This window comes from Oenanthe melanoleuca, chromosome 22 (genome assembly GCF_029582105.1).
Source record: "Oenanthe melanoleuca isolate GR-GAL-2019-014 chromosome 22, OMel1.0, whole genome shotgun sequence".
NCBI classification, from domain to species: Eukaryota; Metazoa; Chordata; class Aves; order Passeriformes; family Muscicapidae; genus Oenanthe; species Oenanthe melanoleuca.
The window spans coordinates 774,585-912,674 of NC_079355.1; the positions used below are offsets into that span (position 1 = coordinate 774,585).

At 50.9% G+C, this 138,090-nt stretch overlaps 6 protein-coding genes and 1 long non-coding RNA gene across 12 annotated transcripts in view; 4 read left to right on the top strand and 3 right to left on the bottom strand.

Moving 5' to 3' along the window:
* Positions 1–6,543: 6,543 nt before the first annotated feature.
* Positions 6,544–24,880, bottom strand: ARHGAP25 (Rho GTPase activating protein 25). Of its 2 annotated transcripts, none has more exons than XM_056508556.1 (11): positions 24,042–24,880; positions 20,291–20,481; positions 20,124–20,211; positions 19,063–19,167; positions 16,412–16,616; positions 13,952–14,084; positions 13,398–13,471; positions 12,780–12,901; positions 12,105–12,292; positions 11,135–11,658; positions 6,544–10,321 (listed from the first exon to the last, which is right to left on the bottom strand). In XM_056508556.1, exons 1-11 carry the CDS (start codon positions 24,100–24,102, stop codon positions 10,111–10,113), a joined length of 1,902 nt encoding a protein of 633 aa, XP_056364531.1. In that variant the 5' UTR covers positions 24,103–24,880; the 3' UTR covers positions 6,544–10,110. The 2 variants fall into 2 exon arrangements, with proteins under 2 accessions (XP_056364531.1, XP_056364530.1); XM_056508555.1 differs by having other exon boundaries at positions 8,820–10,321; positions 16,412–16,619; positions 24,042–24,548.
* A 465-nt stretch (positions 24,881–25,345) lies between these two features.
* CDS2 (CDP-diacylglycerol synthase 2) lies at positions 25,346–45,001 on the bottom strand. The gene is made up of 13 exons (XM_056508557.1): positions 44,898–45,001; positions 35,763–35,905; positions 34,798–34,894; positions 34,141–34,238; positions 33,369–33,508; positions 32,946–33,004; positions 32,215–32,297; positions 31,296–31,383; positions 30,894–30,962; positions 29,884–30,036; positions 29,557–29,676; positions 28,952–29,055; positions 25,346–28,449 (listed from the first exon to the last, which is right to left on the bottom strand). The coding sequence occupies exons 1-13, from the start codon at positions 44,958–44,960 to the stop codon at positions 28,320–28,322; spliced, it is 1,347 nt and encodes a 448-aa protein (XP_056364532.1). The 5' UTR covers positions 44,961–45,001; the 3' UTR covers positions 25,346–28,319.
* Positions 45,002–45,078: 77 nt separating this feature from the next.
* Positions 45,079–48,582, top strand: PCNA (proliferating cell nuclear antigen). The gene is made up of 6 exons (XM_056508561.1): positions 45,079–45,835; positions 46,750–46,847; positions 47,249–47,316; positions 47,475–47,669; positions 47,943–48,066; positions 48,165–48,582. The coding sequence occupies exons 1-6, from the start codon at positions 45,615–45,617 to the stop codon at positions 48,245–48,247; spliced, it is 789 nt and encodes a 262-aa protein (XP_056364536.1). The 5' UTR covers positions 45,079–45,614; the 3' UTR covers positions 48,248–48,582.
* Positions 48,583–49,617: 1,035 nt separating this feature from the next.
* Positions 49,618–56,733, top strand: TMEM230 (transmembrane protein 230). 2 transcript variants are annotated; one of them, XM_056508563.1, is made up of 4 exons: positions 49,618–49,699; positions 53,093–53,220; positions 53,604–53,726; positions 55,562–56,733. In XM_056508563.1, exons 2-4 carry the CDS (start codon positions 53,122–53,124, stop codon positions 55,700–55,702), a joined length of 363 nt encoding a protein of 120 aa, XP_056364538.1. In that variant the 5' UTR covers positions 49,618–49,699; positions 53,093–53,121; the 3' UTR covers positions 55,703–56,733. The 2 variants fall into 2 exon arrangements, with proteins under 2 accessions (XP_056364538.1, XP_056364537.1); XM_056508562.1 differs by having other exon boundaries at positions 49,665–49,699; positions 53,043–53,220.
* Positions 56,734–57,081: 348 nt separating this feature from the next.
* Positions 57,082–66,528, bottom strand: LOC130261901 (uncharacterized). Of its 2 annotated transcripts, none has more exons than XR_008842039.1 (4): positions 66,440–66,528; positions 65,575–65,736; positions 62,986–63,097; positions 57,082–57,585 (listed from the first exon to the last, which is right to left on the bottom strand). It is a non-coding gene; the product is annotated as an uncharacterized LOC130261901 (long non-coding RNA). The 2 variants fall into 2 exon arrangements; XR_008842038.1 differs by having other exon boundaries at positions 57,082–62,344.
* A 31-nt stretch (positions 66,529–66,559) lies between these two features.
* On the top strand, positions 66,560–118,953 carry SLC23A2 (solute carrier family 23 member 2). Of its 2 annotated transcripts, none has more exons than XM_056508558.1 (16): positions 66,560–66,697; positions 88,436–88,704; positions 90,090–90,188; positions 92,970–93,086; positions 94,976–95,133; positions 99,079–99,167; positions 100,377–100,447; positions 101,575–101,756; positions 104,498–104,618; positions 105,146–105,302; positions 107,254–107,401; positions 107,968–108,073; positions 110,644–110,773; positions 110,863–111,000; positions 112,136–112,231; positions 113,734–118,953. In XM_056508558.1, exons 2-16 carry the CDS (start codon positions 88,573–88,575, stop codon positions 113,964–113,966), a joined length of 1,977 nt encoding a protein of 658 aa, XP_056364533.1. In that variant the 5' UTR covers positions 66,560–66,697; positions 88,436–88,572; the 3' UTR covers positions 113,967–118,953. The 2 variants fall into 2 exon arrangements, with proteins under 2 accessions (XP_056364533.1, XP_056364535.1); XM_056508560.1 differs by lacking the exon at positions 66,560–66,697 and adding an exon at positions 80,499–80,650.
* A 3,074-nt stretch (positions 118,954–122,027) lies between these two features.
* The window catches only part of RASSF2 (Ras association domain family member 2), a 16,565-nt gene continuing 502 nt past the window's right edge, over positions 122,028–138,090 (top strand). Inside the window, exons 1-12 of one of the 2 annotated variants that reach the window (XM_056508564.1) lie at positions 122,028–122,093; positions 122,555–122,707; positions 126,255–126,332; positions 128,701–128,776; positions 129,344–129,495; positions 130,990–131,078; positions 133,134–133,279; positions 134,291–134,392; positions 135,060–135,111; positions 135,971–136,137; positions 137,104–137,201; positions 137,356–138,090. The exon at positions 137,356–138,090 is cut by the window's right edge and continues 502 nt beyond it. In XM_056508564.1, coding sequence (XP_056364539.1) covers positions 126,280–126,332; positions 128,701–128,776; positions 129,344–129,495; positions 130,990–131,078; positions 133,134–133,279; positions 134,291–134,392; positions 135,060–135,111; positions 135,971–136,137; positions 137,104–137,201; positions 137,356–137,425 — 1,005 coding nt within the window. In that variant the 5' untranslated portion in view covers positions 122,028–122,093; positions 122,555–122,707; positions 126,255–126,279 and the 3' untranslated portion in view covers positions 137,426–138,090. The remainder of the gene's footprint in view (positions 122,094–122,554; positions 122,708–126,254; positions 126,333–128,700; positions 128,777–129,343; positions 129,496–130,989; positions 131,079–133,133; positions 133,280–134,290; positions 134,393–135,059; positions 135,112–135,970; positions 136,138–137,103; positions 137,202–137,355) is intronic. The other variant, XM_056508565.1, reaches the window with a different exon arrangement.

The following is a 138,090-nucleotide window of genomic DNA, read 5'->3' on the forward strand; positions in this document are numbered from 1 at the left end:
TTATTTCTCACATTAAAGTCTGGTGTGAATTGATTCTCCTTTTATTTCTGATCTATTTTATCTCAACATGTCAGCAGGTTTTTTACTTAAATCTTCAATCTTAATTTTAGAAAGGCTTGGGAAAATATGGCTTCAGTGTGGAAGTATCTATCTATCTATCTATCTATCTATCTATCTATCTATCTATCTATCTTTCCATCCACCCAACCTTCCCATCCATCCCTGAATTATTGTAAGCAATTAAAACAACCCTGTCTCACTGAAATCATCAGCATCAGTAGGATTTTTGCTTTCATCTGTTTCTAGTTGAACATGAATAAGAAACTGTGAGCAGTTATGGAGCCCCCTTTTTGCTGGGTGCTGAATAAAATTCCAGGCAGTGATTTCAGGCTGAACAGGCAGGAACAGGCAAAGATCAGGTCAGAGAGGGAGCTGAGGGAAGAGCTTTGGTCTTGGATTGCTGCTCCTAAAGCACACACAGAGCCTGAACTTCAAGGCATCCTCCTGGCTGCTGGGGCTGTGCAGGAGCAGTGACAGCTCTGTCTCCTGAGCAACACTCAGCACCCAGGGCAGATTTCACCAGGCACTTGGAAGGCTGAGTTCCCTTCAGGGATCTCTATCTCTGAGCTCTCTGCACGTGGGCTCCAGTTCCCCAAATAGATTTCTCCCCAAAGCCTCCCTGCATTTCCCTGCCTGCCTGTGCCCGGAGCCCAGGCTCCCTCTGCAGTGAGAGACACATTCCCAACTTTCTGAGTGCAAACCTGACAGCTCAGAGTGCTTTTCTGGCCCTGCCCTTGCTCTGGGCTCTTGGGGTGCTGTCAGAGCCTGGGGACCAGGAGCTGTTTGTGCAGGAGAGAGGGCACCCCCTCCCTGGGCTGGCCCTGCCCATCCCTTCTGGGGTGACCCAGTGCCAGTCTCTGGGGAATGTGCTCCTCACGTGTGGACACGTCCCTGTCCAAGGTGTCTGTGCCCTGCCAGGTGAGCAGCCCCTCTGGAGGTAAAGGCATGAGATGAACCTCCCCAAAACTGAGCTCACTTCAGAAAAATCATCCCAAGCAGCAGCCAGAGCCTGTTCCAAATTCCTCCTCCCCAAAACTACTGCACTGCCCTTCTGAGACTGCTCAGAGAGCAAAGCAAGCCAGAACCTGCAGCAGTGCACAATCACCACAGGAAAATGTGATTTTTGACAGCCCCAGGCAGGTTGGTGCCTGGGTGCAGTTTAGGATTTTCTGTGACACACACGGAGCCAAAGCCCTGCAAAATCTACTGGGATTTTAGTGGGGGGAAGGGAAAAAAAAAACCAAAACAGGAAGATTTCGTGGCACTCGAACATCTGCTTCAAACATTTGAAAAACTACAGCCCAGTGTTAATTTAAACTTCCTTATAACCCAGTTCAACATTTGGAGTGCAAACACTGTTAATAGGATGGGAACCAGGGTGGTGCTTACTATATTGGGAAACAAAACCAGAACAAAACCAGCTTGAGATAGAGCTTTTGTTTATGTTGCTGACCCATCTGTCTTCATTAATGCATTATTTACAGGAAAAGTTAAAAAATTAGCTTCTGCTCCCTCTTCAAGTGCAGCAGCAACAAATAAAGGCTGAATGGTTCATTTGCCCTCGACTAAAAATGGAAATTCTTATCAGCACCCCTTGGAAGAAGAGGTTTATGATGTGCAGTGTATTACTGCTGGGTCTCAGTGCTGGGACCAGGCTTTGGCCACAGCTGGGTGTTTCTGTCAGGGGTGCAGCAGCCAGGGAGCTGCTGTGCCACAGAAAGCAGAAAACAGCCACAAAACAGGATCCTCATTGTACCTGAACTCCTGCTTGATGTTAAAAGGAGGAATGCTGTGGGTTTCCCCCCTGTACTGAACTATGGAGGGTAATGTGATTTTCCTGGGTGTGACAAGGGTTGGGGCTAAGCCCTGGCATGGCCCAGAGTCACCCAGATGTGTCTGGCCCTGAGGATGTGCTCAGTGTGATTCTGTTCCCAGCACAAACTCACCCAACTCCTGCTGGGCATTCCAAGGGCTTAGCAAGACTCTCGATTGGGTTTTCTAAGTAAAGACAGGAAAAAGGAGGGATAAAAGCAATCAACAAGGCTGCAATAAAGGAAATTATAGGAGAAGAATGGATTTCCATGGCACAGAGCATTGCTGTGAACAGGAGGGTGTTGGCTCCTTCCCCATCTCCAAATATTTCATTTTCTGTGATGACCACCAAGGACAATGCACTGTGTTTGACTTTAGCTGGGCCCTGCATTGACTGCAGATGAGCATGGCTGTTTGCAGTGTGCCTGGGCTGGCTGCAGCCCCCAGCTCCCCACAGTGCCCTTCAGCCCTGTGCCCCTGAGCTGAGGCTGGCAGCTCTCACGGTGCTGGAAATGTTCCTGTCGAGTTGAGCGAGCAGGGTCAGAGGCAGGGTGGTCTCTGCAGTCAGGTACAGGAGCTGGCTAGCAACAGCAGCTCAACAACAGCCCAGCCTGCCAGGCAGCTCAGGTTTATGCTGGCTTTGCTGTAGCAACTCTTATCTGGCAGAGATTAGAGCAGTTCCCATCAGTTGTTGTGAGATTTGGTGGAATCCGTTTCCTGAGCTGTCACCACTGCCTGTGGGGATGCAGAGCTCTGGGAGAGCAGAACTGCACTGCCCCAGCTCTGCCTGCTTTAGGGTATTTGTGAAATTTAGGCTAAAATTAGTTCAGGTTAAATAAATTCAGGCTTGAAATAAGGAGGGAATTGTTCCCTGGGAGGGTGGGCACAGGTTCCCAGAGAAGCTGTGGCTGCCCCTGGATCCCTGGCAGTGCCCAAGGTCAGGCTGGACAGGGCTGGGAGCAGCTGGGACAGGGGAAGGTGTCCCTGGCATGGCACAGGTGGCACTGATGGACTTTGAGTCCCTTCCAACCCAAGCCCTTCCATGATTCCCTGATTTCAGATGCCCAGCTCAGCCCAGAGGAGCCCAGGCTGGCCCTGACCCCTGAACTGGAGTGAGCCCTGGCAGTTTCCTGCAGCCCCTGGGCTGGCTGGGCAGTGCTGCTCTCCTGGTGTGCTCGGGGTGCCCTGGCAGGATGCACAGCACTGAGACCCAGGGGGGGCTGAGGGGGCTCAGTTCTGTCTCACAGCGCTGGATTGCTGCTGAGACAGACACAGAACAGCAACATAATGCAAATGTAGCCTGCAATCCTAAATATTCCTTGGAGCTCTGCACCGATTTTGACATTAATTCTGGCAGCTGCTTCCACCCACAGCTCCCTCCTCTTCCCTTGGGATTTCTTCTTCTCTGCCCATCAACGATTTACACCAGCTGCAAATTTGGCCCAATAACATCGATGGTGTGTCTCGTGCTTCCCTAATTAGTGCTCTGGAGATAATGAGCAGGGAGTTAATGGCAGGGAGGGGAGCAGGCAGCGCTTGGCGGGGCTGCCCCTGCCAGCCCTGACCCTGCTCAGGGCACAGCACTAATGAGCTGAGAGCAGGCAGAGGGCTGGGGAGGGCTCAGCCAGCCCCAGAGCTGCAGGAACCTCCCCTTGGACAGGGCTGGGCCTTGCCACAGGAGCCTCAGGGGACTGGGAGCCACTGGGACACGACAAAACCTCTGGGAATGGAGAATTGCTCCTCTGTGCCCATCCCAGCTGCTCTCCTGCCAATAACCACCCTGCTCCTGCCTGTTCCTCCCAGGGGATGCAACCACTGTCTTCACCACACACACCATCATTGTCAACACTTCTGGCCCCAAACCTTCAGCCCAAAGTTACAAAAAGGAAGGGTCAAGCCTGGTGACCAAGTTATTATCACAAATATTTTACTGTAAGTTGGGACTTGGGACCCCCAAGTCTTGTCTCTGCTTCATGTGCACCCTGCAGACATTTTCAAAGGCTCCATCACTTCTGTGCCTTTTGGAAAAGCAAAAATCTGTGACCTCAATGGGCTTCATTGGCCAGAGAGAGGAATCAGTTTGTGCTGAGCACTCAGGAGCAGACTGGGGACACAAATGGATCAGTTTGGTTTGAGCTGAGCTCTCAGGTGCAGACTGACACAAATGGATCAGTTTGGTTTGAGCTGAGCACTGAGATACAGACTGACACAAATGGATCAGTTTGGTTTGAGCTGAGCACTCAGGTGCAGACTGGGGACACAAATGGATCAGTTTGGTTTGAGCTGAGCTCTCAGGTGCAGACTGACACAAATGGATCAGTTTGGTTTGAGCTGAGCACTGAGATACAGACTGACACAAATGGATCAGTTTGGTTTGAGCTGAGCACTCAGGTGCAGACTGACACAAATGGATCAGTTTGGTTTGAGCTGAGCACTCAGGTGCAGACTGACACAAATGGATCAGTTTGGTTTGAGCTGAGCACTCAGGTGCAGACTGGGGACACAAATGGATCAGTTTGGTTTGAGCTGAGCACTCAGGTGCAGACTGGGGACACAAATGGATCAGTTTGGTTTGAGCTGAGCTCTCAGGTACAGACTGGGGACATGTGATATGAGGGAGCTTCACTCTCTGCTCTCTCTGCCTCTGATTTCTCAACAGCTGACAAATGGAGCAAGGGCTATTTTATTGTTAAAATTGCAATTTTATTTTTAAAAGCCACCCTGCTTGCTATCACCAGCGAGGCTTCAGGTCTGGGTGAGCAGGAGCAGCTCAGGGGGGCTGACAGCAATTTAATCTGCTGCTGCCTTTCCACCCCTGCCCATGCTCTCCCTGAGCCCACAGCAACACCTTTCCCTGCCAGCAAGGGGCAGGTCCAGCTCTGTGCAGATAATGAGTCTCAATGCACACTGCAGATGTGATTTATCCCCATTTCACACTTCACTGAGCTCTCTTTGCCCTGGATGGAGGGACAGAGCAAAGGACGTTCCCAGTCCCCAGGGAACCATCCCAGGGTGTGACAACACTCCAGTTTGCAGTGGATGTTTTGACCTTTCACTCCTCAGCGCTGTCTGGAGCTGTGGTGTTGGGAACAACTGTCCTTGGGGTGCTTGGCTGACCTCCTGCCTGCTCTTGGAAAGGCATTTCCACAGAGCTCTCAGCACTTCCAGCGAGCACCAGACTCTCAGTGGCATCAGAAACGTGGATGCACGTGCAGGGAGCACCTGGCAGGCTCCAGCTCCATCCCTGAGCCCCGGGAGGGACACACAGGGCAAAGGTGTCACTGAAGAGACTCAAACCCCCCTGGCCTGGGGGGATGTGGATCTCACCCAGGGGAGGCTGAGGGCAGCCTGAGGCAGCCTTTATCAGGGAAAGGAAAGATTTGCCTCTCACATGCCCAGGGGCAGGTGCCAGGCCAAGACTTCTCCTCATTTCATCAGCCAGAGGTCAAAGCCCAGCCCTGGCTGGGGAAATCTCCCCTGGGTGCAGCAGAGCCTGGGGCCAGCTGGGGTTTCAGGAGCACTGTCCTGATCCAGCCCTGCTGCAGGGACATTGTGTGAAGAGGGATGAAATATCACATCGTGGTTTTACACCTGATAAACAGAATGGACACCCTGGGGACAGGGCTGTGAGGAAAGGGCTTTGGTGAAGCTTCCCCCATGATGGGCTCAGGAGAAAATGGGAAATTTCCTTCTCTGCTGGATGGGCTGCTCACCTTGGAGGGTTCTGGGATGTTTCCCAAAGGCTCAGGAAAAAATGGGAAATTTCCTTTTTTGCTGGGCAGGCTGCTCAGCTCAGAGGGTTCTTGGATGTTTCCCAAAGGCTCAGGAGAAAATGGAATATTTCTTTCTCTGCTGGGCAGGCTGCTCAGCTCTGTGGGTTCTGGGATGTTTCCTAAGGGCTGAGCACACCCTGAACTCCTGCAGCACCACCAAGGCCTCTGCTCTGCCCCACAGCCAGGAAAACGACACCCAAATCCCTCCCTCTGTATTTGAAGTTTTAAATCTTATTTACTGAGACACCCCAATTAACTGCTGGGCACTCCTGCTGATGGGAATCAGCTGCTGGGAGCCCTTGCAGAGGGAAGGGGGAACTGCCCTTGTGGGGATGCTCGTGCAGACTTTGGCAGTGGATCTCCAGGAGCTGGAGCCACATCCAGCACAGCAGCTCCCAGGCTGGCAGGGCTTGGGGCTGGAACAGATGGGGATTTTCTCCCAAGAAGCTCCTACTTGGACAAAGCTGCTCCTGCTGTGCTCCCTGGCATCATCAGGATTTCTTCAGGTTGTTTCTGTGGCTCTGAGGCTCCCAGTGCTGCAGCAAGGTGGCAGGAAAGCACAGAAGTGGGACAGGGGCACTTCTGCCAACCTGTGGGACAGGTTTCCCTCCACCCTGGGAAGGGCTGTTCCCACCCAGCCTGGTGCTGGTTTGGGGCAGTCTCAGCTCCCACTAAGGGAAGGATGGAGGGACTGCATCCCCTGGAACAAGATGTTCTCCCTGCTCCTGGACAGAGCTCCCAGCATGGCTGGACACTTCCTGCACGTCCACCTCGCCCCAGGGCTCCTCTGGGCACTGGCCAGGCTAAAAAAGGAAACTCCTATCGTGCCAAAAACAACTTTGATAAATGTGAGGGGATAAGTCACAATAAGCGTGACTGGCTTGGGATCCAAACACAATAATGTGAGAAGGATAATTTTATTTGCTTGCCTCTCATGCCTATCAAAGCCTTGGGTACAACAGAGTGAATTCTAAATGAATTTATTTAGTAAATATCTGAGAAGAGTAGAACAGAATTTCTGCTCTAGGACAAAGAATGCAGTGAGGACACTGAAAGGGTGGCCTAAAGGTTATCTTGCTCTCATCCCACACTGCATGATTCACTGGGATCTGTGCTTTAACAGCTCTAATTTGGAAATCCATGTCACATTTAAAGGGAGAGGAAAATCCTCGGCCTGATCTCAGTGTTATCACCTTGGTGAAGCTCTTGTGTCCCTCACAGTGGGAGGGTAAGGGGTGAAAATGTCTCTTTGGAGGTTTCCAAGCCTACAGGACAGGGCTGGAAAGGATCTTTCTTCTCTGTGGTGGACATTGTGTTGTGTTTTGTGTGACAGGAGCAGCATCTCCAGGGGATGCAGAGTCAAAGCCCAAAACCTGCTGAGCTGAAAGGCCACAAACCCCTCTGTGAGTTTATAATTCCTTTACAACCTCCAGGAACAGGAGAGATTCTCTGCTGCTCCCACCCCACAAAGCTTCACGTCCTGGCTGCAGAGACAGAGGGAGGAGGGGGGTGCAGGCTGGGACCAGTCAGTTTGGGGATCTCACCTTGCAGAGATGTGCAAGTGCAGGAAATCCAGAGCAGGCTCTGGGCTGGGCAGGAGGACACCCACCCCTCAGGGATGGAAAGGGAGCAGTGTCACAGCTCTGGCATGGGCAGTGCATGGTTCTCTAGCTCTGGAAAAAGCTCATTTAAAAAAAAAAAAATTTAAAAAAAAGGAATCCTCATTACGTTAGAGCACCCAAGGCAGCAGCTCCCAAGGTGCCCTGTCTCTCTCTGCTCCCAGGAATTTCCAGCCCACCTGACCTCTGCTGGAAAGTCTCTCTCTCACAGATGACCTCTGTAAACTGCAAATGTTGCTGGTGGAATATCTTCAAAGCAGCCCCGTGATCCTGGCAGCCCCGGGCTGGCTCTGCCTATCTGGGCGGAAGAGGAGGAATGTGCAGTTTGTTTTAAATAACGTGCACTTGTCCTCATCCTGCAGCTTTCTGAGCCTCAGCCAAGCCTTTGCACGTCATTACAGTCTGCTGTGCAGCAATTATTGGCCTCTTCACACTTTTGATCTTTGCAGGAAGGAGCGTGTGGCATTTCCAGCCCAGATGTTCCCCCAGCTGCTCCTGAACCCACCGAGAAGTTTCTCCCCAGTGACTCCCAGCCTCAGGCTCGGATGGTTGAGGAGCTTCTGCAGAGGTAAAAAATCAAATAACCACTGCAGCAGCTCTGCCAAGGTCATCTGAAACGCCAGGGAAGACTCAGCTGTGAAGTGGTGCAGGCACTGTGGGACCTGAGAGCGCCAGGAAGGGCCCAGGGTGGGAACTGGAGAGCAGCAGAAAGAAACTGAAAGAGACTTCAGGACACATCTGTGCTGGGTGGGACTGCAGCTGGGCAGGGAGGGTGGCTGAGGCCCCCTGCCCTCCCTGGGCTGCTCTCCAGGACATCCATCCCCTGCCAAGCCCTGCAGCCCCAGTGCAGATCCTCTGGGGTCCCCAGTGGGATTTCCCATCACCAGGACTGACATCTGAAACATTCCAATCAGACTGAAACCCCTGTGCTCAGGCTGGATCCCTGGCAGGGCACAGGACCTGGCTGAGGGATTTTCAGGGGTCTCTGGAACAGTCATTCCCTGGAGGTTTGTGGGCAGCACAGAGGGGAGCTCCAGGTCTGTGGGGTGCAAAGGAAACCCCTGGAGTCACTTAGGGCTGGATTTCTGAATGCAGCTCAGCTCTCACAACCTGTCCTTCCCCAGACTTCACATCCACAGCTGAGCACAGGTGGGTTCAGTGCTCCAAACTGCATCTGAGACTGAGTCTGGGCTCAGTTTTAGGGCTAAACCCGTTCCCCCTACCCCCAGCAAGTGCTTCATACCCAACACTGGCTTTTATTCTCATCCCACTCCCACCTCCCCTTGTTTCCCACATTTTCCTGTGTCCCTTTCTGCCCCAGTTCCTTTTCCCTGTCTCTCCAGCCTGTCTGGGCTGAGCTTTTGCCTCTCAGGCAAACCCAGAGCTGTGATTCCCCTCACCATGCCTGGCACAGACCTTGGTCCTGCTTGAAAACTGCAGATTTCTGTGGCTTTCCCTTTCCTGTCCCCATCAAGGCTGGGCTGTTCCCCCTCCTCAAATAAATACATGAAAGGTTTTCTGTAGAAGAAAATAACTGTGCAGAGCCCTGTCCTGCAGCAGAAGCTGTGGCAGCTCCCTGGTGCTGCTGGCAGGACTCTGGCAGGGGTGGGGACGAGCAGAGAGGTCACAAAAACCACAGGGACACCTTTGGGTCCAGGGGGTCTTGGCACTGCTGGGGAGAGACCCAACATCCTTGGGCTGCCAACCCAGGGCTCCATGAAATCCTGATCTGCACTTCAGAAACAACAAAGCTCCAAAGCAGGGCAGTAAAACAGTCCAGATTTGTCATCCTCTGGAGGAAAAATGCAGGAGTTCTGTGCTGGAGCTGCTGATGGACTCCCCCTGCACAAAGAGCTCCAGGTCCAGCTGTGTGAGGTGCTCTCCAAGCTCCATCAGCTGGGCTGGATTTAGGAACAGCCAGCTGTGGGAGTGACTGAAAACAGCTGGACTGAAGAGGTTTGGGTGATGGTGGGATTTTCTGCCTGGAGCTGTGCTGTGGGGGCTGGCACAGCTCAGCAGGTGATGCTGCAGATCTGAGAGCCTTGTGCTGCCCCAGGAGAGCAGGATCCAGGTGGGACTGAGGGGAGCAGGATCCAGGTGGGACTGAGGGGAGCAGGATCCAGGTGGGATTGATGTGAGCAGGATCCAGGTGGGATTGATGTGAGCAGGATCCAGGTGGGATTGATGTGAGCAGGATCCAGCTGGGATTGATGTGAGCAGGATCCAGCTGGGATTGATGTGAGCAGGATCCAGCTGGGATTGATGTGAGCAGGATCCAGCTGGGATTGATGTGAGCAGGATCCAGCTGGGATTGAGGGGAGCAGGATCCAGCTGGGATTGAGGGGAGCAGGATCCAGCTGGGATTGAGGGGAGCAGGATCCAGCTGGGATTGAGGTGAGCATCTCCACCACCCAGGGCTGTGCCTCCCCAAGCCTGGGGCTCCTCTGCCTGCCCAAATCCATGGATGTTTTGCCTGGGTGTCTGCAGCAAGGCACAGGCAGCTGGAGGAGGGACACCTCTGGGTTCTTTATGGGAAGGCACAAGGTGTCCATGACCCAAACTTCTGAGTGCAACTCTGACTGAGCAGCAGGAGGTGTTGGCCTGTTCTCCAGGTAACCTGAGCAGCTGAAAGAAGAGTTGAAATAAACACACCCAAAAAAGCTAAAGGATATTTTGGAGATTTCCTGGTTCAGAGCATGAACCATCCTCTGAGCTCTGCTCTCCTTCCTCCCCCTTGGCCTGGGGCAGGAGCAGGACACTGGACAACACAAATCCTTGGCTGAACCTGCAGTTCCTGTGCATTTGTGCAGCTGCATTTGGGGTCTGTAAATGCTGGGGGCCTCCTCCTAGTTGGTTTTGGCACCAGTTTCACTGGTGGGTTTAGTTAAGTTTTTTAACTCCTCCTCGAGCATCTTGTTTTTCCTCTCCAGCTCCTCCCGCGAGCGCTCGGCGCTCTCCAGCCTCAGCTCCAGCTCCCCACACTTCTTCTTCTCCTGCTCCATGGCCTGGCTCAGCCTCACCACTTTGGCCCAGGCTTCATAGTTCTCCTCCTGGAGACTGTGAAGGGAAACAGAGCATGAAAGGATTGGGTTGGGTTGGGTTGGATTAGATTGGATTGGACTGGATTGGATTGCACTGGATTGGACTGGATTGGGTTGCTTGGGTTGGGTTGGGTTGGACTGGACTGGATTGGGTTGGATTGGGTTGGGTTGGATTGGGTTAGACTGGATTGTACTGGATTGGATTGCACTGGATTGGACTGGATTGGGTTGGGTTGGATTGGACTGGACTGGGTTGGGTTGGATTGGGTTGGACTGAGCTGGATTAGATTGGATTGGATTGGACTGAACTGGGTTGGATTGCATTGCATTGGAAAAAGGCTGGGAAATCATTTGGCTCTCAGGATTCTCACCTCAGCCTCAAAACAAGCCAGAGATGCTGTCCTGAGCCCTTCAGTGGCCACATAACTTGATGCAATAAATCAGTAAATGTGCTACACGTGTATTGATAATGGGACAATAACCATAATAAAATACCATGTGGGGCTGATGGTTACAACCCATGGTGTAATAATGCTACTGGTGAATTCTGGAGGGTCTCACAGGCCAATGCCATGGCAATGACAGGAATTCTGACAGTGCAAAGGAATGCAGGAGCATTGCAGTGCCTGTGATAAGAGGTGGGGAGCACTGATGTTGTAATAACCCATCATCCCCTGTGATGAGAGCACAGCTCGTGCAGTGCAGCTCAGAGGTTTTTAACAGCCTGCTAAACACTGTATTTTATCACTGATCACTGCTGTTCTACACTGCATGACCCTGCTGGCACACCATCAGTGTCACTCTGCAGAAAGCAGCTCCCTGCAGTTACCTCTTAATCTGCCCCTCGTAGTCCTTCCTCTGAGCCTCCAGATCCTTCTCCAGCCTGAGCACCGTGCTGTGCAGGAGCTCCCTGCTCTGCTGCTCGGGGCTGGGCTCCTCGGCAGGGCTGCTGGCCCTGTGGCTGGGGCTGAGGCAGGGCAGCAATTCCTTCTCAGAGATGCTGCTGCCGGGGCTGGGGCTGCCCTCCCCGCTCCCTGCCTGGCAGGAGGGGCCACTGTCCGAGGCTGAAGCCCTGTGGAGGTCCAGCAGCTTGAAAAGATCCTGAGACAAGGTTCTCTTGTGTCCCTCCGAGGGCACGGGGCGGGTGCTGCCCGTCCAGAAGTCGCTGGTGAGGACATCCCCCCTCTCCCCTGGAGCAGCGGCCAGGAAGGATTTCCTCGTGGGCAAAGTCTGAGTTCTTTTCCTTGCCTGTGTTTTCCACGTTCCCTGGGTGTCTCTGGGCTCTGTGTCCTCCCCAGGGTCGCTGGAGGTGGCAGCTGGGCCAGGGGAGCTGCTGGAATGGGGGTGATCCCTCTGCAAAAGAGAAAAGCAGCCCTGGAGCAGACAGGCCACAGCCACTGCTGCCACTGCAGGCACATTTCAACATGCTGGAGGAATGGCCACGCTTTTCCATAAAAAACATTGAGAATTGCACCACATTTGCCATTTCTGCAGAGATTCCTTTGAAGGAAAGCCTTTAATCCTCAATGTTTTCCCTTCACCAGCCCGAGCTGAAAAGGTTTCATGTGCTCAGCTGTTCAGCCAAAAAGCTTTGGGAGTTTTCAAAGTCCCCAGAACAGCCGATTTTCCACAGGAAAGTGGAAAGTTTATGCACATCATTTTCCTGATGTAAATATTCCATTTACAGGGCTGACAGACACAGCTTTTTAAGCCATAAATAGCAAAGCTTGTAGGGCTGGCTGCCCTGCAGTGAGCAGGTTCAATACCAGCTTTGGTGACTCCTGGGGGCCCATCCTCACCATCTGCCTTTGGGGGGAGGCTCTGGGGGCTCTGGGCTCCTCTGCAGCCCCCCAGCCCACGGAGCTGCGAGGGACAGGAGCTTTCCTCTCCTCTGGGGCAGCTGGGGAGGGCTCATCCTTGGATGGGGGAAAGAGCTTCTCGTGGTCACTGATCAGCACAGTCATCACCTTCTGCACCTGGGGCGTGCCTGGAGGAACCAGAGATTGTCAGGGGTGAGCCCAGTGCCAGGGGATCCCTCCCAGCACCTGGGTGTCTGAAAAAAACACAAAACAAGGAGCAGGATCATAAAGCCACAGAAAGGAAATGCAGTGAGTGAAAGGAAATGAGGAGCCACATTTCTCTGAGTTTCCTCTGCTCCCCCAAGAAGGGTTTTACACCTTCCTGCCCTGAGCAGCACAGAGATGATCTCACCAAATTCCTGAACCTGCTGAGCTCCATGGAGGGAACATGCAGTGGGGTGTTTTTGTCATTCTGTCAATTCCTGAGAGGTTTTTGCCATCACAAACACCTTTACAGCCCAACATGGCTGGACTCTGCACTCACTGTGCCTGGGCACATTTCTGGCTTTCTTTCAGCTGCACCACAGAGAATCTTTGATTTTGGGGCTGTGGATGCAGCTCAGGATTTCAGCATGCAGCTGCTCCCAGGGCACTTATTGCAGGAGTCCCTTTTACCTCTCATGATGATTGCAGGGTCCTCTACCCTGGGTCTGATGAGGTTCACTCCTATCACTGTTGCCAGGTTATCCACACTCATCTTGTTGACACTGGAGTTCAGTTGTATTTCATAGAGGAACCTGCCAGAATTCCAGAGCAAATATTTCACATCAGAGGTGGAAGATTGCTGGTGAAAAAAACCCTGATTCATCCTCCCAGCTCTTCCTCTCAGTCACAAGGGCAGAAACACTCAGAACTGAACTGGGGCTGGGTCTTACTGGTACCACAATAAAAAAAAAAACATGTGAGGAGCTGCTCCCCTTAGAAACAAATCAGAAAGGAAGAGAATCCCCTCCTCAAATCTCCAGGCAGGGAAAAACCACCCAGGCTGGGTGAAGCCCAGAAGTTTTGGTGCACAAGGCTTTTGTCCAGGACAACTAGACCTGGTTTTAATTCCCAGGGATTTCTAAGTGAGTTTGAGGTGCTCAGGCATTGTCAGGGGCTGAAATCCTCCTCTACCAAAATGGGACCTGGTGACTCACAGGGAGCCAAAGCACAGCTCTGGGAGGCTCTGCCTGGAGGAGTCACCTGGGGTGAGGTTTGTGCTGCCCCAAGCCCAGCTGTGCAGACACTGACCTGCAGATGTAGCTGAGCAGGTTGTAGTTGTCTCTGGGGAGGAGGGACAGCTGCTGCAGGAGCTCCTGGTGGCCCTGAGTGGTGACAAAACAGCTCCAGGAGGATTCACAGGCACGTCTGGCCCCAGCTCCGGGTCGCCCCAGCCAGGCTGGTCTGGGGTCCCCTCCTGGCCACCCCCACTGGGGAAGTCCCCAGCCCTGGGGGTGCTCCAGACACGGGTGATGGCACTGGGGACAGTCACTGGCGGCACTGGGGACAGCCAGTGGTGGCACTGGGGACAGTCACTGGTGGCACTGGGGACAGGGGATCAATGGTGGCACTGGGGACAGGGGATCACTGGTGGCACTAAGGACAGGGTCACTGGTGGCACTGGGGACAGGGATCACTGGTGGCACTGGGGCAGCCCAGTGGCTTAGGGGGAGCTTTTCTTATTAATTTTTTTCCTTTTTTTCCCTCCCCAGATTCCAAATCTGTGCTGATTCTGCCGTGCCCTCGGTGCCCTGGCACCGAAACCGATTTCAAGGGCAGGAGGAAGGAAAGAGGAGCCTCTGCACCTTTGTCTCGTCCTTTTCCAGAGCCTGCCCGCAGCGCAGGAAATCCTCGTACTGCAGCCAGGGCACGACGGGCTCCGGCAGCTCCCGCAGGTACAGCTTGAAGAGCGAGGCCACGCTGTGCACGTCGGTGTCCCTGCAGGGACAGGACAGGGACAGGACAGGACAGGGACAGGGACAGGGACAGGACAGGGACAGGACAGGGACAGGACAGGGACAGGACGGTCACAGCAGCGCCCCGGCTCTGCGGGGACAGAGCACCGCTCACCTTGGAAAATTGGCATTTGAGTTCCCTTGCTGAAAACAATTAAAAGCTAACAGGGAGTAGTTGTCTGAAACTTTAATAATTGATTGTCTGACATTCATGTTTGTCCAGCTGTGCTTACAGTGGGAAAAGACAAAACCAGTGAGCAGATCCAAAGGATCCAAAGGAACATGGACAATGCAACCAGAAACCCATTCTGTGCAAAACTGGACTGTCCCCAGAAATTGTATTGTCAGTGATGGAAAAGGTCAAGAGTTCAGGGTGAGGAACACTCACCTTACTTCCTCCTTTTCAGACCCCTCCTCACAAAAACGACCCCAGACTTAATTTAAGAAGCCAAACAATGCTTAACAGCCATTCCAGCTAATTACCATGGGAAGGGGGATGGGAGGGGCTGTTATTATGAACATGGATTTGTTTGAATCCTTTGCCAATAAATAGACTCTGTGATCACCTGTGATTTTGCAGCGTGTATTAGAGATTACCTCACAATAAACACACACTTTGTAACTTTAAATTGTTTAAATCCTTTGTCCCTCACAGCTGAGATGGGTATTGGACCAATGCTGGTATTTTGGTAATTCAGGGGCAGCCAGGGCTGGGTTCTGCCCCAGCCAGCCCAGATGAAAGCTCTGGGTGGAACAGAGCTCCTGGCTGCTGCAAGGCACCGTCAGCCCCAGGGTGCTCCGGGTCTAGGCTCAGCCTGCAGCTTGAGAGGAATGAGGATTTGTCTTTACAAACGACCTGCTGGTGGATCAAACCAGCACTGGGAGATAAAAGAAATAATGGGATGGATTCCACTGATTGATGAATGGCAAAAGAGATTTGCCTTTACAAACAAACTGCAGGTTTGCTGATAATGAAACTGGATATTGGAAGATGAAAGAGGCAATGGGGGAAAACTATGAATTGTATAAGAATTAGAAATTAAAAGGAAAAGCACACTGCACTGCCCAGAGGGCAGGCCTTATCTTTATACTATAAATTACACACCTAATGTTTACAATTACTTTCCAATACATAACACTCTCTTACACTGTCCAGTTTTCTCTCAAACCAATCCAAAGGTGCCATCCTAACTCACAAAGATGGATACCATAGAGAAAGACAAACCATGCCCAAAATCCTCCATCTTAGCTAAACTTCTTATCATAAACAATACCATCAATTCACTTTTCTACCTTTTAATAATCTAATTGATACTCCACTTATTTTTTGTGACTTGTAATTCTTCTTGCAACGATGGTAACTTTTTCCAAGGACTCAAATCCATCCCACAGGGGCCTTGGGCACCTCTGAGCCCCCTGTCCTGAGGCATCCAGGGGAACACCCTGGACTCCCACACCACTGGCTGCTTGTGCCTGGGTTTTGGGGAGGCAGAGGGCAGCAGGTACCTGGGGAAGGGGGGTCTCTCTCTCACCTGGGGAAGGGTCTCTCACCTGTGGCAGGAGGGTCTCACCTGGGGCAGGAGGGTCTCTCTATGTCTCACCTGGGGAAGGAGGGTCTCACCTGGGGAAGGGTCTCTTTCTCTCTCACCTGTGGCAGGGTGTCTCACCTGGGGAAGGAGGGTCTCTCTATGTCTCACCTAGGGAAGGAGGGTCTCACCTGGGGCAGGAGGGTCTCTCTCTCTCTCACCTGGGGAAGGAGGGTCTCTCTATGTCTCACCTGGGGCAGGAGGGTCTCTCTCTCTCTCACCTGGGGCAGGAGGGTCTCACCTGGGGATGGAGGGTCTCTCTCTCTCACCTGGGGAAGGAGGGTCTCTCTATGTCTCACCTGGGGCAGGAGGGTCTCTCTCTCTCACCTGGGGAAGGAGGGTCTCTCTCTCACCTGTGGCAGGGTGTCTCACCTGTGGCAGGGTGTCTCACCTGTGGCAGGGTCTCTCTCTCTCTCTCTCACCTGGGGCAGGGTGTCTCACCTGTGGCAGGGTGTCTCACCTGTGGCAGGAGGGTCTCTCTCTCTCACCTGGGGAAGGGTCTCTCTCTCTCTCACCTGGGGAAGGAGGGTCTCACCTGGGGAAGGGTCTCTCTCTCTCACCTGGGGAAGGGTCTCTCTCTCTCACCTGGGGAAGGAGGGTCTCACCTGGGGAAGGAGGGTCTCTCTCTCTCACCTGGGGAAGGAGGGTCTCACCTGTGGCAGGGTGTCTCACCTGGGGAAGGGGGTCTCTCTCTCTCACCTGGGGAAGGGTCTCTCTCTCTCACCTGGGGAAGGAGGGTCTCTCCCCCGCGTCGAAGGCGAGCCGCAGCCGCCGCACCAGGCTGTCCTGGCCGGGCAGGCGGAAGATCCCCTCCTCAGCCACGCCGTGCTCCCGGATGAACTCGGCGCTTTTCTGCACCAGGACGGGCACCTGGGGCTGCCCCGGCTGCTGCTCGTGGGCCAAGGCGGCTGCCAGGGGCTGCCCGAACACTGCTGGGGACAGGGCACGGCTCAGCTCGGCTGTCAGTGCGCGACTCTGAATCTCACATAAATGTCAGCGAGTTCTGCTCAGCTCAGTCACACCAACAATCCTTTCCCAGCCCAGAACCCAGGACACGCTGCAGCTCCAGCCCCACAAAGTGCAACCAGAGAGAACTGGGGAGAGAATCCGGGAGGGTGGGACTGCAGAGCCTGGAGCTGGGGCTGGGCAGTGACCCCAGAGTGGGAATGGACCAAACTGATCAAAGTGTGGAACTCCTGACTTGGGTCCGTCCGGGTGTAGCTCCTGCACTGCCCCAGGTGAATCCCTTAAAGGCCTTTCAATAAATCCCTTTATTCCCTTAACCCTGCCCAGGTGCCCCCTCACCTGCCCCAGGTGTTGGGGCCAGCAGGACCTGCTGCTCTGCCAGGCACCAGAGCCCTGCAAACCCCTCTGCAGGGACAGAGCTTTTCCCAAGGGAAAAAAAGGCAAAATAAAAACCAAAACCTTGTTCCTCCTCCAAATAACTGACAAAAAGTTCTCAAAGCCACTGCAGGCAAGCCCTGCCTGTGAGCAGGATGCTGATCCAGAGGGAGGCAGGGACAGGGAGGGAAGGAAGCTCATCCCACAAAGCTCAGGGGTGCAGAAAGCACAGGGGACCACCAAGAAACAAGAAATGATCCTTGCAGGGATTTGGAGCTGGAATTCTTCCTGATCCAGCTGCTTCTCTTCCCCCTCCCCTCTCCTGAAACTGCCCTGGTCTGAGGACAGCTGTGCTTCACAGGGGCTGCTGCCTTGCCCTGGCATTAAAACTGGCATTAAAACTGGAATTAAAACTGGAATTAAAACTGGCACTAAAATTGGCATTAAAACTGGCACTAAAACTGGCATTAAAATTGGCATTAAAACTGGCACTAAAATTGGGATTAAAACTGGCACTAAAACTGGCATTAAAATTGGCATTAAAACTGGCACTAAAACTGGCATTAAAACTGGCACTAAAACTGGCACTAAAACTGGCATTAAAATTGGCATTAAAACTGACATTTCCTCCTGAACTCACAGCAGGAGCAGCAACTGGTCCCACTCTTCCTCCTCAGAGCCTGGGCCATGGCCAGAGCAGGTAAACCCCAATTTAATCTCTGGAATGCCAATGGCTCCTGCTCTGAGGGCTGAAATCCCTCCCAGAATGGGGATGCAGAGCAGAACCTCACCTGGAACCTCCAGGTGTGTCAGCACCTGCCTGCTCCTGGGGCTTCTATTTGTCACCTGCTCAGAGTTTTAAATAATGACCATAAACCTGTCCCTGTGCACACCAGGAGCAAATCTTTTTTTTTTTTTTTTTTTTTTTTTTGCCTCTCTGCTTTGGTAGCTGGTATTGAATTGGTTATTTCACTGCAGGTTTGCGGCTCTGGGGACACCTCCCCGGGGCTGTGGGAGTGGCAGCCAACCCTGTAAAACCACACAATGAGAATTTGGAGATGCTTTTGCTGTTTTCTTCACACTCTGCAGCTTTTCTGCAACAAGTTCACAGGACCTGGGCCATGGGGCTGCTCCCACGGGGGCTCTGGCCAAAACCTCCCTCCTCTAAAAGCTCACTTGCCTCAGCTCAGACTGAAGCCAAAACCCTCAAGTTTTGGGAGTTTTGGGATCTGTTATGTGTATTGACATAAAATGCAGCTCCATAGTCCCTGACTGCTCTGTGCTGCTATAAATTTACATTTTCTTTCACGGAGTGTCACTTAATTGAGCTGCAAGAGACCAACAGCCTCCTAAGCTTAAAAAAATAAATCAGGGGCAGAGCTGTTGTGAAATATCAGAGCCAGCTGGGAAAATGCCCTGGAAACTCCTGGCTCAATGCTCCTTTCAGCTGGGTGATGCTGCCTCCCCCAGGGCACAGCCTGGTCTGGTTTGGAGGCAGAAAAACTCAGGGATGCAGAGGGGAAAAAAGGAAAAACAGGCTGGGAGAGCTGGGGGTGTCCAGCCTGGGGAAGGGAAGGATCCAGGGAGAGCTCAGAGCCCCTTGCAGGACAGCTGAAGGGGCCCCAGGAGGGCAGGAGAGGGACTGGGGACAAGGGGTGGAGGGACAGGACACAGGGAATGGCTTTGAGCTGAAGGAGGAGAGATTTAGATGGAATATTGGGAAGGAACTCCCGGCTGGGAGGGTGGGGAGCCCTGGAGAGCAGGCAAAGCCAGGGGCAGCACAAAGCCAAGGGCTGGCAGGTGAAATACATTTTCCCAAGGCTTTGTCCCTGAATGGGAGCTGCTCTCAAGAACGTTTTCAGGTCCAAAGGCTCAGGAGGGAGTTGAGAAGGGAGATGTTCACCCGGGCCTGGCTGTGCCCGCCGTGCCCGTGTGCAGCAGCCCCGGGACAGGTCACAGCCCCATCCCGGGGTCTCGGAGCCCAGCCCAGCCCAGCCCAGCCGAGCCCAGCCCAGCCCGCAGAGCTGCCCGTACCTGCGGCGGCCGAGCCCAGCGCCCTGCGCAGCGATGTCACCCACTCCTCCCGCTCCGCCTGCGAGCTCGCCATCAGCACACACGGCTCCTGCTCCCCGGCCAGCCCTGCAAAACACAGCTCAGCAGCCCAGGAGCACCGAACACAGCCCGTGTTTTCCGGGTGAGCTGCTCCCGGGGCAAGCGGAGCTCCGGCGTTCCCCGCCCTGGGATCTGCAGGGAAGGGGCAGAAAGTGCCGCACCCCGGGCCCTGCCAGCCCTGGGTCCCTCGGGATTCCTCAGGGAGAAATCAGCCAGTAAGTTTTAGTTTGAGCTCTGGTGCTTTCAGCAAGTGAAAGTTTAAGGTGCCAGAGTAACAGTGTGAGTTCTAGTGAAGGTTGAAAAACACACCAGTGCTCTCAGTGGAGTTTTGGTGTAGTTTTAGACATAATAGAGCTGTAGTAAGAATATTGTTTACATTTTCCAGATAGAACAAGATAAACCATATGCATAGTCTATATGTAACCTGGTGTGTTAAGAAGTTAGAATTCCAATAGGTTAAGGAGTGCTGGTCTGAGTTTGTGTCTCAGCTTGTTGGGAAGGTTCTGTATAAGAGTTTGTATTGGGGAGAGCTGGTGCCTTTTCTGCATTTCCTGCCGTTGCTTTTCCTTTTGCTTTTGCTCACTGTCATCAGTCAACGCCCAAGGACAAGTCAGGACAGTGACACTGGCCCCAGCAGGACCTCCAGGAGCAGCTTCTGCTTCTCTCTGGGACTTTACACCAAAACTCAGCATGGGCCTGAACATCTGTGACCGTGCCTTTGAGACTGATGTGATTTCTAATAAATAACCTTCTAGCAACTATCAGCTGCTTGGCTCATTTTAGAAGATAACCCAACAAAGCTGCACTGGAGATTGAACCTCACAGGGATGGATGTGGAGACAGGAAATTCCCCTTCCATGGCACAGCCCTGTGGGGAGCACCCAGGGACTTCCCGAGGGGTTTGGGTGCCCAGCCCAGCCCAAAAAGCTGAGGAGGAGGAGCAGCAGGAGGAAGGAGCAGGAGGAGGAGTGAGGCATCCTCACCTGGGACGATTTCAAAGATGAATTTCCCTCCTTCCTCTGGGCTGGTGGCCAGCACGTTGATGGTGCTGCCCTGCAGGGACAGGCAGCCCTAGGACAGAGCGTTCACAGCTCAGCCTCTCCTGGCACCGAAACGCCCAGCCCGGTGACGGGACCCGGCCCGGCCCTACCTGGGGCTTGGCATCGTCCTCGTCCTTGTAGTAGAGCAGCTGCTGGCCCTGCAGCACGAAGAAGCGCAGCTGCCAGTTCCTGACGATGGAGCGCTGCTTGCGCAGCCAGCCCAGCTTGAGCGGCCGCGGGGAGCGCGGCTGGGAGCGCGGCTGGGAGCCGGGATCGGCGCTCATCACACTGTGGGAGCGAGCTGGGGGACAGGGACATTGAGAATGGGGACAGGGACACGGCTGTGGGGACAGGGAATGGGGACAGGGACACACAGACCAGGGGAGCGCGGCTGGGAGCCGGGATCGGCGCTCATCACACTGTGGGAGCGGGCTGGGGGGACAGGGACATAGAATGGGGACACACAGAACAGGGATCGGCGCTCATCACACTGTGGGAGCGAGCTGGGGGACAGGGACATTGAGAATGGGGACAGGGACACGGCTGTGGGGACAGGGACATTGAGAATGGGGACAGGGACACACGGAATGGGGACAGGGACACACGGAATGGGGACAGGGACACACGGAATGGGGACAGGGACACGGCTGTGGGGACAGGGAATGGGGACAGGGACACACAGACCAGGGGAGCAGGGCTGGGAGCTGGGATCGGCGCTCATCACACTGTGGGAGCGGGCTGGGGGACAGGGACATGGAATGGGGACAGGGACATTGAGAATGGGGACAGGGACACGGCTGTGGGGACAGGGAATGGGGACAGGGACACACGGAATGGGGACAGGGACACACGGAATGGGGACACACAGACCAGGGGAGCGGGGCTGGGAGCCGGGATCGGCGCTCATCACACTGTGGGAGCGAGCTGGGGGACAGGGACATTGAGAATGGGGACACACAGAACAGGGATCGGCGCTCATCACACTGTGGGAGCGAGCTGGGGGACAGGGACATGGAATGGGGACAGGGACACAGGGGAGCGCGGCTGGGAGCCGGGATCGGCGCTCATCACACTGTGGGAGCGAGCTGGGGGACAGGGACATGGAATGGGGACAGGAACAGAGAATGGGGACAGGGACACGGCTGTGGGGACAGGGAACAGGGACACTGGGTGTGGGGACACAGAGGGACACGGGGAATGGGGACACTGGGTGTAGGACAGGGAACAAGGACACTGGGGATGGGGACAGAGAAACGGAATGACGACAGAGACACAGGGAATGGAGACAGAATGGGGACACAGAGAATGGGGACACGGCTGTGAGGACACAGGGAATGGGGACAGGGACACAGGGAATGGGGACAGAGAATGGGGACACTGGGAATGGGGACACAGGGAATGGGGACAGGGACACAGAATGGGGACACGGAGTGGGGACAGAGAGAGACACTGGGTGTGGGGACAGAGGGACACGAGGTGCAGGGACAGAGGGACACAGGAGTGGGACAGACCGACACAGGAGTGGGACAGACCGACACAGCTCTGCTGTGAGCACTGGCCCCAGCTCACAAAGGAAGTGGCTGCAGTCGCTGCTTCCTTTTTCCTGCGTGGGTGGAATCGTCTTGCAAGTGAGAACAAAACCATTAGCGCTGTTTTTTGGGCAGTTGGTTTGTTTTCGATGGGACCGTTTGGGGTTTGTGCCCTCCCAGCAGCAGAGTGACCCGAACAGTTTGGAGGTCACAGCTCTGCTCTGGGACAGCCTGGTGGTCCCAGTGGGGCAGAACTCGCATTGATGGGGCTGGAAAGTCTCCAAGGATGAAGAAACACCATTGGGTTGGCACTGGGCAGGGCTGGTGCACGGCCCTGTGGCATCTCTGTGGCAGCAAAAGCCCTGCAGGGATCCTGTCCAGATGGGACCTGTGCCCCTGGAGCAGGCACTGCAGCCCCAGCTGGGCAGTGTGCACTCACAGCTGCAGGGCACAGATGATGCCCTGGCTGAGGGGAATTGGGCCTCCCTGGGGTCTGCATGGGGGGATTTCCTGAGGTGGAAAACACTGAGGGGTTCCCCCCTTCCCCTCCTCAAACCCCCCAAAAGCAGAAACCCCCTCGGTGGTGCCCCCAGGGCGTTTCCTGCACCAACGGCCTCTGGGTTGGGCATTTCCTCCAAAACATCCTCCTGCTCCCCAGCAGGAGAGCTGCCCCTGTCCTGCTGCCTCTCCCCACAAACAGCAGCCAGTGGGGCAGGAGAAAGGGCAGAGGGGCCGCAGAGCCCCTGGGCAGAGCCTGTCCTGGGCAGGACCCCCTGCCCAGGAGGGACCTGGGCAATGGAAAACCAGCCAAAGGCTTCACCAGGGAATCTGTTTCACTGAAAGAAAGAGCCCTGCAGTGCCCTGGGGCTTCCAAACGCTGGGGGTGGAGGGGGAAGTGTCCCCAGGCCAGGAGGAGCCAATTTGCAAATACTGCAAAGATTCAGAAATGTGACTTTACATTTCTGCAAAGTCACAGCAGCCCTGGAGACAGGGCACACACACACACACACAAACACAAAAACACAAAAACACACAAACACAAACACAAACACACACTCAAAAACACAAAAACACACACAAACTCACAAACACAAACACACAAACTCACACTCACACACTCATCCAGCAGCTGGGAGCTGCAAAGAGCACCAGGGATTTCATCACAAGCAGATTTCCATGAACAACAGCAATTCCTGGTCCCAGCACAGGTCCAAGCCTCTGTCCCACCTCCCCAGAGCCCCTGGTGACTCCCCCAGCCTTTTTTCCTGAGCTGCTGATTGACTTCACCCACTGCTCCACAGCCTCTGGGCAAAAAAAATATTAATTATGCTAAGAATGAGCAGTTCAGGAGTCCAGGATGCCCTGTGATAATTCCAGGGAATTTCTCCCCCAGAGTGTGGAGATGGCACTGAGCCTCTGCCCAGCTCGAGCTCCTGGGCCATCCCAGCTCTCAGCTTGTATTTGGGGCTTTCATTGCTCCATTTGGGGCTTCCATCCCTTCACTTGGGGCTTTGTGTGCAGAGAATGGTTTGGCCACCCTGATAAAAGTGGCTTCAGACACAAATCCAAGTTGCCTTTGCAGGAAAATCCAGCCAGGCCACCCCTGCCTGGCAGAGAGCAGCTGGGTCCAGCCTCTGCTCTGGGGACAAATCCAGGCCCAGGGTGGCTCTGGCCACATTTTGGCACCAGTGCCAGGAACAAGGATGGCCTGAGCTCACAAGGCTGGGCTCTGCAGCCCTCCCTGACACAGCAGCACCACCCTAAATCCACCCCAAATCCCCTCCCTGACACAGCAGCACCACCCCAAACCCACCCCAAACCCCTGAGGCACCCCAGGCTCAAGTTCTGTGCTCAGAGCCCACCAGGGACCCCCCAGCCCTTCCCAAGGGGTTCTGCCATGGTTTCCATGCTGGAGGAGGATCCTGGGTGGCTGAGAGCCCTGCAGAGCCTGGCCAGGGGCAGGAGGGGGGTCAGGAGCTGCTCAGCACCCCCAGAGGAAAGCACTGATGTCAGAGGGGCTGGGACCCTGAGCCACATCCCCGGGCTGAGCTGAGCCTCCAGCAGGGCTCGTGCCACCACAACGGGCCTGGCTGGTTTAAACCCCCCAGACCTGGATTTTGGGGGGCAGCAGCCCTGCCCCCTGCTCCCACAGCTCTGTAAATCACTTCTGGCAAATCATTTGCAAACCATCTGCTCTCTCTCCAAAGGGGCACTTGGGGGCCAGATCCCCCCCGGGTGCCAGAGCCAAAATCTGAGCTGGGCTTGGCCAGAGCCCCCCCAGCCCCCCAGCCCTGCCCCCACAGCACAGGGGGCACAGAGAACACTCACTGACCTATTTTTGCAGCATCCGTCTTCAGGTTGAAATCCCAGCTCCGTGGCAGCTTGAGGGACATTGTGGATCAGGAAGGATTGGATATTTTTGTTTTTTCCTCAAGGGGAGATGTTTAGGAGCTGGTCTGGAGCAGGCCCTGCTGTCCCGTGGGGTTCCCCAAGAGCAGCAGGTTGTGTGCCAGCAGAGCTTCCTGCTCTGGCAGAGCTGTGCAGAGCCCCAGGAAAGCCCTTTCCTGCCCTGCTTTCCTGCCCAGCTGTGGCTGCTGGGCACCCCCAGGTGAGGCCAGGTGAGCTGCCCTGGCTGTGCCTGAGCTGCCTCAGGGGACACAGCCCAGCCCGGGGCCGCTCCCCAGGCGAGCTCGGGGCATTGAGGAAGTGACAGCAGCTGCTGAGTGCTCCTGGGCTGTGACACTGCTGTGACACTGCTGTGACACTGCTGTGACACTGTTCTGACACTGCTGTGACACTGCCCTGACACTGCTGTGACACTGCTATGACACTGCCCTGACACTGCTCTGACACTGCTCTTTTCCAACTGGGAATCTGCACTTTTCCCACTGGGAATCTGCACTTTTCCAGGTTTAACCAAATTAAATTGTGACAGGCTGGGGGAAGCAGGGGCAGCCCTGTGCCATCTGTGCCTGGCACTGTCACACTCAGCCCCAGTGCCTGTCACAGCTGCCTGGGCACCCCAGGCCCTTCTCTGGCAGATTCACCCCAAGGGACTGGCCAGCCCTCACCTTGCTTCCCATCCTGCTGCATTCTGAATATTGCTGTCCCTGTGGGTGTCAGCTCCTGTCCCATCCAGCTCTGCTGCTGAGCTGAGTTTGTCTGCAGGGCCCTCGCAGGGACAGGAAGCCCTGAGAGGCAGCTGAGGGGCTGCTTTGGCTGAGCTGATAAGTGAAAAAAACAGACAAAATAACACCAGAGCTAAAAATAGCATCCTGCTGGGTAAACAGAGGATTCTGCCCTCCTGACCCCCAGCAAGTCAGGAGAAAGGGCTGAAATGAAGGAATAACTTATGGCAAGTGGAACTCACAAGGATTTTCCACATTCCCAGGGAAATCCTCAGGTAAAAGGAGCTGATTTTGCAGGGGGGAGCAGTGCCAGCACTTCCCTCATGGTTGATCAGGATGAGCCTGGGCTCACACAGATCCCACAGGGAATGCTCATGCTCAGCTCCAGTCCTTGCCACAGCCAGGTCTGCTCCCCAGAAAATCCCTTAGGAAGGAGAACTACAGGGCAGGGAATGAGAGAGTGGGAGCCTGGAGCATCCCATGGTGCTGAATGAAAGTCCTCCCCCGATAATGGAATTTATCTTTATTTAACAGTAACATACAGTATATAAATAGGGTAAATACTTTAAAATATACAATATTTCACATTCGAACGTTCAGTCAAAGGAAGGCAACTCTACGTTGTGTAGCTAAAGGTGGAAACAAAAGAACACTGCACAGAGAAAGAAGCGGGGGTGGGACAGGGATTGCACAGGGACTGCAGGAGCACAGAGCTGCCCCGGCTCCAGGAGCTGCTCTGGGACCGAGCTGTGCCCGGGGCGGGACGGGCCCGCCCTGCCCTGCCCTGCCCCAGGGGGGAAGGGACAGAGGGCAGGGCCCCTGCCAGGCCCGGGGCTCCCTGGAACAGGGGACATCCCTGGAATGGGACATCCCTGCACACAGGGGACATCCCTGCACACAGGGGACATTCCCTGGACACAAGGGACGCTCCCTGGAATGGAACATCCCTGGAAAAGGGGACATTCCTACATACAGGGGACATTCCCTGGAATGTGACATTCCCTGCACACAGGGGACATTCCCTGGAAGGGGACATTCCCTGCACACAGGGGACATACCCCTGCACACAGGGGACATTCCCTGGACACAGGGGACATTCCCTGGAATGTGACATTCCTTGGAAAGGGACATTCCCTGCACACAGGGGACATTCCTTGGAATAGGACACTGGGACTTTCTGACCAGGGCATTTCTGACCAGAGAATTGTCTGGCCAGGGAATTGTCTGGCCAGGGAATTGTCTGGCCAGGGAATTGTCTGGCCAGGGCATTTCTGGCCAGAGAAGCCACCCACAGGCAGAGCTGCTGCTGCTGCTGCTGCAGCTCCTCTGTGGAACTGCTTTGCCCTCCAGTGCCCAGAGCCAGCATTGACACCCTCAGGAAAGGCCCAGAGCTGCCCCAGACCACAGCCTGCAGCAAAGCTTTGCCCCACTGATGACAACAGAAGAGGAACAAAAGGTTTAAAGCAGGAGACTACAGACCCACCAAAGAAATTTCTATCAACAGAGCACACCTTTGTAATATTTATCAACACTGTCACTTCTGCCTGTGGCCCAAGAGCCACAAGAAGGGATTTTGGCAATGGCAGGGAGAATCCAGAGCAGCAGCAGCTGGAACAGCCCCCAGGGCAAAGCAAAGCCTGGCAGCTCCACCCTGCCCCAGGGGTGCTCCTGGCAGGGCCTCGTTAAACACAGCCCAGATGTGGCAATGCCAGGGGGAAGCACCTCAACCCTCCCTGTGGTTTCTGTGCCAGGGGCTTGGACCAACATTTGTTCCACCAACAGAGAAGAAGCCCCTGCCTAATTCAAGCTGGAAGGGAACAGAGTCCACAACAGGAAACCTGTATGAACACCAAAGCCAATCCTGGACTGGCTGAGTGCAGAACTGTGCCAGCACCAGCTGAGAATCCTTTGTGAGAACAGAGCCTTCTCTGCAGCCTGTGCTTTCCAGCAAACACAAAGCTCAGCTCAGGGGGGCAGAGCAGAAGTGCAGGAGAGCTTGGGACCTGTGCTGTGTCTGCACACACTGAGATAAAGCAGTGGCATAGTCAGAATCTGCAGGAAAAGCTCTGAATTTGGGGGTTTCAGGTGGTTCATTTTCTGTTGATGCCAAGCCAGCTTGCAGCAGGTGCAGGTCTCACATGGGGGGTCTGTGGCTAAAGGTTTGTGGCAGCAACTGCTTGAAAACACCAAAGTACTTCTGTATGAGCTCTCCCTGTCACTCATTCCCCAGGTTAAAATAAGGTAAAGTTTCTCTCTCCTGTGCACAAACTATGGAAAGAAGGAAAATCAGAGTCACCTCGTGCTTGGGAACATTGCATGAGGTGTAAACAGGGATGTTTTCACTATCTGATCACAAAAAAAAAAAAAAAAAAAAAAAGGAAAGTTTTACAATCTTTAGGGCTCTCGTTTTTAAATAATAAAAAAAGTATGACAAAATAAAGGAAAGGACTTCAATAAAACTTGCAGTACAAACTATTTCTGACAAGATTCAGTGAGCAAAGCAGGACAGAAGCCTGCAGAGAAATGAACCCAGACTGAAATGCAACACAGACTGTGATAAACTCAGCAGCACGACTTCTACAACTCAAGTAAGGAACAGACATGATCCCTGAAAAAACAAACCCCCAGCTGCAGCTGGAGCCCACCCAGCAACAAAACTGGCTGGAAACTGCTCCCCAGGTTACTTCAAACACCCCAGTGTGGGCTTCCCAACCTTGGAGAAATGAAGAAGTGTGGTTTTTAAAGGTTATTTAATGGGTGAAAACAAACCAAGTGATTTAAAAGTTGTTCTCACTTGGCAGGAATTGCTCAATGAAACTTCAACGTTCTTTAAAACTTATTTACTTCCAGCAGTTTTGGAGGAACCTGAACCTCCCACATTCCCACACACAACTGCCACTTCCTTGACTCCTCATTCCCAGTCTGTTTCTGGTTTAATTGGTTACAAAAATCTGATTTGCCCAGTCAGGGAGGGAGGGAATGTGAGAGGCACTGCAGAAGCAGCAGTGAGAGCACTGCAGGTGCAGGGCTGGGTTAGTACAAGATGCTCTTCCTTGGGCCAGGGGATTCCCAATTCCCACTGCACCCCCAGTGTCCTGGAGAGGAGGATGGTCCCAGAGCAGGGGACAGCTCAGCCCCTCCCTGCCAAACCAGGGAAATTTCCTGCACTCCCAGGGAAAGCTCAGCTCTGCCCACACCCCCAAGGGTCCAGAACAGTCCACCAGGACAGCCACACCCTCCTGCTCCACCCAAACCTTCCAACCTTAACTCCTTCTCAGCTACAAAGCCAAGATTTGCTCATTTGAACCAAAGCTCTATAAATATATTATTTAAAAAAAAATAAACCACAAATGCAAACATTTACCAAGAAAGGAAGAGAAGTTACAGTGAAATGAGGCCTTGTTATTGTCTTAGATCAGGCAAGCCAGGAATTCCCTGGAGGAGGCCTGTCTGTCCTCAGTCCTGTTCCAACCACCTGCTGTCTATGCATCCTCCAGGCTGCCCAGAACTCCCCTGTCCACCAGGTGTGCTTTGAGGGTGTTGAAGATGTGCAGCTGCTGGTCTGGCCTCAGGGTCAGGAACTGCTGGATCAGTTTGCTTGGGTTGGGGCCTCTGCAACACAAAAGCACTGTCAGCAATGGGGCTCCATTCACTGCTGGGCTGTGCATTCCCTCCCCAGCCCTAACTCCAGCTGGGATGTGGAAAGGGACTCAAAAAGCACGGGAGGGTGAAGTGGAAACACAAAACAACCCCCAAACCCAATCTATCTGAAGAGGACTGTGCATCTTATCAGAAGTGAAAGCAGCCACACACAGCTCCTCAGCTCCTCCTTCAAGCACCCACAGGCTTCCTTCCTCTGTGCTTGGCTACAGAATGCTTTCAGTGCTGCTAAATTCGATTTCCCTGCTTGTTTGACTCTAGAAACCTGTCCAGGATTCCCAGAAGGGACACAGAGGAGTTCAGTGGGACTGGAATAACAGCCCATGGCAAGTGAGGCTGGCACTTCCAGCTCTGCTGCAGATCCTTCCCCCCAGCCCTCCCTCTGCCTGGCATTTCCAGGTGCCAGTGAGAGCAGAGGTGTGCTGGTGCCCTGCAGCCCCAGCAGGTCACCCACCTGATGAAGCTGGCAATGTAGACGTTGACAAAGGTGGCCATCAGGTACTGGCAGTCGAAGCGATCCATGATGCCCCCGTGCCCCGGGATGGTGTTGGCAAAGTCCTGCCAGAGCAGAGGGATGGACTGAGCCCTTCCCAGCATCTCTGCAGCCCTCACTCACCACACTCAGCCCCTGCCACGGTTCTTCCCAGAAGGCAAAGTCAGACCAAGGAAATATTTTGTTTAATGTCTGGAAGTTTCTCCCTGTGGTGCCTGAGGGGCAGCGAGGCTCAAGTCATCTGTTACCCAAAGGTCAGGGAAGGCAAATGTTTATCTGCTGCCACCCTGCCTTACCTTTCAAGGCACCTGAACTGAGCACAGGCTGTTTATATGTGAAACCAGCCTGCAAGACATCAAGGGAAACCTCAGATTGCAAAATTTCCTGGCTGGGTCTTCCTTCCTCTACCTGCACCACAGCAGGGTTTAGAATATCACGGCTCAAACCTTAAAGTCTTTTCCCTTTTGATCAAAAACTCCAGATCCTGCTGCAGCATTTCATCTGTGACTGAGCACAGGTGACAGACCCACTGTGTTTCCTGCCCAGCCTGTGAGCTGGCTCCTCACCTTGATTTTGAAGGCTCTCTTGAAGCCAGAGGCGAAGAAGCCGCCGAAGGGCCCGATGAGGGAGGCGAAGGTGGAGAGGGCGATGCTGTGGATCTGGAAGGGGAACATCCTCACCGTCTTCTGCAGGACAGACAGCACAGCAGCCTTTCAGAGCCTGCCCCTCCTTCCCTGCCCCCAGCTTTAGCTCAGCTGGTTTTCAGGTGGGGCAGTGTCCCCCCAGACTTGGGATAACCCCTTTGGGCTCCCCCTTTGTGGTTTGACAGAACACAGCCCTGCCCTTCCCTCAGTGAGAGCAGTAAGAGCAGGCAGGGAGCAGAGAGGCCGTACCCAGCCCAGCACAGACTGCAGCACCACAGGGATGTTGTACTCCTGCAGCTGGAACAGCTCGGAGGGCTCACAGTCCACGGTGAAGCTGTTGGTGTCGTTGTTGAACTCCACGGGGCAGGTGAAGCAGCGGTACCCCGACATCACGTAGGACAGCTGCAGGAAAAGAGACAAACAGCATGCATCTTGCATTTTAAGGCTGTAAGAGCAGTGAAAAGGATAATGCAGCATAGTTCCTCCTGTGATGAAAAAGCAAGAGAGAAAGAGCTTTATTTAAAGGAACACTACACATATATAAAGGGTAGTTTGTGCAAAACAAAATAAAAACCTCATTGGTCCAAGAAGGCAACACCTCTCTCAAAACATACTTTTGTAAAAGATGAGGTGTCTCACACACCCTGCAGGTGCACAATCATTGTTACAGTTTGTTGACCTTGTAAAGGCCTGAGAAAGGCAAGGCCTCAAGGCTGATTTTTCCCTGATTCCCAGCACTATCCACTGACAGATTCATGTTTTCCTCAGGGATTTCCCAAGGGGAAAGGCCATGCAAGGAGATGAGGGAGGAGGGAACCACACTGCCAGCTTCATTAAGGAGATCACTCCCCTGAGCAGCAGGAATTGGCTGAAGGCAGAGGAAGAGCAAGGCTGCACCCTGAGGTGCAGGGACAGCAACAGCAGCCACAGAGAGATCATAAAAACAGGGCAAAGCACTCCAGGAGTGTGGAATTCTCCACACAGCCCCTGAGAGGATGCACAGCACCATCCAATGGCAGCAGAGGGAAATGGTTAACTATTGTCATGAGAACATCACAGGGTCTAACAGGGATTAAAAACTTCCTCCAGCACTCAGCTCCATCAGTGCCTGCACACAGCCTGGGGCCACTTCAAACCTGGGCAGCAAGAGAAGGTGAAATATCTGACACAGATTCAGCCTGACTGCATTTTTTTGACAGAATACTGGGACCCTCTGAAGGGAAAACTCCAGTGGAGGAAGTACCATGATGGCCACTTACCAGCAATCCAAACAGAACAGTGGAAAAAAATCCTCCAATAAAACCCTCCCAGGTCTTCTTTGGGGAGAGCTGCCAGAGAGAGAACAAAAGGGACAATTACTGACACAGCTCTGCAGCCCTTCACCTGTGACTGCTGAGGCCACACAAAGTGGTGCCACCACCCCAGAAAGAGGAGTTTGGTCAGGAGCTGAGCCCAGCCCTCGGTGGGAAATGGTTCATTCATGGCTGGGCATTCAACTCCAACCTCAATGTTCAGTGACTCCATTTCAGAGCCTCCAAGACTGGGATGCACACCAGTCTCAGTTGGAGTTGAATTTGCAGACTTGCTTCAGACAAAGCAGGGGCTGGGGGAGCCCAGGGCTAAGAGCCAAAGTTGAAGGATTTGCCCCAGAGGTCCCAAACCTTGATGAGCGGCGTGCGGCCGAAGAAGAAGCCGAACATGTAGGCCATGATGTCATTGCAGATCACACAGGAGATGGGGACAATGAACCTGCAGGGGACAAGGGCAAACCATGGGCAAGTGCCAGCACAGGGCCCTTGGCAGGGCAGACCCAGCATCCCCTCCTGCAGCCCAGAGCAGCCCAAGGGCAATCTGGGGTCACTGCAGTGACCAGAAATCAATTTGTGTCCCCAGAGGGCTGTTTGCAGCAGCTCTGCTTTAGCCACAGGGCACTGAACACCCTCCTCCTGAGCTCTGTGTAAATATTCCCTGCATTTCAGCCCTAAGCAGGAGGATCCCAGACCTGGGGACCACACAACCTCAGGTGCCAGAATTCATTCCTGGCCCAGGAATCCCTGTGCACAGCAGCTGCACTGAGGGGGTCAGCAGAAAGCACCTACCCAGCCCCAAAGACACCTGAAAGGTCCCTGCACCCCACAGCAACTTTACAAATTCTCCTTTACATCTCTCTATATGGTGAGGTGGCACAAAGCAAGGCCTAAGTCTCTGAGGGCTCACTTGATCTTCTGCTCTTCTGAACAGGCTGGTCCTTCACAGGAAGCACCTCCTGCTTGGCCATTTGCTTTTTTTCAGAGAACAGTTTAACTCCAAACCAAATTTGGAGATTAAAAGAATTAGATATTAGGAATTTATTCCTACTATAATGGTGGTGAGGCCCTGGAGAGGCTCTGGACTGCCCTGGATGCTGGAAGTGCCCCAGGCAGGTTGGAGTGACCTGGGATAATGGGGGGGTCCCTGCCCACAGCACTGGATGACCACTAAAGCCCCTTCCATCCCAACACAGTGTGGGGCTCTGTGAAAACACAGGGGTTTGTTCAGGCTGCAGAAGGCAGAGCAGCTCAGGGGGCAGAGCAAACTCACCAGATCATTCCTTCAAACAGGTTGTGGATGATGAGGTGGGACTGGGTCACAACGATCAGCAACGTCACGTGGGTCCAGCCAAACTGCAGGAGAGGAGAGGAGAGGAGAGCACTTTGTGCAGCCTGCCAGAGAGCTGCTCAGAACAGCTCCAGCACCAGAAAGCTCCTTTATTTTTATTTATTATTGCTTGTCAGCCAGCCACACCAACAGGACAAGCTGTCTTGTACTGAGTTTCTCTGGCACCGTGGGGCCAACACTGGTCTGGCACCTCCCAGCTCCAGTAAACATCTCACTGCTGAAGGGAGACCTGAACAGGTGAGCTGGATTTCTGACTGACTCATTTTCCAACCCCAAATTTAAATTTAACCTCCCCAGGCCCTGGATTTTAACCTCACCAAAACATGAAATTTTAACCTCACCAAAACATGAAATTTTAACCTCCCCAGGCCCTGAATTTAACCTCACCAAAACATGAATTTTAACCTCCCCAGGCCCTGAATTTAACCTCACCAAAATATGAATTTTAAGCTCCCCAGGCCCTGAATTTAACCACACCAAACATGAATTTTAAGCTCCCCAGGCCCTGAATTTAACCACACCAAACAGGAATTTTAAGCTCCCCAGGCCCTGAATTTAACCACACCAAACAGGAATTTTAAGCTCCCCAGGCCCTGAATTTAACCACACCAAACAGGAATTTTAAGCTCCCCAGGCCCTGACTTTAGCCTCACCATATAGAACTGGAGGCGATAGTGTTTCTTCACCAGGCTCAAGACAAACATGCAGAAACCTGAGGAGAGAGAGGAGCAAAGTCAGTGGTGGGAATGTGCCTTCAGCAGCCAGGAACACATCTGGACCACAACAGTGCACAGCTGGGGATTTACTGGAACAAGAGGTTTGGCTGGAATGAAGAGCCCAGTGCAGTGGGACAGCCCTGCTTTGGAAGCAGCACCTGGGCAGGTGAACACCTGGCTGCCCCATCAACATTACGGAGTTTCCCCTCAGAACCTCATGGAAAAGATTTGCCACCACTAGTACAAAAAGATTTGCCAGCTCCCAGCATGCCTGGGAGCAGAGATGATTTGCTGTGTGTGGACCCTGCTGTGTGTCCAGATTTCCTGCCTCCAGCCCAGCACCCCTCAGGTGCTGCTCACCTGTCAGGTAGAGGGCGAAGGAAATGAAGCGATGGTACTTGCTGAGGATCCTCAGGGGCTCCTCCCTCTGCACCAGGGTGAAGAAATAATCTGTCACTGTCTCCCCATAGAAGAAATAGTTCACACACAGCAGGAAGTACCTGGAGAGGGCAGGAACATGGTCAGCAGGAGCCCTGAAAGGCTCTGAAGGGTCTTGACACTGGTTTGGTTCTGCCAGGCAGAACTGCCTCCCCCAGCTTGGGAATGTCTCCTTCATCCCAAGGAGGAGCTGCACCTCTGAGCCCCACACTGGATGGGTCAGAGCTGGGCTCTGGGCTTGGCCTTGGTGGCCAAAATCCTGTGATTCCCAAAATCCTCCATCCTGTGAGTCCCAAAATCCTCCATCCTGTGCCTCCCAAAATCCCACACCTTGTGATTCCCAAAATCCTCCATCCTCTAATTCCCAAAAATCTTCCATCCTGTGAGTCCCAAAATCCTCTATCCTGTGATTCCCAAAACCCTCCATCCTGTGAGTCCCAAAACCCTCCATCCTGTGCCTCCCCAGATCTGGGATGGGATTCCCAGGGAAGCTGTGGCAGTGTCCCAGGCCAGGCTGGATGGGCTGGGAGCACTGGGACAGTGGAGCTGTCCCTGCCAGGGCAGGGGGGCACTGGGTGGGCTCTGAGGTCCCTTCCAGCCAAGCCATGCTGGGATTCTGTGATTTTCCATTCCAAGTGCTCCAGCACAGGTCCCCTAAGGGGACAGAGGGGAGGGGGAGCAGCCCCTCACTCACCAGCTGAGTGTCCTGAACCAGGGCAGGTCGTAGGAGTGGTACACGTTGTAACCAATGGTGATGATCTCGTGGAAACATTTGATCTGGACACACATCACCTGCACAGAAAGGACATCCAGGCACTGCAATTCCTGCTGCTTAAACACCTCTTCCCTTCAGGAGACAAAAGCCAAGCATGTGCAGAGCACAAGGTCCTTCAGCAGCTGCATCAGCACTGCAGGAGCTCCCAGTCCCACATGGAAAGTTCAGGGTGTCATTTTCCCTCCCAGTCCCACATGGAAAGTTCAGGGTGTCATTTTCCCTCCCAGTCCCACATGGGATGCTCAGGGTGTCATTTTCCCTCCCAGTCCCACTTGGGATGCTCAGGATGGCATTTTTCCCTCCCAGTCCCACTTGGGATGCTCAGGATGGCATTTTTCCCTCCCAATCTCACATGGGAAATTCTGGGTGTAATTTTTCCCCCCCTTGTCCTCTGCAGGAGGTTTTTAACAACCCCTTGTGTGAGTTCCAACTGCAGCCCAATATTGACCAGCAGATTGCTCCCAGGTTTCCTGCACAGAGAGAGGAACCCAGGATCTCCAGAACATGAGGCCCTGAGCTCCCCAGGAACCTCTCCCTGCTGCAGGGAAGGTCACAACACCCCTCTGGAGCACTTACTATTGTCATCAAGACCATGGGGCCCAGGTAGATGATGATGAAGAAGAAGGTGATCATTGCCAGAGTGAGGATGCCTCTCACCCACCAATTCTTCCATCTGGGCCACAGAGAAGGAAAACATCAGAGGAAGGCAAGACTGAGCAAAGCAGGCAAACAGCCCTTCTGCTCTCTGTGTGTCACAGGAAGCAAACTGAGCCCTGGGAAGCCCAAGTTTCCTGTCAGTGGTGCAGAGAGACCTTGATGTGCTGACAAAGGCCTGGCTGCAGCAGCTGCAGCCCAGCCTCACTGAATGCAGAAAGCTGAGCATCTCCCAGGGCACTGATGGGCCAGGGCTCCTGTCCTGCTGCAGCCTTCCCACACCCTGGAGAAGCTGCAGGATAAATTCAGATAAAATGGGGAGCATTGCCCCTCTCTCCACTGCTCTCCATGAGGAGAGATGGCCCCTGGCATCCTGCTGGGAGCCTCTCCCATCCTCACAGCACACTCAGGGAAGACACCTTCTCTGTGATATAAACAAGAGAATTTTCTCCCAAGCACTTTGTGGAGAACATCCCCAGCCTGTTCCCAAATTCTGCCCTTACAGAATACCCTCAGGCATTCCTGCAGAATTCAGGGACAGCAGGGCTGAAAACCCCCACAGCTCAAACCTGTGCTGCCAAAGCCACCCAGGAGCTCTGTGGGTGTGCCCCAGCCAGGCCTGGAGCTGCCAGGGAGCAGCAGAGACCCCCCAGCACTGCTCAGCCCCTGCTGCTTCCCATGGCCTGGGGCAGGGAGGGGCTGATGGAAGCTTGGGGAGCAGCCCCAGAGCCACAGGGATCCACGGGGAAGGTGCAGAGCCCTGGAGGGCACAGGAGGATGGACAGAGCTGCTCAGGGATGGACAGATGGACAGAGCTGCTCAGGGATGGACAGAGCTGCTCAGGGAGTGTCACCATGGACAGATGGACAGAGCTGCTCAGGAATTACCTTGAGGACAGGTTGGAGAGGGCCCTGTTCAGCACCTCTGGGGTGTCATCCGAGGTGGGCACTGGGGATGAGCCCCCAAACTCAGATTTGCTTTCGCTGTCTGACGCTGTCTCTCCATCCAGCTTGTTCTCAGACTCTGACTCCTGCAGGACAAAGAGCCAAGCAGCTTTAGCAGCCAGCCTGGAGGAACCTGGGCCAGCCTGCTGTCCAACACTTACCCCACTCTGCACCAGTGGGAGCAGAGGAAAGTATTCTGGATTACACAGGGGTAAACACATGAGAGCCATCCCCAGGTGTTTTAGGTGCATCCAGGAGGGGTTTGATGCTCCCTGAGCCTCAGCAGCAGGCACAGAGCTGAGCCTGTTTCCCTGCACAGCTACAGATGCCTCCAGGTTGTTAATGAGCATCTCCAAGAGCAGCAAGTGCTCCAGGCCTTGTTAGCAGGAATTTTTACAAGGTCCCAATCCCCAGGCAGGTCTCAAAGAATGTAACACTGCCCAAATTAGCCAGAGGAAAGGCCTCCACGTGCAGGTTTCCAGACAGCTTGTGAAGTGCTGGCTGCTGGAGGGCACTGAAATAACCCCGGGAGGAAGAGCCTGGCTTATCACCCTGGCCCAGAGAAACCCGAGTGCTGCAGAGGGACACGTGCTGTGCTCTCCTGCCCCTCGGACTGCTCCAGCACTCAGCCCCGAGCAAAGTCCTGTGTTTAGGGCTGAATTAACCAGGAGAGGCAGGCTGCTGAAGGCTATGCCCCAGCCCACCCTGGAAGGGGATTCCAGCTGAGTCCTGGCTCTCCCCAGTGGCACTTCTGACTCTGACCCAGCCCCTGACCACAGGACAAACCCCCAGCTCCACATTTCACCCCCCATTTCAGCAGCACAGCTTCACCCTGCTCCTGGAAGCAAGGAAGGAAAAGGCCACGCCCTGGGGAGCATCCAGGCAGGGCAGAGTTCAAGCCCTTGGCTCTCTGAAAACTCCCGGAAAAGTGACTTTGGAAAAGCACGGGGGGAGCTGAGCTGAGCTGACAATGCTGGGAGCTCTGCAGACAATGACACCTCATCCCCTGGGGCTTCCAGGCAGCTGCAGAACAACCAAATCTGCTGGGTGCAGCTCATGGCTGGGGGTGCCTGCAGCTCAGCAGAGCAAGGCTGGAGCTGCTCCCTTATTCCAAGCAGGAAAAGGTAATTACTCCCTCAGCTGGAATGTGCCAATGGCTGCAGGCCAGGATCTGAAATCAGACAAGGACAGCCAGGCACTGGCAGGTGGAGGCAGCTAAAAATACCTCGGTGATGTCAGAGATTATTCCCAGGGATGAGCAGAGCTCCAGCCACCACCAGCAGCAGCCAGTGCCACCTCCTTGTCACCTCCCTCCACACTCCTCCTTTCCATTCTTCCCCTGGGAAGGAAGAGCTTGGGTCTGCTTTCAGCCCAGCACCTCTGCCAGCCCTCACACGGGTGAAATGCTACCTGGCTTTTGTTCAGGGGTTTTTTAACTGACCCATAAAATCCATTTGGACCTCAGATTTAGTGCCATTTACCTGGGAGCACGAATCCATAAGGCAGCTGCAAATGGCAGCAGGCAAAGAGACTGGAAATGATAAAAGTCCCTGGAGAGCAGAGATTTGGCATCTTGCAGCACACACAGGTCAGGTTTGGGCAGCCTGTGCTCTCTGCTCCCATTGCAATGTGCTCTCCAACAAAAGGATTCTCTCAGAATTCCCCTGGGAGCAATGGAAATAGCTCCAGCCAGACCAAAACAGCTTCTCTGTACAGAACTCCAAACAGTCCCAGTGTCCCTCACCCCACACAGGTCACAGCTGCTAAAGGATCCAAGCAGCATCCCTGGGTTTCACCCCCCAAGTGCAAAGCAAGGAAATCATCATCAGAATCCTCCCAAAGTGCTCAGACTCCAAAAGAAAGGGAAAGAGCACTTGTGCCTTCCTCACCTCCACCCCGGGAAAGGTGCTGAAAGTGAAGCTCAAGGAACGAGGAATCTGAGGGTGGAACCGAGCTGGTGTCCTGATCCCTGTCACACTCTGATCCGTGTCACAGCCTGATCCCTGTCACAGCCTGATCCCTGTCACAGCCTGATCCCTTCCAAAATGTGATCCCTGTCACAGCCTGATCCCTGTCACATGTGATCAGTGTCACACCCTGATCCCTTCCAAAATCTGATCCCTGCCACACCCTGATCCCTGCCACACCCTGATCCCTTCCAAAATCTGATCAGTGTCACATCTGATCCCTGTCACACCCTGATCCCTTCCAAAATCTGATCCCTCTCACACCCTGATCCCTTCCAAAATCTGATCCCTGTCACAGCCTGATCCCTCTCACATCCTGATCCCTCTCACACCCTGATCCCTTCCAAAGTCTGATCCCTGTCACATTCTGATCCCTCCCAGATTTTATAGGACGTTGTGCCAGATATAGGCTACAGTAATTGTCACTATTTTTGTACCTTTTATGCAAATTGCCCCCATCAGGCTAGAAATCATCACTTTAAGCAGCTGAGTGGGTGCTAAATACCGTGTTGAAGGCAGCTGTGGCACTGGGGACACCCTGTGGCACTGCCTGGGGCACAGCTCCCACAGGATCCCCATCCCACCACCATGGGCTCATTCAGCTGAAGGGCTTTTCTGTCCAACCCTGCAGGTGAGCCCAGGGCTCTTCCTTTATCATCTCAGTATTGAAGGCTTCTTACAGAACCATGGGGAAAAGGAAGGCAGGAATAAAACCAGAATGGGAATTTATCCTAATTCCTTGATTTCTACAGAAGAGAAGAGTAAAACCCAAATCTCTGCAAGGGCTGTCTGTCCTGACTGCTGAACCAGAGCTGGGAAATCCAGATACCTGCTCACTTTTTCTGTTCATGAAACCATCAGCTCTGAGCAGCATTTGGCAATGGGTATTTTATCACCCTGAAGAAAAGATACACAGAGTTTGTCTGAGCTTTCCTTAAACATCTCCACTCCTTCAAGAGGGTGACAAGAAACTAGTGCTCACCCTGACATGGTTTTCTGGTTTTCTCACAGAGGAATCCATGAGCACAGGGTTTTTACACAAATATCCACGACATGATCCCAGTTGCCATGGAAACGAGCCTGCTCTCTCCCTGCCAAAAATCTTCTGCCCAGTACAGATAGACAGTTAAGTATTCAATGCTGGCAGATTAAATCAGCTCAAGAAATTATTTAGCCATTATTTAGGTACTTTCCTTGGAGCCAGGCACTGTTTTATTGAGAGTTCCTGCCAGGTTTTAACAAAAAGCTGTGACAGAAAATGTTATTGTAAAATAAATGCTGAAAAGGGAAACAGAGTTGATTTTTCAGGCAACAGAGCTGACAGCTGGAAGAAAAGGGACCAAGTGTACCTCTGTTCTCACCTCTGAGCACATCTGTAGGATCAAAGCAAATGCAATTAATTTAATGAATACAGACCCAGCAGCCTCAGTAATGAAAACCTGAGTGTTTCCCAGAAGGGGCTTTAATTCCTTTATCTGGGAAAACTGCTCTGTTCCTGTTCCCTCTTTAACCTCCCAGAGCTCCTGTGCCCCCCAGACCCACCAGGGTGACATCACAGCCAAAATTCATCCCCTAACTCCCAAATTACAGGATATTCTCTCCCAGGGGTTTGCAGCTCAGGTGAAACAAGAGGAGTCTGGAAATCATTAACACCAGAAGGGAAAATCAAACTTCTAGGCTTGGTTTGTGGGAAGGTCCCAAAAAAGCACTGGGGTTTTTTTTTGCAAAGTTTTTTACCCTGGTCTTGTGCTGTGAAAAACCTGCAGGGAAATTAAAGCCAAGTTTCTCATTTCCCCCACCAAGCTGGCACCTGGCTGCTTGCTTTGGTGTCTGAAAAAACACAAGAAGCTCAGGTTTCATTCATGTTGTAGGACTCCCTTCCCCATCCCAAAATAACCACATTCTATATTCCTGAAAACAGGCACAGAAATCAGGACATGCCTAAAAATGGAGACCTTGAGCAGATAACAACATCACAGAAAGCAGGAATGTTTGCAGAGGGGCTGAAACAGCAGAGAAAATTCATCCCCTGATCCCAGAGCACCAGTGAGGTTTGGCTCAGGGACAGGATGTGCTGGGAGCCAGGCTGAGCCTGCACACAGGGACCAGGGATGGCACACAGGGGCCAGGGATGGCACACAGGGATGGCACACAGGGGCACAGGGATGGCACACAGGGACCAGCCAGGGATGGCACACGGGGGACCAGGGATGGCACACAGGGACCAGCCAGGGATGGCACACAGGGACCAGCCAGGGATGGCACACAGGGACCAGGGATGGCACACAGGGGCACAGGGATGGCACACAGGGACCAGGGATGGCACACAGGGAGCACAGGGATGGCACACAGGGGCACAGGGACACAGGGATGGCACACAGGGACCACAGGGATGGCACACAGGGGCCACAGGGATGGCACACAGGGACCAGCCAGGGATGGCACACGGGGGCACAGGGATGGCACACGGGGGACCAGGGATGGCACACAGGGCACAGGGATGGCACACAGGGACCAGCCAGGGATGGCACACAGGGATGGCACACAGGGCACAGGGATGGCACACAGGGATGGCACACAGGGACCAGCCAGGGATGGCACACAGGGACCAGGGATGGCACACAGGGACCAGGGATGGCACACAGGGACCAGCCAGGGATGGCACACAGGGACCAGGGATGGCACACAGGGCCACAGGGATGGCACACAGGGGCACAGGGATGGCACACAGGGACCAGCCAGGGATGGCACACAGGGACCGACCAGGGATGGCACACAGGGACCACAGGGATGGCACACAGGGGCACAGGGATGGCACACAGGGACCAGGGATGGCACACAGGGATGGCACACAGGGGCACAGGGATGGCACACAGGGACCAGGGATGGCACACAGGGATGGCACACAGGGGCACAGGGATGGCACACAGGGGCCACAGGGATGGCACACAGGGACCACAGGGATGGCACACAGGGGCACAGGGATGGCACACAGGGATGGCACACAGGGATGGCACACAGGGCCATGGGTGTCACACAGGGCACAGGGACCAGCCAGGGATGTCACACAGGGCACAGGGATGGCACACAGGGGCACAGGGATGGCACACAGGGGCCACAGGGATGGCACACAGGGATGGCACACAGGGATGGCACACAGGGGCACAGGGATGGCACACAGGGATGGCACACAGGGGCACAGGGATGGCACACAGGGACCAGCCAGGGATGGCACACAGGGGCACAGGGATGGCACACAGGGGCACAGGGATGGCACACAGGGGCACAGGGATGGCACACAGGGATGGCACACAGGGGCACAGGGATGGCACACAGGGCCACAGGGATGGCACACAGGGCCACAGGGATGGCACACAGGGGCCACAGGGATGGCACACAGGGGCCACAGGGATGGCACACAGGGGCACAGGGATGGCACACAGGGGCACAGGGATGGCACACAGGGGCACAGGGATGGCACACAGGAGCACAGGGATGGCACACAGGGATGGCACACAGGGGCACAGGGATGGCACACAGGGGCCACAGGGATGGCACACAGGGGCACAGGGATGGCACACAGGGGCACAGGGATGGCACACACACTCCAGGGGCTGCTGCTCCCAGGACATCAGAAGGAAAAGTGGAAAATCAGCAGCACCAGCTCAAGGGCACAAAAGGAGCACAAAACTCGGTGGGTGGTTCTGGCATTCCCCCAGGATTTCCTGCTGCTCAGAAAGGAACCTGCCTCCCCTCTGAGCCGTGATGGAGATGTTCTGGGAGAGCTGCTGGGCTCTCCTGGCTCTGAGGGGCATTTCTGAGCTGGCACCTCCCTGCAGACACAGAACAGCAGAGCAAGAGCCTCTGGTGCCTGAGGGAGGCTGGAGCTGTGGCTGCTGGTGCCTGCACAGACATTTCAATCTGTGTTGTTTGGGAGAGCTGGGGAGAACAAACAGGGAGCTTCCTGCAGGAAAAGGCTATTTTTGTCCTCTGAAATGAGAGCCAAGGCTGGTGCCTTCTGACCCTCAGTTCCTCAGGAGTTTGGACAAATGTTTCCAAAACGTAATGGGGGAAAAACCACCATACCAAGCTATTTAATTTGCTGACTCTAAGGGGTGCCTTGCACTGTCTTGTTCACATTTCTCTGCCAGTCCAGTTTATTTGGGCTAACCAGGGAGTGGACCTGGAGCAGTGTGTTTGGATGTGATCCTGCCAAACCAAATCTGTGCTTTCCTGAAGCCTCAGGTGTCAGCAAGGCCAGGCTGGATGGGGTTTGGAGCACTCTGGTCTTAGTGCCCACAGCAGGCTTTACAAACCAGCCTGGGAGTCTGGGATTTTAAGGGTTTTACCTCCAGGGGTCCTGGGGATTTTTCCTGCTTGGAAACATGCCAAATTCACTCGTCTCAGCACCCTCCATCTACTGACACCACTGACAGCACATTTGGAAACAGGAGCAGAGAACTGCTCCATGTACAGAACATTCTGAGTGCCTCAGCCTGCAGCAGCAGGAACATCCCCTACCACCCTGATCTTACTATAAATAACAACAATAAACAAGCAGGAGTGGGGCAGCAAGGGGGGGACTGGGAAGAAGCTCCCAGACACACCAAGACCACTGTGCTCTGCCAAACCAGGAAAGTGGCAACGAGCACAAAACACCAGGATCTTGATGTTTACATCCCATTGTGAGGCAGTCCTGCCAACACAGAGCTCTTTCCAGAAGCCTCCAGGGTTTGTGTCACATAAAAATGCTGAATGACTCTCCCTGGCAAGGCTCTGAGTGTGACCAAGCAGGAGTGGGAATGTCCCTCCCAGCACCCAGGAGTGTTGCTGCTGCTCCCAGGCTTTTCCAGCACTAGAAGCACAGCTGCTGGGTGTGCTGGGTGTGCTGGTGCCAGGGCAGGAAACCAAACACTGCTCTGAGCACGGAGCTTTCCCCCAGGATTAGTGACCAGATAACCTCCCAGCAGCTGCATTTGGGCATTTTGGGAAATTCTCTGCTGCCATCACTGCCTTCTGTTATGAAACATCACATTCAGCACCTTGGAGGAGCTGTTCCTCACTGCTTGGGAACATTTCTCTCCTGTTTTTTCCCTCCTGCAATTCACTCAGAGCTGCCTTACGAGGAGCAGCACAGCATCAACGCTCCCTGTCTCTAGTGAGGACACTCCAGGCCACAGCTGGAAGGGAACACCAGGGCAGGCCCTCAGAGGGCTCCCTGTACATCAAACAGCAGCGTGCAGATAACAGGATTGCCCTCTGACCTTCTTTAGGGGCACAGCACGAGGAGCTAAAGCAATCCCAGCTTGGCCCAGCCAGTTTGTGTGCACCACTGAAGCAGTACCAGCCCTGCCAGCCTTCCAGCTCCCACCACACTTCTGGAATATCACACTCCCTGAAGGTTTTCTGCTGCAGAGTAAATCCCAGCTGAGGTGAACCCACCTGAAGGTCTCACCCTGTGCACAAGCAGCACAGAACTGGAGCCAGCTCAGAGCTCCTTCCCTGTCAGAGAGCTCCAGGGAGGGAGGCACAGCCTCCAGACCCACAGTGACCATTCCCACCACTGCTGCCTCCTTCTGTCCCACATCCCTGACCACATCAGCACCAGGAACTTTCCTCAAACCTGCCCGTAACAGCCTCCAGCAGGTGTTTAACTGGCATTAAAATCACATTAAAATTGCATTTAAATTGCAAAAGAGTTCCATCTGATGGTTTTGTGCTGCTCTGAGCTGTGCCCTTCGTGCACTAATGGAGAAAACATCAATATGATGCTGCTGAGGGCTGATGGACCAGCCCCAAGGTAAGTGCATTAAACAGCAGCACAGCAAGAAACGCTCTTTCCTCCAGCTTTTGGCTCCCTGTGACGCTGCAAATGTTATTTACAAAGTTTTCCCTGAGTGTTTATTCCTCATGGTGCTTTGCTCTTTGGGGAGGTGCAGGAGTAGATGACAAGGGTGACAAATGACTGTGAGCATCCAGCCAGGCTCAGGCTGGAACAGGACAGACATTGCAGGAAAACAGAGCCAGGTTTGCTTTCTGCCATGAAAAGGAAACTCTTTCCTTTGGAGAAACGCAATGGCAACGCTCATGAAACTCCCAGAGAGCCCTGGCAGGGAGGGCTTTCCCTGGGCAGGACTTGGGAGGCACCAAACCCTTCCCTAAGGGAACCTGAGGGGTTTGGAACCCCCAGCTCCCTCCCTAAGGATGGTTTAGGAGGTACCAAACCCTTCCCTAAAGGCAGGTTTGGAATCTCTGTTTCATTCCCTGGGGATGGTTTAGGAGGCACCAAACGCTTCCCTAAGGCAGGTTTGTAACCCCGGTGTCATTCCCAAGGGATAATTCAGGAGGTACCGAACCCTCCCCTAGGCCAGGTTTGTAACCCCTGTTTCATTCCCAGGCATAATTTATAAGGTACCAAACCCTCCACAAATGCAGGTTTGTACCCCCTGTTTCATTCCCAGGGATAATTTAGGAGGTACCAAACCCTCCCCTAGGCCAGGTTTGTAACCCGTTTCATTCCCAGGGATAATTCAGGAGGTACCAAACCCTCCACAAATGCAGGTTTGTACCCCCTGTTTCATTCCCAGGGATAATTTATAAGGCACCAAACCCTGCCCTAGGCCAGGTTTGTAACCCGTTTCATTCCCAGGCATAATTTATAAGGTACCAAACCCTGCCCTAGGCCAGGTTTGTAACCCGTTTCATTCCCAGGGATAATTCAGGAGGTACCGAACCCTGCCCTAGGCCAGGTTTGTAACCCGTTTCATTCCCAGGGATAATTTATAAGGTACCGAACCCTGCCCTAGGCCAGGTTTACACTCCCCGGCCGGGAGGCGCCGCGCTGCGCCCTGAGGGGAGGCAGGTTCGTGACCCCACCTGAGCCATCCCACAAGCGCAGCTCCCGCCCCGAACACCGCCGGGGTGGGATCGGCTGCTCCAGAGCCGAATTAACCGAGCGCGGGGCGAGTTCCGAGCGCGGGGCCCAGAGCGGCCTCACCGCGGGGCGGCGGGACCCGCGGTGCACCCGCACCGGCCCCGGCCCCGCGCCCCCGGCTCCGCTCCGGTCCCCCCGCGCCCCCAGCCCCCTCCCGCCCCCGGGGCCGCTCCGCACCTTGTCCTGGGGGTCCCGCGCCCCGCCGGGGCCGCGCCCGGCCCGCAGCCGCACCTCGCTCATGCCGGACTCGCGGCCGCCGCGCAGCGCGCCACCGCCGCCAGGGGGCGCTGCGGCCCCGCAGAAACGGCCGCCGGCCAATGGGCGGCGCGGGACGGGCGGAGGGGGCGGGGCCCGGGCCGAGCCATGGCCGCGCCCTGCGTACCCGGATGCTGCGGGGCGCCATGATGGGTGGCGCGAGTGCGCCGCTGAGGGAGGGGGCGGGCGAGCGCGCGGGAAGGTCCCCGGGCGCTGGGACAAGCGTGAGGGGCTTGTCCTAAGGGACACACGGGTTTGAGTCACGGCCGGTTTTCGCTCAGGACGCGGTGCCTGAGGAGAGGCGCGCCGTACGGACAGGTGCCGTGCGCGGCCCTGCCGCCATGGCTGCGCAGCGAGGCGGGACGCGGGCTGTGTAACCCGCGCGGTGATTGGCTCCCGCCGCACGAGGGGGCGGGACTAAGTGGAGGAGCGGCACTGGGATTGGCCGAAGAGCGGCGGGAAGCTGTATGTGAGCCTGGAGGGGGTTGGGCTGAGCGACAGCGGCACTGCTGATTGGCTGGCGGGGCCGAAGGGCGGGGCGGCCGAGAGCATAAAAAGGGCTTGGCGGCCCGCCTCTCTTGGTTTTCGGTTTTTCTGCCGTTCACTTCAGTGTGCGCTGCTCCCGCTGGTGCTGCCAAGATGTTCGAGGCACGGCTGGTGCAGGGCTCGGTGCTCAAGCGAGTGCTGGAGGCTCTCAAGGACCTCATCACCGAGGCCTGCTGGGACCTGGGCTCGGGCGGCATCAGCCTGCAGAGCATGGACTCCTCACACGTCTCGCTGGTGCAGCTCACGCTGCGATCGGAGGGCTTCGACACGTACCGCTGCGACCGCAACATCGCCATGGGCGTCAACCTGGCCAGGTCAGGCGGCGGCGGGGTCTCACTGGGCGCTGCCGTGGGGCGGCCGAGCAGGCCCGGGGCTGTGGCGCTGAGGGGAGCGGGGGCTGCCGGAGGGGGTGTGAGGGGAGATCTGGGAGCCAGGGGGGTGGGTTTGGAGGTGCGGGGGGTCCCGGGGGCGCTCGGAGCCCCTCAGCCCTTCCCTCCCCCCACATTCCCCTCACGGCTCTCGCGCCGTTTTTCGCGGCGCGCGCGGGGCCGTCGCGGCCGTGACGTCACTGCCGGCGGCAAGTGGCGGGAAAAGGCAGCGCCGGCGGGGCCGCCGCCATGGCGCCTCCTGTGGGAGCCAGTGACAGCTTTAAGGTCCTGTCGCTGGGAAAGTCCTTCCAGAACTGTGGGGAGCGTCAGGGTGAGCACTCCCAGCAGGTCACGGAGGTGATCGTTCCTGCCCCCTGTTCTGCTCCGTGAGGCGACTCTGGAGTGCTGTGCCCAGCTCTGGGCTCCTCGCGAGAGGGGAAACACGGAGTTCCTGAAGCGGGTCCGGCGGAGGGTGACAAAGATGAGGGGCCTGGAGCATCTCTGAGGCAGCTGAGGCTCTTCAGCCTCGGAAAGAGACTGCTGAGAGAGGGAAATTCATCCCTGTGTGTAAATATCCGTGGAAGGGGTCAGAGGATGGATCCAGGCTCTGCTCCGAAGGGCCCAGCCATGGGACAAGAGGAACAGGCAGGAATTGATGCACAGCAACTTCCAGCCTGCAGAGTGGAAGAACTTTGTGGGTGACCAAGCACTGGAAGAGATTGGCCAGAGAGGCTGGGGAGTCTCCCCATACACCCACTTTTCCAACAGGGTTAAAAGGAGAGCCTGATAACTGCGATATCATGTCCCCTTCTGCTCTGTCAGCTCTCAGCCCCATGAGTCACTGCTTTTCTCTCCTCCAGCATGTCCAAAATCCTGAAATGTGCAGGGAACGAGGACATCATCACCCTGCGGGCCGAGGACAACGCAGACACCTTGGCCCTGGTGTTCGAGGCGCCCAGTGAGTGTTGGGTGGGGGAGTTCATTTGTTACTGGGATGTGTTCAGGCAGCATCATAAACCACAGGGGTGCAGGAGGGAGGGACATGGCAATGGATTCTGCAAGAGTGGGAAGGAACACCTGATTCTTGGAACAGTCTGGAGACTGAAACTTCACCATTTGATAAATATTTTCTTTGTAAGAGGAAGACTCTTTTAGGCTGCACACAGATGACGTTGGCTGTAGCCTTACAGCCTGTGAAGGGCTGTAAGGGAATTCCCAGAGTTCCAGCTCTAAGGAAACAAAGGAAAACCTTTCTGTCGTTATTGAGGTGTCATTTTTGGAGGGAGGGGGAGTGGCAGCAGTTTTCTTGATGTTTGTCACTTGTTGTAAACATGTGATGCAACTGCTTTGCTTCTCCAGACCAGGAGAAGGTTTCTGATTACGAGATGAAGCTGATGGATCTCGATGTGGAGCAGCTGGGAATCCCAGTAAGTAATGACTGGTTTCACACCAGATTCTGGGACACAGCTTGCTTTGGGGAGTGCTGGACAAGCCTGGTGCTGGCAGGGTGTCCCTGTGGGTGTGCTGTGAGCCCCAGCCCTGTGGCTGTCCCATGAGCCCCAGGCTGAGAGCTGCCTGTGCCCAGGAGCAGGAGTACAGCTGTGTGGTGAAGATGCCCTCGGCCGAGTTCGCGCGCATCTGCCGGGACCTGAGCCACATCGGCGACGCCGTCGTCATCTCCTGCGCCAAGGACGGCGTCAAGTTCTCGGCCAACGGCGAGCTGGGCAACGGCAACATCAAACTGTCCCAGACCAGCAACGTGGACAAGGAGGAGGAGGCTGTGAGTGGGGCTGCAGGGCTCTCCTGCAAAGCCTGTCCCCTGCCCTGGGGGGTGGGGATAGCCTGGCTTAGTCAGCCCTGCAGTGAGCAGGGATGGACGGCGCCGTGTCTCTGGTTCATGGACGGGAGTCCTTGAGTGCCTCCAGTTCAGCCTTACCCTGGGAGCTGCAGCAGTGCTGGGCAGGGCAGGGTGGGAGCAGCACCACAAGGGTGGCCTTTGCCTGAGCTGGGCCAGGCTCTGGGATCCTCTCCTGAGCCCAGGCTGCTTCCCCAGGTCACAATAGAGATGAACGAGCCGGTGCAGCTGACCTTCGCCCTGAGGTACCTGAACTTCTTCACCAAAGCCACGCCCCTGTCCCCCACGGTCACACTCAGCATGTCTGCAGATGTTCCTCTGGGTGAGTACCATGGCTCTGCTCTGCCTGAGGACAGTTGGAGACTTGAGGCTGGGTTTTATGTAGAACCTCATGAACCTTCCTTTCATTCTGTTCCCCAGTTGTGGAGTACAAGATCGCTGACATGGGACACCTCAAGTACTACCTGGCCCCAAAGATCGAGGACCAGCAGGAAGGCTCTTAACTGGAGCAGCACTGGGGGATCTGCTCCTGCCTGGAGACAGCAATTCCAGAGCCTTGGAGCATCCTGGGAGCACTGTAGTTGTGTCTTGTAGATATCTTTGTAAATATTTTTTCAACTCACTATTTTGCTATATCATTGGAAATAGGAAAGCTGAGTTTTTCTAGTCTGTTCCTGTATTCCCAGCAATCTCTTGGATGCTGTCTGAAGGTGAAATTTTTTACTCCTTTCGGCTGCTGTTGGAGAAGAGGGGCAATATTTAATGGGTCAAGATATTCCCTGGAGTTTCCCCTGTGGAGCTGTAGCTTAGGGTTGTTTTTTTATTATCCCGTGAGTTTATGTGACCTTACTTCGTTTATTTTTGAAGCTGATATTCTGACTGAAACTTGGAAATAAAAAATATAATCAATTTGAGTTTGTGGTGTTTAAATATGGGTGGGTGAACTGATGCTTCTGGTGTGCCCTGATTCCCTTCTCAAGGCTCAGAGTTGAGCCTGGATCCCTCAGAGGTGTGGAAGAGGTGCCAGTCCGTTCCCTGGGTGTGGGGATAGTGACCGTGCCGCTGCTGCCCTGGTTGGAACTCGTGATCCTATGGAGGCTTTTCCCACCTCACCCGGTGCCGATGTTCCGTGTGTGCAGGGGACAATGGCGGGATGCAGCGCTGTCCCCGGGGGTGGCAGCAGGTGGCAGTGCCGGCCACGAGCTGCTGCCCGAGTGTGAAAACTGATACAAGATTCGTGTTCATCACAGAACAATCGGGGTTTGTATCAACCAGAATACTTGGGTCTGAAATGAAGCATGACACTAAAGAAAGGAAAATATATGATTGCACCATTTTGTTTGAAATCCCCCTGTTATGAATATTACATTTTCTAAATAAGTTGTATCTACTGACAGCTTGCAAAACAAGGTTTTCACACAGCCCAGCAGATTCTGCAAAATAAGATTTCCTGCCTTTGTGTGATCAATTGCAGCCTATCCCTGAGACCAGACTTTCTGATTTCTGCTATTCCTTATCTACCAAGAGCAGATGGTTATCTATGGGGCTTGACAAATTGTCTAGAGACTCACGTTGTCCAGTGATCCCACAGACCACCACTGCTGACCTGGCAGAATTATGACGACAAAAAATAACAATTATTGATGACTACAAGGAACCCATGCAATAAAAGAAGCTGCAAACTGTGGAGCACGGAGTGGGCAGTGCCCCCCATGTATCCCCAGCGCGCTGCTTGCTCTATCTATATAAAATAAAACAATCTAAATTTTGCTGAATACCGAGACTTTTGTTTCTCATTTTTAACACCGGGGTTTTGAGTAGCGCGGGTCTGTTTTCCCGTGCCGGGCTGGGGATTGCGGCACAGCCAGCCCGGGGCGGGGCGGCCGCGACCTGGAAGCGAAGCGGCGTCAGCGGCAGCGACTTCCCGGGGCAGGGATGGGATGGGGCGGCCGCAGGTACGGGCCGGGCCGGCTCGGGAGGGCTGGGCTGGGCACAGCTCGGAGGCCGGGCGGCTTTGAGTGGGTTCGGGTGGGCTCTGGCTGTTTTGGGTGGCTTTAGGGCGATTTGGGTGGGTTGGACTGGGTTTAGCTGGGTTTGTGTTGGAATCCGGGCGGCTTTGAGCGGGTTCGGGTGGGCTCTGGCTGTTTTGGGTGGCTTTAGGGCGATTTGGGTGGGTTGGACTGGGTTTAGCTGCGTTTGGGTTGGAATCCGGGCGGGTTTGAGTGGGTTCGGGTGGGTTTGGGGTGTTTTGAGTAGCTTTAGGGTGATTTGGGTGGATTTAGGGTGGGTGCAGAGTGGATTTGGATGGGTTGGAGTGGGTTTAGCTGGGTTTGAGTTGGAATCCGGGTGAGTTACAGCGGGTTCGGGTGGGTTCTGGCTGTTTTGGGTGGCTTTAGGGTGATTTGAGTGGATTTAGGGGTGGGTATGAGTGAATTTAGGTGGATTTGGGGTGGTTTGTGTGGATTTAGGGTGGGTTTGAGTGAATTTAGGTGAGTTGGGGTGGTTTGGGTAGATTTGGGTGAATTTGGATGGGTTGGAGTGGGTTTAGCTGGGTTTGGGTTGGAATCCGGGTGGATTTGAGTGGGTTCTGGCTGTTTTGAGTGGCTTTACGGTGATTTGGGTGGATTTAGGGTGGGTCCGGAGTGGATTTGGGTGGGTTGGAGTGGGTTTAGCCGGGTTTGGGTTGGAATCCGGGTGGATTCGGGGTGTTTTGAGTGGCTTTAGGGTCATTTGGGTGGGTTCCGGGTGGGTTTGAGTGAATTTAGGTGGATTTGGGGTGTTTTGAGTGGCTTTAGGGTGTTTTGGGTGGATTCTGGGTAGGTTTGAGTGAATTTAGGTGAGTTGGGGGTGGTTTAGGTGGATTTAGGGTGGGTTTGAGTGAATTTAGGTGAGGTGGGTTGGGTTCTGGGTGGGTTGGAGTGGGTTTAGCTGGGTTTGGGTTGGAATCCGGGTGGATTTGAGTGGGTTCTGGCTGTTTTGAGTGGCTTTACGGTGATTTGGGTGGATTTAGGGTGGGTCCGGAGTGGATTTGGGTGGGTTGGAGTGGGTTTAGCTGGGTTTGGGTTGGAATCCGGGTGGGTTGGAGTGGGTTCGGGTGGATGTGGGGTGTTTTGAGTGGCGTTAGGGTGTTTTGAGTGGATTCTAGGTGGTTTCAGTGGATTTGGGGTGTTTTGAGTGGCTTTAGGGTGTTTTGAGTGGATTCTAGGTGGTTTCAGTGGATTTGGGGTGTTTTGGGTGGATTTGGGGTGCTTTGGGTGGATTTAGGTGGGTTAGGGTGGGCTCGGGGTGTTTTGGGTGGATTTGGGGTGCTTTGGGTGGATTTAGGTGGGTTAGCGTGGGCTCGGGGTGTTTTGGGTGGATTTGGGGTGTTGTGGGTGGTTTCTGGTGCTGGATCCCATCCCGGCTGTCCCGGTGTCCCCGCGGGCGGTGGCCGCTCTCGCACGGTGACATCCCCGCCCCTGCTGCTGTGCCGGGTGGGAAATGGGGGCTGTGCTGCAGGGGGTTCAGGATTCCCCAGGAGCTGCCCTGGAGCCTCCACGGGGTTCAAAGCACCAGTGCCATATTAGAAATTTGGAATTTCAGCATTAATTGCTTTGGCCAAGCTGCTCAAGCCCCGATTATTTATTTGGCTCCCAAAAAGCACAGCACTGTGCTGGTTCCTGCTCTGGAACCATTGAGGTGCTCACTTGGTGTGGAGCTCAGTGGAGTTAAACCTGGCCCTTAAATTTGAGATCTAAACTATATTTATATTTATATTTATATTTATATTTATATTTATATTTATATATATTTATATTTATATTTATATTTATATTTATATTTATATTTATATTTATATTTATATTTATTTATATTTTATTTATATTTATTTATATTTATATGTATTTGTATTTATATTTAATACACATTTGTCCTCAACAGCCTCTTTCTTGTTGGTAAGTGAGGCAATGGGAAGGACAGGGCAGCTTGTGCAAGTGTAAAATGGGAATAATTCTGGAGAAGCCTCTGAACAGCCTGGTGAATCATGGGGCAGTGGGTAAGAACAGAGAGCAAAATGGGGCAGAATTGGGAAATCTGGCACCTTTCAGAAAGGTTGGTTTATTCTGGCTTTTTCCTCTCCTGCACATCTACCCTTGGCTATGTGGGAGAGCCTGGGGGAGTTTGGGTCATGACCAAACAACAAGGATGTGTGGGGAGCAGGGAATGCCTGCAGGTGAGGGGTGTTTCCATTATCCATGGGGCTGAAAATGTTGTCTGTGTTTGGTTTTTGCTACTAAAACAAAAGCCAAAGGTCAAACCAAAGGTTGAGTGGTGGGAATTTCGGATCAGAGAGGATTTTATAAAAGTCAATTTTACAGCAGGAGGAATGGAGCTGGGTGAGGAATGTGCCAGCAATTAGTGATGAGGAGACAAAGGGCTTCAGTTCAAGTGAAGACTCAATATTTTGAGTGGATGCATCACCTCTGATGCTAAAGAGTGTTGTGGAAACAGAGTTTTTATCCCTTCCTGTTGGCACCCCTGGAATACCTGCTTTTGTTCCCTTGGTTCCAGACCTTCTCAGAAAATAAAAGCTCTGTTGAGACTGGGAGGTGTGGGGAGCCCTTCCCTGCCTCTCCCTGGGAATCTGTCCTGCTGGGAGAGGTGCCCAGCCCCTCCTGGCAGGATGGGAAGGCTCAGGGACAGCAGCTGCCTCTGATCCCTGTCCCCAGTGTCCCCAGCACTGGGACCCTGCTCTGCACCCCTGGGCTGTCCCTGGGCTTTGGTGACCTCACCACTCACACTCGTCCCCTTGTCCTGCTCCCTCTGAGTCACTCCTGCTGTCTCCAGCACACCATTCCAGTTTCCAGTGGTTTGGGTTGGTTTTTTGTTTGGCTGGTTGTTTTGGTTTTTTGGTTTGTTTGGTTTTTTTTTTGTTTTTTTTTCCCCAAAATTGCTCTCTTGCAAAATCTGGTGGTTGAAAAGCTGCTTTGTTTAGCTCTGGTTTGGGTTTATTTGCTGGTTCAGAAACAGCCAGAGCTTGGACATCTCCCTGCTGGCAGCAGGAGCTCCTCATGGAGTGAGAGCTGGGTCAGACCCTGGGCCCTGCCCTGGAATTTTGATCTAGTTTGAAGCACAGGTCCTACCTTGATTCCAGCTATTGTTGCAGCTGAATCCATTTTGTATTTTAGGCTTCAAATGACATGCGTAGATCCTCTGTTGGGAAAGTTTTAACTCAGGAAGAGAGCAGAGATGCCCTTTGGGTGGCAGAGCCTTGAGACAGGAGTTTCTCCTCAGGCACTTGTGTTCTGTGTGTCTCAGACTGCCATCACTCAGGGTCTCTCCTGGTTCTGCTCCCTCCCTGGCTCCAGGCTGTAGCTGATGCCCAGCCCCCCCTGGAATGATGCCGTCGAGGACCAACCTCTCTGCTGGGATTCCCAGTAGCAAAGTCAAATACTCCAAGCTCTCCAGCACTGATGATGGATACATTGACCTGCAGGTAAGAAGTGGGGAAGGAAGCTGTAAAACCACGAGGGTGGGCAGCCACAGCTCAGCCTTGCTCAGGAGCTGCTGCTCGTGCATCTCTGGTGGAGCAGCTGCAGCTCAGGGAGGGACAAGGCTGGGTGGGAGCCAAACCCTCGACCCTTCCCCTCTGGAAAGCCCAAGGAGCCTTTCTGGCAACAGGACTGGGAGTAAGGGCTGCCTCAGCAGGGTCTCCATGGCAGAACTCCTCCTGGAGGGGCCTTTACAGAGCCTGGCAGCAGAGCTGCTGCAGCACTTTGTCCTGTGTCACCTCTGCCAGCTGTGGGGTCACATCTGTGCTGTGCTGGGTGGGGAGCTGTGCTGAGTTCAGCTGCTCAGTATTTGGGTTTTTCCATCCAGTTCAAGAAGAGCCCACCCAAAATCCCCTACAAGGCCATTGCACTGGCTGTGGTGCTCTTCATGATCGGGACCTTCCTCATCATCATCGGGGCCCTGCTGCTGGCAGGGTACATCAGCAAAGGGGTGAGTGCTTCGTGGCATTCTGCACTGCTCCTGCCTGTCTCAGAGCTGCCCTCACCCCCCTGGCCAGCAGGTGACAGGAAACAGCCTCAAGTTGCACAGGGGGGTTTACATTCAGAATTAGGAAAGGTTTGTTGTGGAAGGGGTGGGAAAGCCTGGCACAGCTGCAGTGGTGGAATCCCCGTGTCTGGGAGTGTGCAGAACACCTGGATGTGGACATGGGTTAGTGGTGGCCCTGGGGGTGGGGCTGGGTCATGGTTGGATTTGATGACCTGGAAGGTCTTTTCCAGCCTCAAGGATGCTGTGATCATGCTCAGTGTAGAACTTCAGAGCCACAGGAAGTGAGCAGGGAATTGATTGCCACCATGGCCTGGCTGTGCTGGCAGCCCCCTTTCCCTGGGATCCTGCACTCAGCCTGGCTGGAGCAGGCTCAGAGCTGGGCTGGCCATCTGCAGGGAGGGCTGAGAGTCCCTGGGCAGGTCACATCCCTGTCCTGGAGAGATCTGAGCCCATGCAGATCGTGCAGGGACAGGGAGGAGCTGCCAGACCCCATGTGGGGCACGGCACCATTCCCCATCTGGCTGTGGTTGGATCTGCTCCTGCAGTTCTGGGTGTTTCTCCCTGCTCCCTGTGCTGTGGGCTCAGGGCAGAGCTGGCAGCTGTTATCTCTGTGGCAGCAGCGGCCTCTGGGCTCTATCAGCAGCACTCCAGGACAGATCCCTGGGCTCATGCTCAGCCACACTCGCAGCTCCCAGCCCTGGCTGCACGTCCAGGGGGGTCCCTGGTGAAGGATGAGGACCCTTGAGGGCTTCTGCAGCAAGGAGGAGATGCCAGGACAGGATTAAGGGCTCAGCCTGACAACAGCTGAGATATTTCTGGTGGAAGATGGATTTTTGTTGTTGGATACTGCTGGGAACCAGGGAACAGCTTGGATTTCTCACGCTGCTCAAGGAAAACATAGGAGAAAAGAATTATAACAATGATTATGCACCTGCAGGGTGTGTGAGAGATGTGATTGTTTTCATGAAAGCATGTTTACTGGGGGTGTCACCTCTCTTGCACCAATGGAATCATTCCTATCCTTGCTACCACAAACTACCCTACATAAGTGTAGTGTTTCTTTAAATGAGGGGCTTTTTGCTTAGGGCCTTTTGTTTCTCCATTGCATTAAGAAGTTTGTTGCTGTATTCTTTTCACTGCTCCCATAGCCCAAATGCAACAGAATTTTTATTTCTCAGCTCACCAGGCCTTGGGGATGGATCACAGAACCAGGGGATGGTTTGGGTTCCAAGGACCTTACAGATCACCTCACTGCAGGCAGGGGCACCTTCCCCGAGGCCAGGCAGGGTGGGAGAGGGAGGAGAGCCCCTCCTGAGGCGTCACTGCCTGTAGCTGCCTGTGCTGGGGTGGTTCTAGCTTCGGGCTGCTATGGTGTCTGGATGGCTGCAGGAGCCCCTGAGGCAGAATTCAGCTTCTCAGCTAGCCAGGAATGAGATCTGGGAGTCACCATAGAGGTTCCCAGGGTAGCTTTATTTCTTCAAAGGGTTCTACCAGCAAAATCCAGATACATAGCATAGCAAGGGGTTTTTATAGGTTTTAGGGGGATTGGGATTGTAACCAGTAAAATTATAAATTGATAACTGTCCAACTACTTTGATATTCTAGGTGAAAAAAGACCAATTATCTAGTTAAAGACCAACAGAAACCCTAAATGCTAACAGGGGTTTTGGTAGGGGGGAGCATTTCCCATGACGAGTTTCATTGTCTCGGGTATGAGATGGCAGGGGCCCTTTCAGGGCCAGCTGTGCCATCCCCGTGGCTGCTGTGTGTCCCTGCAGGAGACCGACCGCGCCATCCCCGTGCTGATCATCGGCATCCTGGTGTTCCTGCCCGGCTTCTACCACCTGCGCATCGCCTACTACGCCTCCAAGGGCTACCGGGGCTACTCCTACGACGACATCCCCGACTTCGACGACTGAGCTCCAATTAGTGCTGCCCTAATGAGCTGGTCAGAGCTGTAGCTGCCCTGGGTGCTGGCAGGGCACAGCTGCTGCCTGTCCCTTGCTCGAGGTGCTGCTGCTTTTCCAGTTTGGGGCTGGGGGCTCCAGCCCGGGGTTGACCAAAAGGAATTGCAAAGAGCTTGGGATTTATTTTTTCCTCTCAGGGTTGCATAATTCTGCTCACTGGGAAGCTCTTGCAATCCTTGCAGTTTTCCAAAAATAGATGAGCTTGTTTCAGCAGCAGATACTTGTTTTCTCTGTAAATGTTTTCTAGAGTTTATTTTAGCATTCCATGAGATTGTGGTTATTGTTGGGTTACCTTTGCACACAGACCATAGTTAAATTCTCCTTTTGCTCTCTGTCCATCAGAAATGCTTCCAAACTACTGGTCCTGAGCTTGCCTGGAGTAAATAAAGTCTGATGAGAGGGGGAAAGCAGCACTTGCAGGAAGTGATTTCCTCACAGTGCACTTGCTCCACAGCTCCATGTCAGATTGGCCAAGCTCATTTCCTCACTAACACACCCTTCCCAAGCGAGCTTTCCCCGTGCCACTGTTGCTTTTGGCAAAACGCACTCATCCTTCACAAGGACTGCTGTTGGAGTTTGCCTGTTACTTAAACAACCAGATGGATACTGGGAGAAGGATTGGAACCCAGACTCAGGTGTCTAAATACCAAAAATCTTGGGCTTGACAAATGTGGGTATTGGAGACACTTGAATTCCAGCTGTCTGTCTTTTGGAGTCCTTTAGTCCTTGTGTAGTTAATTTGCAGTGCAGACCTGCCCAGGCCAGTGAAGAGAAGTTCTCTGTGTAGTTTGTGCTGAGCAAACCCCCTCTGGATTGCTTTGCCAGCTTTGCTGATGTGTCATTCAGGGAAAACAGAGTGATGGCTCCACTTCTGTGAGGTAAAACCAGGCTGCTCCTGAGCTGGGGTGTCTCTATGTCCTGGAGAACGAGCAGTGATGCAAGTGGATGCATTTAACGTGAATAAAGTTCTATATTCTCTGTAACTGTGTCTATCCCACCTTCACAGGTGTCAGAGTACAGTAAAAACTGTTCTGGGTTTTGGCTGCTGTTGCCTCCAGCTCCCAGGTGCTGCTGGAGTGAGGGAGGCAGCAGCTCTGGAATAGCCCAGCATTGTCAGCCTGCACACAGCACTCCACAGTTGTCACCTGAGCCCCTGAACATTCTGGAAGGAGGGGGCAGGAGTGACTGACAGTGCTGAGCAGGCCATGGAGCTGTCCACAGATCAGGGCTGGACAAACACCTTGCTCTACCCTTAGGATTGCTTTTTTTTTTCCTCCTTCAGTGCTCCAGATTAAACCCAAACTCTGAGCCAGGCTGGAATCTCTTCCCTCACTTGTCTCTACTCCCCTGTGTGAATCCCAGCACTGCACTCTGAGGAAGAGCTGGTTAAGTTCAGGCTCTCCCTTTCCACCTCTGGAGGCACAGCTGGGCACCTTCCCTCTCTGCTGCCAGCCCCAGCTGCTGGGTTGGCTCAGGGCACAAGGGACACTGCTGCTGGCAGCAGCTGGAATGTGTCAATTCCAGCTGGCTCTGGCCAGGAGAGCAGCTGCTGACGTCAAACCATGAATCAGCCTCTCTTAGGGGACAAGAACCTGGGTTCATTTGGAGGGAGGAAGTGGAAGGGAAGTTTATATGGAAAAAGCATCACTGCTGCTCCTTCTCTCTGAGATTCTCCACTTGCTGCTGGAAGTCTATGGGGTGGGGAGAAGAGCAAAACCCATCACTGGTCCCATGGAAATTCAAGTTTGTAACTCTGTTCACATTTTCTCAGCAGTGAATTCCATTTCCTCTCACTTTTTGGTAACCTCATCCTCAGGGCCTGGCTGGGTGTTGTCCTGTTTGGGAAAGGTGTGAGAGGCTGGGCTGGGCAGGGCAGCAGGCTCTGACCTTAGTCCTGAGAACATTTCAGTAGAAGTTGTGTGAAACAACACAGAGAGGATGTGAAGCTACGACCCCCAGGCTGTGAACAGAGCCGGGAAGCCAGCGCTGTGTGTGAGCAAACAGCAAATGAGCAGCAGCATCTCTGCTGCTTCCCTGGGGCTGTTCTGCAGGAGCACTCAGCCCAGCCCGGGTTTGCTTTCTGTCACCTGCAATTAGCCAAATTCAGCATCACTCTTCACAGAGAGGCTCCCTACAGAAATAGGGATTTGCTGTGGCACAAAAGCCACGTAAAAACCCCTCAGGGCAGGAAGAAATGACTCAGCACAACTTCGAGAGGGATCTGTGCTGTGCCCTGCTCTGAATGAGCTTCTCCAAGTGCTCTCCACACTCCTCCCCCTCGTGCCTGGTCCTTAAAAGTCCTGAACATCAGCCCATCCATGGGACTGCTCCTCATCCCCTCTGCCTGAGCCTCGCCTGGAGCCTCCTCCTGGCCCTTCCCTTGGAGTGTTTGTCCTGCTCTTCTCAAGATCTCTGCCCTGACAGCTCCTCCAGGGCTCTGGCTGGTCCTGCCTTCCCAGCTGGCCTCCCCTGCTGCTGTCCTCAGGAGCTGCATCCCTTCAGCAGGTAGGGGACATCCCCCAGCCCTTGCATCTCCCTGGCCTCCCAACCACTGCAGACACCCTTCCAGCCCGGGCCAGTCCTGCCTTCCCTTCCTGCCTTCTCAGCCTGATGAGAAGAGACAATCTTTGCTGTTTTCCCAGGCTCTGTGCTGGCCCAGCTGTGCTGCCCTGCTCCAAGGCAGGTGCTGGTCCCACTCCTGTGTGCTGTGTGGGATGTGCCTGTGCACAGCACTTCCTCTCCCCCTCCTGAGTACAAAAGCAGCTTGAGGTTTTTTAGGAATGCTGGATTTGATTAAAAATAGTCCAGACAGTGCAGCAAGGCCATGACAGAGCCTCCCAAGAGAGTTGGCTTTGTTCTGAGGTGGAGCCAAGGGTCGTGGGGGGAAGAACTCAATTGTTGATTAGAAATTATTGTTTCCAATTGATGGGATTGACTGGTTTGCTGTTGTGGCTCAGTCAGACCATGGTTTGTGCTGGCTCAGGACTTGTTTCCCTGAGGCTTTTCCTTTCCTGCTCTCCTGTCTGGGAAGGGATTAAGGAACTGCTTTCAATTGGAAGTAAGGCAATTACTGGGAGCTCTGTTTTGTGGCCTGCATGGACAGAGCTTTCTTCTGATAAGAATCAGGAAGTGACATTTCCTTCCTCCACACTGTACTCGGGCTGGATTCTGAGCTGTGCTGTTGTCCTCATCCCTGGGCAGCACAAAGGGACCTCCCCTCCCACAGCAACACAGATCTGTGAGGTTCATGCAGAGCTTTTCCAGCTCTGCAGTTACAGAGAGGAACAAAGCTGTGATGAATCTTCTTTGAGAGGACTTTCAGCTCCTGTGAAACAGCAGGTTTGGCACGGAAGCAAAAATTCTGTGGAAGAATCACTGTTTCATCCTGGGCTGTTAAAGCAAAGGGCAGCAAATCCACTAGTCACCACTAATTAATTTTGTTTTGAAATATTTACTTGGGCTGAAGTAGTAGCTGCTCTTAAGTCTTTAAAGGATTAGCTGCCTGCTACTCTTTCATGCCTGGAACCATTTATTTAAGCTGTTGCTGCAAATCATGCTGTTAACCTGTCATGAGAGGTTTTAACCTTCCTTCTCTTGTCAGTGGGAAATGCCTGCTGCAGATGGCCCTGCTGATGTGACAGAAATTAAACATCCAGTCAGGTCCTCTGGGCTCTTTCCCCAGCTTCTTCAAGGAGGGGCAAGACAGAAAATGAATGTAGTGATAATTGTCTACATCAGGGTGTTGCAAGGCCTGAGGAGGGGCTGTGAGGGGGTTAGGGAACATGAGCTGGCTGATGCAGAGCATCAGTTTCTCAGCTAAAGCCACGTGTAGCAAAGGAAATGCTCTGGATCTAGAACAAATCCTCAATGAAAACTGAGAAGTCACCTCAGCAGGGATTATTTCTTACTCTCAGACACATGTTTAGTGTACATGGGAAAGATCTCAGGTCCTTAAACCTACAAATACTAATTAGCATCACCATATAATTTTCTAGCAGTTTTCATTAATATGTCATTAGAGGAAGTCTGCCAGCTCCTATAATCCTCATTTTTCTTGTCTTTCAACACTAACAGTCCATATCACAGCATGACCCCTTCCCTGCTATTTTGGGTGGTTCTTTTCCAGACAAATGCCTTATTTTTTCTGTATTTGATACTGGAGGTCAAGTGAATCCCCTCTGTCTTTTATTGCACAAGAACAGAGGCAGGATTGTAAGAGGGCCAGTGCAAATGCATGCCTAAAAATAAACCAGTGAAAGGTCTCCAGCTTCAAACACAAAAAGAGTATTTGTAGAGGTCTCTCTTTGTTGCATGATCACATTTCAGATCACTGGGGAGACACTTCAAAGTTCAGCTCACAAACAGCTTGTGGTTTAATCCTCCCCATGAAACAATGGCAACTCTTTGACTTGGACCCCTGGCCAGCTGCCACCCTGAACCCCTGGAGCTGGCAGAGGCTCACTCTGGAGTGGATCATGGGGCAGGGCAGTGTCTGGGATGCTGTCTGATCTGCTGCCTCCCACCCTGGCCACGAACCCGGGGCTGCAGGGGGACAGGCAGGCCCAGAGCCCTTCTCCCACCTCTGCTGGAAACAATTCAACAGTGGAAAGAGGGGCCACAGCTTGCAGAACACTTCACTGACACCAATTAAGAATGGCAGAGAGATGGTACTTCAGGCAGGGAAGAGGTTAACCAAATACAGGGCAATTTTGGGGGGAGAAGTTGGAATTCATTGTTCCAGGCTCTCTGTGGATTTCTTTTTTGTCATTTCATCTCTGATTCTTGGTTCTCATCATAAAAGGGATAGCTAGTCCTTCCTCCTTCTGTTTTCACTTGGCCTGTGAGCCTTTCAGGGCATGGCCTGTGCCTTCACCTGTGAGCAGGAGCACAGAGGGAGAGCTGTGCTGGCAGGGAACTATAAATAGAGAGCTGGCCAGCCCTGTGGCATCCCTGCTTCTATAATTGCCTGCTCTGCACCCCCGTGACAAGCCTTGCTCCAGCTGCCAGGGCAAGGAGGAACTGAGGGTGTCTCCACAGTCAGTCCCAGAGCTGGACCTGCCCCTGGAGCTCTGCTTTGGGCCCAGTTCTCCCTCTGCCTCGGGAGTTCTGCTTTTCTGTGTGTGAGTGACCACTCCCAATGTCTGCCCAGTGGGATTTGGGCAGTTCAGTTTCAGCAGCTGCTTTGTAGAGGGCTCCTGGTCTAACTCATGTCTCAGTACTTGTTTATTTTGCCTTCTGCCCCTTGCTGGAGGAGGCTGGTGTGTCTGTGTCACTCCTGATGTCACTGTGTGGTTTTGTTGCTATGTGCTCACACGAGGGATTAAATGAGTCACAGGGTAAAAGTGACCCAAGCCCATCCTTCCTCTCTGAGGATGTTCTTGGGGAATGACTTGCAAGTGGGTTAGAGCAGGGCCTGAGTCTCTGCTCTCACTTCTCTGCTGAGGGATGAGTAAGCAGCCACCAGGCACTGCTGCCTGTGCTGAGCAGAGTGAAGGACCTTCACTTGAACTCCCAGTGCAGGTGCCTTAAGAAAATCTCTTTTATTCTATGCTATAAAATGCTTCTAATGGACTTCAAAATTATTTTGTGCACCATGTCCACCTCACTCTGAGAGTAGTTTAAGTGGGAATGAGCTGCTCTGGTCCTGCTTATCCACATTTGCCCATGGCAACTGCTCTTTATTGCCAGAGCTTTGAGCAGCCACACATGAACGTGACACAAGGTGACAAATTCCCCTTGAAGACCATCCCTGCAGATGCCTCAGGGTTCATCCATTGGGGAGAAGATCTAATAGAACAGAACTCCAGGGTGAGTGTGCCCAGGAGAGCAAATCCATCGGGTGCCATCAGCCCTGGGCTCCAGCCTCTGCTGCTGCCTCAGTGCCCCGAGCCAGATGTGGCCCCAGAGACTCAGCATCCTGACAAGGAGAGCCTGGCAGGAGAGCAGGCCAGGCAGGACAAACAGGCTGCTGTCCTAACCCCCTCCTGCCCCCACTCTCCCCAGGATTTGAGGGCTCTGGGCTCATTTCAGGAGCTGTGCTTTTGGGAAGCAGCCTGGGGATGAGCTTGGAGAGATGACTCAGCCCTGTCAAACACAATCTTTGCCCCTGACTCAGCAAGTGAAATCTCATTTCTTTGGTACAGCCCTGAGGTACCAGACAGAGCAGCAGCAGGAAAACTGCCTTCTCCTGCAGAGCACAGGCTGTCCAGCTGAGTTAGTGTCACCAGGAGCACTCTGGAGCACGCTCCCTGTCCTGTATTCCTGACAGCTTGGGATGAGTATCCCGTGGCTAGCATGGCTTGAGCACGCTTCAGGGACAAGAGAGGGACCTGGGATGGGTTGTTTGTACTCTACTGGTTGTTTGTACTCTCCTGGTGGTTTGCATTCTCGTGGTTGTTTGCATTCTCCTCGCTGTTTGCAATCTCCTGGTGGTTTCCACTCTCCTGGTTGTTTGGACTCTCCTGGTTGTTTATACTTTTCTGATTGTTTGCACTCTCCTGGTGGTTTGCACTCTCCTGGCTGCCACAACCACGTCTCCCCTTACAAAATATTTCTCAAACCCAAAGCTGAAGGAAGGTCCCCTCCCTCCAAAAGCTGCCAGAGGGGAAACCACGGTGAGAGGAGCAGCAGGGACCCAAGAGCTCGGCAGGCACGCAGATCTCTGCTGCTCACCTCGGATTTGTTCATGCCATGGATCCCGGGCGCTGCTGTTCCTGCCCCGATCCCGGCACGGCAGCGGCGCTGTCGCTGGCTGGAGCCTCGGTAATTTGAGTGCTTGGCCCGAGATGCTCGGACCCAGAGCTCTCTCTGCTACCGAGAGCACTTTGCACTAATTAAACTCCTTACAAATTCTTCCTGCCTCCATTTTGCAATGACAAAGCGGGGGTTGAGCTCGGCTGGCAGAGCCCATTTCGGAGAAAGAAACACGTTTTTTCTGACTCAATTTCCACGTTGGAAACAATGGGGGGAACAGCGAGCCCGGGGTGTCCCCGAGATAATGATAAACCGTGGGTCGGGAGCCGGAGGAGTTTCCCACCAGGTGGTGTAGGTGGCATTTGAACCAAGAGCTGCTCACACTTGCTTTCCTTACCTCAGAGTGAAACCCAGGGTCTGCCCAGCTCCTCCCCACAGTTACCATTCCATATCCCAGAGGGAGAAGCAAAAAAACCCCACTGTTGGTGAATTGTTAACTCTTTTTTTTTTTTTTTTGTTTATTTGGGGGAGTCTCCACTCACCTCCTAGGCTGCTGTTGAAATAGCAGAGGTTCCATTTTTATTTAATCTAATCCAGTGAAAGATATTATCCATATACAGGAGTGCTGGGTTCTTCTTAACTGCTGGACTCCATCTGTGGGATCCACAGAGAATGTTATTAATCTAATGCAAGGCAGGCTACTTTTATTTTTAATTTTCTTTTTTTTTTTTTTTTATGTTATAAAAACTAATCTCAAAACATGCCAAGAAAACAAGATTGGAAAGGAGCTATGGATCCCAGACCCAAAGCAATTATAGGATCATGGGTTGGTTTGGGCCCATTGGAAGGGACCATCTCATTCCACTCCCCTGCCAAGGGTGAGGATGCCATTACCCAGACACCACCCCTGGATGTGAAGTTTTGATTTGGTCTTTTGGACATTCTGTGCTCAGATCAATGATTCACATCGCAGCAGAGACAAAACTCTTGGATTTAAAATGGAAATTTTGAGCAAGAGATGCCGGCCAAAAACATTTCAGCATTGAAATTTATGCCAGTAATGTCTGTGCTGCATCAGGAAAACCCTGACCCGCAGTCCTGTCCCTCCCTTTTGAACAGAACCACGAAAAAACAACCAAAATAAAGCTGGGGAATGTCCTCAGTAAAGCTTCCTTGCACTGTTGTGAGAGGGTGCAGGTAAGCCCCTGAGTGAGCTCTGAGGAGCTCAGGTAACCCAGACAAGATGTAGGGTAGAGAAGGAAACAAAGGGAATGTGTCTGCTTCTGGATCTCAGAGGCCTGCACACAAATGATTAATGACTGCTAATTTCTCCTGCTGCGTGCTCATGAAGGACATGCACATCCCATGGCTCCAATTCTTCCAGCTTTTTTATGGATATGTGAAACATCCAGGCAGGGAGTGATTGAATGTTTAGATAAATACCTCAGGGTTCTTCACTACATTTTAGTAACACAAATTATATATGTCAATAATCCCAGTAAAATTGTTTCTACTTCTGTAGTTGGACAGTGTGATGGCATAAAATGGGCTCTGACTTCCTGGGGAAATGCCAGGGAAATTTCTCAGATTTTGCAGCATGGGAGGCCACCTAGAAAGGAATTTATCAATTTAATATGAAAAAGGACTGGAAAAGGCTTTACTGGTTTGAGCCCATGGTTCCAGGGGGCCTAGCTGTGTCAAATTCAATTCTTGGAGCACTAAATCCACCTTTATCATCCTTCCCTGGCTTGTCCTTGGGATTATCACAACCCTGAGGTCCTTGTCTGTTACTTTTCAATCTGACTGATGTGTTTTCTCTCACTGTATTACCTGTATTTCCCTCTGCCATGTTTCATCTGAGCAGGGCAGGTTGGAAAATCGTAACACTCAAAAATAAAATAAACAGAACTGTATCTCTGTCCCTGATCCTGAACATAGGGAGGCCTTGCAGGGACACTGAGCACGCACAATCCATCCTCCTGCACAAACTCCTGTCAACAGCAAAACTGCTGCAGCCTCCATCAATCTGGCACTGCTAAAATGTCCCTCCCATCATGGCCCCACGCTCCCCCACCCTGACAAACAAAGGCTTTTAACATTTAAAAGCTGCACGGAAGTGTGTGTCTACATTTGGGATAAGGCCAGGTATTGAATAATGCCAAGGATCAATATCCATAATAAGGCGTTTGCCTTAGCCCTGCCCTATATAGTTCTCCATATGTTCTCATTGGAAAACCTTTTAGAAGCTTAGCCAGGAGAGTATTGCAGTGAATGTGGAAAAAAAATGTGCCTGAGGATAAGCACAAATGCTCCAGAGGCTTCTTAGGGTCTCTGGTCTTAGAGTAAGCTCCTGGGTTTTCATGGGATCAGATGAAACCCTCTTTATGGGGGAGTGGGAGGGAAGGGGTTGGACAGCTGGTGAACAAACACCCCACCAACATTCCTGGTTGCCAAACACTGTGCAAACAGCAACCCAAAAGATCAACAGGGAATTGCAGGTCTGGGTGAAACAGGGTGCAGTTAGTGCCAGTGGTCTGGGGAGCACTTTCTCACCGACTCAAGGCTGCACATTAATTAAAATCCAGCAGGGCTGGGGGAGAGAGCCCAGCGTGGCTCAGTATCTCCTCAAGGACAGCCGGTGTAAGGGAAAGGGGCTCGGCCCCGGCTGCCCACAACAGCCCCGAGAAAGGGCAGGAGCCACGAGCTGCTGTGTCTGAGAACTGCACGTTCTGGAAAGGGCAGGACACAAATTAGAGTGAGTTAACGTTGTCAGGAGCCATTAGGGATGTCAGATGTTGCCGAGAGGGACGTGAGAGAGGCAGCGTCCAGCGCTGCGGACCGGAGCTGCAGACGTCAGCCAGGCCTGGAAACACCCGGCTCTGAGGGCTGGGACAGTCTGACACGTTTGTGTCACGTTTGTGTCACGTTTGTGTCACATTTGTGTCACACTTGTCCTGGCCCCCAGCAGAAAACTGGAAATGTCAGGAAAAATTGTGTGCTTGTGGATGTGGTAGAGGTGTCATCTTTTAGGGGACTCAGCCTCCTCTAGTACAACAGGGGAGGTTTAGGTTGGCCATCAGGAGGAATTTCTTCACACTAGAACGGGCTGCCCAGGGAGGTGGCAGACTTACCAACCCTGGAGGTGTTCAAGGAATGACTGGATGTAGCACTCAGTGCTGGTTGGGGTGGTGGTGATTTGGCACAGATTCAGAGGTCTTTTCCCACCTGAATGATTCTGTGATTCTTTTTTACCCCCTAAACGCACTCTCCTATGGTAAAAGCTGGATTTTTTCCTAAAAGATAATAATAATTTTAAAAAACAAGCCAAAAAGAAACCCCAAAGCAAAGCCCCAAGAGGACCAGGGCTGAGGGCACCAGGCGAGCACATTTTCCTGGGGGATGGAGAGAGACCCCCAGATGAGGGGTCATTGTTTGGGGACCTCATCAATATTCAACATCCATCAATATCCATCAATATCCATCAATATCTGCAGGGAGGTGTCACAGATGGAGCAGGCTCTGCCCCCTGGGGCCCTGCAATGGGACATGTGGCAATGGGCAGAAAAGCACACAAAATTCCATCTGAACATGAGGAAGAACTTTCCTGTGTGGGTGACCAAGTACTGATCCCTAGAACCAGAATAACAGAATGACAGCTCCTGAGCTGGAAGGGACCCATCAGGACCGCTGAGCTAACTCTGAGCCTTGCACAGGACATCCCAACAATCCCATATGTTCCTGAGAGCCTTGTCCCTGCTGTCCTGGAGCTCTGCCATCCCTGAGGCCATGGCCATTCCCTGTTCAGTGCTCCGTTGCCCAGAGAGGCTGCGGCGTGTCCCTCACCGGGGATATCCCAAACCCTTCTGGACACAACCCTGTGCCATGTGCTGCGGGATGCTCCTGCCTGAGCAGCGAGCTTGCACCAGATTCCCCATTGCGGTCCCTTCAACCTGCCCCACGCCGTGACTCCGCCATTTGCGTCCTTCATGCACAAACCGTTAACACGGCCCTGCACTGGAGCCTTCTCCCTCAGGGATCAGCGGCTGTTTCCCCGCCGAGCGCCGGGCCGCCATGGCGGCCGCGCGCTGAGGGAGCGGGGCCGGGCCGCGCCATCTTGTGCGGGGCGGAGCGGGGCCCGTCCCGCCCCGTGCTCTGCCTGCCGGGGCCGCCCGGCCCCGCCGCACTCGCCGCGGAGACCGAGGGGAGCGGAGCCGCAGCCCCCAGCGCCATTGCCGCCTCAGCCCGCCATGGCAGGTGAGCCCGTCCTCGCCGTCCTGCTGCCGCCGCCCGCGCTGAGGGAGCAGCCCCGCCGCGCTTCCCCGCCGCGCTCTCCCCTCAGCGCTTTCCCCGCCGCGCTTTCCCCTCAGCGTTCTCTCCGCCGCGCTCTCCCCTCAGCGCTTTCCCCGCCGCGCTCTCCCCTCAGCGCTTTCCCCGCCGCGCTCTCCCCTCAGCGTTCTCTCCGCCGCGCTCTCCCCTCAGCGCTCTCCCCTCAGCGCTCTCCCCTCAGCGCTTTCCCCTCAGCGCTCTCCCCTCAGCTTTCCCCTCAGCGTTCTCCCCGCCGCGTTCTCCCCTCAGCTTTCCCCTCAGCCTCCCGCCCGCTGTCAGCTCCGTGCCGGCCCCTCGCTGCCGCGGGCCGGGGGTCGCGGCTCCCCGCAGCCTCCACCATGTTATTCGGCCGCGGTTCACCTTGGCTGCCGCGCCGCCCGCACCTCTGCGCTCCTCCTCTCCCTTTCATCTCGCATTTGGGGGTCAAATAAACCCTTTCATGTGCTCCGCGCCGGCGTTTTCGGGCTCGGCATCGTCTCCGAGGATGGGGAAGGGGCCGGGGGTGGCACCTGCGGCGGGGTCACCTGCGCGGCGAGCGGGACCGGGCGGGCATCGATCCCCGGGGTGGGGTCTTCTCTCTGTGCCGCTGAGGTCATTATTTTTATTAATTTTTTTCCCCATTAATCTGAAACAAAATGGGTGGCAGAGCCGTAAGCTTGCAGATGGGATGGAGAAATGCAGGTTAATTCTCCCCTGGTCCTGAAGGGGTGGCCTCGCTCTTCCCTGATCCCGTTCTCGTGATGTGCTTTAAAGCTTTTATTTTTCCCCATTTAAAATTATTTATTTGCCTTTTTTTCCCCTCATTTTTCAGTGCACATCGAAGCAGTAAATATTTCGGTTTTCTGGTTTTAACTTGCAAGCCCCATTCGATATCCTGTGTGGTTTTCTTTTGTTTTAAGGTACATTTTGGGTAGAAAGAAGTGATGTTCGGGAAAAATGCCCGAACAAAGCTGCTTGTAAGCCTATTAGGTTTCCTAGAATAAGTACTAACCACCATCATATATTCCCGTTATTAGTGGTTTTTGCCTTTTTTCCGTAAAAGCTGGGAATGAGGCAGAGGCTTTACAGCTTTATTCCCATCCCTTCATTTTGGAGCCGTCGCTGTCATTTTGAAGGCAGGGAAGAGCAGCCCTTGAGGCACTTTGGGGCTCTCCTGGCCAGGTGAGTGCGGGCTGGGCTGACCCCAAAGGCAGCAGCAGACGGTGGAAGATTCTGGCAGGGGAGGGAAATCCCCCAAGGTGTTTAAAACAAGGTAAAGACCTGGCCTGTTAATTTTTTCTGCCTTGTCATTTCCCACATGCAGCTGACTCTTGGTGTGAGTTCAGTCACAGGTAAGTACGAGGCTCCCTGTTGCTGATGAGCTTTAATTTTCAATAAAAACACCAAGTTCTCCGTATTCACAGGGAGCTTAATATGTCTGTATGTCCTCACCGCAGTGTAGTGCTGCCAGGCTTAAGCAGGCTTTAAATTACCCAGTTTCATCTTAAATAAAGAGCTGGTTTGGGTAGTGTTATTCCTGGCAGGTGGAGTTTGATGCAGGCTGTAAAACGAAGTGGAGAAGCAGAACAAATCCTGGAATGATGGGCTGCACCGTGCCTGAGCCAGGCTTAACTGCACACCTTGCTCTTCAGTTGATTTCAGTGTAGATAAAGGATTATTGCAACAAGTAGCTCAGGTTAGCAAACTGGAAAATAATCCTGAGATATGTGGAACAATTGGATTAGTTGATGAGCTCTTGCACCCCTACTCCTGGCTCCCAAGCATGATCCAGATAGCCTGAAATTAGAGCAGTGTTAACATGGAGATGCACTGAAACAAATTCAACCTTGGGCTAGCAAGGAGGTTAAACAAGCCCTGAGATTTTTATCATGGATTTAAACAAGCCTATGGCTTAGTCAAGATGCGAAGAAGACTTGAAAGCGCCCTGGGGACAAGAGGAGGTCGCGCTGGGGTTCTCAGGGATGGGTTGTGCTCCCACTGTGGCTTTACAGGCCGAGCTCCAATGGTTGAAGAGCATCCCAGAGTTGTCACTGGCTGTAAGCCCTGCCCTGAGCTGGGCTTAGCTTTGCTGAGCTCTCTGGAAGCACACGGCTCTCAGCAGATGGAAGCAGCAGGATGGGAATCACGCTCTCAGAGCACGGGCCTGTTGCTTTTTCAGCATTTTCAGCTTGAAAACAAATGGGAAGGAAAAGCAGCTCCTCAAACAGTGGGAGGATTTGGGCTGCGGGCTGATGGGTGTTTCCTGGGGTGACAGCAGCTCCTGTCCCTCGCCCCCTGGCGCTGGGACCCCCGGGGATGGCAGCTCCGTCAGGGGTTAGCCCACAAAACCTTGTGTTTCTGTGGCAGCCAGATCTGATCGGGGCATTTCTGTGCTCTTTGCCCTCCCCGAGCCCAGGCAGACCTGAGTGTACCTCCATAAATCCGTATGATGTGGTGTGTGGGTGTATGTAAACCTTGCTGATACGAGAATTCTGTCTCATGAGGTCGTCTAACAGTCGAATTCCAGTGGAGAAATACAAATAATTTCTTTGTTGCTATTACTTGGTTGGAGATGTCTTCGGGCAGTGCTTGAGGTTTGGATTTTTCCACTGAAAACGTTGACTGTGGATTTACCCCACATTTGTTAAGAGCCTGTAAAAAATTCTGCATTTGTATGCAGTTCCTATTTCAAGTGTTTTTTAAATTAAACCGAGTTTTTTATCTTTGATTCTGTCAGTATGTTTGGGGATTTATTTCTTCCTGGTGTAGCCAACTTCCTCTGCATGGTGGAGTGTCCAGGGGAGCTGTGGCTTTGTTGTGTTGTGGAAGTTGATTGGAGACCATTGAAAGGAAAATGGGTGAAATTCCAGGCGTTGTCGGTATGGATTCCTCCAGAATTGGCTGCTAAGCTGCTCTCGTGACTGGTCTGAACAGCAGCGATTAAACCTCTCCTGATCCTGAGGGCAGGGGAATGCAGCTGGGTGCTGTTCCCACCACGAACTGGTGTCAGTAGGAAGGTGATAGAATCCTGGAATGGTTTGGGTGGGAAGGGACCTCAAAGCCCATCCAGTGCCACCCCTGCCATGGCAGGGACACCTCCCACTGTCCCAGCTGCTCCCAGCCCCAGTGCCCAGCCTGGCCTTGGGCGCTGCCAGGGATCAGGGGCAGCCACAGCTGTGCCAGGGCCTGCCCACCCTGCAGGGAAGGATTTCTTCCTGAGAAGATCTCATTCTGCTGTAGCTGCTCCTGTCAACGTCTCTGTGTGAACCACGTAAGAAATCTCAAGCCCCAGAAGTTTCTGTAGGGCCATTTCTTCAATAGATTTATTTTGCTTTCAAACACTTCTTCATGTGTTTATCCTTACAGGAGAAAATGCAGATGGCTGTACACTACTCTTCTACTTACACTACTCTTCTACTTCCATTGGAGCTGATGGTTTATGTGTTGCTAGAAAATCTATTTATATCAAGTGTTATTTATGAGGCCTCAGTGGTCATGACATGGCCTGACATCATGGGGGTTATTTTACTTAAAAGCTGCAGGAAGACAATATTGACAGGATGAGTAAGAGACAAGCATCCTGATGTAGTGAAGGCAGGAGTAAAAGAAATCATTATAAATGAAAGTTCTTGCTGTGTTCTCCAGCCTTCCCGGGGGTGAAGTGTGTTCAGGCACTGCCAGCTTCATGGGGTGCACTAAATATTTCTGTCAGTACTTGGGAACACATTTGCTTTATGGACAGATGTTTTTAGTTGTTATGAGCTGTCTCAGGACAGGATTTCTTTGATGGCAGGAAAGAAATCTGATGACATTTGGCTGTTTTCAGGTTGTGGGAAGGAAATGTTTGCTGTCTGAATGTTTTTCTATTGGAGATGAAGCTACATGGGGATTTCTTGCCATGGCAATTTGGCCCGGAAAGGAGCAGAGCTACTTCCTTGGAAAGGCAGTTGGGGTGTTGAGACATCGCTGGCACTTGGTGGGGAAAGAGAGGAGGAAGGAGGACTGGACTTGTAGCTCAGAAGTCTCCTTTTGTAATTTCATGAATTCAGTTCTTCCACTCACGTTAATGTGTGGCATGGGGAACGCCGCGTGCCCGGGGATGGCCGCGGCTCCCGGGCTTTGCGGAGGGACCAGGAGCCCCGCGTGTGTTTTGTGGTCCCCAGCCTTGTCATCAGCCCCGTCTGCAGTGAGTCACCCTCGCCTGGGAGCTGTGACTCTTCCCTTGGCTCTGCCGGAGCTCCCGGGATGGTTTTTTGGGAAGGATGAATTGGCCACCAGGCTGTGCCCAAAGCACCAGGTTGGGTTCTCCCTGCTGGGTGCTGGGAGTGCATTGAAATGCTCCGTGTTCCCATTCCAGAGCTCCGTTTGATTGTGTGCTGAGGAATGGCTGGGCTCGAGGTAACTGTAAAACTAGTATTTTAATGAGTTTATAATTAGAAATTCAATTATCTCAATCTCCCCATGTCTCAGTTCTCAGGCCAGAAGATGCAAGTGCTGGTTAAGGAGGGGACGGGGGCAGGGAATATACTTAACATCCAAGTATCTGCCCTTTACTTATTTAATTTTAATATTACTTTTAAACAGCAGCTTCAAGAGAGAATAAAATTTTTCCTTTTTCGCTGAAAGGGAATTTCCAGAGTTCCTTCTCAACACATTCAGGCAAGCAGAATATTTTATTCTTCCCTCAAAACTTACTTTACTAAGCAGTAATAAATCGATGTGTGTTTTTAAGAGTGTCCCAGGCATCTTGGGGGCATGGCATTGGCATGGCTGGATTTTAGCTGCCTGTTTTGGAGGCTGATACATCTCTGTCCTCTGAACCAGGAATGTTTTGATCTTGGACTTGCGTCAGCAAAGTGCCTGAGAAAACAAGCTTTGTCTGATTGTTGTATTTTTAGGAGCAGAGGAGTCCAGTTGTTGTGGTGGAGGAGCAGAGTTGTCCCACAGTACCTGGGAGTGTCTGAGCTTTCCAAGCTCTGTGTGCTCTGAAAACAACTGACCTGCTTTCTGCGGGTTTGGGTTAAACCAGCCTGTGCCCTTCCTGATAAAAGGGACTGTTTGAATTTGTCACCCGCTTGATGCTCACTTCAGAGTAAAACTGCTTGAAGAATGGGTCTCAAATGAGTACCATGGTGAAAGAGGGATTGACTCACCATTTTTTGTTTTGACTGTTTGGAAATGTGAGTCACCCAACTGATTTTGAATTTGATTTTGAATGATCCCATGTCCCCCAGTTTATTGTCTGAATTTATATTTCAATCAAACTGTTGCAGGGCTCATGCCATTCCAGCAGTTGGCTGAAGCATTTTGGGAATGCAGGGTGGTGGGAAAGTAAGTGAAAAGCAGTTTCAGGGGGGCTCATGCACTGACATTCATGGGCATTAACCTCGGGTGTGAGCTCGGAGCAGTTTGGGCTCTCAGTGGAGCGACACATTTTAATTGGCTTTACTCCTGTTTTGCATGGCCGTGAAATGGCAGCCCAGGGCATTAATGTCGATTTTAGTGGTTTGCTGGCTGTTACCCACTTGTGAGATTGTAAAAGTTAACACAACAAAGTGCAGCTTTAATAGGAAAGTGCCTTAAACACTAAAGCACTCGGCTGTGTTTATGTGCTGGGGTGGTTAATGTGAATTTATCCCAGGCTCCCAGCCCTTTGCAAGTCCTGTGGATCTGCTGCTAGCATTGGCAAGGAAATGTTGGAAATCTTTGACCACCAAGCCCAGCTTTGTTGAGCACCCTTTTCTAGCCCAGAAGCCACCATCTGGAGGGTTTCCTATTTTTTTGACCTTACTGCTGTTATCACTTACCTGGAGTGTCTTGAATTTCATCCTGAAGCTCAGCTCAGGTGCTGCTGTGTTGTGCTTTTAAAGGGAATTGTGTGTAAATGTTCTTAGCAGCATTGAAGGTCATGGAGAGGATCTCATAAAACAGGCACGTGACTCCCTGTCATGACTTTCACTTTTTATTTAGGGGGTTGGAGGGGAAATAAAGTGCTGCACTGCAAAGTTAGCAACCTTTGCTTTTGTGTGCTGATTGAAATGAGCTCAGAGTCTCAGAGCTGATAGCACTCAGTGGACTCTGCTGTGGGAAGGTTTGAATTTTTATGGAGTCTTTGAATCCATGTGACAGGAAAAAACTAATTTTGCTCTGTTTATTACTTGTCCTTTGTGTGGAAAATCCTGTATCCAGACCCTGACCATACCCAAGCAAGGAAACACATCCTTGTTTTTGCAAGCTCTAAAGCACCAGCTCTTCACAGGTTACAGCAGCTTTTTTTCCCTTCTCTTTTTCATTTTTTTTTTGTGCAGAATTGTTTCTGAAAGGTAATGCTGATGCAAGCAGCATTTGCTTGATGATATTTTAACAGATTGGAGTTTTTGATAAAAGCTGGCAGATCACAGTTTCCTGATGAGCATTTTGTTGTATTAAGACCAAACCTAAAGAGTAATTTGGATTGAGACTGACAAGAAAGAAATTGGAGCTGCAGGTCCCTGTTCATAGGCTGCTCAGAGTGCAGGAAATAATTGCTGTGTTCTCATACTGCTCTGTCCTTTCATCTCTGGGAACAATAACAATTACCAGTAATTTGCTGGTATTGGATGTATTTGCATGGGTGCCATTTAATTTTGCGTGTGGAATTTTGGGAGGTTCTGCTGAGCAGAGTCATTATTACCAATATAATTTCACAGGGCTCTGGTCTGGTTTATTCAGCCTGTTGGACACTTGTTATTTGTAATTATTTCACCTCACTGATACATGCTTTTAAAGCTTAAAAAAAAATATGGATGAGAGAGAGGATTTTGGGGTTTTTTAATACCCAAGTCTTGGGGGTTTGTTGTAGTCCTGTCAGATGTTTTCCTTGTCCATCTGTCCTGTTGGCAAATACCAGGAAAGGCAAAGGATGGAAGGCTGGGCTGCTTTGGAGTCATGATCCTCCTCATAAAAACACTCTCTGAAAACCCCTCCTGCAGCAGGGGAAGAGCTGCTGGTCCTGTAAACATCCCCTGCTAATGAGCTGCTCTGCTTTGGAGGGGATCAAACACAGCTAATGCTTTTCATGGAGATGCCTAATCAGCCACAATAGAACCAAGCAAAGCTGTCAATTAAACCTTCTATTCAGTTTCTCAGTATAAATGAGCCTGAACCCACAGCACTGTCTGAGCTCCCCTCCCTGGCTGTTGGGGTTTGGTAAAGATTTTGTCATCAGCATTAGCCCCATTTTGGAGCTCACTTAGGTACACTCCATCTGCATTGGTCTTTTCTTCTGATTATTCAAAGGGCAAAATGTGTGCTCAAGTGCTGTTCCTTCAAATAGCAGCAGCTAAGAAGTCTTGCATTTATCTGAAGCCAATTAAGTAAGAATAATTGAGATTATTTTGTTAAAAGCAGTGCTGAAACACATCTGCGAAAGAGCCCTGAAGATGAAGCAGCCATTAAGGCAGAATATTAAACCCACAGTATATTGGTTAAAAAAGGATTGGTTTACTGGCAGAAATCACAAAGAGGTTTACTGAAGGTAAATATAGGTTTCTTTTACTAGATTTTGCAGAAGTACTTTTTCTAAAAAGTCTTCCCAAAACCAAGAAGTTTTCCTTCAATAACCTATAGTTGGTATAAATATTACTGTAAGTGTGAACTCTGAAGATACTGTAATTTGTGCTTTTCCTGAGCAGCCAGTTGGGTGTTAAACCGACTGTTCCATTTGTGTCCTTTCACTTGGAGAAGCCTCTTAACCTTCTTTACCAATTCTGTTGCTCTTGGGGATACTTAATGCATTAATTTCTATTTAATGCATTTTTAATTACCTGCTTTCACAGGGAGGGAAGTCTTCAAAGCCACTGCTTTGGGGGTGACATCCCCCATCTCTGCCTGGTGACTTGGTGTGTGACACAGGGGTGAGGTGGCAGCTGGGCTCCAGCAAGTCCTGTCCCCTTGGACTGTCCCCATGGATTCAGAGTGTGGAGGGACCAATAAATGCACATTTCTGAGGAGGCCAATGCTGGTGGCTGGGCAGGAGCTGCTGTCACTGAGCCTGCCTGAAACAGCAGCAGGGGAGTCACCCAGTGAACACTGAAACACTGCCAGGCTTGTTGTGAAATTAATAAATTAGTAATTGGTTGGCTTAACATGTGGGAATCAAACCCAGGGCTGCTTACAGTTGTTTGGTGTGTGGGCAGGGAGTAAGGAGTGCTGGTTTGGCTTAAATATCATTTATGGCAATAATGATTTAATTTTTCCCCAGTGGCTGTGGGAAACCAAGCTGTGCTTGGTACCAAAGCTCCTGGGGCAAAAAGCTGGGCACCAGTTCTTGGTGGGAATATCAGCATTTATTGTTGCTAATAGAGTCAATGAGGGCATCTGTTCTTGCTCTGTGACACAAGAGATGCTGTGCCTGTGCCCTGCCTTGTGCCAGCTCCAGCAGGAAGCTTCTCCTGCTGCTTTGGCTCTGGCTCCAGGTCAGGACCCCAAACCCCAGAATGGGGTCAGGGCAGCCGTGCTGGGATTGCACTCCTGCAGTCCTGGAGCCAGAGGATCCTGTCCTGGAGCACAGCAGAGAGTCCTGAACATGCAGAGCCACACTCAGCCTTGGGAGCCTTGGAACCTTTCCTCTGGAAGTGGTGTAAATTCACTGATTATTCCCAGGAAAGATTTTGAAGTAATCTCAAAGGAGCGAAAGGTCACTGGGCAAGAAGGGCATAACTCTCCCAACTGGATAATTAAAAAGAAAATTAAAAAGTGTGCTAAGTTGAGATTGACTTGTGGCCATGCTTTGAAGATTAAAAGGGCTTTTTTCATTTGGGATGCAGGAGGCTGAGATTGGTGGGAGGAGAAGTTGTGGCTGCTGGAGCAGTTGGGCTGTGAATTACTGAGCTGTGAACGAGATCCCAGGATCACTGACCAAAACTATGGATAGCTGCTCTCTCCCCCCTCCAGTTTTTAAAGCAAAAGTCTTGCACTGGAGTTTTCAACCTGGCTGCTCCCTGTGTAATGCAGGGTGATTTTTAGGCATCTAAGCAAATGTCATATTGAATAAAAAACTATAAACAAATTATTTGGCTCAGAAGTGTTTTGCCTTTAGAAAATTAAAGTAACAGTAGCTCTGGCTAAAGGGTGGGACTTTCCATGTGCTTTGCACAGCCTGCTGGATCTTCCTGTACAGGAGTTTAGCCCACCCTCTTGAAACTGTTAGTCACAAAAATAAGGAGAGAAAGCTAAAACATAAGTGTGCAAGCCAGCTGGTAACTGGTGTGTCCAATTTGGCCGTGCTTTCCTGGGCACGGAATGGGCTGGGACGGGAGAGACCTCAAATCCCTGCGTGGGCAGGGACATTCCCACTGTCCCGGGCTGCTCCAACCCTGGCCTTGGGCACTGCCAGGGGTGGGGATGCCGGGAATACATGAAGGTAATGATGTGTTAAGGGTAATCTGGGAATACATGAAGGTAATGAGGTGTTAAGGGTAATCTGGGAATACATAGAGGTAATGACTCGTTAAGGTTCTGCTACCTCTGCCCTGCTTTGTTGCCCAGGCTTTGCTTCTGTCTTTTCTTTGATTATTTACAGGAATACCTGGAGCTCCAGAAAAGGAGTCTGACTTAGTTTAGGAGCAGGGTGAATACAATAACAGGTCCCAAAAAGCACATTCCTTCTCTGGGAATTTTGGAAGTGTTTTGATCTTTGGCTTCACTATTCTTTTGTTGTTCTTTCTTGACAATGATTCCTTATTTCTTGCCCAGAAGTCAGCCACATGTGTTCTTAAAGGCACTTCCATCTTGTAATTACCTTTTTACACAGAACTCTGTAAAAATCTGCTTTGATGAACACCTCAGATCCTGGGTTCTTCTTACAAGTGTTTAAAAATACACCGTTGGAGGCAAAGTTCTAATACCTTAATAATGCAGGCTGTAGATGAGTTAGGGATTTAAGAACAGAATTTTGGCCACAAAGCATTTCATTGTCCAGTTGGAAATGTGGGATTCATTGGCCATGGATTGCCCCAAGGTGTCCTCCCTCTGGGAGAAAGGGGTTTGTGGGTTCAGCCAGGTAAAAGGAGGACACCCTGAGGAGCAGGAGCCAGGACTGGGCATTGCTCCCTGAATTACCTGGGAAGCTTTCAGAGCAGTTCCAGTAATTCTTGGTGTCGATTTGAGTCAGCACTGGGGAAGGGCAGTAGGTGTTTTCATATTACAGCAGATCTTCTGGTAAGTGCTTTTTCAAGGAATTCATAATTCAGTGAATTTATAAACATCACTCTGAGATCAAACTTAATAGCTGAGGCTTTCTGCTGTTCCCAGTTGTGGGTGGAAGTGGATCTATTTATTGTTCTGGTGTGTGATGCTATTTTCTGTGTTTGCTGTATTATGTTAAGTGTGTTCTGGAGGATGTTCATGGGAGGCTGCTGATTAAATAAGCTGATGTAAAAGATCACGTATTTGCTGTGGCTTTGGGAGGAAGAATTCTTAATTTAGGAGATGGCTACAAAAATGTAGTGAGGGGGTTTATTGAGCTGTCAGAAACGAGGCCTCCTCCACCTCACCCTCTGGCTGAAACAGGATGTTCCTGCAGGAAAGCTGTGCCTCTCTCTAAGCACTCCTGGCACTGACTGCATCCCTCTTCCTTTTGGGCTTTTTTCTTGCTCTTTCTGAGGGTTCAGGGGAGGGATTTTGTTACCAGGTGTTTGCAGCACCTGCGTTGCATTATTGTCATTTTGGTGATGGGACATAACCATTGTGTGCCACCCTTGTGCAGGAGGAATAGGGGACTTCAGAGAAGGATTTTATCCTGCCCGAGTGCTGCAGAGAATAAATCCTCAGAATAAATATTTCAGCTCGGAACATCGTCAGGAGTTTACTCATGTGTGTCCAAGAACAAACAGAATTTGGCTGGAGCTCTCAGAAGTGTTGGTTCATCCTCAGACTGAGCACTTGAGTGTCTGAGAAGAAGGCAGAAAATTGGATTTTCTCGTAATAATCAAAGTGAACTCCTCCTAGGAGTAACATTTCCAAGCAGTAGAAATGCTTCCACCAGTTTGCATTTCAGACATTAGGCAGGTAATAAAATTGATGAGTAGCTGTGTCAGACCATCATAACCAATTTCCCCAGGCTGAAGCAGAGCAAGACAAGTCCTCTGCTCTGATTCCCCTCCCACAGTAAGTGCAGCTACACACAGCTCTCAGCTCTTTATTCCCACCTGGCTTCCAAACCAGTTTGGAACATAAAGCTGCATGTGCAGTATCCCAGTGCTTGAGAGATTGGAGTTACATTTTGAATTGGCATTCTCCTGGAGTGTGGCAGTGATTCCAGTTCCTGCTCACTGCAGGGAATTGTAACCCAACAAGCCATGCTTGGATCTGCCCTGACATCAGCCTTGGATTGAAGTGGAGGTACCCAGATTAGCAGGTGGTTTATTTGGATTTAGTGTAAATGCAGCGTAATCAGAAATAAATTGTTCGAATGATGAAATCATTGAAATCATTATGAAATTCTCCACTCACTGGTGGTGAGTTTTGGAACGCTTAGTTTTAATTGCAAGGTAAATAGACAAGTCTTTGATTGCATACTTTAGAATTTTAATTGCACTGAACTCAATTATACTTTGAACTGAGATATTCAGGGCAAAAAGTATTTTGAGTCCCTGGCATTGTTTAATCCAACTATTTAAAAATACCCGTTGGATTGAACAGTAGTTGGATATTGGAGTAAAAAAACCAAATGGTCTACTTCTCTCAAAACCTAAAGTTTTCCTCTTGCCATTGATCACTCAGTCTATAGCTGCCTGTGAGTGCATCAGACACCTTGGATCTAAAAAAATTTCCAGCACGTTCCTTAGAAATGTTACAGACAAGTGATCTTCAGCCAGTCTGGGTACAGCAATTGGTATTTTATGGTCTTAAGGTTTGGTGATGTTTGTGTTACGGGCTCCAAGATTTCTTTACGTTGAAATTAAGATATTTCTGTTTATGCAAACATTTGGAATTAGAAGGAAGGAGGAAAGGATCTAATAATTGGAAAAAGAGTATACGGAGGGGGAAACTTTTCAGCATCTCCTTGCAGCAGGGATTAAAGGCTGGAACATCCTGTGGGTTTGTGTGCACACACTGCACAAAGGAATCGCTGGAGATCCTTGGATCCTTCTGTGGGTCTGAGCGAGGGATGGATGAGGAGCTTTGCACGGGACAGGCTCCAGCTCTCAGTTAACCCTGCCCTGCCCTGCTCAGGCTCCAGCTCTCAGTTAACCCTGCCCTGCTCAGGCTCCAGCTCTCAGTTAACCCTGCCCTGCCCGGCTCAGGCTCCAGCTCTCAGTTAACCCTGCCCTGCCCGGCTCAGGCTCCAGCTCTCAGTTAACCCTGCCCTGCCCGGCTCAGGTTCCAGCTCTCAGTTAACCCTGCCCTGCCCGGCTCAGGCTCCAGCTCTCAGTTAACCCTGCCCTGCCCGGCTCAGGCTCCAGCTCTCAGTTAACCCTGCCCGGCTCAGGCTCCAGCTCTCAGTTAACCCTGCCCTGCCCGGCTCAGGCTCCTTGGTGCAGGACCGAGCACACGGGACCGAGCCCGGGGCAGCGGGCGGTGATTCCAACTTGGGCGAGGCCGCCGGGGCTCCCGGAGCTGGGGGGGCTGGATGGACTCTAGGGAACTGGATGGAGCCTGGGGCTGGACAGCACTGGCAGCCTGTCCCTGCCTGCACACATTGGGGTGCAAAAAGGGCATTTCAGGTACAGTGAGCTCATCCTTGTGCCCTTGAGCTCCGCACTCTTGGCCCGCTCTCAGCTGGGTGCAGGGGGTGGAGTTGGTGCTGGTAAATCGGGGCAGAAGCTGCTCCCTGGGTGCTGCTTTTGGTGGCCTGTTCTGGTTACGGCCTCAGTATCAGTTGTAGGCTGATGGTGTCTCATTAATCCTTTGAGAAGGGAATTGGGGGATAGCGATGGGGATGAGTACCTCAGTGGCAGCTTGAGGGGCTGTGGTGTGACAAATTACAAAGTGATGTTCAGGAGTGTAAGGGCAGCCTTAGGCAGTGCTGTGCTCCCACAGGAACGGAGTGGGGCAAGGAGGAGATCCATGGGAAGCAATTCTAGAATCCTAGAATTGTTTCGATTGGAAAAGGCCTTTAAGATGAAGTCCAACCATTAAGCCAGCACTGCCATGTCCATCAGTAAACCACGCCCTGAATGCCACATCTCCATGGCTTTTATACACCTCCAGGGACAGGGCAGCCTGTTCCAGTGCTTGGCAACCTTTTATTTATTTCTTGTTGGTTTTATTGTTGTTTCAAGTCTTTCACTTCTTCTCCTGCCTCCCTTTCCATCTCACTTTGCCCTGTGCCCATCATTACTCAGCGTTTTCCATTGGGGAAGTGGATGAGCCCAGCACGAGTCCTGGTGTGTTTCGGTTCCCAGTGAGGTTGTGGATCACTGACCCTTACCTTAGGGAAGAGCTCTGAGACCTGGGACCTCTCGCAGATGTGTCCAGTTACTGATAAAAACATGTCTGTGCAAGTTGCACAAGGGAGGCTCATGGAAAAACACTCGGAGCAAAGCCCCATCCTGCCTCCAGCTGTTGCAGCCAGGCATGTAAATATTTGTGCCAGTTGTGTTTGGAGGCTCTGGCTGGGTGTTCTCCCCATGAAACTCTCTGGAGTTTCTGGCCAAGCTGAAGCTCCCGGGCCCGCCTGCTTTGCGTAAGCCCAGAGGAGGTGTGGAGTAAGGGAGGAGTAACCCGGGAGTAGGCAGAGTGTCCAGGGCTGGTCCTGCCCCACCTTGTGTAACCGCGGGCTGGGATTGGGCACGGAGCAGTTACACAATGGGGAAGTATAAAAAGAGGGGAAATGCGCTGCTGGGGATGCGTGTGTGCCTGCATCCTCCGGGCTGCTGCTGCTGGACTGCAGGAGCTGCCTCCCAGAGCTTCGTGCAGGTTTGCCTTGGGATTCACAGCCCGGTGGGGATGGTTGCAGAAATTCAACTGATTTGGTGTCTGCTGTATGAAATAAGAAACTTAAAAACTTGTGTTTGCAGGTGTTAATAACTAACTTGATATATCTTAAAAGATTTGAGGATTTAATTTCTCATCGTCACTGTAAAAAGAGATACTTACTATTTCAAAAGTATGTGCTCTTTTCTGTTTATCCATAAACTTTGCTTTCCTTTTAATCTTTAAAATGGGAGAAATTCATATGATATTTATGTAGTAAAAAGGATTTTAAGAAATCTTGAGCGGAAAAGTACAGCATCTTGGTTAGTTTCTGAGAGTTTATTAATTCCACATCCTAATCAGTTGTGCTAAATGGAAGTGTTTATTTCCAGACAAGCCTAATAGATAACTCAGTGTAAAAGTCAAGTGTGGGATCAGTTGCTGGGTTTGTATTGATTACTGGGCTCAAGCTGTTCCCTTTCCAGAGGAGCCACGGGAATGCCTCAGCCTTTGGGAAGGAGCTTCACATCCAGAGCTGAAAATTGGCACATTACCTTGATTTACTTAATAAATGGAATTTTTCCTAGATGAGTCTCTAACTCCACCTTTGTTTTAATGTGATTAAAGTCTTGGAAAGAAGGGAGCTTTCATCAAAGTGCCAAGTCCAAGTACAAAGCAGGCTGAGAAAGAAGCCAGTGTGAGCTCAGGTTGCTTTGAGGGCCGTGGAGGAGCTTAACGAGCTGTGTATTAATATCCATAATAACGGGGAGGTATTGGAATGCCCAAATTATTAATTCTCCCCAGGGAGACTGTAAGGGCTCATAGCATTCTAAATCAAATTGCTGTGTGCCATGCACTGTGCAAGGTGCTGAGCTCCTGTGAAGGAGCACTGAGACAGGAGTTAATCTTTATTTTCCCTGAGTCTGGAGAGCTCTGCAGGTGTGGGTTCCCAGCAGGAGCTGTGCTGCTCTCTGTGCAGACAACCAGCTGCAAATTGCCATCTCCCCCCTTCTGCTTGCACTTCTTTGGAATTTCATTATCCCGTGTCCATTTCTCATCCCTGTCCACTGGTGGGGTCCCAAGGGAGGGTGGCAAACGCACTGCACAGAATTTGGGCAAAACTGCTGCCTTTTGGAGCAAGAAAATGGGAGTAATGGGGTGAAAGATGAGTAGGAACTGCTTGGCCAGCAGTGTTTTGATCAAACACCTTTCAGGGTGACTGGTGCTGGAAACACTCGGGTCTCAGCTATTCTGGTTTAGAATCACAGCCTAACTAAGCTCTCAGTTAATAACTTGACTAACCAAACTTGTAGTTTTTGAAGGCTGTGAGATCCTTTGTTAAACATCTCATTCAGCTGGATTTAAGTCCCCTTCTCAAGGAGCTCATTCACACAGGAGGTTAATGAGATTGAGCTAATGTGCTTTAAATACACGGAAGGTTTGAGCTCGGCATAACTTTCCTGCTTAGCTTTGTGTAGACTTGCCCTAATAACATTGGTCAGTTATTAAAGCACCGTTCTGGATGGCAGTCAAAATACCAACTACTTAAAAATTCATGAGTGCCTCCGAAGAAAGAAAATGTCTGTGCTTTGAAGAGCTACTTTGAAGCAAAGAGAGAAGCTTCAACACTTTTTAAAACCTAAATTGAGTTTTGTAAAACTCAAATGTTAGGAAGTTTGGGTGTTCTGCAGCATTTTATTTGTCTCTGCTGCAGGTGAAGACGAACTGGGTGGTGTTAGGTGAAATGTGGAGTCTGCTTTTCTTCAGTTGTGGTTCAGTGGAGGAGGGAAATCTCTGGAGTGTTTAGGATGTGGTGGCATTTCAGTGCAGCTTCAGCTGATGGGAAGGAACTCGAGAGGCCCCTGCTAAAGACAAGTCACGAGTTCCTGGGACCAAAGAGGCTGCTCCAAACAGCCCCAGAAACAACTCTGACACCGAAGCAGGAGGATGGTTTGTACTGCAGCAAGAGAAAATTAAGTGTGGGTTCTGGGCACCTTCTTCGCACCTGTGAGGTGGTGAAAATGCCCTGGAAGGGAGAAGAAACGCCTTTGGGGCACTCCCTGTTTGTGTGGACAGTGGGTGGGACCTCCCAGGTGCCGTATCCAGGCACAGATCTGGGTTTAACAGCGTGAAGCAATTCGACTTGTGGTTGTGGTTCTGCAGACACGACTGGGATTGCATCGTTTAGTATGTATTGGGCTTTTAAAACCTCGGTGATGAGATATTTGTGGATTTTTTTTAACTGGGGGGAGAACATTTTTCTGAGGAAAACATCCAGCAACCTCTGGACACCTGAGTAGCAAAGTTGGCGCTCTTTTGGTGGCTTGTAATTTGGTCCTTGATATTTGAAAATCTCTGTAATGTGCTGTTTCATTTCTAACAGGTTCTCAGAAACAAGTAACTCGAATATTTTTATTTGAGCTGTGAAATAGGTGTGGATAGCTGTGCAGGCAGCAGAGGGAAAAGGGGAACTGTGTTCTAAGGTTTTTGTGGTATTAAAAATAGCAGAAAAGTGAGAACACTGATAAATCCAGTGCCTGGAGCTGATGCACAGCAGGCAAGGTCTGGCTAATAACAAAAATATGAGATTTGGGGTTTTAATACCTTAATGGCACGAAATCAATAGAGAAGTTTTGTGAGGGTGTAGCTAGAGCCAGTGGTGATCTGAAAAAAGCTGCAATTCCATAATTAACTGGGAATTGCCTTGCTTTTGTGTGGAATGGTGTGTCTGGCCAGGCACAGCCCTGCTCTGGAAGCAGACTTTGATTGGAGTCCTTGATTCTTCATGCTGGAGCACTCCTGTGTCCCTGAGCAGTTTGGTGAAGGGCTCTGGGCAAGGAATTCCTTTCACAACTTCCCTGATCTCTTGGCATCCATCCTGTCTGTGCCTTCTGCAGCTCCCTGGCTGCCCCAGTGCCAATCCCAGCCTGTCCCTTCTCCTGTCCCCTGGCTGGAGCCCTGGCTGGCCCATGGCAGCTCTGCTCCTCAGGGCTGCTTTGCTTTCTCTGTGACTTCTCCTGCTTGGCCTGAACGGGCTTTTTTACCCCAAATCTTGTGTTTCTTACTGGCTTCAATTCTTCACAGCTGTGATACTGCAGGAACTGAAATTTTGCTTTAGCCTCAGCTTCTGGTGTATCCTTCCCACAGCCTTAAACCTGAGCAAGTGGGGTTAAAGCTGCTTTTATCTTCTGCTCAGACCTGGTGCATGTAACAAGAAAACAGCATACAGGGAGTCCAGGTCCCTTTCCACATCTCTGCTGTGTGTCTGCTGCCAAAAATACAATCTCAGACCTAGAGGATGCCTTGATTTATGTTAAAACACATCATGTGCCTGAGTTTCAGAGGTGCCAAACACTTGGAAGTGCCATGGGAGGTGGGGAAATTCCACAGGCACCTCAAGTGGGACAACTTGGCTGAGCATCATCTCTGCTTGCAGGAGAAAGTTGGTCTGTTCACATGAGCTTGACAGCTAATTAAAATAATAAATTGATGATGGTAATTAAGCAGTGACCTTAATTTGATTCTAATCTCCTTAGTGTGTGCAACAGCCAGATTTTTTTTTGGCTCTTCAGCTGTCAGTAACAGGCAGGAAGGTCCTGGCTGGCTGTGCCAGCTCTCCTTCCCCAGGGAGTGTGACATGGGACAAACCCAAGTGTGGGCTGCTCCATCCCCAGCTGCTTTTATCACACTTGTGCTTCCTTTCTGAATATTTCCCTTGTGCAGCAGGGAAAGGCCACCAAATTCAGGCCAGTCCCTGATTTTCCACAGGGTGGGGAGGAGAGGCCCACAGGGACTGACTGGGGACCAGGGCAGGGAAAGCCTCTGGGATTTTGGTTGGCACTGGGTGGTGGGCTCACCTCAGCTGAGAGAAATTTAGGATCCAGTTGGAATTCAGACTTCTTGGTTTTAGGAGGTTTTTGGTTTGAGTTTGGCAAATAAGGGAATACACAGAGCTGCTGGAGATCCTTTCACTTTGGAAAAATAATAATTTTCAGGGCTGGAAGTCATCAGGGAGCCCGAGTTTCCTCCAGAGGGTTCATCTCTAGGTGTCCTTATTGCAGATGAGCTTCACAGCATTGCCATGTCCTGAGCAGGACCTGCTGCCCAGTCCTGGTGCTGCCAGCACCTGGCAAAGCCTTGACTCATCTAAGAGAAGTCTGAAAAAACCCCCAGTCAACCCAAACTAAGAGCCCCAAGAACTTGTCATAGCCTGGAGGTCAGGTGGGTTTTGTTTTCCCCAGTCTTTGCCTTGCCAAGCTCTGGATTCAAATATTAATGTTGAATTAACGTTGAATGTCCTCCCACTGGGCCTTCAGCACTGCAGGGAGGAATTGCCATCACAGCAAATCTCATCTAGGCAATATTTCTGGTGTGGTTCAGCCAAAACCTACATCCAGTGCTTTTAAAGGAAGCAGTGCCTGCAAGGGAGGTGTCTGTATTCCATTGCCTGCTCCTTTGTGGGTTCATGGCCAGTTTTCCCTCCCATGGCAATAATGTCTTTCTGCACCTTCTGTCCTGCCCAGGTTAACCCTTGGATCTACTTAAGAGATGAACTTTGAAAGGGTTTTTTTATTGACTCACAGGCAGGTGGGTACCTCATGAAGTGGAAGCTTTTTGTGCAGCCTGTGGTGGCACAGGGCAGATTTTCCTGTAGGAAAACCTTTGTGCTCCTGTGGATGTTTTTTATTTGTGGTGGAGGTTCCAGAGCAGAGACTTGCAGGAGGAAAAAGAGCTTTTAAACCCAGTCTTGCATTGTAGATCTCCATGTCTCAGATGGGTTTTATCCTTTTTCCATGAGCTTTGAAATCATCCTAACTTGTTTAAAGGAAATAGCAAAAAGGTGAATGTGGTGGGTGGTCCTGAAGTGTGAGAAGGTGATGATGTGCCAGACCAGACACTGCCACCTCTTCTGTCCTCTCCTGATGGCTCTAGGGCTTTTTGCTGGAGAGAAGGCAGAGGTTGAAGGTGCAGAGTGGCCTTTCCCTGGCCAGGAGCTTTTCCTCTTTAACTTGCACCTGGGCTATCTCCTGCCCTTTGTTTAAACCTTATCTCAGCCCTGTAAACCCTGGCAGCTCTTGGCCTTCTGTGTTAAACACAGGTGTGCACTGGAGGCAGTTTGGTGTGGAAAGGTGAACTTCAGTCAGTCCTGAGAGAAATTTCACTTCCAGCCTTTCCACTTGATCCTACCTGCAGGGGATGGGTTGTACTGAGAGTACCTGCCTGATGCTGAGGGGGTTTTATCTCTTTCTCCAGGACTCTGCAGCTCCTGAGGAGCTGGGATTGCCCTGGAGGGCTGTAAAAAGCCTGAGTCATGTGGTGGGACACGGGCTGATAAGGAATGATCTCTCCCAGATAGCTTTAGGCAGCAGCAGAGTTCATCTGCTGCTTTCTGACACTCCTGATTGCAGAATCAAAGCATTCCAGAAATCTCTTGATGATCATCTGTGCCATTAATTTTAATTGCTGTGTAGAAGCAAGAAGAGCTGGGAAATCAATTTTTCTGGTTTTTCTTGGACCAACCCCTCCTGGCACAACCCCTCCCTCTCTTTAGGAAAAGCAGCAGGGAGGATTTTTGCCTGTGATTTGGGAGTTGCCTGTTTGGGAATTGCTATTTCAGCTCCACCGTGTCAGCTCTCAGCCATCAGTTGATCCAAGGCAAGCTTTGCTGCTGTCCTGCTGGAATTCCCAGAGCAGTTCCCAAGGAGTGCTGCAGGCCTGGAGCAGGCAGCAGCCTTGTTGTTGTGCAGTGCCCAGCAGAGCAGGATTACAGAGTCTTGTCTTTTCTCCCTGGAGATGCTGCTTAATGCCAGCTAAGCAGCTTAGGGTGCCAGAGCACCTTAGAGCAGCAAATCCTGTGACTGGCAGCTTCCCTGGCTCCAGCTTTATTGGGCCTGGCTTAGGGAGGTGTCCTGCTGCCCTTTCCCTTCCCAGTCCCAGAGGATAAAGCTGCCAGACTAAACCTTGCCTGTCTCCATCTCTGATTTTCTTGGAGAATAAAATACATTGCAATGACAGAAGAAGGCAGATTCTTTTCTCTTTGTCCTTGTGTGCTAGGACAAAAAAACCAAACCAAACCCCTCATTGTTCTCCAGTGAAAGCAAACAATAAACCCCTCCAAAAATCCCAGCCCAGACCCCCCAGTGCTCCCAAAGCTTTGACCTTTAACCAGTACCTGTCTCCCCTTCCCTGAGCTGCACTTGAAAAGGAGCTCTGTGCTTATTGAGAAAATGGGAATGACAGCTTCTTTCCAGAGCGAGCCAGTGAGCATTCAAACCTTCTCCTTCAGTCTTCAAGTGAAAAATAATTATGCTACCTTAATATTTACTCTCATAAACAAATCTTAACCCTGATTTGCAGGCATTGCCTTCCATCCCATCTTGATTTAATTAATGCTTCAAGGGATCTCAGTGCCCAAATAATCTTTTTTATGTAACTTTTCAGGAGAAACCTACATTGCTTTAAAAGATTTAATATTTCTTTCACCTCAAGGAACCAGAATTTTCTAGCAAATGGGCAATTAACAGCTATTAAGAGGTTCTAAAATATTAGTATTCATATATTAGTACAGTCCTGAATTGCCCTCAGCAGAAGAGTCTTTCTCAAGTTTGGTTATTATTGCAATTACAGTAGACAGGAGCTGCTGGCATTTCCTGAGCAGCAGCTGGAAGGGAGACTTCAGGAAAAACCCAAGTTCTGCTTCTTTTTTCCCAATCCAAACCTGTGTTTGTGAGTGTCCATGAGCTGTTTCCACCTTAGGAAACATCATTAACTTGCATTTGCAGTAATACCAGTGTGAGTGAGTTCTGCTGCTTGGATGGATGCAGAAAATTCCACTTTTTGTGGCTCTCAGGAGACCATTTTTCAGGTTCTGTCCTGTATCTCACCTGTACCTGACCTGGTTTCACCTGCCTGTGTTGGCAGCTGCATTCTCTGTTTAAAGCTCAGTAACCACAGCTTGCAAAACTTGGTTTGCTGCAGGATTTTCTGTGCTGTCCCATGGGGAGTTTAGGTTCAAATATGTTAATTCTTGTTCTTTTGTCTTGGAAATGGAAAATGTGGAATGACAGTGGACTGGCTGCTCTGATTTAAGGAGCAAATGTTGCAGAACTGTACTGTAGTGACCCATGTGGGAGAACAAAAGAAACCCACTAAGGTGTCTGATCTTTCCTGTTCCTGTGCCAAAAGAGAAGTGAAACTCATTAAAATACAGAGTTTATCCTCAAACAGTTCCTTCAGTATCCTCAGGCAGATTACTTGGAATGTTCTTCATACAACTGAGAATTTGGGGATAATTTTGGGTTAAATGTTCAGCAGAAGGAGCTGCTTGTGTGTGAAACAGGCTCACAGAAAGGCAGGTGTGCCTCACTGTCCCTTCAGTCTGGGCTTCCCAGGTGCTTTTTATTTCAAAGTTTGTTTCAGAGAAAGGATTCAGTAAATACAGAGGCAGCCCTGGAGCAGCTCTGCAAATTCAGCCTCCTTGGAGAAGCCCCAGTCTCGTTTGTGGTGGATGTTGAGCTGTTCTGCACTGCTCTGTGCCTGGAGTTTGTTCCCAAAAAGTTCAAGGTTTCAATATACCACTGCTGATTGAAAAACAGTAGTGAGAAGAATGAGAGAATAATCAGAGTATTCCCAGTTTGAAAGAATTTCAAATTCCCTGACTCTAGTTATCAGGGAGGAGTGATGAGAGTTGGTGAGTCACAAGCACAAAAGGGAGCCCAGGCTGTGGGTTTGTGCTTTTGCACATCTATTTTAGGGAATAAAAATACCAATTTCTCCCTTCCCTCCTAGGAGCCATTGATGTGAATGACACCCTGATGTCCCAGCTGGATTACTGAGCTGCTGTGTGATTCCTGGAGCTGCTGCTGTTGGAATAAGGAGCTGCCCTCAGTTATTGGCCTGTCCCAGGAGCACCTCCTGGGTGCTGCATGCAAGTCCTGGAGGTGCTGGAGACGATGGGGATTGGCAAGAACACCACAGCCAAGTCTGTGGAGGCAGGAGGCTCCACAGAGGGCAAATATGAGGAGGAGTCCAAGCACCCCACCTTCTTCACCCTGCCTGTGAGTATTGCCAGCCCCAGTCAGGCTCAGTGAGCCAGGGGTAGTGTTCCAGCTGTGCACATTGCAGTCAGTGCCAAACCTCTGCTCCTCCTGTGCTGCTCCTGCTGTGTGTGGCTGTTCTGTGTTGCCAGGATGTGCAGCACCCCAGGCACTGCATGCTCAGAGCCCTGAACTGTCCTCCTGCAGTAGGCACCACCCCTGGGCTGAAATCATGGAATCCCTGAGGTTGGAAAAGTCCTCCAGGGTCCTCAACCTGTGACCAGTCCCACCATGTCCACTCAGTCATGAAGTGCCACATCTGCTCTGGTTCTGAGCAGCTCCAGGCATGGGGACACCACCACAGCCCTGGGCAGCAGTGCCAGTGCCTAACAACTCTTTCAGTGAAGAAATGTTCCCCAAAATCCACCCTGAGCCTCCCTGGGCCCAGCCTGAGGCTGTTTCCTCTCCTGTCCCTGTTCCTGGAGCAGAGCCCGACCCCCCTGGCTGTGCCCTCCTGTCAGGGGCTTCTGCAGAGCCACAAGGATCCCTGAGCCTCCTTTTCTCCAGGCTGAGCCCCTTCCCAGCCCCTCAGCCCCTTCCCAGCTCCTCAGCCCCTTCCCAGCTCCATTCCCTTCCCTGGACACAGCCCCTCAGGGTCTCTCTCAGGAGGGGCAGATCTGCCCACAGCCCTTCAGGGCCTCCTTGCCCACCTGGGCTCGTGCCCAGCCTGTGCTGAGCACCTGAGGAGTGGGAGGCAGCAGCAGGGAGACATTTGCTTCTCTCCTGCTGCCATTTTCAGTTTAATTATTCTGTTGTACACATTAGATCTCAAGAACTCTCCCAGCCAGTCTGCTGCTGGTTCCCTGCCCCAAGCTGACACTGCCCAGGTTTTTGGGGAGCTCTGTGTGATGTTTTTAGGGAGCTCTGTGATGTTTTTAAGGAGCTCTGTGTGGTGTGTTTAGGGAGCTCTCTGTAATTTTTTTAGGGAGCTCTCTGTAATATTTTTAGGGAGCTCTGTGTGGTGTGTTTAGGGAGCTCTCTGTAATTTTTTTAGGGAGCTCTCTGTAATTTTTTTAGGGAGCTCTCTGTAATATTTCTGGGGAGCTCTCTGTAATTTTTTTAGGGAGTTCTGTGTGATGTTTTTAGGGAGCTCTCTGTAAATTTTTTAGGGAGCTCTCTGTAATATTTTTAGGGAGCTCTCTGTGATGTCTGTCAGGTCTCTCTCTGTCCCTAGCCCTGCTGTTACAGAAATGATGACTTGCTGTGCTCCTTGTGCTTTCTGACAAAATGTCAAGAGGCAGATGTCAAGTACCAAAAGAGAAAACTGAGTGGCATAGGAGGTGTGATCACAGAGGAAGTGTTTCTTTTTAAAAACCTCATGTTTCTCTTTTTGTGACCTTTTTAAGGTTGTGATAAACGGTGGAGCCACATCCAGTGGTGACCAGGACACAGAGGACACAGAGCTGATGGCCATCTACACCACAGAGAATGGCATAGCAGAAAAGGTACGTGGGCCTTCCCTGCCAGGTGGAACTCTTGCTCCCTGAGCTCCTGCTTTGCTCACAGCAGCCTCCCCTGGCTCTGAGGTTTCCACTCTCAGAGCTGCTGACTTGCAGATTCACATCACCCCAGGCAGTTCTGCCCTCATGACTCCTGGTCACACACTTTGGTTACAGCACTTGTGGCATGACTCAGGAAATGGCAGAGGCAGTTCATGCCCTTGGTTGTGATTTTCTCAGCCTTTTTTTTTCCATTCCTTCATTCCCTGGGCCTGTTCAGTAATAATCCTGCCAGCTGAGATGTGTGAATCTGAGCTTTTGTTTAAAGTAAGGATGAGGATTATGGTAAATCTGAACTTCTAAAATGTTCAGTCAAACCTGACCAAAGTTTTTCAAATGTCCTGATAGAAACAAGAACAAAACTCCTGGTTCCAAGCAGGGGCATTGTGATGTTCCTTCCTTCAAGGCTGTGGTTTCTCTTGGGGCAAAGATGGCACCAAGGGATGCAGTTAATGTTTTCCAGCTCAGACACCCAAATTCACTCCTGAATTTCGGATTTAAAATACCCCCTGAGCAGCCAGAGGTCTGTCAGTGTTGGGTTTCAGAGGAGGCTGGAGCTCTCCCAGCTCATTCTGCCTGGCTGTCTCACTCACATCCCCACAGCCATTATCATCACACTCATGTGTAATGGACAGGGTTTTGTTGACCTGGAAAGTCTTTGATGGCTGATTTTTGGAGCATGCTGGGGCTGGAGTGGAGAGGCACAATCTGATAAAAGCCTTGAGCAGAAGGTGTTTGGGTGGAATTGTGCAATGAGATAAGCCATCTCTAGACATGGAAGTGTTCCTGCTTTTACCAGCCATGTGCTTTTCTCACTCCCAGCTGATCCATGTGATCAGAACTGGGGATGATGGAGAATAATTCACCTAAAAGAGACTTCTGTGAGCTTTTGAGTAAGCAGATTTGACTTAAAGCTTTGCTGTGGCTCTCAGTAAATGAGCAGGGTGGGCAGCCCTGGCACAGGTGCCCAGAGCAGCTGTGGCTGCCCCTGGATCCCTGGCAGTGCCAGGCCAGGCTGGAGCAGCCTGGGACAGTGGGAGGTGTCCCTGCCCATGGTCCCACTGGGCCTTAGGGGCCAGCCAGGCCAGGGCCAGCTTAGACATCAGAAAAGTTTTCAGTGTCAGGGGTGGTCAGGGATTGGAAGGGATGTGCCAGGGCAGTGATGGAGTCCCCATCCCCAGGGGTGTTCAGACAGTGAGTGGATGTGTTCCTTGGGATGTGCTTTGGTGGTGCTGCTGTCTTGGTGGTCAGACCAGATGATCTGAAAGGGCTTTTTCAGCCTTAATGATTCCATGATTCAAATTTCTGGTTTTTCCCAAGTGTTTTTTTGTTTCTGTGGTTTGTTTTTTTTTTTTTTTTTTCCAGATAATTGGGTCAGGAGAGAATGTGTTCCTTTTTCAGCCAGTGCAAAGCTGTCACTGGTGCTGCAGGAGGGGCTGGGCAGGGACAGTTCCCCTGCTGGCTCTGTGCAGGCTCTGGAGCCTGGGGAGAGGATTGCTCAAAGTGCTTTAACAATTCTCTGAAATGACAGTTTCTAGATTTTTCTTTCCTGCTGCAGCACCCTCAACCTTCCCCAGTGCTGACTTGCACTGAATGTGAATTATCCCAGTGGATTTCTTTTCCCTGGGGGTGCCAGGGGTCAGTTTGCTTGCTGGGCTTGCAAGTGGCACCAAGTGGAGATGACCTCAGCACAATGTGTGGATGTTTTGGGATTTTTGGAGAAGCAGAGACAGTTGGAGGCAGTCACGAGTCTGGCAGGGCTCCCAGGCTCTGTGTGAGGCAGCCTCACGTGGCTTTGCTGTGTCTTGGGCTGGATTAGGGCAGAGCAGTTGTTGTGTAAGGTAATCTTTTAGTGACTTGATCTGAAATTACAAAATCCAATACTTCCTCCTGCTTTTATTGTTGTGCTGGGAGCATTGTGGTTTGTTCTCAGGAATTTCCAAACCAGAGGGTTGGAGGGAAAGGATTCCACTCAATTGTGACAGAGAAATGACAGAGCTGGCCCTTGTTTTAGTGGAAAATGTGCAGGAGTGTTGATGTGTGAATGTCTCTGGTCAGTTGTCCCTTGGCTCTCTCAGACTGCTACTGTGGCCTTGCCTAAATTCCTGGGGGAATTTAAATTCCTGGAGGAACTCTGCTTGACTGATAGAAATTGATTGGGGATTAATTTGGTTATAATAATTAGCATTTTTCCTGACTGCATAAATGGGAGGGACAGAAGAAAAATTATAAATTCTTCAGCCAAAAGTGGTTAACCAAGATGAAATTGGGTAAGAGCAAAGCAGGGAAGCAATTATCATAATGAGGATTTATTTTTGCCAGTGGTTCTGGTCTCTGATGCAAGGACAGAACTCTTCATCTTTGGAAACAGCCAGGGTTGGCTTTTTAGTTACAGTTCTTCCCTATTTTCTTTTTTTTTGTTTGTTTTTGTGGTTTTGGGGTTTGGTGGGTTTTTTAACAGTCTTGTCATGATGAATCCATTTTTAGGCACCTTTTGGCTGCCAGATCAGTTCTGTCATCAATCAGCAATTATAAATAAAAAAGCCAGGGAATGGCTGTCAGAAGGGAACATGTTGGGTACAAACTCAGGAGCTGGATGTGAAAGGCTTTGAAATTGTCACAAATCAGGATTGCTTGGGAGTGCTGAACCAGCCTTGGAGTGTCTGGGAGTTTAAATTCACTTTATTCCATGCAGCAATAACCTGCTGGTGTCCCTTGTTCCTGCAGAGCTCCCTGGCAGAGACCCTGGACAGCAGTGGCAGTTTGGATGCCCAGAGGACTGACATGATTTACACCATTGAAGATGTTCCTCCCTGGTACCTCTGCATATTTCTGGGCTTGCAGGTACATCCCAGAACAGAGACAGTTTTTTATTCTGTAACTTTCAAAGCTTGTTGAGGATTTTCTGTCCAGTTCATTGTGTTTGTGTGTGTGAGTTTTATCCTTCTCCACCCTCACATGTTTGAAGAAGGTGCTCAGAGGTTTCTCCTGAAGCTGATCACACTCAGATCATTGTTCTGAGAATGATTTGAGTTTTCAGTTTGTGCATTTATGAGATTCACTTTAAATATTTAACAAGCTGCTGTTGGTAAATGAGTGAGCAAAGGCTCAGTGGTGGCCTTCACAAGGGACATGTTAAAGATGGAGAGAGAATGAGAATGGTTTAGACCTGAAATGCTGAATATTAAAGCTGCTACTGCAGTTATTGCAGTTCTGAGAGCATCCCCTGCAGCTGGCTTGCCAGGGAGGCCCCTTGGAGCAGGAGCAGCTTCCTGCAGGGCCTGGGCTGCAGTGGGCAGCTGGACCCTCCTCCAGCTCAGCCCCTGCTTGTGGGCAGCAGAGCAGCTCCAGTTCCATCTCCTTCCCTTCTCCAGTGGTCAGAACATCTGTCCCACAGGAATGCTGAGAATTTGGTAATCTCTGTAAAGGATGTTGAGATCTCCAAACAAACACATTCCAAAGCATCCTTTTTTATTTCTGCCTTTTCCTCAAGGACAGGCAGTTCTGTAGGAAGTCTCTTTTTACTTGTGGGTGGAGTATGGTGAAAATGTGTTTGTTTCGCTTTTGACTGCTTGGGATGAGGAAGAATTAATGAGTGCCCAGCTGCTGGTCCTTGGGAGCTTTGTGTGTGAGCCAGGGGATGTGAGGCAGTGTGAGTGCAGCTATTTCTGGGCTGGAGACTGCTCTCAGCACAGTTAGCTGGATGCTGCTCAGGAGAGCAGCTGTGGAGCTGTTCCAGTGCCCTGTGGAACCCACAGAAATCAGAGATGCCCACACTGGAGCAGGAGCTCAGGGAGATACTGAAAGGAAACCTCGGGGGGCGGGAGCTTTGCTGGGGTTCAGAAGCAGAAAGAAAAGCTAATGAGTGTGTGAGTGGGGGGGTGGGTGGGGGGGGGTGATTGTGTGTGTGGGTGGGTGAGTGAGTGAGTGAGTGAGTGAGTGAGTGTGTGATTGTGTGAGTGGATGAGTGAGTGATTGTGTGTGTGTGTGTGATTGTGTGTGAGTGTGTGATTGTGTGTGTGTGTGATTGTGTGTGAGTGTGTGATTGTGTGTGAGTGTGTGATTGTGTGTGTGAGTGAGTGGGTGTGTGAGTGTGTGATTGTGTGAGTGTGTGATTGTGACTCTGTGTGTGTGTGTGTGTGTGAGTGTGTGTGTGTGTGACTGTGACTCTGTGACTCTGTGTGAGTGTGTGACTGTGTGACTCTGTGTGAGTGTGTGACTGTGTGACTCTGTGTGTGTGAGTGTGTGATTGTGTGTGTGATTGTGTGAATGGGTGGGTGAGTGTGTGTGTGTGATTGTGTGTGTGTGTGAGTGGGTGTGTGAGTGTGTGATTGTGTGTGAGTGTGTGATTGTGTGTGTGTGTGTGATTGTGTGAGTGTGTGATTGTGTGTGTGAGTGTGTGATTGTGTGTGTGAGTGGGTGATTGTGTGTGTGTGTGTGTGAGTGTGTGATTGTGTGTGATTGTGTGTGAGTGTGTGATTGTGTGTGAGTGTGTGATTGTGTGTGTGTGTGTGATTGTGTGTGTGTGTGTGTGAGTGAGTGGGTGTGTGAGTGTGTGATTGTGTGTGTGAGTGTGTGATTGTGTGTGTGATTGTGTGTGAGTGTGTGAGTGTGTGTGAGTGTGTGATTGTGTGAGTGTGTGATTGTGTGTGTGATTGTGTGATTGTGTGTGTGTGTGAGCAGGCAGTGTGCTGCTGCTGCAGCTGCTGCAGCTCTCACCCCTGTGCCCCCAGCACTACCTGACGTGTTTCAGCGGCACCATCGCCGTGCCCTTCCTGCTGGCCGACGCCATGTGCGTGGGCTTTGACCAGTGGGCCACCAGCCAGCTCATCGGGACCATCTTCTTCTGCGTGGGCATCACCACCCTGCTGCAGACCACCTTTGGCTGCAGGTGAGCCTGGCCTTGGGGCTGCCTCTGGGGGAGGCTGGGCTGCTTTGCCATTTCCCGGGGTCAGGGTGGGGGATTTCCAGAGGGGAGCACACAGCCAGCAGCAGCAGGCACAGGGCTCTAGCAATCCACCATCGTTTGTCTGCCCAAGTGCACCAGCCAAACTCTATTCTGCTGCTTTTCTCCTTTTTTTAACAGGTGGATAAGCCATTTCTAATTATCAAACTTCCTAGAACTCTTCAAGGCAACTGAAATATAAGTTGTGCTAAATTGGGAGAGAAAAAGCTGAAAAATACAATACCAAGATTAGAAAGCCAAAATAAAGATAGGCAGTGATGCTCTAAACTGCAACCAGTCATTTTACCTGCAAGGCTTGTGGACAAGATAGAAGCGCCAATCAAAAAATGTGGGAACGCATAAACAGTAGTTTTAAAATGCATAAGTAAAATTAGAAGTCAACAATAAATCAACTTCTGCATAATCACACTAACTTATTATTCAAAAATCCTTTGTTCCCACACAGGGAAAGCTTTAGGAAAGGTTCTCCCAAAAAAAGGTGGGTCTGAAATAACACAGGGCATCCCAAGGGTGAGAAAATACAGCAAGGAGAAGGAGGAGGGGGGAAACCCAGCAGAAAAGAGAGGGAAGAAGTGTTCCTGGAAGATGAAAAATTCATACACTTTGGTAAACAGGAGCTAACTATGGGGTTTTTGTTAATTTCCTGAATTAAATTCTTGGCAATATTTAGGTGGTTGTGATCAGTCCTACAACAAATTGCATTCTGGATCCTGTGAAGGGCTTAGCAAGTTGAAAAGACAGGGAAAAATGATGAGGGGACACTAATCACTCTGAACTGAGTCCCTGATACCTCCCAGTCCATGAAATAATTTGGGTTTATTTGTTAGCTGCTCTGAGTTATGGGTTTTGATCATTCCTGGAGTTGGGAGCACACACAAAGGGATGGCCTTGTAGAAATCTGTGTTGGCCAGAACAGGATGTTGTTTTATTAAGATAAATCTTTGAGAACCTTGTTCCAGAGTCACCACTGCACAGATGTTTAACATGCTGACCTGAACTTTGGGAGTAACTGAAACCTGCAGAGTTATTTCTACATCTTCTTGAATAAACCCAGTCCAGAAGAAAGGTGCATGTTTAACCCTCAGGTGGTTACTGAGGTGATCCTTGAGTCATTCAGTTCAGTTCCAGAACAATGTGAGCTGAAATCTTGCCTTCCACCAGAAAATTCTCAACACCCTTCACATTTTTGAAGATTTAGTTAAGAACCAGAATCTTCAGGTGGCAAAGGTGTCTCAGGAGGGTGCAGAAGGCAAACCTGCTTTTCACCTAAAACATTTCCAGCTATTCCAGGTTTTCCAGTGAGCCCTGGCTGCTATTTGAGTTTGCTTTGATTCACTTGCTGGTCTTTTTCCTTTGGGGAAAAAACCCTTCCCTGTATTTTTTTGTCTTACTGGACTTAGGGGCTCACTCCTCTCCCTTGGGAAGTTAACTGTGATGACAAAACAACAGAGTGAAAACTGTTGAAAACGCAATCTTTCTTTCCCCAGTGTATTTCCTTTTAGTAAAGACTCCCCAGAGTTAGTAATTTTATTTCCAGCCTGGTTGGCTCTTTGTGCTGCAACCATAAATCCTCATGTACCTTGTCTGGAAGTTTGTCATATTTGGGTTTTGTTTTTTTTTTTCCTAACTAATCTTGGCTTTTTATCACTTACTATAGTAAGAGGGATTTGGGGTTCATTCAGAGAGAAGGGACCCAAAATTATGGTGCCAACATTTGGAAATTCTCTGTTCTTTCTCTGTAATCCCAACCCTGCCCTCCACCCTGCTGGGACTTTTCCCTTTTCAGTGGCTTCCATTTGCACTGTATTTACATTTTTATATCCCTGAAGGCCAAATTGTGTTTGGGTCTCAAAATAACTTGTATTTAAGAAGGAAATTTCCACTCTTGGATGTTTTATAACTATCCCCCATGTGATGGGGGGTTTATGTAAGGCTGGGAATAGGATACAGCAGCACAGGCCTCTCAATGAGATTTGCAAGTATTCATTGGCAAGTCTGTCAACTGCCAAGTATTTCAGCAAATAAAGGTTTCAAAAGGTCAAATTCCAGGGTTTAAGGGTCCTTAAAGATGGATTTAGCTCAATTACAGGTGGAGTTGTGGTCAGTTTGGTACCCAGACCAGTTCTAGGAATTCCAGCTATTCACTGGGTGAATAGTGAGCCCCAGCTCTGGCAGGGGTTCATTAGTGGGTAATTAGTGGCACTGAGACCATCAAATAGAGCTTTAATCCACTGGTGCTGTGCCCTCACTGCACTGGCTCAGCTTTCTCACATCTGGGACATGTGAACCTAATGAGACATTTCCAGATGCCTTTGGCTGCAGAAAAACTCCTGTCTTCACAAGGACCAGTGCCAGAATGGAGCAGCTTGATGATTTAGAGTGAAATGTAAATGAGCTTTGGTACTTGAAGCTTTTGGTGCTTTAGCTGCCTTCTAATCCATAAGTCAAGTTCCAAACTGCAGCTGTCCTTGAGAAAGAGACAGATCTTGGAACTGATATTGAGCAATTTGTTAAAAAAATTATAAAAATTTAATTACTTTTCTTTTTTTTGCCTGGCTTAGGGGGAAAACCCACTATTTTGAGCCTCTTGGGAGCTCTCTCAGTTACCTGTGTCAGGTAAAAGTTGAGGACGTGCTGAGATGTGATTTTCCATCCATGTGCTGGTGTTTAATGGGATACAGAACAACCCAAGCTGGCAGCAGTGACCTCAGCACTGGAGAATGTGTTTGCAGTGTGTGTTTACCAAACCTCTGAGGGGCTGTGTAGGTGGGATGGAGCAGTAGCAGCTTGTTCCAGGTATTGCAGCCCTGCCATGGGCACCAGCTTTGCTTAATGAGCCTGGCAGGATGGGGTGACTCACTCCCTGAGCCACCAGCCCTGACTTCCTGGAGATAAAGCTGGGATTTGTGCTTGAAGGAGCTCCCAGTGGGAGTTATGTCCAGTCAGCCATGCTTAGATGGCTCATGGAGTTTATGAAGTTTGAGTTTCTAATGGATTTTCAGCATTTGGTGGGTTTGGAATTGCCCATGGCCCAAACTGTGAGCTTCACACTACCATTAACAACATGCCTCTGGTTTGATCTTTCCTGTGCTCAGTGTACTCCACTTTCCCCCACACTTCTCCTCCTTTGAGCATTTTCTGATCTCTACCTGAACCTGAGCAGCTCTTTTCCCTGCCCCCAAGGTGCTGTAAAACAGCCCCTGAGCAATTTCCTGTCACACCTTGGGATCTCCTGCTAAAGGGAATCTCATGGCAGTGCATTAATGTCAATATTTGCAGAATAGTTCCAAGTGCATCTGCAGTTAAGTAACATTGGGAGATTAGTTACACAAGGTACAGTGAGTTCAGTAAATTCATACTTGGTAGATCCTCTTCAGATCCTTAAATCTTTTGGGAAGTATAAACATCAATGCTAAGAATGTCATCTTGAAATTCTTGTGGTGTTTGTATTTATTGGTGGCAACCACTTGGAACATCTAATCTGCTCCCATCAGCCCAGCAGTTGTTGACACATGCACTTCAAAATGAGTGTGCTTGGAGTCATGCAGAGGGAAGGGATGGAGGCTGCAGGCTGCACCTCCAGAGAGCTGGGATGGTAAAAACTGCACAGTCAGCACCTGTTCCCAGCTCAGTGTCCATCTGTGTCCCTGTGCTGCTGAGCCACAGCCTGCCAGCCCTGCCTGGCCCCTGGAATGACCTGCTCATAACTCCAGGCAGGTGCTGTGGTGTCCTGCCTTTGGCTTTGTATTTCTCTGACTGGGTTTGGGTTTTTTGGTGAGAAATCCTCCTATTTCCCAGTTTTATAACTCAGTAAAAGGTGGTTTGAGCCACCCACAGAATGTCACCATCTCTCCTCTCCCTTTCCACCAGGTTACCCCTGTTCCAAGCCAGTGCTTTTGCATTCTTAGCACCTGCCAGAGCAATTCTCTCTCTGGAGAAGTGGAAGTGCAATAACACAGGTAATTGTTGTTTATCCTTGTTCAGGTTTAAGTGACAAATGGCCCAGGTCACATGGAGTGCAGCTGCCAGAGCTTGTGATGTAAAAACTGGGAGTCATGAGCAGGGAATATGGGGAATCCTCTCTTTTTAGATTTAAAATACTGTGCCACAGGAGAAGATTCCTGAAAATGTCCTTGTGCAGTTCTGTTTTTGGGGATTTTTAAAATATAAAAACGTTGACAGAAGAAATGTAAACATGGCATAAAGTAATTCTTCTGTTTCATTTACATTCTCTAAATGTTCCTTCCCATAATGTTCCAAATATTTGGAAATAGCAAGTCCAACTGAATTCCTTTGAAGTTGTGAGTAGGAGGGAGTTTGAGCAATGTACAGCATCACCTCCAGACCAGGATTTCCCCCTGTTTAAGTCATACCTGGCAGGTTTTGACAAGATTTGGATGTTCTTTTTCATTCTTTCTCTGCTGTTGTTGTCATCCTGGAAGGTTTGAACTTCAGGGGGAAAAGGTTCTGGTTGGGATGGGAGCATTTGCTTTAGATTGCACTGGAAGGTGGAAATGACTCTGGCAGTTTTTTGGGGGGTTAATTCAGCACCAAGGCTGTGGGCAGTGGGCAGCAGCAGCACAGGGAATCAGGCTGCTCACTCCTGGCTGAAGCTCTTCCCAGGACTCCATTGGACACTCTAATAATTTCCATTATTTGTGTGTTTATACATCTCTGTTAACTCACATTCAAAATGTGATTAATACTCAGCTTGTTGAAAGAAACTGTCTGATAGCTCTGGGTGGGTGGCAAAGCAGTTTTCCCCAGATTTTCAAAAAGAGTTTTGCTGCATCTTCCCTCTGAACCCTTTCACCTTCCAAAGCTGCCAGTTGGGGTTGTCCCCATGGGTGACTGGGGAGCAGCAGGCACTGGAGTTTGTGAGTCCTGGGGTGCACTGAGCAATTCTCTGTTGGAGGAGGGAGAGAATTCCTGACTGACTTTTCTGTCTGAAGTCAGGGCATTTTCCCACTTTGGAGCAGAGGGTGAGTGAGGGGTTGGCTCTTGGGGAAGGTGAGCCTCGTGTCACTTCATTTGTAGCAGAACTTGCTCTCTGTGAGAGCTGGGGCTCAGACACAGCGTGAGGAGGGATTTGTTTTGTGTGGGGTGGTAGCAGAGTGGCTACCAGTCAATCAATGAATCAATGCCTGTGTTTTTCCTCCCTTTTGCAGATGTAGCAGTCACCAATGGAACAGCAGAGCTGCTGCACACGGAGCACATCTGGTACCCCCGGATACGAGAGGTAATGTGGGAGTTGCCTTTTGCTGTCACTCTCTCCAGTTCCAGTTAAGTTTCTCACTTAATCATCTCTGTGTTCTTGTCTTTAAGTTGGTAATTTCTTGTTTCACTGCAATCTCCATTTAAATATATCCCTTTACTCATTTCATGGAAGTCTTCATCTTTTCCACCTGTTCATTGCTGGACAGCAAATACCAGGAGTTAGTTACCACATTCCAAAAGACATGCAGTGAAATGCTCAAGTGAGATGAAAACTCTTCTTGTAACTTTGATTTGTGCTCGCTGGCAGCAGTTCAGCTGCTGCCAGGCCTCTTGCCTGCTGTCCTTGTGCAGTGGGGCTGGCCCCTGGAAGGTGAATCTGCAGTTAGGAAATCTGGTTCATTCCCCAGTGTCTTAAGTTGGAGACTCTTGTGATAAGAGAGACTTGTGAAATTCCTGGAGCTCCTTCTCCACTCACAGCAGGGCAGTGTGAAGTCCTATGTGGTGCCCTGCAGGGCAGGCTGAGGGCTGTGCCATGCCAGGGTGGCAGGTAGAGTAGTCCAAATGAAGGCGTGTGTCATGGAATTGATCTCCCATCCCGTTGCTTTGGGCTGCCAACTTTTTCTTAATTAAAAACAACCCCTCTCTCTTCCCCATGTTCAAACCATAGCTACATCCTGCCAAGAGCCCTGCAGCCAAGAGGGCTGACAGTCTCCTGAGACCACAACGCTGCTCTAATCCAGCTTCTAAGGAGCACTTGTGACCAATGCAGCACACACTCTGCCCCTAGGAGCTAGGAGCATCACCTCGTGGCGCACCAACCCTTGCCGTTCGATCTGAGAGCTTAAAGGTTAGCCTGGACCCCAGGTCTCCTGTCTGACAGTGTGATGTGCTTTCCACACAGCTTCCAGACTGGCCCACTGGTCTGTTGTGTAATAGTTTTGTGGAGAAAACCATAAGTGTTATGCTTAAAGCAATAAGTCACTTAAACATAATGAGCTGTTTTATGACGAAAAAAAAAAAAAATTGCTGAGTTCTTCTGTGTCACTGAATTCTTTTAACTGCAGTTTGTAATCCAGAGCAGAAAAACAAAGGGTGTGGCTTTGCTGTCAGGTGGCACTGAGCTGCCTCTCTGCCCTGTTGTGTGTTCAGATCCAAGGTGCCATCATCATGTCGTCGCTGATCGAGGTGCTGATCGGGCTGCTGGGGCTGCCCGGGGCTCTGCTGCGCTACATCGGGCCCCTGACCATCACCCCCACCGTGGCCCTCATCGGCCTCTCGGGCTTCCAGGCTGCAGGGGAGCGAGCTGGCAAGCACTGGGGCATCGCCATGCTGTGAGTACTGGGCTGGGGAGCAGCCAGGGCCAGAAAAGCACCATGACTGTGGGACAGTCTGGGTAAGGCCAGCTGGGACTGGGAAAAAGGGCAGCAGCAGGTCAGGGCAGTTCCTGAAGAAGCTTTTCCCTGGGAGGAAATCCTTCCCTGGGAGGGTGGGGAGGCCCCAGAGCAGCTGTGGTCACCCCTGGGTCCTTGGGGAGTGTCCAAGGCCAGGTTGGACAGGGCTTGGAGCAGCCTGGGATAGTGGAAGGTGTCCCTGCCCGTGCTTCCTCCATGGAACTGGAACTTTAAGGTACCTTCCAACCCAAACCATTCCATGATAATGTGAACTCGAGGAGAGGGGAAACGACAGTGGCCATAAATGAAATTTGGAGAGCAGAATTTTACAAAGCAGGAGTTGATCTGGGAGCCATTTCCCAGGTGGAGTTCAGTGCTGATTTATCAAACACTAGAGAGATGAAATCCAGTGAACAATTTGTATTTCTGGGCTGGCATTGCCTGTTTCATCTCCTGCAGCAGCAGGTAAATACCACTGGTGGTGCTGGTCCCTCTGCCATTTGTAATGATTTGCTTATCTGTGCCCAAGAGAAACTCATTTGTGTGGTGGCAGAGGGCACAAATATTGCCATAAACACCACAGTGCCTGAGCCATGAGCAGAGAGACAAAGAGGCATTTAGAGGGAATTTCAGGGAATGTGTGTGCCATCAGCTGTAGGGGCAGGGAAATAAAGAATGGAAAGGAGTAAGTGAGGGAAATGAGACAGAGAGAAGACAAAGCTCCTCGTGTGGGAAAGCAGCCAAATAGGGCTGGAACCCCATTTTAGGGAGGAAAGGCTGAAGCAGTTGCTGTTCCATGTGCAGACTCAGCTGTGCTGGCTCTGGGAGCAGGAGGAATGTCTTGATGAGATCAGATTGTGATCTCACTAATCTGTTTGCACTGTGCTTTGAACATGTAAAGTATTCTGTAAGTGCAGCTTATGATTAAAAGGGCTCTTTAATTCTCTTTTATCTTGGATGTTGGCATCATGAGTATTTTGGTGATTCTATTCTATTAAGCAGCTGATCCAGAGGAACATTTTATTTGCCTGTAAAACAAATTCTGTGCAAGTTGGGACTAACATTAAGTGAATCAAGCAGATCTTTGAATTGGACATGGAAACATGTAATTAAAGTTGACGTTTTTGCAGATGGAAAAAAAAATCAATTCAGGAGCAGGATTTAAACATTACCCAGTCAATAAAGTATTTCTGGCTTCTGCCATGCAAAAATGTGCACTGGATTGTTGCAAAAAACTCCACAGCTGTGGGGAGCCACTCAAAGGTGACTCCATCTCTGTGAGAGGAGATCAAGGTCCTGGATTTCCCCCTGGCCCTGCAGAATCAGCTGTGCCAGAGCTGGGGGTGTCTGTGGTGGACAGGATTCCCCATTTCCCACTTTCTGACCTGACTTGTTCCATGGCTGCTTATTTAGGAGACACTTTGCATTGTGGTTTGTAAAAAGGGGAATTATTCTGAGTTGGGCTTTGCCTGTTTATCCAGATTTTCCTGGGACATCCAAGGATTTGGTGCTGTTGCACAGCCCCTCTGCCCTGCAGCTAGTAGGAAATTCAGTGCAATAATAGAATATTAGATTTTTTTTTTTTTTTTTTTTTTTTTTTTACAACTCTGTACTAAAAATCCAAAGCTCCCTGTCCTCAGGGCTGGCACCATCTTCCCATGGTGGATTTAGGGGAGGTGTGGAGTTCCCTGCATGGAAGAGGGATGCCTTTTGCTTTTCTCCAGGAGTGCTGAGAGCTGTAAATGCCCCTCCTTGTTCCTGGAGATTGAGGAACACTAAAACTGGTTTGTGTCTGATGCAGGGCAGAAGAGGGAGAGAGGCTGAAAATCCTCTTTTTATTCTTCAAGTCAGCTGATAAAAACATAATCTCAGATTTCAGCAGAGCTTTGCTTCTTCAGGCAGCTCCAGTCTTTGGGAGGCCCTTTCAGAGCAGAGCTGCCTTGGCTCCTTCAGAACTGAGCAACGTGCCCTGGCTTCTGATTTTTCAGTGCAGTGAGGGCTTATTTTAGCTGTAAAAAATAATTTTTAATGTCTAGAGGAGCTTGGCAGTTTCACTGGGGGGGAGAATTCATAATAATTGAAATATCTAATACTGATGAACTGCACTTGCAGCAAATCTTGGGGATTTGGCTGCATTCTGCTTCATTTGCAGCTATTCAGTGAAAGATTCATAATGAAAAAAAATGGATTCTGAAGAACAGAAAAATTGCCCTGACAGAAATATTTCAAGTGCTTTGGAGTTTCATACAAATTTTCAAATGTAAAAATTAAATTTTTACATGTATACAGGCCTCCAGTTTTCCTGTTTGTTCCCAGTTGCTGGTAGCAAGTTTTGTGCTTTACAGAGCAGCCCTGGATCACAGGTGGAGTTTGGGAGGAAAGAAGGGGCAGCACAGGAATTTTAACTGAAAACCTCCCTCAGTCTGGGCCTGTTCCTCATTCATTTTATCTGCTTGCAGCTGCTGAGTTTTGCAGCACTTTAGAATTCAAATTCTGTTTTAGCATTTGAGGAATAATAATTTTAATCATTTTGCTGCCTTGTCTTCTGCTTAAATTGGAAATCTGCATTTATGTTTTGCATCCAGAGAGTCTGAAGAGGTTTGTGCTGAGAAGAATTTATCATATATTGGTGCTAATGACATTTCTCTCTTGTCCCACCCTCCTCCTCCTTTTTTCCTCAGGACTATTTTCCTAGTATTGTTGTTTTCTCAGTATGCCAGAAATGTCAAATTTCCCTTGCCCATTTATAAATCCAAGAAAGGATGGACAGCATACAGGCTGCAGCTTTTCAAGATGTTCCCTGTAAGTCATTGAACTTGTTCTTCCTTAGGCAAAACAAAACAAAACAAAACAAAACAAAAAAAAAATTCTGTTTCGGGGGGGTTTGATTTTTCTTAACAAAAGTGAGATAAAAGCTTAAATAGATTTGTTGGAAACATAATGGCTTGTTGGGCACAGGAAATACTCTGATTTTGTGGCCACCCTGGTGGCTGCCTCTGCTGAGGAGCTGTTGCAGTGATGGAGGGAAGGGCAGAGGGGAGGGGGTGTTTGTGCACACACAGAGCTCAAACTGAGCTGATACCAGACCCAGCTCCCCTGCCCCTGGTGAAGCTGAGGCTAATTCCCCAGTTTGCTCAAGTGCCCATTTGGAGACTTCAGGAGAGAAGGGGCTTGCTCTGCTTGCCAGGAGTTTGTGAGAGCCCCTTCCTGGGGCGGGGGCAGCGCCTTGCACTCTGCCGTGGGGTTTGCTGCTCCTCAGACTCACAGCCCTGCAGCACATCCCAGAGGGCACCGAGAGCTCCTTTATCCCCCTGTGCTGCTCTCCCCAGATCATCCTGGCCATCCTGGTGTCGTGGCTGCTGTGCTTCATCTTCACGGTGACGGACGTGTTCCCCCCGGACAGCTCCAAGTACGGATTCTACGCGCGCACGGACGCGCGGCGCGGCGTGCTGCTGGTGGCGCCCTGGTTCAAGGTGCCCTACCCCTGTGAGTGCCAGCTGCCCCTGCCCTGCTCCCGTGCCAGCAGCCCTCTGCCTCCCTGCTGCATCCCACAGCCCTTGGGTGGCACACCCTGATCGTGTGTCCCGCCTGGGGCGCCCGGGGTCCCTGCTCTGCATTGCACGGTTCTAGCACACACCACTCCCAGTATTTCTGCTGCTTTTTCCTTGTTTTCCTCTCCAGTTACTACCTTAATGTCTCACCCAAGGAAGGCTGAGGTTCTGGAACTGCAGTTTGCAGGATTTATGTGGGTGACTCTTCTGATAACAAGTGATTGTATCTATAACGTGGAAATCCAAGGACTGGCTGATTATCTGTCCTTGGCAGTCCTGTTAATGTTGTACAATGCCAGGGACAGGTTTTTACAGCTCTGCTGACTCTCCTTGGGTAAAGAATCACTTTTGTGGGGAGTTTCTCCCAGCTTGCTGCACTTCCTTGCCCCAAACACACCCATTCCTGAAGGAGCACAACTGTTACTGGCAGAAAAATGCCCTGACTTGCCAAGGCAGTGCTGGAGCAGGCAAGTCAGAGAATGCCAGGCCCTGCTTATCAGAGGGCAGTGAAATTATTTACAAGAGAGCACAAACACACTTTACACAATCTTTTGGATGCATTTTTATGTTGGCCACCTCTTAAGTTTAAAGCTGGTAAAGGCTGGGTTTATGGCATGAGATTGCACAACTGGTTCACCCAAATTAATGGGGTAATTAGGGAATAATGTTCATTTAGAATAGAATTATAGGAATTATCAGCTATGCCACCACATTGTGATGAGGCAGCTTCGTTGTGGTTTTCCTTATGCTTTGGTTCTTAAAAGAAACCACTTCTAAAGCAGCAGATGAAGAATAGAAGCTTTTGGGAAAGAAGAGGAGGAAAACTTCCCCACCCTGATCAGCCCTTTCATATTTGTGAGCTTCATTCACTCTTGTGTGACTGAAGATCCCTTTGTTGAAGGAGGCTCATCTATTTCAAAGAGATAAAAGCATCAAGGCAATTGCTGTGGAAAACCTGCCAGGCTTTTCTGCAGGCTTAAATTAATCTTATTTTCTCTACTACAAAAATTTGGAGCTGGGAGGTGTTTGTGCAGTGATCAGAGCTGGTTGTTGCCATCCTCTTTGGTACAATAAACTTGTGACCAAAGTGAATTTTTGGAGCAATAATAATTAAGTGGCATTTGCCTCACTGGCCACAATTATTTTCTCACACGCTGTAGCTCAAATTCCTGATTCCTGAACAGGAGGAATTTTTTTTAGTGGGGTTTTATGGTTCTCTGGGATTTTTCCAAGTGTGATCAAAGCAGTTGGTTTGGCAGTTTTTCCTTTGCTCCTTTCATCTCCTTGAACTTGCCAGACTTTGTTAGAGTGAAGGGAGTTTGTTTTTTCCATCAGATAAATAAACAGTGCCCAGGGCTGTGCTGGGCACTGGGGAGGCCCCACCTCAATGCCAGGGTCAGTTCTGGCCCCTTAGGACAAGGACACAGAGGGGCTGGAGCCCCAGGAGGGGCTGAGGGAGCTGGGAAGGGGCTCAACCTGGAGAGAAGGAGGCTCAGGGGGGCCCTTGTGGCTCTGCACAACTCCCTGACAGGAGGGGACAGCCAGGGGGGTTTGGGATCTTATCCAGGGAACAGGGACAGGAGGAGAGGGAACGGCCTCAGGCTGAGCCTGGGGAGCTCAGGGTGGATTTTGGGGAACATTTCTTGCCCAAAAGGGCTGCCCAGCAGGTGGAATCCCCATCCCTGGAGGATTTAGCAGCAGTGTGGAGGATGTGACACTTGGGGACAGGGCCAGTGGTCACTTGGGCAGTGCTGGGGGAACAGCACTCAATGATCCTAAAAAGATCCTAAACCACAAACCATTCCACAATTCCATCAGATTTCTGTAGTTTGATACCCAGGCTGTTTCCTGGGGCAGCAGAGGTCTCATTTTTCTTCTCCCCACAGTCCAGTGGGGGCTGCCCACCATCTCTGCAGCGGGGGTGATCGGGATGCTGAGCGCCGTCGTCGCCAGCATCATCGAGTCCATCGGGGACTACTACGCCTGTGCCAGGCTCTCCTGTGCTCCTCCTCCCCCCATCCACGCCATCAACAGGTTTGTCCAGACCTCTGAGACTTCCTGCCTCAGCTCCTTGGGTTTTTGCTGGTTTTCCCCCCTTGGGATAAGGCAGGATTGTGCTCTGAGATGGAATGTTGCAGTTTGGTCAAATGCAAGGGGATCCAGGATGGAGCTGTCACCTTGTGTTACAGATTTGGGGTACATTTGGATCCCAGTCCTATTCCTGCTGGAATCTGTGAAAGCTAATGGCACAATTTCCATAGGGATAGAACTTTGAACTGGTTCTGGAATTAGGGTTGTCAAAATCACCTAAAATGCAGTTTAGAAACAAAGAGCAGCTCTGAAGTTTTAAGTGAATTTTTAATAAAATTTCCTCACTTTAAGAATGTGTGGATCTAAGACTCAGAAAACAAAACTCCAGTGTGTTTTCCAGGTGTGTTGGAGCTTGAAACATGAATTACAATAATTCCATGATGGAACAGATGCCCCTGTGGCATCCAGCCATGAAACACCCTCCCAGTGAATGCCAGTGAATCCAGATGATGCACTCCAAAATAATCACTGTACCAACGTGACTCTTGTGTTCTGTTTGGGGTTTCCAGGGGGATTTTCATCGAGGGTCTCTCCTGTGTCCTGGATGGAGTGTTTGGGACAGGGAATGGATCCACCTCTTCCAGCCCCAACATTGGGGTCCTGGGCATCACAAAGGTGAGGGGCTCATGTGTTCCTTATGTTCATAATCCTCTTCCAGGAGACCCTTCTGCTCCATTCCTGTGCAGACAAACTTCCCAGATCATTCTGAGTGCACCTGACTGTCTGTACCAGCTCTTGTCTGAGAGAAATGCATTCTTGTACATCAAAAATCCTTTTATTCTCAGTAAAAGGCAGTTAGAATCCACATAAAGCAGATGCTGCTGCAGAAACTGTCTCTTGGAAACCCAGGCAGCATTCCAGGGCTCTGGGGTGGTTGGAGTTGAGGTATGAACACTGTAAACTCTGTAGAAATTGGTGCTTTTTGGATATCTTGGCTCTGAAAGCATCAGTAGGAAATGACTTTTTAATGCCTCAAACACAGTAAAATGCAATGGGAAGTGCTTGGGCTTTATCTGTGTCTGTACTGGGACACTGCACTGTCACAGGGGCTGCAGTCAAGGTCAGAGTTCAGTGTACCCTGGATGTTTGGGTTTAGGGCTTTTAGGGGTTTAAGTATTTCTCCAGACGTTGCTCAACAAAATGTGTGAGTGCTTGAGGAATTCCTTTGCTCATGTGGGGCTGGATCTGTGCCTGGATGAGCTGGGAGGCCTTGGGCTGCCTGATACTGTTAATTTAACCTTGGTAAGAAATAGCAGCAGCATTGTGTGATTTACCATAAGTGATTTATGTTGTAAATAACATCATTTATGTTCTTTTTTATTGATGATGTAATAACATCTTGCTGGGTGTTTGACATGGGGACCATAAATCCTTTGTGCAGGGATAGAAAATGTGTGTAACTCATCCCCCTGGCCTGATCCCCCATATAAAGGATAGATTTGTCCTCAGCCATTCCTTGTGCTGCACAAAGGGAGGTTCTGTGGGTTCAGGGTGCATTCAGCACTAACAGCACCATCTGCTGTCTGTACCAGTCACCATCCAGCTGCTGATGGAAATCTCCTAGGAGAGGTTTTGGTCAGGAAAAAAATCCTTAAAGAAGGGTTTATTCTGTTCTGCTCCCTTTCTATTGTTACTTCATGGGGGTTGAGATGAATTAACAGCACTTTTTTTATGAGCAGCCACAGAAATGAGTGTGCATTTCATGCTGGAGCAGTGGAAGGTTGGAGTGGCAGCTGTGGCAAGGCTTTGCTCTTGTTCCCTGCCTGCACATTCCTCCCCAAAACCCAACAGCTTTTCAGCTTCAGATAGAACTTAGGCACAGAGATGCTCTGCTGTTGATTTGGGAGGGGAATCTTCAGTGCTGCTGATCCCAGGGCATTCCCCCCCTTGAAACTGGTGTGTAATTACACTTAGAATTTAAATGCAGCTGGATGGAGGTGCTGCAAGGTCTTTGAGCCAGTGTGTATTTTACTTGATGAGAGGAAGATCAATTAACTCTGATTAGCTGGGGCTGAAGCAGCTCTTGCCATAGTGGTGATGCTGAAATGGAGGCACCAGGTACCATTTGATGCACTCCAAAATCATCACTGTAAGTGTGTGTGCTGGGAATAAATACAGAGCCTGAGCTAAATGCTGCTTGGGATGTTTTCAGTAGCTTGCCAGAGGAGCTTAATTTGTTTGCATAAATAAATGTCACTATCATGAAGGTTTTCAAAGAATTTGCAAGTTTCTGGCAGGAAGAGATTTGCAGGGCAAGATCTCAGTGACTCTGCAGAAATGAATATCTTTATAAAGAGTAGAAAGGTGCCAGCTGAATTCTGTTATAATTCCAGTTGATGGTGTAGCTTCTGTTTGCAGGGAGAGAAGCTCACCTGGAGTTCAGCAGTGAGGAATGTGGGGCAAGGAAGGACTTTGCCCCTCCTCAGGCCTGTTGGATCTATTGTTTCTCATTTCCCTCATTTAGCTCAGTCACACATGATGAACAAACAAATGTTTCCTTTTTGAGCCTTCATGCTCTGTGCCAGGGGACCTGCAAAGGGCTTTTCTAGAAACCACCTTTATGTAAAGGAGTTTTTGTTGTCCCTGGGGCACCTCTTATGGCAGCAGAAGTGTGTTAAAATACCAACTGTTCAGGTTTATCCAGCACCCCTGCACCACAGAGAACCACTGACTGCTTGAATTTCAAATGCTTAAAATAAAACTGGGAAGGAAGTGCTGGCCCTTGGTTTCAGTGTTAGCACAGCCCTGATTTGCATTCAGCCCTGGTCTCTGAGGATGTCACAAAACCAGCTGCTAATCTGAGTTTAACAATCCTGCACCTCCTTGCTGTGAGCTGGTGTCATTACAAACCACCACAGCTGGTAACTGTTCAATGGATTCCCCTGTCCAGGGGCAGCAGCACACAGAATTGATTTTGTTTTTTCCATTTGCCATCTCTACTCCATGTGGTTTGTCCATTGGCTGGGTTGCACCACATTTCCTGGAGCTTGTGGCAGTTCCAGATGGTTTTAGGGCTGGCCTGGGGCAGCTGTGCTTGGCTGAGCCCTCCAGCACCAAAACAAAACACCAGCTCAAACAAGAGGGAAGGGAAGGAGCTGAAATGAAAAGTGACCAACAAAACAAGAGAGGTGAGAGGCTGGGCTGAGTGCAGCCCTCAGGCAGTGCCCTGTGGTGTTTCCCTGCAGGTTGGCAGCCGCAGGGTGATCCAGTATGGAGCTGCCTTCATGCTGCTGCTGGGCATGGTGGGCAAGTTCAGCGCGCTCTTCGCCTCGCTGCCCGACCCCGTGCTGGGCGCGCTCTTCTGCACCCTCTTCGGTAAGGGGGCTGGGGCTCCTCTGCTTCTCACCATTGTGCTCCTGGCTTTGGAGGAGAGGACTTACTTACAGCTGGGTTTATGTGTTCAGGGATGATCACGGCCGTGGGTCTGTCAAACCTGCAGTTCATCGATCTGAACTCCTCCCGGAATCTCTTCGTGCTCGGCTTCTCCATCTTCTTCGGCCTCGTCCTCCCCAGCTATCTCAGGCAGAACCCCCTGGTCACTGGTATGTCCTCCTGCTCCTTCACAGCAGCACTGCTGCCTTGTTTCAGTGCTAGCACAGCCCTCATTTGCATTCAGCCCTGGTCTCAGGATGTCACAGAACCAGCTGCTGATCTGGATTCATGGAGAGTCCATCCAGGTGCAGAGTCATGCTGAGGGTCAGTGAGAGGAAACCCAAACTGTGGAGAAAAAACCCAAACTGTGCAGACAGTGAAGGTCCAGACAAGCTGTGTGTGTGTTCAGAGAATTCACTGGGAGGTTGAGACCTGCAGGCAATGTTCCACCTGGAGCTTTCTCTGGGTGCATTGTAGAGCAGTGGAAGGAGGCACTTCCCAACCAGGCTGAAAGAAAAACTGAAAGGGTGAATGTGACCTGGAAATAATGTTAAAAGATTAAGGGGAAACACCAAGGCAGAGTTTGGAAGGTGGGGAATTGTTTGGGGGTTGCAAGTTTTTGTCACTCAGACATGTTCTGAGTGTGAATTTTAATGTTAGTGAATTTCTTTGCAGACTGTTAATCCAGTTGTAGCTTTGAGGAGTTCTCTGAGAAGGTTTTCTGTTTTAATGTTCCCCTCACCAGTGGTCGTGCCAGTGTGTGTCACCAGAGATGGAGTCAAAGGAAATATTTCACTGCTTTGGATTTGTTTGGGGTTTTTTAAACAAAATATTAACTGACTTTTCTTTCCACTATGCCTTCAGACCAGGATTTAAGGGCATATCTGTCCTGCTGTGAGTGGTTAGAAAAGTAGATCCTTCAAGCTTTATGTGGCTAATGCAGTGTTCTTCCATACTGGGGCTGTGAATTGCCCCTTTAAAGAGTAAAGATTTATAAAAAGAAGTATTTCAGTCCCCACAGTTTCATAATCTGAACATTTCATTTTCCATTTCACGAGTTTCTGCTTAGTTCAGATTAGTTGTGTCTGCAGTAGGAACTAAAATAGCGTTTGGTGACATTTTTGTGAGCAACTGAGAGTCCTGAGGTTGCATTTTGGGGAACAATGTCCCGTGCTGTGCTTCTTCTGCACCATACCCACGTGGCTTGCAGATCCCTCCCTGAGCTCAGTGCTTGTGCTTGCTCTGGGTGTGGATCAGCAGGATGTGGGTGCCCAGAGCCCATCCAGGTTCTCCCTGTTGCTGCAGGAATTGCAGGCATTGATCAGGTGTTGAACGTGCTGCTCACCACTGCCATGTTCGTCGGGGGCTGCGTCGCCTTCGTCCTGGACAACACCATCCCAGGTGAGCTGAGTGCTGCTGCTGCTGCATCCCTGGGCCAGAGCAGGGGCTGCATCCCTGGGCCAGAGCAGGAGCTGCATCCCTGGGCCAGAGCAGGAGCTGCATCCCTGGGCCAGAGCAGGAGCTGCATCCCTGGGATAGAGCAGGAGCTGCATCCCTGGGCCAGAGCAGGGTCTGCATCGCTGGGATAGAGCAGGGTCTGCATCGCTGGGATAGAGCAGGGGCTGCATCCCTGGGATAGAGCAGGAGCTGCATCCCTGGGATAGAGCAGGAGCAGCATCCCTGGGATAGAGCAGGGGCTGCATCCCTGGGATAGAGCAGGGGCTGCATCCCTGGGATAGAGCAGGGGCTGCATCCCTGGGCCAGAGCAGGAGCTGCATCCCTGGGATAGAGCAGGGGCTGCATCCCTGGGATAGAGCAGGGCCTGCATCCCTGGGATAGAGCAGGAGCTGCATCCCTGGGATAGAGCAGGGGCTGCATCCCTGGGATAGAGCAGGGGCTGCATCCCTGGGATAGAGCAGGAGCTGCATCCTTGGGATAGAGCAGGAGCTGCATCCCTGGGCCAGAGCAGGGGCTGCATCCCTGGGATAGAGCAGGAGCTGCATCCCTGGGCCAGAGCAGGGGCTGCATCCCTGGGATAGAGCAGGGGCTGCATCCCTGGGATAGAGCAGGGGCTGCATCCCTGGGCCAGAGCAGGGGCTGCATCCCTGGGATAGAGCAGGAGCTGCATCCCTGGGCCAGAGCAGGGGCTGCATCCCTGGGATAGAGCAGGAGCTGCATCCCTGGGCCAGAGCAGGAGCTGCATCCCTGGGATAGAGCAGGGGCTGCATCCCTGGGATAGAGCAGGAGCTGCATCCCTGGGATAGAGCAGGAGCTGCATCCCTGGGATAGAGCAGGGGCTGCATCCCTGGGATAGAGCAGGAGCTGCATCCCTGCTGTGGGGCTGCTGTTCCACAGCAGCAGCAGGGTCCTTACACCTGCCTTCCCCTGAGAACAGCTGGAATCCTTCCCAGGTTAAAATTAAACCCCTAAGACAGCTGGTAAAAACCAAACCAGTCTCCAGGAGACAGAGTGAAATTGGCTTTGAGATCCAAACCTGCTTCCATTCAAGAGGAAAAATTTGCCTTGACTTCCAGTTACAAAATAAATAAGGTGTCTTTCACTTTTTGAGGAGTCTGGAAGTTCTTTGTGGCTGGAAGATCTTGGTGGCTGAGCCTTGATGGTTTCTTTCTTCTTTCAGGCTCTGCTTTAGGCCTGTGTGTTCATATAAAGATATCCATGGATATATAATAGATATATAGATATATAAATATATAGATACATAAATATATAAATATAGATTTATAGATATATAGATATATAAATATATAGATACATAAATATATAAATATAGATACATAAATATAGATATATAGGTATAGATACATATATATATAGATATGCAGATATATAGAGATAGATGTAGATATAGATAAATTTTCTTCTCCTTTTATTTTGATTTCTAGGGAGCCCTGAAGAAAGGGGAATACGGAAATGGAAGAAAGGGGTTGGTAAAGGAAGCAAATCCCTGGATGGCATGGAAACATATGATCTGCCTTTTGGCATGAACTTCATTAAAAAATACAGATGTTTCAGCTTCCTGCCCATCAGCCCCACCTTCATGGGATACACGTGGAAAGGCTTCAGGAAAAGCAGTAACTGCAGGAGTTCAGATGAAGACTCAGAAGCTACAGTATAGCCTTAGCTGAAATTATATTATCTAGTTGTAGTCAAAGATGTATTTGCAGTTTCTTGCTGATTAAGAAGCATTAAAATCTATGTTTTGTATATCTGCATTTAAATTCTGGAACCAGAGCTGAGACAGGTTTAAAAAAAAAAGAAAAAGAAAAAAAAAAAAAGCTTTTCCTGCTGTGGGTGGTGGGAGCTAGGTCTAGTGTCTCTGTGGCAAATGCTGCTGATTTTGGGAAGTTGTAGAGAGCTGTGCACCCAAGTCTGTTGGTTTGAAATGGTTTTAGGTGGAGGTGTGGAGGTGCTGCTGCAAACCTTTGGTTATTATGGTGATCTTATTGAAGCCCTCAGTGTTGATTATGCTGAGAAAACTGAACCTTGGAGAAGGAGAGGGGGAAAAGAGAGAAAAGGAAAACTATTTCCTTCTGATCATGTCAAGTCCCATAGATGCTGTTCTGCCACTCAGTGATTTGCACATTCCATGTTCTCAGCCCTGGAAACCGGGCTCAGCTGATGCTGGCAAATCCTGAGAGTTAATTCTGAATTATCTGTGATTTCAGTGGCACATCCAGTGCTCAGAAGGAAGTTTCTGGAATAACTCTGCCCTTGAAAACGTGGCTGGCTTGGCTAGCTCAGTGCTGCAGCAGCCACTTTATTTTACTCACAGCATTTCTCATCTTTGAACGTTTGCTTCCCCCACCTGGGGATTCCCTTCTGAGGCTGGGATGGGAAACCTCAACTCAGACAGGACCTGGAGGCAGCGTTTCAGTTCAGTGCCTGTGTCCAGCAGGATGTTTAATGGCCAGAAATGCTAATTAGCTGAGCAGCTCCAAGCAGTTAACAGTTGTTCCTGCAGGGAAAGCCTCGTGCTCCGAATGCTGGGCACTCCTGGCTTGGGGCTGAGCAGGGTTGGGTTTGTTTTTGCTGATGCTGCACAAGGCTCTTTCTTCTCCTGTTGTGGGGCTTCTCCAGAGCTGATTCCTGCTGGGAAGGGGGTTTGGGCCAGCAGAGACACTGCACCTGCCAGCCTCACCCACGGGTGGTTCACGGGTATTGGGTCCAATCAGGGCACCACTCAGATCTCTTTTTCTGTTCTGGAATAGTCTCAGCTCTGCTGTTATGTGGGTGTTCATGCTCATCATGCATTCATGATTAACAGTTTTATTCCTGTTTAATGTTCTTACTATTGCAAGTTAGTTTTAGACTTCAGTGTGGCCCCAAAAGCATTTTCAGCTGTGGAGATCATCAGGGAAATGTTGTGTAATGTAATTTCAAGGCCAGTAATGCTCTACGGTGCTTGCATTTTGTATTCCTGGAAAACTATTACAGTAGATCCTGTAACCCCCTGATCTATTTATCCAAGTTTGACTACTGGACAGGAGCACAGGAGCTCTGTTTTCTCTAAGTCTGCTCCCAGGGGAATTTGTTCTGGGTTATTGAAGCATGGACGGGTTGGGGTGGGGAGGGCAAGGACAGAGCTTGACGGGTCCGTGCTGAGTAGTGTAGAGTGGGAATGATTCCGTGGGTATCGTTCCCAGCATGCCATGGCTGTTTCCAGAAACTTTTATCCTGCTTTTCCCATGTCCAAGCATGCCTTTGTTCCTGCTTCCTTCGGGGAACTGTCAGTAGTTTGCAGTCTTGGTGTCAGTTGGACTCGAGAGCTGGTCACAAGAGTCGTTGTGTAGTAGACGAGGTTGGTTTGCCTGTGAAACAAAAGTCATTTTTGCTCATTTTTCAGTCTTTCCTCTCCAGGTAGTGAGGTGTTAGACACAGTTTGGGTGCAGGGGCCTCTGCTCAGTGGCACTAAGCTTCCAAATTCCCCAGCTTTCTGTGCAACCAAAGATGTGTGGCAGGTGTGGGAGGTTAAAAACACCCATGGGAAACACAGGCCATGACCTGAGGGGTTGTGGTGATGTCAGATGCCAAAGTTGGTTATCCTGTAAAAGTGGAGAAAGGGAGGAAAAAGCTTTTAATTTCCAACTAACTCCAGAGAGAGGAGGGGATGAGAGCAGAGTTTGTCTCTCTCACCCTGTTGAGGGAAGTCTGGGTGAGATCTCAGTGGAGATTGCCAAGACACTGAGAGTGCCAGGGCAGCAAATCCCAGGACAGCTCTCTCTCCTCCTGGAGCAGAGCCCCCTCCTTCCCACAGCACTCCTCGAGCAGGTGCACTCCAGTTTTCTGTTGGATTCAATTCTTTCTGTGTTTGTGCCCATTGCCCCTGGCCCTGGGAAGCAGCTGGAATTGGGGTCACTTTGGATCCCTTTGGTCAGTGGGACAAATCCCCACCTTTCCCAGGTGAATGGTGCAAGGTGAGCCCTGGGCTGGGGAAGGACACCTGGAAGTGCAGGCAGGGCTGGGCTGAGGTGGGACCAGGAGCTCCTGTCCCTCCCTGGGGCTCCTGGAGCCGTCCCAGGGAGAGCAGAGCAGTGCTTTGCTTTGGGGGCAAATCCCTGAGTTCAGCCTGGCTTTGTGCAGGTGCAGGGGGGATTTTGGACCTTAGATCCTTCTCCCACCTTCCCATTTCCTGATCCCCTTTTTTCCCCTGATCCCCTTTTTTTCCCTGATCCCTTTTTTTTTCCTTCTGATCCCCTTTTTTTTCCTTCTGATCCCCTTTTTTTCCTGGTCCCTGTTTTTATCCTGGTCCCTTCTTCTCCTGGTCCCTTCTGGGCACATTCCCAAGTGGCTGCTGTGAAATTCCAGGGAGCTGGGTGCCTGTGGTGGTAGAGGATGAAGCTGCAGGTTTGGGGAGCATTAAACACAAGCTGTGTGTGCTGGGGATGTCCAGGTGTTACCTGACTGCCAGTGCAATGCTGGATTTTCCTCTCTGTCCCTCCCTGCCTTTCCAACAGCCAAACTCCAACCAGCCAGGGAAGGTGGCAGCTGAGAGGTGAGTGAAGAGGCCATGAGAAGTTTCAACCAATTTTGAGAGGGAAGGGCAAATATTCATGGTAGAAATCTCATTTTGTCATATCAGAGATGGTATCAGTGTATACAAACAAAGTAACTTGGGATTTTTGTAATTGATATTCTCTTGTATTTTTTTTAGGTTAAATTAAGGGTTCTTGCTGACATGTTGAAACACATTTTCTAAAGCAAATACTTGCAAATTATGCCTAGAGAAATTTAGGTTTCGTAGCTGACAGCTATGACTGATTAACGTTGTCATATTGGAGGGACTTCACCACGTTCCTCGCTCAGAAAGCTCAACCTTTTCAACCCCAAATTTGCTTTTCTTGCCTTTTAATACTGACTTGAAATATGACAACTTGGTTTGTACATGAATATTGCAGTATTTTATTTCCATATATTAAGAAAATAACATTTCCACTCAGGATAACGGCGGCGCTTTTCCTGGGAGGGAGTGGTATGAGTGTCATGACAATGTCATGTGATGGTAGAATTTCTTCATTGACGAATCTATAGTGGTTGTGTATACTTTATTTACCCACGTTTGTGTTCCTACCCAAAACTGGAGGCTTTTGTTGTTTCCTCCCTGCTGAGCCCTCGGGGCTCCCGGGGCAGAATTGGAGAAAATCCCTCAGTGGCACCCAGGGAGTGCCAGCGAGTGTGACCCGTCCTTTCCAGCCCAAAGTGCAAGTCCTGCCCCTTTGGAACAAAGAGCCCTGCAGGCACTCTGGTGGCAGAGCCAGAGCCTGCAGCTTGGCTGAGCCCTTGGGTGCTCACCCAGGCGAGCAGCTGTGCCTGCCAGAGCCGCCGATAGACCAGCACCACCTTCACTGCTCCTTCTGGCCTTCTACAGAGCAGCTTCTGCTCCCTTCCCTTTCCTCTCTCAAGCAGGGGCACTGCGGTCACTCGTGTTTTGCAGCCAAGTCCCACTTGGTGCAGTTTCCCTGGTTTGGGGCTGTGCCTGGGGGAGGTGCCAGGGCTGGCTGGGAGTTGGGATCAGTGCTGGAGCCACCCGAGCGTCCTGCTGGAATTCCTGCTGGCTCCCTGCTGGATCCCTGATGGAATTCCTGCTGGAATTCCTGCTGGATCCCTGCTGGATCCCTGCTGGAATTCCTGCTGGATCCCTGCTGGATCCCTGCTGGACTCCTGCTGGATCCCTGCTGGATCCCTGCTGGAATTCCTGCTGGATCCCTGCTGGACTCCTGCTGGATCCCTGATGGATCCCTGATGGATCCCTGATGGATCCCTGATGGATCCCTGATGGGTCCCTGATGGATCCCTGCTGGGATCCCTGCTGGAATTCCTGCTGGATCCCTGCTGGATTCCTGCTGGATCCCTGCTGGATCCCTGCTGGAATCCCTGCTGGAATTCCTGCTGGAATTCCTGCTGGATCCCTGCTGGATTCCTGCTGGATCCCTGCTGGATCCCTGCTGGAATCCCTGCTGGAATTCCTGCTGAATTCCTGCTGGATCCCTGCTGGATTCCTGCTGGATCCCTGCTGGAATTCCTGCTGGATCCCTGATGGATTCCTGCTGGATCCCTGCTGGAATTCCTGCTGGATCCCTGATGGATTACTGCTGGATCCCTGCTGGACTCCTGCTGGATCCCTGCTGGATCCCTGCTGGAATTCCTGCTGGATTCTACTGGGCTGGGGCTGTGCAGGTGCACCCAGGTGGCCTCTGCCCTGCTGGGCAATCCTCGTGCTGCCAGTCCAAATAATTCCTGTGTTTGTCTGTTTAGAACAACCTCTGGTGTAACAAACTATTGACTGTTCTTAGGCGGTGGGGATAAATTCTGTTTCCTCCATGACTTTTCGTGACTGACTTTGGCTGTAAAACTTTTTTGTTCAACAGCAAAAGTTTATTTGGGGGAGGGGGGATGTTTGATTTTTTTGTTGTTCTAAGATGTGTAATTCTTTTATGGAGTTTTTTTATTATTATTCCTTTTTTTTTTCTAACATTGCTTCATTAAACAACTAAATATTTAAAAATGTAATATTTGGACCAGATGTTGTGAATAATAGTAGATAAAGCTATTTTATTCTGTATTTTTAAAGCTGTTCAGTATAAATAAACACAGGCATAGATGCAGCGTGGCAGTGTGGTGTCAGTTCCTTTGGAGAATGGTGGAATTAGAGGATCCTGAAATGGTTTGGGTGGGAAGGGACCCTAAAGCTCATCCAGTGCCATGGCAGGGACAATTCCACTGTCCCAGGTGATCCAACCTGGCCTGGGACACTTCCAGGGATCCAGGGGCAGCCACAGCTTCCCTGGGAATTCCATCCCAGCCCCTCCCACCCTCACAGAGAAGAATTCCTCCCTAATTGATTGATTTCTTCCCAGTGGATAATTAATTTCAGAATCCAGGTGGTGGCAAGACGCGGAGTTTTTGTAGCAGGTGCTGCCCAAAAGCACAACCCCCAAATTCCTTCCTGCTCACAGCTCTCATCCCACTGCTCCCACCATGTGGGATTCCTGCACTTATGGGGGAGAGGCAGCTGCCTGCCCATCCTGGGGTTCCTGCTCCTTCCTGGGGTTCCTCCTGGGATTCCCTGCCCATCCTGGGGTCCCTGCCTGTCCCTGCTCTCACTGAGGCACCCCCAGGGCCCCCTGTGTGTGGGTGAAGGAGCTGAGTGTCACCTGGGCTGTCACCACCTCTGCTCATCCCCAGCCCTTCCGTGACCTCATTTCTCTGCAGCAAATTCCAGGTTTGAGCCCAGAGCACCAGGGGCTGCCTGGGAGGGGTTGGGAGCTGGGAACACCTGGCTGAGGGTACCCAGCCCCAAGGGAGATGCTCCTGGCTTTGGGGACATGGGGACACCCCAGCACTGCCCCAAACGTGGATATGGCCATGGTGGAGTGGGGTGGGAGCTAAAACAGCAAAAAAAACAACAAAAAACCCCAAATCCACAGCGAGGAGCTGGGAGCAGCTGTGGGATCAGAGCCAGGGGAGCAGCTGTGAGCAGGGCCAGGGATTTCTGAGCACTCCAGGTTTGGGTCTGTGATGAAAACCTGATCCTAATCCTGGCTAATCCCCTGTGCTGTGGGGTCACAGCTCAGGCACTAATTGTGTTTTCTCCTCGTGTCTTGCCCGAATCTGCATCGACCCAAGGTGAGCAGATCCTGGGGCAGGATCTCAAAACTTGGGGGTTTTCACGTGGCCAAAACACTCCCACACAGGGGAGGCAGTCCTGGGAAGGAGCCAAGGTCAGGGAGGAGGAGAGGCCTTTCCAGAGCCACATCTCTTCCCATCTGGGTTCAGAGCTCCCAGATGCTCCCCCACCAGTGTGTGGGATCCTGCTCAGTATTTACTGGCAATCAGCTGGGGGGGCTTAAAGCTGAAACCACCAGGAGCTGCCAAGGTAGGCAAGAGGGGATTTTGGCTGCTTGCTTGGTCTGGGGGGAAATCGTTGAATATTGGAGAATTTTAGAGCTGGTGCCTTATTCTGGGGCCTGACTGAGGTCCTTGGCAGCAGTAAATCCCTCCAAGATCGTGGTTTGAAAGGCATCTGCTCTGATCCCTGTGTGGTGTTCAGCACAGAAATGCTGACTCAGCCTGAGAACAGGTGCTGTAACATCCTTTCTGCCTTTTCCTGGGGGTTTTCAGCAGCTTGAGGGGTGGAAGTTCTCCTCTCCTTCCCCGTGGATCTGTGCTCACCCCGCTGGATGCAGCTGCAGGGAGCCCTGGGGCAGGAATGGGTCAGGTTCCTTTTATTTACTAAATAAATCCCCCCATCCAGGCTCCAGCCTCCCCCACTGCCTGTGCTCCCACGGCAGCGAGCAGCACATGGCAAAAATCAGGATTTAACCCAAATCCTGCAGCCAGGATCCCCCTGTGCACCCCAAACCCAAGATTTAATTTTGTTTTTCTGTTTGCATCCCCCCCACGAGCCGAGGGCCAGGGGAAGCTCTCCCTGTGTGTGAGGCTGGATCCCTGGGGTTTGGGGCTCCATTGTCCTCTCTTCCCACCACAAAGGGCCTCTCATCCCTGCCAGCCCTCAAGATGCTGCTGGAATATCAATCCTGACCCGGCCCTGCTCACTTCTGCCGAGTCAGTGCTTCCCTGAGCCAGATGGCTCCTCCAGAACTTCTTATATTTTACACAGAAATCCAAGAAAATCAGGGGGGAAAGGCCCATTGCAGTCTGTGCCTGCAGAGACGCCTGTTTGGCTCAAGCAGCTGCTTTGATTATTTCTTTGTTTTGGGGTTGTTTTTTTTTTTTTTTCCTTTCATGTGGGCTGTTTCTAGGCAAATTCCTTAAAAAGAAAAACAGCCACAAAGCACTGGGAAAGGTCAGGAGCAGACAAAGGGGGAGGGACACGGCCCCTGCTCCTCTGGAATAGAGCTGCCCCCAAACTGCCCCCAAACTTCACCCCAAACTCCCCGCAGGGTGCTGGGACTGGACAGGCAGGAGGGGACCCTGATCCTGGGAATGCTGAGCTCCGAGGTAACTGTGACCCCCAGCTGCAGCTGCTGCTTCCAGGCACTTTTTATTTGAATTTATTTCCTCCTCCATCCCGTTCTCGGGGGCGGTTTTGGATCTGGGTGAGATCCCAAGGCCGAGGTTGGGCCCCATCCCAGCAAGAGAAGAGCTGAGGGTGCTGCCTGCAAGGCTCTGGCAGTGCATATCCCAGGATTTGGGGTCTTTGAGGCAGAAACCACCGCTCCAGCCTGTGGGGTGCAGCCCACCAAGCACCCTCCGGGAATTCTGGACAAAGCTGGAGCTGATTGTGAGAACATTTCCAGCCTGGCTGTGTGAGATGGGGATTCCTTTGGGATTCTGGTCTTGGCAACAGGATTGGAGAATCCCTTGGGATTCCTGTTCCTGACATCGGGGATGGGGAATATTTTGGGATCCTGGTGGTGACAGTGGGGATGGGGCGGCCTTTGGGACCCTTTTCCTGGCACCAGGGATGGAGAATCCTTTCAGATCCTGGTCCTGACGTGCAGCCCGGGTCCTTTGGGAACCCAGAACCTGCTCCAGGGATGTCGCTGGAGCATCAGCCCGGCTCCCCGCGGCTGCATCCTTCGGGGTCCCCAGCACCCGGAAAGGGATCCCGGGGCCGGGATGTCCCTCGGGATCCGGGTTCCGGGATGACCCCGGCCGTGGGTGGGGGTGTCCCCGGCGCTGCCGCCCCCGCCCCGCCCGCGCCCCTCCCCGTCCTGCCCCGCCCAGGGGCGGCCCTAGGGGGGCACGGGCTGGAGCGGAGCGGCGCCGGCACCGGCACGGGGTGAGTGCGGCGGGATGGGGCGTCCTCACCCCCATTGCCATCCCCATCCCCATCCCATTCCCATCCCTGTCCCCATCGCTCTCTCCATCCCCATCCCCGCACCCCGCGCGGGGAGCGGCCCCGGGGCTGAGCCGCGCTCCCCCCGCAGCGAGCGGAGGCGAAACCCGCCGGGAGCGGGGGGTACCCGGATCCCACCCCCGGGTGTCCCCTGGGACCCCCGAGCGCCCTCGGCATGGCGGGGCTGGAGCGGCCGCAGCGCCCGCGGCTCCCCGGGCTCGGCTCCTTCCCCCCAGGGCAGAGCCGCCCGCACTGTCCCATCGCCGCCCCGGGACCAGCGGCTCCTCCCGGGGGCTCCACCCGAGCGCGGCCCCGGGTCCCCTCGCCTGTCCCCAGGGGACGCGGCAGCCCCGCGGCATCTCCGCCAGCGCTCAGCGCTCCCTCCTTCCCCTCTCCCCTTCCAGGACGGAGCAGCCGGGCTGGAGAACAATAGCGGCGCTGGAAAACAATGGAGCAGCCGCAGCTCCCCGCGTAGGGATGCGGGCCGGACGCGGGGCAGGAATCGCAGCCCGGGAGTAGCGGCCGGGCCGGAGGCAGCGCAGGATCCGCGGGACGCGGTGAGCGCTCCTCCTGCGGACACCGCGGGGGCTCCGCGGAGCCCTCGGGCGACGCTTTCCCAGCCAAGGCGCGATCGGAGCGTCCTCGGGCCGCTAAAAGCCGCCCCGGGCTGCGGGAGGGAGGAACATCGCGGCCTCCCGGGCGCGGGATATTCCCACAATCCCTCGGCCGCGCTCCCGCCCCAGCGGGGGATGCCGCGGATGCTGCCCAGCTCCGGGAGCTGCGGGGGGGTGCGACCGAGGCGGCAAAACCCCCCAAAAACGCAGATTTCTGTGCGGGAGCAGGGAAAGAAAAATCTCTGTCCCGCTGAAAACACGGCTTTGGGGGGCTTTGCCACTTTTTTCCCTGTTTTGTGGTGTTGGAGCCGTGCATCGCCCGGAGCTCGGCAGAGCTGTGGATGCGGGAAGGGCTGTCGGGGGCTGTTTTTAGGGAGTCTGGGCTCGGTGGGTCCTGGGACAGCCGAGGGGAGGCAGAGGGGCCGGGGCTGCCCTAAAATCTCTTTGCAAAGCGCCGGGAGCGGCTCGGGCCGGGCAGGGCACGGCGGAAACGCGTCAGCTCCGAGGGGAAACTGAGGCACGGGGGGAAGACACGGCCCCAAAACGCCACGATTGAGCAATGGAGCAACTTCCACTTTGCCAGCGCTTTGATTTGGGTCATTTCCAGCTTTTCTGGGGTGGTTTCCAGCCTTTTTCCAAAGGCACGGCGGGAGATCGGGGCTCCCAGTGCCTGGGGGTCCCCAGGAGCCGCCTCTCCCCTCCACCCCAGCCCGGTTCTCTGCAGACCCAAAAAAGGAAGAATTTGCCCCTTTCCTGAGCGCTGGGAAGGGGATGTGACGACGGAGGAGAAGGTGGCAGAGCCGGGGCGTAAACAGGAAACGACTCCTCGGCACGGGAGGACCAACCTGCACTTGGAGCTCCCCTTGCACCCCAGAACTGGCCCTTTCCTATGGCTGAGTCACCCCCTGTCCCCTTCGAGGGACTTTGGCTTCTCCCCTTGGCATCACCAGGATGCTCTGGAGCAAAGCTCTGAGTGCTACCAAAGGCTCCACCCTGGGCTGCTCTAGGAAGGTTGTTTTTTTTTTCTAACTCACTTTGGTGTTTTGGTTGCTCTAGGAAGGTTTTTTTAACTCATTTTGCTGATTTTGCTGCTCTAGGAAGGTTTTTTTTTTCACTCATTTTGGAGGGTTTGACACCATTTTCTCATCTGCTGTGTCCTTTAATCTTCTGAACGTCCCCAGAGCTTTTCATCCCTTGCCAGGGGACACCCACGAGGGGGATGCTCATTCCTGCCACTCCTGCACCTCACAGCTGGGAACCCCCAAATTTAGGGCTCCACAAGTGGCTGCTGCCCCCCAAAACCCCAAAGGTTTATCCCAAACCCGTCAGCCAGCTGTGAAATCCCATTTTTGATGGATGAACAGGATTATTCCTGGGTTTGTTCCCCGTGGGAGGATTGATGGAGGCAGGAGAGGCTGCAGGAGGAGGGCTGGTGCTGAATTTTGCCAAAATTTCCCCAGTTTTGCCAAAATACTCATGCAGCTCCTCAGGAAACCCAAAGTTTTGTCAGCTCTTCTGCAATTTTTCAGTGTGGACTTTTTCTTCTGCTTTTTCTCCGGGCAGACCCAGAGCCCCAGGGCTGGGCTGGGCCCATTTCCTGCCCTTCCCCTCCTGCTCCAGCTCCAGCTCAGCCTCCTGAGGGGTTTCTAACCTGCCACAGAAGATTTTTTTGCCCTTGCCAATCCATTTTTTTCTCAGGGATTCATCCCAGCGTGCGGGATGGAATCCCAGGATTGCTGCCATACAGATGCTTTGGGGTTTGGATTCATCCTCTGACAGGTTTTACCACCTTGGCCTGGATTTTGGTGTGGATTTGGGTTTTTTCTTTCAGGAAAAGGTTTTTTTTTTTGGTCCCAGGGGACTAGGAGGAAGCACATGGCTTCATACAGCAGCTTGTGGAGCAAATGATTTCTGCTCACCTCAGTTTCTCCTCTGGGAGAAGGGAAGGGAGGGAAGAGACCCTGAAAAATGAAATCCTGTCTGGGATTTCAGCCAAGGAAAAGCAGGACCCCATTTGTCATTCAAAACCATCCCAGTTCCACATTCTGAGGTCTCTTCCACACCCGATTTCCAAACTGTTCTGAGCCCATGAGCACCCCAGGAGCTCCACCCTGACCCCCTTTTAATTCCATTTCATATTACCCAAAAATCCCTCCTGAGACCTAAGCCAGGACCTGCCCCAAGGTGGGATTTTGGGGAATTCCCAAGGCCCGAAATTCCAGCTGGGACCATAAAAAGCTGCAGGATCAGCCCAGCCCCTCTGGTTTGGAACGTTCATCCCGGGGACACAGCAGGACCCGGACTGGCCTGTGTGAAGTTTTGTAGGATGAAAAAAGAGGAAAATAATCGGAGAAAAGAACAATTCCCGTTTAGCCCCCGCCCTCCCGCGGCTCTGGCGTCCCCGGGACACCCGCGGGTGCTCCAAATGCAAATGCAGCGTAAGGCAATCTGCGCTGGATTAAATTTTCAGTGAGCTCGGGCGCCTCCGCCCTTATCTGATCTCCCTCCCCCTGCCCCGAGCAGCCGCGCCGAGCCCCGCCCGCCCCTCGCAGCCCTTCCAGCGCCGGGGGGAGTTCTAGTTCTAGTTTTAATTCTATTTCTATTTCTATTTCTATTTCTATTTCTATTTCTATTTCTATTTCTATTTCTATTTCTATTTCTATTTCTATTTCTATTTCTATTTCTATTTCTATTTCTATTTCTATTTCTATCTCTATCTCTATTTCTATTTCTATTTCTATTTCTATTTTAAATTTTATTTCTATTTCTATTTCTATTATTTTTATTTTGTGTGCTTTTTGTTTTGTTTTTTGTTTTTTGTTTTTTTTTTTTTTGGGGGGGGTGGGCTTGTATTTCTAAATCTATTTCTATCTATTTCTATTTCTATTTCTATTTCTATTTCTATTTCTATTTCTATTTCTATTTCTATTTCTATTTCTATTTCTATTTCTATTTCTATTTCTATTTCTATTTCTATTTCTATTTCTATTTCTATTTCTATTATTTCTATTTCTATTTCTATTTCTTTCTATTTCTTTCTAGTTCTAGTTCTAGTTCTAGTTCTAGTTCTAGTTCTAGTTCTAGTTATTTCATTCTATTTCTATTATCTCTATCATCTCTATTATTTCTATCATCTCTATAATCTACATCATCTCTATCATTTCTATTATTTCTATTTTTTCTATTATTTCTATTATCCCTGTTATCTCTATTATTTATATTATTTATAATATCTCTATAATTTCCATTATTTCTATTATCTCTGTTATCTCTATCATTTCTGTTATCTCTGTTATCTCTATTATTTCCATTATTTCTATTATCTCTATTATCTCTGTTATCTCTATCATTTCTGTTATCTCTGTTATCTCTGTTATTCCCATTACCTCTATCATTTCTATCATTTCCATCACTTCTGTCCCTCCCGTTTCTCTGGATTTCGCGGCCCGGGCAGGGGCGGCTCCCTGACTGTCTCTGGTCCCTCCCCCAGCTCGGTTCCCTCCCCATGCCCCGGGATGGAGCTCGGAGGGGACGCGGTGCCCTGCGGGAAGGACAAATTCATCTCCAGGTGAGGCCGGGGCAGGGGAATTCGGGGGGAATTCGGGGGGAATTCGGGGGGAATTCGGGGGGAATTCGGGGGCGGGTGGATGTGCTGTGGGATGGGTTTGGGTTATCTGTGACCCGCGGTGGGAAATGGGGTGTGAGGTGTTATCTGTAACTCACATGTGCAATATATGGCAATACCTTACAGTGTCTAACAGCATAGAACAGAATCTAACAAGAAATAAAAATAGCTGACAAGAAATAAAAATATCTAACAAGAAATAAAAATATCTGACAAGAAATAAAAATATCTGACAATATCTAATAATAAATAAAAATATCTGACAATAAATAAAAATATCTGACAATATCTCAGGGCATATAACAATATATAATGATGTGCAACAATATATAACAATATATAGCAATATATAACAATATATAACACTATATAACAATATATAGCAATATATAACATTGTATAACAATATATAACACTATATAACAATATATAACAATATATAGCACTACCTGGCAATTTATAAAAATATCTAACAGTATCTAACAGCATAAAACAATATCTAACTATATCTAACTATACCTAACAATATCTGACAACATATAACAATATATAACAATATATAACAATTTATAACAATATATAACAGTATAAAAATATGTATATAACAATATACAACAATATGTGTAACATGTAACAAATGATGATATCTATCTATATCTAACAGTATATAACAGTATCTAACTATATAAAGCACTATCAACACAATGTATAAAATAATAAATACAATATATAACATATTATCTGTGATCTGTAACATACAAGATTTCTTTGAGCTAAATATATAATATATTAGTTTTTATATATTATGTATATAAAATATTTAATATATAGCATTTAACAATATATAACAATATATAACTATATATAACAATGTATAACTATATATAACAATATATAACTATATATAACAATATATAACTATATATAACTATATATAACAATATATAACTATATATAACTATATATAACTATATATAACTATATATAACTATATATAACATTATCAACACAATATATAACATTATCTGTGACCTGTAACATACAAGATTCCTTTGAGCTAAATATAAAATACATTAATTTATATACATTATATATATAATATATGGCATATAACAATATATAGCAATATATAACAATATATAATAATATAACCATATATAATACATAACAGAATGTAATATAAACACAATATATAGCATTATAAAAGGGCAATTTCCTTAACAAGAAAATGGTTTTTGGTGGAATTTTGAATTTTTCTAAGGAGTGGGACCAAATGCTCTAAAACTTCCCATTAAAAAATGGGTTTTGCTGAAAAAGTCCTGATTAATAATCCTTCTGTTACTAGGGAAAAAAGTGATTTAGGGGAGATTGAAAGGGAGATAAAGCAGAAATGTGAAATTCCCCCCTCTCCTACCCCAAATCCCTGTGGTTTGAGCAGCTTTCATTTCTTTCACTTTTATTTTCATATCCATCTTTATTTTAACATTTATTTTGATGTAGATTTTTGCCCTTGTTTTTTTGCTTTATTTGTATTTTTATCACGAGTTTTTGCCCAGAGCAGGGCTCAGACTCAACATGAGCACCTCAGCTGGGATCACTCGTGACTCCAGTGTGACCCCCAGAAAACTGATTTATTTTCCAGCCTCCTGAGCAGCTGCCCCCAGCTCTGATGGGGCTTCTTGTGCCTTTGCAGAAGATTTGTGGGCTCATGGTCATGGGGAGCTTCTCCCCCTAAATGTGGGTGCAAAATGTTGGAATCCCAACAAAAACCTTCAACAGGGCTTGGTCTGGAAAGACCCAAATGTGCCTCAAATGAAGCAAATTTTGGGTCCCCTCAGCCAGGGAAGCAATTCCTGGATTTCCTGAATTTTTCAGGTCCACCCTGGGCAGCTCAGGGGTCACTGGGTGGTGCCTGCAGCATCTCCCCCCTCACCCCAAACCCAATCTCAGCAGTTTTTTCCCATTTTTTTCCCATTTTTTTCCCATTTTTTCCCATTTTTTCCCATTTTCCCCATTTCCCCCCATTTTTCCCCATTTTTTCCCATTTTTTCCCATTTCCCCCCCATTTTTTTTCCCATTTTCCCCCATTTCCCCCCATTTTCCCCATTTTCCCCCATTTTTTCCCATTTTCCCCCCATTTTTTTCCCATTTTCCCCCATTTTTCCCATTTTTTCCCCATTTTTTTCCCATTTTTCTCCATTTTTCCCCATTTTTCTCCATTTTTCCCCATTTTTCCCCATTCTTTCCCATTTTCCCCCATTTTTCCCCATTTTTTCCCCATTTTTCCCCCTTTTTCCCATTTTTTCCCCAGGAATGAGCTGCTCCTGCACCTCAAGACTTACAACATCTACTACGAGGGGCAGAACCTGCAGCTGCGGCACCGGGAGGTGAGAAATGCCCCGGGCAGGGGGATGGAGGGAACTGGGACAGAGAACCTGGGAATTATGGAATGGTTTGGGTGGGAAGGACCTTGAATCAGCCCTGTGCCATGGCAGGGACACTCCCTCTGTCCCTCACTCAGCCTGGCCTTGGCTCTGCCAGGGATCCAGAGATCCCCTGGGAATCCCATCCCAGCCCCTCCCACCCTCCCAGCCAGGAATTCCATCCCAAATCCCATCTGAACATGGGGTGGTTTGGGTTGGAGGGGACCTTGAGGGTGGATGCAGACACCTCCCGCTGCCCCAGGCTGCTCCAAGCCCTGTCCTTGGACTCTGAGCTGGGTCTGATGGATCCTCTCAGGGGAGATGGAATTGGTCCCTGAGGTCCCTTCCTGCCTCCATGTCCTGAGATTTCCATGGTTTGTCCCAGTGAAGCCACCCTGGCTGTCCCCAGCCCTGATTTGTGCCACAAAGATCTGCCCCTTCCCAGCCCCAGGAGCGAGGGAGAACCCCAAAAATCCCAGAAAACTGGGGCTGGAAAAGCCCCCACTCCCAGCTTGTCCCTGTGTGCTGCAGGAGGAAGGGGAGCTGATCGTGGAGGGGCTGCTGAACATCTCGTGGGGGCTGCGCCGCCCCATCCGCCTGCAGATGCAGGACGAGCACCAGCGCATCCGGCCGCCCCCCTCCTCCTCCTCCTGGCACTCGGGCTGCAACCTGGGCACCCACGGGTGAGTGAGCCACGGGCTCTGCGCCAGAAATGCGCCCAGAGAGCCCCAGAGATACAGAGAGCCCCAAAAATGCACTGACAGCCCCAAAAATACACTGACAGCCCCAGAAATGCGCCCAGAGAGCCCCAGAAATACAGAGAGCCCCAAAAATGCACCCAGAGAGCCCCAGAGATACAGAGAGCCCCAAAAACACACTGACAGCCCCAGAAATGCACCCAGAGAGCCCCAAAAATACACTGACAGCCCCAGAAATGCACCCAGAGAGCCCCAGAAATACAGAGAGCCCCAGAAATACAGAGAACCCCAAAAATACACTGACAGCCCCAGAAATGCACTCAGAGAGCCCCAGAAATACACTGACAGCCCCAGAAATACACTCAGAGAGCCCCAAAAATACACCCAGAGAGCCCCAAAAATACAAGCCCCAGAAATGCACCCAGAGAGCCCCAGAAATGCACTCAGAGAGCCCCAAAAATGCACCCAGAGAGCCCCAGAAATACACTCAGACATCCTTAAAAATACACTCAGCCCCAGAAATGCCCTCAGCCCCAAAAACACACTCAGCCCCAAAAATACACTCAGAGAGCTCCAAAAATGCACTCAGCCCCAGAAACAGCAGGAAGATCCAAAAACAAGCTCCAAAAATGCACTCAGCCCCAGAAACAGCAGGCAGCCCCAAAAATACATACAGCCCCAAAAATACACAGCCCAAAAAATGCACAGAGACCCCAAAAACACACACAGCCACAAAAACCACAGACACACACCTCCAGAGCCACACAGGCACCCCAAAACCCCCCAGCCTGGCAGGGTGTGCTGGCTGCACCCCCAGCTGCCTCCTCCGGCTGTTCTGTCCCAGCTGAGTCAGCAGCTGCAGGACGAGGGACAGAGACTCCCTGGATTGTCCCACGGCCAGGGACAGACAGACAGACAGGGACAGACAGACAGGGACTCATGGGCAGGGGCACACACACAGGGACACACGGACAGGGACACAGGGATGGGACACAGGGACAGGGACAGACAGACAGGGACAGACAGACAGACAGGGACAGACAGACAGGGACTCATGGGCAGGGGCACACACACAGGGACACACGGACACATGGACAGGGACACATGAACAGGACACACAGGGACAGACAAACAGACGGGGGACACAGGGACAAGGGCACCAGGACACACGGACAGGACGCCCAGCAGCGCTCTCACTGTCCCTGTCCCTGTCTCTGTCTGTCTGTCTGTCTGTCTGTCTGTCCCTGTCTCACCTGTCCCTGTCCCTGCAGCTCGCTGCTCAAGCCCAGCACTCTCCTGTCCCTGTCTCTCTGTCTGTCTGTCCCTGTCTCACCCTGTCTCTGTCTGTCTGTCTGTCTGTCTGTCCCTGTCTCACTGTCCCTGTCCCTGCAGCTCGCTGCTCAAGCCCAGCACTCTCCTGTCCCTGTCTGTCTGTCTGTCTGTCTGTCTGTCCCTGTCTCACTGTCCCTGTCCCTGCAGCTCGCTGCTCAAGCCCAGCACTCTCCCGGACATCCCGGTGACGGACGGCGCGGCCGCTCTCAGCCCGGAGAGCCCCGGGAGAGGCTCAGGTGAGCCGGGCTCAGACCCACCTGGGTCCCTCCTGCTGCCCGGGAGCAGCTCTGCTTTCATTTGGGAAAACACAGCCCGGGCTTTGCCCTTCACCCCAGACTCCATTTCCCATCTTGCTCCAGCTCAGCCGCTCCCAAACCCCCTTGGATTATTTAATTCAGTATTTTCCCAGACAGCCCAAAACTCGATGATCTGTTCCAGCCCCAATCATCCCCTGATTCCCAAGGGGTTTTTCCTCGGGGGAGGAGCAGCAGTGAAATGTGGTGGAGCTTGGAAAGGACCGAGGGGATGGAGCAGAGATCCCTCGTGGGATTGCAGGGAAAGGAGGAAAAGGAGGATGGTGGAGCTTCCCCTTCCCGTTTGAATGGGAGCCTTAGGAAGGGTTGCCATGGGGAAGTCCCCTCCCAGGGTTTGTCCCCAGGGTTTGTCCCCTCCCAGGGTTTGTCCCCTCCCAGCGTTTGTCCCTCCCGGCTCCTCCTCTCGTTAACCCTTTGTTCTGAGGAGCAGAGCACTCGCTGTCCCACCGGCAATTCCCGCAGGCAAAACCCTCTGCATGCATTTTGCTCCTTCATCCCTGGCAGATGTTCTGGGTTTTTGGGTATTTTTTGGGTAGTTGGCAGGTAGAGAAGGATGAGATCATTCTTTCTAGAGGAGCTGAACTTGATCCATGAGCCCCCACCCATGACCCTGCAACTTTTTCCTTTTTCTTTTTGCTCTCCCCACTCACAACAATTTCCCCCATTAATTAAATCTTTCCCAGGCAATGCTCACCCCACACGATCCCCCTCAGCTCTATGGCCTCAATCTTCTGCCAGCACATAAGAAAAAAAAGCCTTTTATTAAATTTTTCCCTAAAATCCAGTAAAAATCAGTTGCCAGTGTTCATGCACAGCTCCTCAGGAGTGCTCAGTCCCTGTGTGTGCAGCTGGAGCAGCTCCTGCTGGAGATTTCTCCCTGCTGCAGACATGCTCTGGATTAAAACACCCAGAGCTGAGCCTGAGAGGTTCATTAAAAATGGATGAAGAGCTGGTTTATAATAATCTGGATCCAGGCCAGTTTTCATGCAGAGATCTGAGGCTCTGCCCTCATTTTCCTGCTCTCATTAAAGGGAAGGAGAACAGAGAAAGTTAAATTATGGAAAAGAGAGGGGAGATACTCGAGTTCCCAGGAGAAGGGGTTTTATCCAGGTGGCAGCAGGGATTTAGGTGGTTAATTCTGAATTAATGATCTTCCTTGGGAGCTGGGGGAGAATGAACAGGGAGCTGGGGGAGAATAAACAGGGAACTGGGGGAGAATAAACAGGGAGTTGGGAGAGAATGAACAGGGAGTTGGGGGAGAATGAACTGGGAGCTGGGGGAGAATAAACTGGGAGCTGGGGGAGAATGAACAGGGAGCTGGGGGAGAATGAACAGGGAGTTGGGGGAGAATGAACTGGGAGCTGGTGGAGAATAAACTGGGAGCTGGGGGAGAATGAACAGGGAGTTCGGGGAGAATGAACAGGGAGCTGGGGGAGAATGAACTGGGAGCTGGGGGAGAATAAACAGGGAACTGAGGGAGAATAAACAGGGAACTGAGGGAGAATAAACAGGGAGTTGGGGGAGAATGAACAGGGAGTTGGGGGAGAATAAACAGGGAACTGAGGGAGAATAAACTGGGAGCTGGGGGAGAATAAACTGGGAGTTGGGGGAGAATAAACTGGGAGCTGGGGGAGAATAAACTGGTTGCTGCGTCCTGGGAAGTTTGTAGTGGTGAGAAGTTTGTTCTTGGGGCGAGGGTTTCTGCATCTAAGGGGGGACTCCCAGGGGCTGTTTTGCAGCAGGAAAATTCTGGAATCGTGGCATCTCCTGAGTGGGAAGGGATCACAGGGATCTTTGAGCCAGGACACTCCACCAATCCCACCTTGGGCTGGGAGCGCTGCCCAAGGCGCACAGAGCCCCGGGTGATTTTCCCAATCCGTGCACCCTGGGACTGTTCTCCAAACGCTCCCGTGGCAGCACCAGGGCGCTCCCAGTGCTCCCAGTCCCCGTGGCCAGGCTCCCCTGGGTGTTTTGCAGCCCCCAGGCCGGAGGAGGCCCCGCAGCTGATGCGGACGCGCAGCGACGTCGGCGTCCGGCCCCGCGGCAGCGCCCGCACGCCCGGCGAGCAGCGGCGGCTGCGCCGGCACCGCTTCTCCATCAACGGCCACTTCTACAACCACAAGGTGAGCCCCTGCTGCCCTGGGCTGGGCTTTTCAGGCTCTCTGCTGCCTGCTGTGGAACTCTGAGACTTCATATTAGGAGTGAGACTCCAAGTCAGAAATACAATTTAATAGGAAAAAAAGGAGGAAAATAAAATCCATGCCATAGTAGAAAAGAAAAGCACTGACAGAGTCAGAATAGAGCCTGACACTCCTCTAGTTAGGGTGTGGCAGCAGTCCAGGTGAAGTGGTTTGGTTGAAGTAGTGATCCCATAGAAAGATCTGGTAGCTCTTGTCCTCTGGAATCCAGTGGGTAAGGGCAGCTCTGGTGTTCCAAATCTCAGTTTTTATCTGGGTAGGAAATGTTTGGCTCCTCCCCTGGGTGGAGCATCTCCCAGTGGGATGATGGAATTTTATCAGCCATGCCCTGGGACTCACTGGCCATTAACAGGAGATATCTCCTGGAGGGAGGATGGGCTGTGGGAAGATAAAGATGATTGCCCAGCTGGTTTAAAGATGGCCCATTAGCAGGAGATATCTCCCAGGAGATCCAGGGTCACTGCCCCAGCTGGTTTGTAACAGATGGTGATACAATCCATACTTTTGGTCACATCCTGCATTGAACCCAGGACAAAGTGTTAGTAAGTTCTCTTCACAGGGTGGTTGGACAAAACAATCCCTTTCTAGCTAGAGAATCAAGGACAGCCGGTACCCAAAAAGCAGAAACAATGGTGAGGGAAAGGGGCAAACCAGGGGGCTGAGATTTCATAGCCTGGGGCTGTTCTTGGACAATTGACCCCAGTGGGTAGCAGAACCAAAAGTTATAAAAGTGTAAAACCCATGACCAGGATCCATCTTGGGCTGGACTTGGGTGCAGCCCTGACACTGCCCAAGGAGGATCCTTGCAATAAATACTGAATTTATTCCTTCAGCTCTGCCCAGTCTCTGTTCCAGCTCAGCCTCTCCAGGCACCAGACCCTTCCAGGATCCTCCTGGGACCTGGGCAGGGCTCTGAGTGCTGTTTGTGCCCCGCAGACCTCGGTGTTCACGCCCGCCTACGGCTCCGTCACCAACGTGCGCATCAACAGCGCCATGACCACGCCGCAGGTGCTCAAACTGCTGCTCAACAAGTTCAAGGTGAGGCCTGCACCCACCCTCAGTGCTCCTGGGCTCTGAATGCAGCTTGTGGTGGCTTTAACATAAATAAATTTATTTTTTATATTGCATGTATAAAACCTGCATTCCAATTATATTTATATTTATATTTATATTTATATTTATATTTATATTTATATTTATATTTATATTTATATTTATATTCACATTTACATTTACATTTACATTTACATTTACATTTACATTTACATTTTTTATATATGTATATGTATATGTATATGTATATGTATATGTATATGTATATGTATATGTATATGTATATGTATATTCACATTTACATTTACATTTACATTTTTTATATATGTATATGTATATGTATATATATGTATATGTATATAGTATATTTATATTTATATTTATATTTATATTTATATTTATATTTATATTTATATTTATATAATTGGCATTCAGGTTTTATAAAATATTTTAATATAAAGTATAGAATGTTTTAATATAATTTTAATATGTAATTTTATATACACTGTTTAATATATAATAATATACATTATTTTAATATAAAATTATTTTATATGAAAATTTTATCTAGAAAATCTATACCCTACATATATATAGAGGGTATACTGGGGCAGAACCTGTCCCTTCAGCTGAGCTTTGTGTCTCCCCCCAGATTGAGAACTCTGCAGAGGAGTTTGCTCTGTATATGGTGCACACGAGCGGAGGTGAGTGCCCCAAACCCCTGGGTGTGAGCACCCCAAACCTCCTGACATGAGTGCCCCAAACCCCTGGGTGTGAGCACCCCAAACCCCTGGGTGTGAGCACCCCAAACCCCCACACATGAGCACCCCAAAACCTGGCTGTGAGCACCCCAAACCTCCTGACATGAGTGCCCCAAACCCCTGGGTGTGAGCACCCCAAATCCCTGGGTGTGAGCACCCCAAACCCCCACACATGAGCACCCCAATCCCCTGTACATGAGCACCCCAAACCCCTGTACATGAGCACCCCAAAACCTGGCTGTGAGCACACCAAACCCCACCCAGGAGTGCCCCAATCCCCTGTACATGAGCACCCCAATCCCCTGTACATGAGCACCCCAAACCCCTGTACATGAGCACCCCAATCCCCTGGCTGTGAGCACCCCAATCCCCTGTACATGAACACCCCAATCCCCTGGCTGTGAGCACCCCAATCCCCTGGCTGTGAGCACCCCAAACCCCTGTACATGAGCACCCCAATCCCCTGGCTGTGAGCACCCCAAACCCCCACACATGAGCACCCCAATCCCCTGGCTGTGAGCACCCCAATCCCCTGTACATGAACACCCCAATCCCCTGGCTGTGAGCACCCCAAACCCCCACACATGAGCACCCCAATCCCCTGTACATGAGCACCCCAAACCCCTGTACATGAACACCCCAATCCCCTGGCTGTGAGCACCCCAATCCCCTGGCTGTGAGCACCCCAAACCCCTGGCTGTGAGCACCCCAATCCCCTGTACATGAGCACCCCAATCCCCTGGCTGTGAGCACCCCAAACCCCTGTACATGAGCACCCCAACCCCCCGGCCGGGCTCCCCAGCCCCGCGGCGCCGCCCGTGCCCAGCCCGCGGTTCTGGCGTTGCAGAGAAGCAGAAGCTGCGCGGCAGCGACTTCCCCCTGCTGGCCCGGCTGCTGCAGGGCCCCTGCGAGCAGGTCTCCAAGGTCTTCCTCATGGAGAAGGACCAGGTGGAAGAGGTCACCTACGACGTGAGTGTCACCCTCAGCTGGGCTTGGAAAAACCGGGGGGACCACAGGATTCTGCACTGGCTGGGCTTGGACTTTAAAGCCCGTCCAGTGGCCCCAAAACCCTGGAAATTTTGGCCTCAAAATCCTGGAGTACTCAGCCCTGAACCCTGGGAATTCCAGCCCCAAAAAGTCGGGAATTTCAGCCCTGAAAATATGGGACTTGCAGCCCAAAAATCATGGGAATTTCAGCCCCAAAATCCTGGGAATATTGTGACTCAGACCCCAGGAATTCTGCCCCCAAAAACCTGGGGGATTCCAAGCTTAGATCTCTCGGAATTTCAGCCTGAAAATCTTGGGAATTTTAGCCTCAAAATCCTGGGAATTTCAGCCACAAAACTCTGGGAATTTCAGCTCCAAAACTGGGGAATTCCTGTCCCAAAATCCTGGGAATATTGTGACTCAAATCCCAGGAATTCTGCCCCCAGAAACCTGGGGATTCCAAGCTTAGATCTCTCGGAATTTCAGCCTGAAAATCTTGGGAATTTTAGCTTCAAAATCCTGAGAATTTCAGCCCCAAAATCCTGGGAATTTCAGCCCCAAAATCCTGGGAATTCCAAGCTTAGAACTCTCAGAATTCCCTTTTGCCATCTGCTGGCTCTGAAATCCCGGCTCAAACCGGCACTTTTGGGGTGAATTTAAGACTGTGGGGACACTCAGACTGAGCTGCCTCTCACAGCCAGTGGGTGAATTAAAATAAATAAATAAATAAAATAATAAATATTAAAATAAATAAACCTTAGGTGGATCTTTTTTTCCAATAATTATCCAGTGCTCGCTTGTTTGCACGAGCTGATGGTCACAAATGTCTTTTTTTTAGGGTTTGCTGCAAAATTTTGGGATCCTTGGTTAAATCTAAGGAGAGGATGGGTGGGGTGGGGTCAATTCATCACACTTTTCACCATTTCCTGCTGCTCCTGTCCCACCCAGGTCGCCCAGTACATCAAATTTGAGATGCCCATCCTCAGGAGCTTCATCCAGAAGCTGGAGGAGGAGGAGGATCGGGAAGTGAAGAAGCTGAAGCACAAGTATGTGGGGCTGGGGGAGAATTGGAGGGAAGGACATTCCTGGGGGGCTGCTCTGCTCCCAAAAAATTAATTTGTGTAGCCTTGCAACCCCAGTATAGGGTTTGCATTATTTCAGGGTTTTCTGCTGAAAAATCCCTTTTTCCCTGTGCTCCAGGTACTCCATCCTGAGGCTGATGATCGAGCAGAGGCTGGAGGAGATTTCTGAGGGTCCCACGGCGATGTGAGCGCCCGTGGGATGTGCTGCACCAAATCCCAGCCCCAAAACTCCTGGTGTCCATCTGGGCAGCTCCAGCCCCCAGCCAAACCCCCTCCCACGCCTTCACCCCCATAGAATCCTTGGGGGCTCTTCCCAGGAAGAGCTGGCAGCAGCTTCAGCCAAAACTTTAAATCCCTGGGAAACACGGGGAGAAAAAAAAAAAAAAAAAAAAGAAAAAGAAAAAGAAAAAACAGCAACAACAAAAGAGGAAATCTGTGAGCAGCACAAAGGCAAAGACTGGGCTGAGCCAGGGCTGCCAGCATTCCAGAGCTGGAATTTTGGGGGCTCAGTTTGGAAATGCCCAACGTGGCTCCCAGTGAAGGACCTGCTGCAAGAGAGCACAAAAAATTCCTCTTTTTTTAAATTTTTTTTTTTAATAGAGAAAAGCACATTCCTACCGCAATAATTCACAGGTGTTGGGAGGATTTTGTAAATCCAAAGGGTTGGCTGAGATTTTTGGGGGGGATTTAACCCTCACCTGGGGGCTCACAGGTGGATTTCCAGCACAGGAGAAAATCCCATTTTTCCCAGCACCTTCCCCAGCCCTGCATTGGTTGTGCAGCCCCCTCTGTCCCCCGCTCTAATTTGCACTAATATTTCGGGATTTTTAAGAAAACCACGATGTCAAACCTC

Bases quoted from the DNA above. Each gene is read 5' to 3' on its own strand.
- SLC23A2 (XM_056508558.1), top strand. From the start codon at position 88,573: ATGCAAGTCCTGGAGGTGCTGGAGACGATGGGGATTGGCAAGAACACC. The intron at 90,189-92,969 runs GTACGTGGGCCT...TTGTTCCTGCAG, and splicing joins AGAATGGCATAGCAGAAAAG to AGCTCCCTGGCAGAGACCCT. The intron at 100,448-101,574 runs GTAATGTGGGAG...TTGTGTGTTCAG, and splicing joins GGTACCCCCGGATACGAGAG to ATCCAAGGTGCCATCATCAT.
- TMEM230 (XM_056508563.1), top strand. From the start codon at position 53,122: ATGATGCCGTCGAGGACCAACCTCTCTGCTGGGATTCCCAGTAGCAAA. The intron at 53,221-53,603 runs GTAAGAAGTGGG...TTTTCCATCCAG, and splicing joins ATGGATACATTGACCTGCAG to TTCAAGAAGAGCCCACCCAA. The intron at 53,727-55,561 runs GTGAGTGCTTCG...GTGTCCCTGCAG, and splicing joins CAGGGTACATCAGCAAAGGG to GAGACCGACCGCGCCATCCC.
- PCNA (XM_056508561.1), top strand. From the start codon at position 45,615: ATGTTCGAGGCACGGCTGGTGCAGGGCTCGGTGCTCAAGCGAGTGCTG. The intron at 47,670-47,942 runs GTGAGTGGGGCT...CTGCTTCCCCAG, and splicing joins TGGACAAGGAGGAGGAGGCT to GTCACAATAGAGATGAACGA. The intron at 48,067-48,164 runs GTGAGTACCATG...TCTGTTCCCCAG, and splicing joins GTCTGCAGATGTTCCTCTGG to TTGTGGAGTACAAGATCGCT.
- ARHGAP25 (XM_056508555.1), bottom strand. From the start codon at position 24,102: ATGTCCCTCAAGCTGCCACGGAGCTGGGATTTCAACCTGAAGACGGAT. The intron at 20,482-24,041 runs GTCAGTGAGTGT...CCTGTCCCCCAG, and splicing joins GACGGATGCTGCAAAAATAG to CTCGCTCCCACAGTGTGATG. The intron at 20,212-20,290 runs GTAGGGCCGGGC...GCTCTGTCCTAG, and splicing joins AGGACGATGCCAAGCCCCAG to GGCTGCCTGTCCCTGCAGGG.
- CDS2 (XM_056508557.1), bottom strand. From the start codon at position 44,960: ATGAGCGAGGTGCGGCTGCGGGCCGGGCGCGGCCCCGGCGGGGCGCGG. The intron at 33,005-33,368 runs GTGAGCAGCACC...CTCTCTCCTCAG, and splicing joins CTTCGCCCTCTACCTGACAG to GTTTCTGCATGTTTGTCTTG. The intron at 28,450-28,951 runs GTGGGTGACCTG...TTTGTGTTGCAG, and splicing joins TACATTGCCAGCTTCATCAG to AGGCCCCAACCCAAGCAAAC.